The 129,436-nt window shown below is 43.6% G+C and overlaps 8 protein-coding genes and 1 pseudogene across 9 annotated transcripts in view; 5 read left to right on the forward strand and 4 right to left on the reverse strand.

Moving 5' to 3' along the window:
• pde4ca (phosphodiesterase 4C, cAMP-specific a) overlaps nucleotides 1-535 on the forward strand; it is a gene marked incomplete at its 3' end in the record, with an annotated part of 68,170 nt that extends 67,635 nt beyond the window's left edge. Inside the window, exon 15 of the mRNA XM_083659176.1 lies at nucleotides 20-535. Within this exon, the coding sequence (XP_083515302.1) occupies nucleotides 20-535 (516 nt within the window). The remainder of the gene's footprint in view (nucleotides 1-19) is intronic.
• A 3,854-nt stretch (nucleotides 536-4,389) lies between these two features.
• On the forward strand, nucleotides 4,390-16,120 carry LOC310796946 (ras-related protein Rab-3A-like). Its single transcript, XM_083659200.1, has 5 exons — nucleotides 4,390-4,486; nucleotides 6,662-6,886; nucleotides 10,152-10,270; nucleotides 11,865-11,989; nucleotides 12,795-16,120. The coding sequence occupies exons 1-5, from the start codon at nucleotides 4,484-4,486 to the stop codon at nucleotides 12,983-12,985; spliced, it is 663 nt and encodes a 220-aa protein (XP_083515326.1). The 5' UTR covers nucleotides 4,390-4,483; the 3' UTR covers nucleotides 12,986-16,120.
• Nucleotides 16,121-16,496: 376 nt separating this feature from the next.
• On the reverse strand, nucleotides 16,497-18,454 carry LOC310796939 (transcription factor JunD pseudogene; annotated as a pseudogene). The gene has a single exon. The product of its transcript is annotated as a transcription factor JunD pseudogene (transcript).
• A 3,152-nt stretch (nucleotides 18,455-21,606) lies between these two features.
• Nucleotides 21,607-24,864, forward strand: pgpep1 (pyroglutamyl-peptidase I; the record flags this gene model as incomplete). Its single annotated transcript, XM_083659202.1, has 5 exons — nucleotides 21,607-21,637; nucleotides 22,227-22,279; nucleotides 22,517-22,633; nucleotides 24,023-24,255; nucleotides 24,537-24,864. 5 exons carry the CDS (start codon nucleotides 21,607-21,609, stop codon nucleotides 24,754-24,756), a joined length of 654 nt encoding a protein of 217 aa, XP_083515328.1. The 3' UTR covers nucleotides 24,757-24,864.
• A 2,066-nt stretch (nucleotides 24,865-26,930) lies between these two features.
• LOC310796905 (regulator of nonsense transcripts 1) lies at nucleotides 26,931-45,844 on the forward strand. The gene is made up of 24 exons (XM_083659149.1): nucleotides 26,931-27,273; nucleotides 27,879-28,015; nucleotides 28,942-29,031; nucleotides 29,911-30,078; nucleotides 30,744-30,924; nucleotides 31,076-31,237; nucleotides 31,685-31,772; nucleotides 32,049-32,147; nucleotides 32,427-32,535; nucleotides 33,301-33,460; nucleotides 33,759-33,877; nucleotides 34,051-34,215; nucleotides 34,648-34,762; nucleotides 35,000-35,143; nucleotides 35,886-36,099; nucleotides 37,174-37,291; nucleotides 37,797-37,953; nucleotides 38,971-39,113; nucleotides 40,734-40,908; nucleotides 41,173-41,254; nucleotides 41,693-41,854; nucleotides 42,088-42,344; nucleotides 42,837-42,959; nucleotides 43,101-45,844. Exons 1-23 carry the CDS (start codon nucleotides 27,103-27,105, stop codon nucleotides 42,954-42,956), a joined length of 3,336 nt encoding a protein of 1,111 aa, XP_083515275.1. The 5' UTR covers nucleotides 26,931-27,102; the 3' UTR covers nucleotides 42,957-42,959; nucleotides 43,101-45,844.
• Nucleotides 45,845-46,989: 1,145 nt separating this feature from the next.
• Nucleotides 46,990-68,986, forward strand: LOC310796936 (homer protein homolog 3-like; the record flags this gene model as incomplete). Its single annotated transcript, XM_083659187.1, has 10 exons — nucleotides 46,990-47,130; nucleotides 47,401-47,449; nucleotides 51,671-51,827; nucleotides 54,330-54,461; nucleotides 54,689-54,793; nucleotides 57,983-58,107; nucleotides 61,406-61,562; nucleotides 66,104-66,211; nucleotides 68,560-68,640; nucleotides 68,801-68,986. The coding sequence occupies exons 2-10, from the start codon at nucleotides 47,427-47,429 to the stop codon at nucleotides 68,984-68,986; spliced, it is 1,074 nt and encodes a 357-aa protein (XP_083515313.1). The 5' UTR covers nucleotides 46,990-47,130; nucleotides 47,401-47,426.
• A 17,301-nt stretch (nucleotides 68,987-86,287) lies between these two features.
• LOC310797332 (uncharacterized protein) lies at nucleotides 86,288-92,140 on the reverse strand (the record flags this gene model as incomplete). The annotated part of the gene is made up of 5 exons (XM_083659701.1): nucleotides 86,288-86,635; nucleotides 87,898-88,037; nucleotides 88,166-88,223; nucleotides 91,565-91,783; nucleotides 91,988-92,140. 5 exons carry the CDS (start codon nucleotides 92,138-92,140, stop codon nucleotides 86,288-86,290), a joined length of 918 nt encoding a protein of 305 aa, XP_083515827.1.
• Nucleotides 92,141-98,924: 6,784 nt separating this feature from the next.
• Nucleotides 98,925-113,875, reverse strand: LOC310796932 (ceramide synthase 2-like). Its single transcript, XM_083659183.1, has 11 exons — nucleotides 113,736-113,875; nucleotides 112,700-112,875; nucleotides 110,764-110,881; nucleotides 109,121-109,239; nucleotides 107,744-107,801; nucleotides 107,501-107,551; nucleotides 106,466-106,558; nucleotides 105,198-105,326; nucleotides 100,739-100,848; nucleotides 100,460-100,616; nucleotides 98,925-100,294 (listed from the first exon to the last, which is right to left on the reverse strand). Exons 2-11 carry the CDS (start codon nucleotides 112,864-112,866, stop codon nucleotides 100,067-100,069), a joined length of 1,230 nt encoding a protein of 409 aa, XP_083515309.1. The 5' UTR covers nucleotides 112,867-112,875; nucleotides 113,736-113,875; the 3' UTR covers nucleotides 98,925-100,066.
• A 6,154-nt stretch (nucleotides 113,876-120,029) lies between these two features.
• On the reverse strand, nucleotides 120,030-120,305 carry LOC310796953 (cortexin-1-like; the record flags this gene model as incomplete). Its single annotated transcript, XM_083659207.1, has 1 exon — nucleotides 120,030-120,305. The coding sequence occupies one exon, from the start codon at nucleotides 120,303-120,305 to the stop codon at nucleotides 120,030-120,032; it is 276 nt and encodes a 91-aa protein (XP_083515333.1).
• Between the last annotated feature and the right edge of the window lie 9,131 nt (nucleotides 120,306-129,436).

Raw genomic sequence — 129,436 nt, forward strand, 5'->3', positions numbered from 1 at the left:
ACACCTTTCCTTTCTCCAGGTGGGTTTCATTGACTACATCGTTCACCCACTTTGGGAGACGTGGGCCGACCTCGTCCACCCTGACGCTCAGGACATCCTGGACACACTGGAGGACAACAGGGAGTGGTACCAGAGCATGATCGCCCACAGCCCCTCGCCCAACCCAGAAGGCCAGGATGAGGAGGACATTCCACCTGGAGCTTCAGGGCTAGAAGGTATCGGCTCCACTTCCGGCGATAAGTTCCAGTTTGAGCTGACCTTGGAAGAGGAAGGGGAGTCCGATACAGAGAGCCCACCTGAGGAGGAGGAGGAGGAGGAGGAAGGGCACCGCGGGAGCAGGAGGGCTGAACTGTCCAGGACTGATTCTGGCAACAGACTTGATGCTGGGTCTGCACTGACTCACCTGCTTCCCATAGTGGCCACTGCTGGTGTGGGCAGGACGTTTTCCTCAGACTCTGATAAAGACTTGGCAGAGGACAGAGGAACAGACCAGGAAGGGTCCGCTGGGGCATCGCGCCTCAGGCTAGGCACATAGCACCACTCAAAAGACATTCTTTTGGCTTTTTGTTGTTCTTTTTCTTGATTTCGGTGCCTCATCCACCCTCGCTCCGCCTCTCCCCCTCTACCCATCAACACCACAACCACCTTTGGTTTCCATGGACAGAGTGACGACACAAAGCAGGGGGCTGCAGGTGTGGGGGCAAAGGGGGGGGAGGTGTTAAGGAAGTCTGCTTAGTTGTACATGGCAGTCGCTTGCACTGGAGAGAGACAGATAGACTGAGTCACTGTTCCCTGACTTCCAGTAGAGGGGAACAGGAAACCAAGTTTCTGGCTGGTCTTTTGTGTTCTGTGTCTTTGAGTCAGACATGCTTCGCTGTGGGTACAGTATTTGTTCTTCAAAGACAATGAGAAGTTAACCCCCCACCCCCCAGCCAACCCAAGGTCTACTAAAACAAATGAGACAATTGTCTTCCTCTTTTGGACTACTTTTGACTTTTATGAAGAAAGTGAGGAAGTGATGAATGAACGTAACAACACAACAAATCTTGTAAGACGTCATGCCAAACGTACACAGGGATAAATACACAGGCACTAAGCTATTTTATTTTTTTGTTTATGATGCTATCATTTATTTAGGTCCGTACATGGAAGTAAAGACGATAGTGAATCATGGTAAATAGCAGAGCAGTATAAGCAAAATGATATAAATTCAGAAAAGAGCAGAGAGGACCTGTGTGTGATTTTCAGCAGGAAACTTTAAATGTAGCAGACATTTTGAGTCTATCATTACTATTGTATACTTAATTGCAACCCTTTCAACTGCTGTTGCACGGCCCATTAAATTGTTCTCAACAGGCAGTCGTTTCGGATAAAGAATAAGATTATAATGCACTGCAACTTGATTGCTGACAGTACATATTATTTTCAGGCTTTTAATATGTTGAGGGTTATTTTTCCACTTTAATAACCCTCACCTTAACTATTATATTGTCAGCAACAAAACTGAACGAGGGTCAGTGTAGTGGAGTACAGTACAGTACAGTACAGTACAGTGAAGGAATTACATCCAAGGCATGGGATGTGCACATGGTGCCTCCTGGTGTTGATTGGTGGAATTGAAGTTCTGGAATTGGAGGCAAAATAACTTGCATTGTTTTGCATACTATATGGAAAACACATACAAAACATATAGTTTTGCTGTCGGACTATATCAGTTATGTTTCACTTTTGTTGCTCCTTTGTTTATGTTTTTGTTTAATGATGGGTTTTTTTTAAATCCAAACTTAGTAATGTTTGTGCATTCTTGATATTTTTGGCACCTATTTTATCAGTTTGCCTTCAAGTTGAGCACTTTAGAGTTTTGCTCATAGCCAGTAGTACCCATACTGCTTTTTAAGGGCTTGAGACAAAACGTGAACACATTGGAGGATGTTGACTGAGAAACAATTAGTCATTGGCTGTAATGCAACCAGCACAGACATACCCATCCCTCAGACTGTGTAACTCTGAGGGATACGAGACAACGATACACTAAGTGTATCAGTAATGTACAATACACTCTCTGTTCACATCCATTGTTGTTACTGTCTAATATGTCGAAAATTATTGGTAAGATACACATACATTATTTGATTAGTAAGCAACAGTACATTGTAAGAATTTCAGAAATATGCTAAGATGCCAGCAGCATCCTAACTGTCAATCAGGAGTTTACAAAGAGACAGTTTCCTGTGCCAGACTTTTGTCACCTTTTTCCTCTGTCATTGATCAATATTTTGCTCTTCACAGGGACATAGCCAATGACAAAACAAGTGCCAAGCAAGCATGACACAACCCGTACTGTAATTTCCATTTTGCCACTGGCTACTTTCCATCAGTGACTGATAAAGTTGGTTGATTGTAGCACGCTGTGTGCCAATCTGACCCATAGTCTCTCTCTCTCTCTCTCTCTTTTTCTAACACCTCTCCAAACAATAACTGAAAACTGAAATTGTCTTAAAACAGTGATGTTTTTGTGTGTGTGTGTGTGAGTGAATTGACTGGGTGGACTTTTTTGATGTATTTGCTAAGAAAAACCAAAGCACTTTGTATGGTACTTTTACAGTTCTGCACATCCAGTACAGTTGAACATGTGTAATAATGTGACTGTTTCACATAATCTGTCTTTCTGTTTGCATATGCCCTGATTACTACGGTTGATATAAATTGCACGGGCTGGACCACTGCAGCTCGTTAAAGGAGATCTTGGAGGGATTCAACTTTTTTTTACTCTACAAAATATATATATTTTGGTGAAATGCATGACATTGACTGCAAGATCCAAACAGTATGAAGTTTGTATAGAGTACTTACAAAACTTAGTCTGTGGACAAACATGTTTTATTTTATTACCATGAAGTAAATCACGTTTTAATGAGTGAAAGAGCTGCACATTTTTCTGGCGCCTTATTTGCAAACATAGGGTTTTCTTTGGTCGTACGTGTGTTAATTTACATGCTGGCCAAAGACTAGTGCCATCCTTTCTGTAGCCATAAAGAGCAGCAAACTCAAGGATGCCTTTCTACTCTCTACACTATGAACTAAGCTAACAACAGTCTAACCAGCATCACAACATACAAAGACTCAGTCTGTCTCTCTGCCTGTCACTGAGTGTTTTATTTTGTATATTTTCCTCACATTGCTTCATGTACAGTTTATTTATTATTTCTATATTGTCAGTCAGAAGCGAAACGATAACTTTTTCTTGGTCAGAGGCTTAGTACTTATGTTTTGCTAGCTATGTGAGAAAGCAAAATGGGACAGATTTAAACTATTACTCAACCTTTTTGCCACATTTTCACTTCATTTCTTTATGTCTTTAAATTACACTATACATATAGAAGCAAAAAAAAACTTTCAGGTTTTTCCAGGTATATAAAAAAAGTGTCAGAGATATTCCTCTGGATTTTCTGAAACATTTGTCTTTGCCTGTCTTCCTCTGTCTCCCCTCGTCTGGTCAGATCTCATATTCATAAAGGATCTTAAGAGTTCTGATCTGAGAGCTGGTTGGCTCATAAGTCATAGTCATATGGGCTCACCAGCCATCCTAGATCAGTATTTCTATTCTTAGAAGTTTTATGAATATGGGCCAAGAATTAAGATTCTGCAGCCTTGACAATCCAAACACTGCTGTTTAACTACGGGTGTGTTAGCTCTCTCTCTCTGACTAGAATTGTATGCCTGACTTTCCACCTTGCCAATAAAGGAAAAACTCTTGATGCTTTTGACATTCTGTGTTTTGTGCTTTTATTATTATTGCTGCGATCGCTGCGCTGCTGGCTCCTCCTGCACAAAGACAAATTCCTCATTTGTAACATGAGTACTCACTATGGCTATTAAAATGATCTTGAATCTTATCAAGATGCTCTGCTTCCAAGAGAATAATTTCTGTTTAATTTGTGTTGAGTGTTGAAAACAGCATATTTGTATTCTGACAAATTATTGAAATATTAATATGCATGTATTTTTCCATCTTTGAGCTGCATACACTAAGCTAATAAACTGTTTCGTAACTCGAAAGCAATAAGCATAACAATTCTTATTTTAATAATTGATCATACAAAAATCTCACTAAAATTATGCTATGGAATAAACTGCTTCAATATAGGTTCATGATTATTTTACAATTTACTAACTGATGAATTTCCTTTATCAATCATACAGAATTGGGGCTTATACATGCATGAATGCATGATTTATTTATAGATTTATAGATATTTATAAATAGATTGGTGGGCGGGGTTCTCCAAGAATGAGAGGACCTTCTTCTCTGGTTGGTTTCACACACTGCCAGTCATTCTTAAATTCTGTTTTGTACCCGCCTTCTCCGCGGCTGTCAATCAAGAGACGCACTGACTGAGCAGAGCTACTGCAGGTGCAAAGCTGGGCTCTAGGCACTAGGCTAGCCACACTGCAACGAAGCCGAGGATAAAACAGACATTTCATGGTAAGCTTGGGGCCGATTTGTTGGTGTGGGACAGGTGAAAAAAATAGCACTAGCAACGGAGGGTATGTGAATAATCTATCGTTTATCAGATCCTAGATTTAGATAGCAAATTTAGCCGTAAATAACTGAAGAGTAACCTTCATTTGACATAGCTGGGATGCTTCTTAGCTAGCTGCTACTTATAATAACTGTTAACGTTATGCTATGCTAGCCAACAAGCAACATAGCAATGTTAGCCTAATTGCATGTCAGAGGGTAAACAGCTGCTATTGTATTGTTCCTTTTATTCTTTTAAACAATTGCGGCGCCCCTAACGTTGTTTGGGTTGTAAATAATGTACAGAACACCTTGCATTTTGCAGGATTTAGCACCAGCTAACGTGAGCTAGACGGCCAATTTCAGGCAGCTTGATATCAACTAGCAAGCTAGATAAGCCCCGCTAATGGTCAGTGATGTGGTTTCGATTCTGTGCTCTGGCTGGCTGGCGAATATAGCATGTCGTTATGTACAGAAACGGTTAAAAGACACAAAACCATTTTGCAGTTTGGTCGGTTGCAATGGATACGCCTTCTCTACTATGCCATATACAAACCAAATTCTAGTCAACCATATGTCCATTCATAATTGGTTGGCTAGCGCTATAGAAAGGTATCTTGCCTTCCCTGGATGGGATGGGCAGTTTAGCTGATGCTTAGCCTGCTAAGCCCTGCTGCTTCCGTCCTCTTATCTCATGTTATCTCATGGTGTCTGTCCATTCCTTGTCTGTCCCGTGTTGTAGACAGTTGTAATATTTGGAAACACTGTCAAGAATCTTGACTGAAGATAGCATTGAGAATCTTGACTGAAGATAGCATTGAGAATCTTGACTGAAGATAGCATTGAGAATCTCGACTGAAGGTAGCATTGAGAGTGCCTCAGATGTAACGTTACTCTATGTATCACTATAATACCCAGATACATACTGTACATAGTAGTAAATATATGTGTATGTCTCTCTGGGTATTGGCTGACACAGCATCTTGGTAAATGACCACATCATTGCTATTATGATTGAGCTATGACAGGCTAACAATTTGACTGCATCATAGGTTAAGAGAAGGCGTATTGGGTTGTTAGAGTCTCGTGGTCTTGCTGACTTGCTCAGAGATGCTGATGTGTTAATGAGTGACAGCTAAAACCTAAAAGACAAGATATGTCTTTGCCTGTCATAAATAATGTATTTGATGAATTCACATACACAAGCTAGAACAAGCCAGTAGGAAATCAGAAAGCAATCAGTTCAGGAAATGTTCATGTGAGAGTTACCTGGCCCGACATAGGCCTACTCCCTACTAAGCAAGCTTACACCTTATTGTTCCTCAAATGTCCAGAAGGAGAAAGCTCACCTCAGAGATTTGAACCTTGTTTCTTTGCTGAAGAGCATATAATAACAATACAAAGGGATAGGTGCATTCCATTTTCAGGGGGTCAGAGCAGAGGTTTCCCTTTTTTAAGGCTTTCATGCCTGACTGAATGTGGTCAGAATCGGACAGTATGTCAATCATATGATCTTTCATTTGAATCAAGCAATCAATCAATATGCCCAGGTAAAAGTCTCTCTTCCAGAGACCGATGAAAACAAATGTTTGCTATCTACGCAAAATTCTGCGGACTGCAGTGCAAACTTGAGTAATAAGGATGAGTTGATCTTATATCTTTAGATCATAAAAACCCAATAAACAAATTTGAATAATAATATCTTAGATCATATAGACTATCCTAAGCCAGTCCAGTAATAATAGGCTATGTACAAACTGTGACGAGGCAGCAGGATCATACATTTTTCTTCTGACATTAATATTATTCATCTGCGCCGCCAATCAAGAAAAGTTTCAGACAGTGACATCAGCCAGTTGCTTGAGGAAATGCACCTATTGTATGCTGTGACTACTGTACTGTATTATGTAACGGGAGAGATTAAATGCACAGTCATGGGCACACACAGGCTGAGGCTACCTGAAGCCCAGCATTTTTTTTAGTAAGTGCTGGGTGGTGGTGCAATTACTACTAGTGCAGGTTTCACTGTTAAAACTAGATTATCTGTCACACTTTTACAAATACGTGTGAATTCTAATTTATTCCTGAAGCACCTCCTTATGCCTAATTAATTAATATGTCATCTCCGTCCCTCCAAAGATGGCGTCAGCAAATGCAACATACGGACAGAAGGAGTCCTCGGACCAGAACTTTGACTACATGTTCAAGATCCTGATCATCGGCAACAGCAGTGTGGGGAAGACTTCCTTCCTGTTCCGCTACGCCGACGACTCGTTCACGCCGGCCTTCGTCAGCACGGTGGGCATCGACTTCAAGGTCAAGACCATCTACAGGAACGACAAGAGGATAAAGCTGCAGATCTGGGTGAGAGGAACTGAAACACAAACGCACAGAGGTCATCATCACGTAGAGATGATCTCCGGAGGGTCCGAGGCAAAGCGAGGAATTTTCACTATTATTTCACTCGCTGCAACTCAGAAAGCCTCCTCCCTGCTGAAGTGCTCTTGAGGGAGAACGAATGAATGAAGACTGAATCACTATCATCCCCGGAGGTGCTGTAGTTGTCCGTGACCTCTGACCTCTTCTGTGGAGTGGGGGGACACAGCAGTCAATACATTATTGATCATTTCAAAGCCCCCCCTTACCTACCAATTAGTATAGACAAGCAATTCTATATCACACGTGACAACGAAAATCTTCTCAGACCTGGCATTATTTGAAATCTTTTCCAATTACTTTCTCTAAAACAATGTCATTGTACTCGTGCGTTTCCAGGCTCTCAGCACATACCGTACACTGAATTGGTATTCCACTGGAAAGATGTAGCGCCAAGATGTGTTCTAACAATCCTCTGCAGAGAGAAGAACTGCTGACCTCCGGTCACTCGCCAGGTCCCAAGTGTTCGATGGCAAATTATGAATGCGAGGCCGTATTCACAAAGCTTTTCCGTGAATGGGAGAAGAAGTGAATAGGACCACTTAAGCAATCACAATGAGCTCATTCACTGTGCGCACCCGCTGCTTCTTGGAGATGCTCTCTGAATGAATACAAACCCCTGGATTCCAATTTCCTTTTTTTAGACACTGTCACTATCTCCTATGCTCCCCTGCACACGTCCTCCTCATCACTGAGCTATATAAATGCTCCTCATAAGTGTCCTGACAGCTGTGTCTAGAGTGGCCAGGGGGGGGGGGAAAGCCACTATGAGGAAAGCTCTCTTCTGCTTCCTGGCTGTGTTCTCTCTCTCTCCTCCCTCCCTCCTCTCTCCCTCCCTCCCTCCTCTCTCCCTCCTTCCCTCCCTCCAAGCAATCTAGTCTGTTTAGTCCACAATGCATTCACGTCGCTCTGAAGACCCGCTGTGTGTGTACCTTTTGTTCATCAGCCAACCTGAGGATAGGGTCGGGTACCGAAGCCCGGTACCACTAATGGTACCGGACCGGTACCTTTTACAACTGATAACTTACCAGACTGAATTGCAACGCAGCTTTGCAGTAGGTGCCTCATTTCGGTGCCATGCCCGAGCTGCCGAGTGAAATATCCGTCCTCCAGTACTCCGAAATGAAATCCTCTTAATATTAAAAAAAAATCTTAAAAGTATCTGTTCAGGCACTGTTTAGGCACCAGGACCGTTTTAAAAGGATCATTTTAGCGCCGGTATCGGAAAAATACTAAACGATACCCATCCCTACCTGAGGATTATGCCCAGTGGTCTGTGAAAGTTGCTGCTGGGGGGGGGGTAGATGCTGATTGGCTAATGCTGCTTTAGCTCCATTTGTCTTAAACAGGAGCTTTGCAGGTGATATCATTGAACTGGGGTTCTTATCAGCCAACCCAGGTACAGCTAAACCTCTTTCACTGGATGCAAGCTTCATTTACTGACATGTTTACTGCCGGAAAGCTACCTAAAAGAAAATAGTTCCTACATGAAACTGCTCACAAATCTGTGGATTATCTTGAGTAACGGGGTCATGATTTCTGGAAAGAGACAATTCTGTTGAGTTTATCAAATGTATTTTTTTTTTGGCACTTTGAGCACCACAAGCCGAGTGCCATCCAGTGCCATTGCATTGGAGAGAAGGCAGAAACTCTGCGGCCGATATCTCCAAAACTCGGGCAACTAACACAAAACTATATAGATGGATAAATAGCACCACAGGTGAGAGGGAATATATGTATTTTGGATTTTAGGGTGAGCTGTTCCTTTTATACACAACATCTCCGTGCCTGCAGGTCACCCTCCCATAGGAATTTCTGCCTTTTCATGCTGCCTTCATCACATTTGGACTGAAGCCGTGTCTCTTATCATACATCACTATGATTAGCAGCTGTTGACCCGGGCTCCCCTCCAGTCTGCAGAAGCACCTTATCTTCGGTGTCATGGTGATACCCTTGAAGTGTACTAACATGCACCATAATAAAATCTGACCCTGGAGGGACCAACTGCAGTGCACCTCATTACATGATATGATGCTGTAGGAAGAATGCCTCGTACTCTCAGGAGTCTGGCTGTACGTAAAGCCCCAAACGCACAGGGAGCGTCTGACGCTCGCCTTTTCAAGTCCGCGCGTCAAACACGCACCAAGAGCGTTCTGACGCGCGTCAAACTGCCTTGACGCCCGTACTCTGAACCGGTTTCGATTTTGGAGCGTCAAATGAGGTTCCAGCAGCGACCAAAGCGCTCTGAACTCCACCCCCCCCCACCACCTCCCTCTCTGCCCACTTTCATCCACTTCTGTCTCGATATGCTCCTTAAACAAATCTCACTGCAGTTTAAATAGGCCCTACAGCAAGCATGTAAATACGCTACACTATAGAAAGACTGTCTGAAGTGAGGATAATGTTCTAAACGCATCGGCTAGCAAAATATTAGAGCCCGACCGATACTGGATTTTTGAGGCCGATACCGATATTATGGAGTAAAAAAATTCCGATATCGATATATTGGTTTTTAATATACTTCTATAATACAGTTCCTGGCTCATGGTTTCATTCATTTGGTTTATCTAAGTTGTTATAATTATCATATAGCAGATGAGGAGTGGTTAAAATTCCATTCTCTAACAATCCCTCAAATATCAAACACTTGACAAAGATATGACTTGACATGACTTGAGATATGTAATGTAGGCAGGATATTTTACAGCTTATCAATAAACTTTATTGTCCAAAATGACATCAATGCAATGAAACAGTCAACTGAACTGGGGATTTAATCATTATAAATAACTAGAAATACAAAAACACAAATAGAACAAATATAAAATATAACTTAAATTAAGAAAAAAGATCAAATATACACAACATGTTGTCTATGACTTAAAAAAGACAAAATAAAAAAATATCGGCCAACATATCGGCCGATACCGATATATCGGTTATCGGCCAATATCGGCCGATAATATCAGTGGACCGATATATCGGTCGGGCTCTAAAAATCTAGCCTATCCCTCTCTAATTATAATAATAACCAGAAATATCACACGTGAAGCGCGCTAATTTCTAGCTTTGCACGCTCATTCCTAGCACCGCGGCGGAACCCCTGGCCGCCTTATGAACGCAGTGAAATAATAATAACAAAATAACAGAGTCGTTTTAAAGTGAAGCTTTTCTATATGTGTGATTTGTCCAGGACACGGCCGGTCAGGAGCGCTACAGGACCATCACCACAGCCTACTACAGGGGAGCCATGGGCTTCATCCTCATGTATGACATCACCAACGAGGAGTCCTTCAACGCCGTACAAGACTGGTAAGGGCCGTGTGTGTGTGTGTGTGTGTGTGTGTGTGTGTGTGTCTGTGTGTGTGTGTGTGTGTGTTGGGTGTAATATGTTCAGGTAGGTGTGTAGTGTAGGTGTCCATATTTGTATATGACTGACTGACTACTGGCAGTTTTGAAATAAAAGTATTGAAATAAAGGTGTATTTGCATAATAACAGATTGCTACAAATTTCTATAGCTCTATTAGGCCATATTATCAAATGCAAAGAGCCAACCCTGACCTCCAATGGGGGGTTTGATGACAGGACATATCAGGACAGGACATATCGTAGAAAAATGTTCAGGCCTGCTGGAGGGATTTCGAAACGTACCCCACCCGCTACGGTGGGGGCCCTCGCTGGCGACGCTAAACTTTTAGCTAACCTGTTCGCATCTGTGTTCGCAATGGCATCCCAAGTATCATCATAGTATTATGGGATGTGCGTTTCCCAGACAATGACACACGTTGACACGTTTTGGAACAGCGCTGCACGCTGGCACGATGCTCCTAAAAGCAAAATGCTTATTGTTTTGAATGATTTGGCATCTTCTGTTGCATTGTAATAATATGCCATAAAGGTTTATTGAAATTTTGGGGAGAGCAGGGGGGGGGGGGGGGGGGGGGGTCTGGCCTGGCGGGGGCGTCGTTGGCCTAGCGGGCGTGCCAGGCCTGTAGGATAGTAGGGGAAACACTGCTGTGAATTCTTGAACACCTTGCAGTACTGGACAGAAGAGTAGAGTGGCGTAGAGAGTACTGTAGGAGACTGATGCTTATCCCTCCTGCTGAAGTGTCCTTGAGCAAGACACTAAGTCTCCATTAGTTGACCCTGCAGACCTCCCTGTAGGGGGGGGGGGGGGGGTGTAAAGAGAATTATTCTACAGGGATCAATAAAGTATCACATTATCATAATCATCTTGGGAAGGGACAGTGGCACTTTTATGGACCTTGAGACAAGATGTTCTATTTGTGCCGTTGTTATAGTACAATTTGGCTTGGATTGCTTTCTTGCTGTCTGTAGTCTTAATAAAACACTAGCTCTTTATTACCTCTCAAGGGCTATTCTTGAAAAAAAATCTGAATGTGTAATAACATTTCCATATTGTAGTTAAATGATCCTCACTGAAGTGTTTGTTATATTTTAAATTCTCATGAAAGTCCTCCTGGTGTAGCATATCAAGCGCTCCCATATTATGTGGGACCAATCACAGCCTTTAAATGCACAATGTGAACCAATGTGCCCTAAACAATCACAATCGTCTTGGGCGGGGCTAAGACCTGCGATAGCGTTGGAGGGAGCTTGTTTTGGTGTCACCAAATTGCTAAATCCCAGCAAAAATAAATAAATAAATAAATCACCACATAAAACAGTTAAAAAAAAATGTCTACATGTAAAACTTTGAATTCTCAGCATGTAGGTTGCTAGCTCAGAGGTTGTTGTTTCACGTTGCGAAAACTACTTTAGTAGCTAAGAAATTCAGTTCACTGGTGGAATTTGGAAGTTTCTGTCGCTGGGGTTAACATAATGCTAGTTTGATTACAATGCAAGTATGATGAACTGTATAAAGTAATGTGTGTCTGCCGGCAGGTCGACTCAGATCAAGACGTACTCATGGGACAACGCCCAGGTCCTGCTGGTGGGGAACAAGTGTGACATGGACGATGAGCGAGTGGTGGCCGCAGACCGGGGCAGGCAGCTGTCTGACCAGCTGGGTAAGTGGAGTCGGACTCGTCACGTGGGGGCTTTTAGAGGGGGGCGGGGTGGACATGGGGGCACCAGCGGGCCCAGGTGAACCGTCTATCTGTAACTCAGGGGGATTTCTATCCAGCTCTCTGAGCCCAACCTTTCCGGTCCAAATCTTTCTGGCTCGCATTGCGATCGGACCTCAGCCAGAGTCAGCCAGGTGTAAATGCCATCCGTACAGTGTGTACGCATTTGTGGGAAAGTACCGCCCACAGGTTAGAAAGGCCATGGCTCATTGTGAAGTGTGCCAGCATGGAGTCCAGCATGCACCGCTCCACACCAGGCACTGCTCCTCTTCCTCCTCTGTAGTGAAGGAGTCACTTCAGCCACACCGCTCCTCTTCCTCCTCTGTAGTGAAGGAGTCACTTTAGCCACACCGCTCCTCTTCCTCCTCTGTAGTGAAGGAGTCACTTCAGCCACACCGCTCCTCTTCCTCCTCTGTAGTGAAGGAGTCACTTCAGCCACACCGCTCCTCTTCCTCCTCTGTAGTGAAGGAGTCACTTTAGCCACACCGCGCCAGACAAGACAATGCCGGTGACAGAGGAGGATGGTATATGCCATGTTTGCTGCTGTCGCTGCATTCTCTTGCTGGCTCTCTCCACTCTGTCATCTGCTCCTCTTGTTGCAAGGTGTGTGTCGAATACATGTTGCCCGGGGAGCGAAGAAACATCTCAGATTTGTGTGTGCAGACATCATCGGATGATAAGAAGCGGCACATTGAAATACCCAAGTTCGACCTCTCTCTTTCTCTCGTCCTCGTCCTTTCCTCCGCAGGCTTCGAATACTTTGAGACGAGCGCCAAGGACAACATCAACGTGAAGCAGACGTTCGAGCGGCTGGTGGACATCATCTGTGAGAGGATGTCGGAGAGCCTGGACAACGCCGACCCCACCGTCAGCGGAGCCAAGCAGGGCCCACAGCTCAGCGAGCAGCCCCAGAGGTCCACCCAGGACTGTGCTTGCTAAACGCACGTGCGCGCACACTCACACACACACACACACACACACACACACACACACACACACACACACACACCACACAAACACACCACACCACACACCCACTTACACACAGAGTACAGACACACTGTCTGCTTAGCCTAACATTTACTCTCATTTTCAGTCCTTGATTGATCTGTTCTGTTTGTTTTTTTATCTGTCTCTCTCTTTCTCTGATGCACATACACAACTTTCTCTCCATAACACTTGGACACTGCCATACACAGACACATAAACGGGCTGCGCGTTGATTCTCTACCCCTCTCGCTACACCAAATGCACTATCCACCTCTGCAGGCCATCCCCACAGATTCTCTGTTTTAAGGGTAATATTGTTTTGCCTTTTATTAGACAAGACAGTAGATAGACAGGAAAGGTAGGGAGGGAGAGGGGATGACGTGTGGCAAAGACCATGGGTCTTTCGGGTTCGGGCACTCGGTACGGCTTTCGAAACCCAGTACCGCGCTAAACCGGTCACACCAGAAGTACTCTCTTTTCCTCAGCTGCCCTCCCCCCCGCTCACAACTTGCATTGACTGAAACCAACGCTGCAGCATAGCTTCGGCGTGGCGTGTCGTGCGGCTGGTGTGAACGGTCTCGCCTGTTAACAAGGATGCCGCAATGAAACTGCCGTAGCGCTGCGTAGCTTCGGCGTGGCTTTGGCGTACGGTGTGAACGAGGGCTAAGCCTTTGTGGGACGCGCTCTACCCGGTGAGCCGGATTTGGCATTTTCATATTTGCTTCAGCGACAGCGTGCGTGGAGCTTTTATTTTCACCAAGACATGGCCTTTTGAAATTCAGTAATACAGCAGATATGTGCAAGTGCTAAGTTGGTCAGAGGGGTGAAGATCTTTAAGAACTGCCATCCATCTTTCACACTTATACATACATACATACACACACACACACACACACACACACACACACACACACACACACACACACACACACACACACACACAGAGCTCCGACCCCCAACTCACGCTCTGCTTTCCAGACCAGAGGAAACTTTTTTTGTCAACAGTACATCTTAGAAAATTGTAAAAGGCCAGTCGAGGTGTTTTACGCTGAGAAAGTTCAAACAAAGGGACATTCCAAACCTCTAGCCTCAAACCTAAACGGATACAAATCATTTGATCGTTTTGCTTTTTGTCCCATTTGAAAATGTGTGTTGCTGTGGATAGACTTGCTGTTTTTAAAGTTCTTTGAGTTGGTTGGGTGTGTTTGGTTTACTCACCTGTCCGTCCCGGTGTTGTTGATTGAGTCTCTACAGATATTACGGTCCACGTTTTGGTGTTAAAGGGTCATTTCCAAGTTGGTCTTTCTTTTGCATAAATTTGGAACGCAAACATAGTAAAGTCATGCATATCGATTAATTTATCTATCATTAAGTTATATATTTATTGATTATAGAGGAATAAATATTCATAAAATGTTGCTTCCTTCCTGGATTTGTTTTCTACTTTTTTGTTATTAGGGTAGTATTTTTTTTTTAAGTACACATGACTAAATGGTTATGGGATGTCTTTCACCACAAGAAGAGTATGTATAAATGTTTAAAAATACTATATGCATTTTAAAATGCATATATATATATATATTATAAATGGATATTGATGACAAGGATTTACGTATTCCTACGCTTCCTGTGCTTTGTGAGAGGTGCATGTCGATGTTTTTGACCAAGGCTGAAGCTGATTGGATGGTTGTTTGTATGAGGCTGGCTGATTGGATGGTTGTTTGTATGAGCTGTTGCAAACCTAATCTGTCCGATCGTTTCAGAGCTGAATGGTAGCAAGTGGGGCTAAAAGGTTTCCAATGTTAGCCATAGCCTCATCTCACCATACTAACTCACACTCACTATGGCTGAACTGCTGCATACAGTGTGCAACACACATACACACGACACATAGACACACTCAGTAATAAAAGGCACGTGATTCAGTGAATGCACCCATACACTGCCATTTCCATCCACTTCCAGGTAGTGTCCTATGCCATGGTAGATACTGTTTTTCTCTACATTTTGTGGGGAAAGTAACATTTTTAAGCATGTTAAACGTCATATGGTGTGAATTTTCGTTCTGTCTCTCTGATTCCAAAAATAAGGGAACCGTCTTCTCCTATATACACTACAAAACCTTCCAAAAGTCATGCATTCAGGGCATGTTAGAATATTTTTTATCACCTAAGTTATTTCAAAAATGTTTTAATAACTTATTTATGTTTTGAGATGGTGTTCTTAGATTATGGATTGCGAGCTGCACTCTATACTTTAAAGAGATGTTCGACAGTATTGTAGGGCTTTACCAGTGTATTTGTGTTTACACAGAGTACAAAGCTTAGGACGCTGTGTCTCCTGTCCCAAAGAGGAAAGTTAAACATTCCAGCAGCGTAAGAACTTCTGAACATGTCCAACGGTTTGTTCATCTTTTGAAATCGACTTAAGATTTGATACAACTACAGTGTCGTGTTTGAGATCATCGCAGAGCAATAGCAGCCCCCCGTCTCTCCCCTCACCTAAGTAGCAACGTGCAAAGAGTTTATCTGTATGTGGCTACGAGAGGTTGCAGTTCATTCTGAAGGTCTTAGGCAAATTGCCTAGTTTTCTTTCCAAAGAGGTCCCAACTCCCAATATCAAATATAGAGCCAAAAATGTCACCTTGGAAGAAGAGCGCTTTTCTAGACACATTTTTTCAGACTTGCACTGACTAAAAAGGCTGGTAGTAATGAAACGTAGAGAAGAAAAGCAATCGTGCGTATGCCTACACTGTGCAGTATAGCTTTCAAAAAGGGATGTGTTTTGGAAGTAAACCAGAATATCCTGAACACTTAAAAAAAAAAAAAAAAGTGATATTTTTACTGCATTGATTCACTTTTGACTTGTTTTTTTTTTCCATTCGTTATTTATTTATTGTGTTTTGCTACAGCTGTAAACTTGCCTATGACTTAGGAACATGTATCAATCTTGTTCGGCTCTCCTCTCCCTGTCATTCCCCTTGTAAATAAGGATTTTTCCACCCGTCGAGGTTTTAGTTGTGTGAATTGTGCTGTAATTCTGTAATGCCAGGTTTGCTAAAATGAGGAATCAATAAAAAACAAATTCTAAAAGCTGGCAATTCGTTGTGGTGTAAAAATCATTTCCAAGGGTCAGTGATCTAGAATGTGTTAAAGTAAGTGTTGCTGTGCCCACCAGAGGGCATAATATTCTAATATTTTCTCCCCACAATGGGCAGTTTGACCATCTATGGCTCGGTCCACGCTCTCATCAACCTCTGAGACCTCAGGCACCCAGAGCATTAAGGTGTCATCTATGTAAGAATGGATGAATTTAATGGTATGGGCGGACACTTTAATTCTGTCTTCTACTTTTGCAACCAGACCTTTGTATGCTGTACCGTCTCTGAACCTTCAGTCATCAGTGAGACAAGACGACACATCAGCTGTAGTAATGTAGTGAATTTAATAAATGTCTTTGAGACGTGAAAGTCCTTTACACATGGCTACATGGGGCTTCTCAGCACGTACGTACGCATACATTCATGATGGGTTGTGTGACAGAAAATGTACACCGAAGAAATACACAACAGCCACTACAATGAAAATACAACTGGTTACTGTACACACAAAAAAAGCTACAAGACATGCAACTGTTCATTTCTGCAAAAAAGAGGAGGAACGACAAGAATTAAGACCATTTTGTAAAATAAGACACATTATGTTTTAGTAAATAAAATATACATTTTTGTCATTGGTAAGTGCTTGTAAACAAGTAAGGCATTATATTACACAGTGGATGACAGCACTCTTTGACATCCTGGTGTTATTTTCCACTCTGTTGTTGAGATTGTCCAGCTTACACACAGGTAATGCTATCCTATTCCAGTCCATTGGATAGCTCACTTGCTAAATGGGTGTCTGCTGCATAACAATGGTTTGTAGCCAGATTTCCATGAAAACAAACGAGGCTGCAGCTTATACACCTGCCTCTCTGGGTTTACCCACGACTTTCCAATTGACTTGGAACTATCACCAAGGCCTATTCCCCTCCTACACAGTAAAATGCAAATAATAGTGTCTCTGTGTTTCTGGCAGTTACAATGGCCTCACATTAACTCTCATACATTTAAGGACAAATGGCTATTCCTTTTTACATTAGAAAGGTTCCCAATCTGCTTCAAATGACAGACCCATATCCTCAAAGCATGTAGCTCATCAGTTACAAAAGAGATCCATTGTAGAGTAATAATGGAATTTCCCTCCACTGCATTTTAATAAGCCTGGACTTGGTTTGGTAGAAGCTGGCATCCGTTACTGACATGGTTCATCACCTTCTGCTTGAGCTGGGCCACTTGCTCCCTGAGCACACTGGCCGTGGATGCCAGCTCGGTATTCTGCGTTTTCAGGGACTTGACCTTGTCCTCCAGACGAGAAATCCTCTCCAGTTTTCTCTTGCGGCATTTGGAGGCGGCTATCCTGTTGCGCAGCTTCTTGCGCTCCGCCTTGATGCGCTCCTGGTTGTCCATGTCAATAGGAGACAGCGGGGGACTGTCCCCGAAGCTCATGTCTGGTACCGTCTGGGGCTCGTCCTTCACCCCGCCGCCGTTGTGGTTCTGGTGGTTCTGGAGTCGTGACAGCGCCGCCGCAGCGGCCGCCTGTTGCTGCGCGCTGCTGGCCAGATGAGACGGCGGCGGCGGGAACGGGATGGTGTCCGTGGAGTAGTTGATGGTGGTGGTGCCCAGCGGGCTGGCGGCATAGCCGTTCAGAGTCGTGTAGACGGGGAGGTCGGACGTCTGGAGCCCGGCGGAGCCCACCGCGCTGGAGCCGTGCAGGAGCTCCAGTCGGTCCACCGACACGCTGCACGCCGCCTCGCTCAGCTGGTTCTGTTTGTGCAGATCCTCCAGCGCCTTGACGAAGCCCTCCGCGAACTCCTGCTCGTCGCTGGCCGACTTCGGGTAGAGGAACTGGGAGTTCGGGTTGGCGGAGGTGACCAGACCGTTGGACTGGATGATAAGGCGTTCAAGGTCCGGAGAGGCCAGCTTCAAGAGTCCCAAGTCCGGGGAGTTGAGGAGGCCGTCCGCGTCCCGGAGCGGGTTGGCTTTGAGCTGGTCGTCCAGGCTCAGGTTGATTTCCTTCTTCATCATGCTGCTCTGGTGGGAGTAGATGCTGGAGACCCTCGGAGTGTTGAGCGCGATGCCTGGGTAGAGGAGGGCTGTTTCCATTCTACACCCTCACATGAGGGAATGTGGAGCGTTACGCATGAACAAAGATTACCCAACAGTTACATCCAAGCAGGGGAGATCAGGTGATCCTAATTTCATCCGATCCCGCTTCCTTTTCCCACTGTTCTGTATAATCAAGCTGTATCAGTCGGTGACTTGAGCTGTTTTGCCTGAAGGCTACGGGTCTGTCTTTCCTGTTCAGATGCTATTGCCTTTTCCCGATGGCACGAGTGCTATGCGCAGCGCCAGCCCTCCGCTCGCTTTCTAGCCCTAAAAATTCCATTATGTCACTCCAGAGCGCGCAGATTGGCCCAAAATGACGTTGGTTTCCGGTTTAATTTAAATAAGGGGCCGAGTCGGTCTTTATTGCCATGGAGACTTTAGGTAAACTACAAACAGTGCAATGCATTGTGGTTTGATGTCATAGCATAAAAAAGCTCAGGGTCGCCAAAAGAGAGCAGAGACTGGGCGGGGAAGGTGTAGAGGCGAAGGCTAAAGGAAAGGAAGAATGGAAGAACAGGCCCTAGAAACACTTCTTCAACTCAGGCTAGGCCAGTCTGAGGAGGAACTTTGGACTTAGAATAGACTAGAATAGACTAGAATAGAATAGAATAGAAGTTACTGACCGTTTCATAGAATGGAATTGCCTAGATTCTACTTAGAAATCCTCAAACATTACAATACAGTACAATCCATGTGAAGTGTGGTGGCAGAACGTGGGCTGCACCACAGAATGGGAAAGATTTGATCCCATGTCAGTATCCACAAACCTCTACCGAATAAAAATCCTAAAATAGACGGGGAGGAATAATAGAATCAGTGGAATCTTGAGTGCTTCATTTATTTGGGTGACATAGATTCTATATGGGAATATTGAAATTATCCAACCAGAATAGAATGGAATAGAATATAATCCCAATTTGTTTTGGTATACTATATGCAGACAGTAATGTCCAATGAGCATGTCTCTAATCTATTTAATTGGCTGTTAATTAGCAACATAGCAACAAACATTACATGGTAATAGGAGTTGTCACCAAGGCTAATTCTGAAGTGAGAGTTGAGTGAGAGTTGAGACGGGTGCTGGAAGGTCTGAAAGTGGTTGTGGGGAAGACATCTGATATGAACTGGAAAAGGGAAGGAAACACTGAAAGGGGAATGAGGAAACCATGTATTTTACTTTCACTCATCTTTGTAGATGGAACAGGACACGGGGGACACATCCTTCAGTGGATGCTGAAGTACAAACAGGCTATGTTTCATGGCTTTAATGGTTTTGGCTGGTTCAGTCGCCCACGGCCTGTTTATCACTTCCAAAAGTAGGTATACATTAGTGTATATTATAATAATGATCATGAGAAACAAAACTAATTGTCGTAATTTTTTACTTATTTAGGCAATTTAACAAAATAATTCAACATTCAACAGCCTGCAACAATACATGCTCCAAGAAAAATATTTAATACGAAACGAGAGTACTAATAATTTATACACATATGAATATCTACTTTTGAAACACCCAGTGGAATATAATATAATAGAATAGAATAGAATAGAATAGAAAATCTATTCTCCACAATTCAAGATGCCTTCAACAGTAAAGCGTACAATGTGAATTACATAATGGTTTCCGGTTATTCTCTTTCTTCTTTAATGGTCTCTTGCTGTTTCTATGAATAGCCAATCACAGCAGGTTGGCAGGTAGATGAAGCAGCTTGTACTTCCTTATCCACCGCAGGGCCAAATGTGGCTTGCCAGGGCCAACTCGGTATAATGACAACATGAAATCAAAAGCACTATATATATATATTTTTTTTTACAATAGACCAGTTAGGAAATCATCTCTATTTGGAACAAGTTGTAAAAAGAAGAGAAATGTTTTGGGTGGATATTGAGAGACATACATAAGGAGTAAGCCCTGGTTAGCACTGTGGCCATGTGGTGGAAACTGGAATATTGTTATTCCACCCATAGAGAGAGGAGACGTCAGCAGGCCGTCTGCATCAGCACCAGGGAGCAGAGAGGGCATCATTAGTTTCCATGGCAACGGTGACATAGCGAGTGACGCAGGCGAGACAGGGAGGAAGGTGAATGGGTTGAGGGTGGGGAGGGGAGGCTTGTTGGAGCTGCAGTGCAGGTTGTGTGGGTGGGCAATGGGGGCGACAAGAAGCAGGAGAGGTTTGTGTGTGTGTGTGTGCATGCATAAAATACGAAAATCATGTGTGGTATAGACATTAAATAGAGGGGTATAGAAAGAGATGTTGATTTTGTACCACAGAAGCACTCAAGGATGATTCTATTTGAGAGATTCACCATTTCATATTCTTCCAGGAAAAAAATAAAAATAAACAAAATCTCCACCCATACTTTTATTAGGAGGGCCAGTTTAGTGCCACACTCTCAGGGTGCAGTGTCCAGAATGTGTGAGTCATTTCACAGCCCAGGGGTGTGGACCGCCGAGTGCACCGGCGGGGGGAAAAAAAAGAAACTGTTATGCCCTATGAAGATATCAGATTAGCTCTGCCTTCATGACAACAGTCAGTGTTCTAAGTCGACTGAGAAGTCGTTTTTTTTTAGTCTATAAATTTGTGTAATAGAGATTGTGTAAGACCAAATATCTCCCTCCACCCCCTCAGCCAGGGGAAGTGTCCTTTCACTTTATTTCTCCGGGGAGGGTTGAGGCTAGCCTGGCGTGTTCTTTCTCAGCGACACCACCCTGCGTCACACCCAGTTACACACATTCACACCTTGGAGCTGGCCAGTGCAGCCACAGTCTTCCACTGTTATGTCAGTAGCACCGCTCCTCCACCGGGGCAGCTGGGGGTGAAATGTTTACTCCAGGGCTCCTACTTGTTGAGGGAGGGGTGAGCAGTCTGTTTTTCATTCCTTTCCCCTTTAGTCTAGTGCAGATGCTTGGGTTCCTATTTAGCACACATAGGATTTTAATCTATCATATTCATATCTATGATTAATACAGTTGGATAAACAGAGCAGGCCAATTTCATCCTTCCCTCCCTGTTTGCCAAACCAGTTACTCAGCCAATTGGAGAGCTGCCTAGTGTAGCAGCAGGGTGAAGAGAGACACATGTTGACATATTTATTTTTTATTTTTTTCCCCTGGTGGACATGCATGAACATGTGAGAGATCAAGTGCATTGCTGTGAGCTGTGTGGATGGATGCATGTCCGTACAGCAGGTGGCGGTATAATGCATCTGGGTTTGTTGCATGTTTCATTTCCTCCAGCAGGGAACCAGAGGAAGAGAGAGGCGAGCGTAGACAATCACAGGAACTGTTCAGGGGGGATACGATGATACCCACAGAATAGATTTTTTTTTTAAATAATTCCGATTAGATCAACCACGGATAATGGCCAATAAGAAGAAAGTGATAGTAACAGGTGAGTGATTTAGTTGGGTTGGGGTACGGGAGCCAGTCAGTATGTCTTTAAAGATGTGTTTATGTTCATTACAGTGTTGTTGAGTAGCCTACATTTAGGTGTCCACTTGTCTATGAGTCATAGAGTCAGACTATGACACAAAACAACCCCAATAATATTTCGCTAATTGAATTATAAATGTGTAATAACCATGTTTGCACTGCTGCTTTCAAAAAGGCATGGGCTGATTTTGTTGGTTTTATCTGCTGACTTTAGATAAAGATAAAGAACGATCTGAATCAGGAGACTGACTGACTGAATTTCAGATGTTCTTTTGAGACATACATATTGCTCAATGTTTTCATCAAATGCAAAAGATTATTCATTCTTTGCCACTGAAAATCGCACCATTGTGCTGCAGGGCTTGACTAGTCCAATTAATGTTTAACTTGCTCACCTTTAGACTTTGAATAAGAGTCTTATTAAACATTCACTCTTATCAGTTCTGCACTAAACAGATAAGCATCCTCGCTGTCTTTCTACTATCTTGCTCCACCGTTTATCAGTGTTGCGCGGCTGGTGGATGATTCTGGCATTCTTTTCTTTGCAGGCTTTGAGCCGTTTGGAGAGCACACAGTGAACTCCAGCTGGGTGGCGGTACAGGTAATCAGTGATTGATTTGTCCATATTTAACAAGGGGTTTCACTTGGTTTTATTGCCTGAATTTGTCAACCAAGCAATAAACACTTCAGGTGGATTTCTACACTTGGCATATTGTATTGTGAAAATATAATTACTTTTATGCTTATATTGTGTTATATTGTGCATTATGTGTTGCTCAAAAGTTACAGTGAGGCTTTAATCGTGATCTTCACACAATTCCTGTGGGTGTGCCAACAGGAGCTGGAGCACCTGGGTCTGGGTGAGGGTGTAGACCTTCATGTGTGTGAGGTGCCTGTTGAATACCAGGCTGTTCAGAGCCTCCTGCCTTCACTATGGAAACAGCACCAGCCACAGGTATTCAAAGAAATATAACATTTTCCATAATGCAGTGGAATCCGCTTATAGTGTTCAACCGATCAAACCAATCAAAAAGCTTGGTACAAAATAATTCCTATACACATGCAGTTTGAATAATTCACTTAGAGCAGTGATACTCAACTTGCGGCCCGGGGGCAGATGCGGCCCGTTTTCCATTTTCTAATAATTTCACATTAGTTTTCATTGTGAATTAGAATCAAATTCACAATAAAAACTAATAAAATAAAAACTAATATGAAATAAAGTTTGACTGAGCTCCAGCTAAATTGTCAAATACCGCCGTCTGCTTGCTACCCAGGCACTTATGTATGTACTTAACCTAACTAACTTAACCTAACTAACTATCCGGTGTGTACAACATTGTCAGACTAAACTCTGACTGACACCCCAATAACCTACAATCTGTTACAGAAAAATGTATATTGTTTGTTTATTAAATGGCCCCTGGCCTCCGATCATTTCACGAAAGTGGCCCCCGGGCAAAGCAAGTTGAGTATCCCTGACTTAGAGTAATCAGCAGTCGTCTTAAAGTGAACATTTTGGGTCTTCGCATACATTGGGGGGCACAGTGGCGCAGTGTGGTAGCGCTGTCACCTCACAGCTAAGAAGGTCCTGGATTTGATTCCCGCCTGGGACGCTGTGGGCGCTGAGGGTGTGCTCCCCCCCATGTCCTCAGTGCCCGCACTGCCCAGGTGGGCTATCTCGTCGTTGGAAGAAGTTGGTCCCTGGGCGCTTCACTGCAGCTGCCCACCGCTCCTGGCCTGAACCCTGGAGAAGGACAAGCAAGGATGGGTCAAATGCGGAGGACAAATTTCACAGTGTCACCAAAGCATGTACGCGTGTGTGTGTACTGGCTGCCGTGCACGTGTGTGCATGCCAAATGGTGTTTGTGACAAATACAGACGGGGTTTGTCCGTCCGGTTTAATCTTAATCTTAATCTTAATCTATGAGAGCAATGGATTTTTTTTAAACTATAGGAATTCCATTATTTCTTTTACTTAGAAGCTGCCAAAAATAAGCCAATGACATGCAGTAGCGACACTGGTGTATGGCTGTCTGTCTATGCAAGACTGCTGTGTTTGAAACAGCTGGAGGCCTAGCCTAATAAATAATGAATAAATAAACAAATAAAAACAAATAAACAAATGTCAGTTAGACGGTAATCTGCATGAAAAAAACGAAAGATTTTTTTTTAAATAATGATCATCCGCTTATAGTGATCAATTTGACCCGTCCCAAAGTGATCCCTATAAGAGGAGTCCACTGTAGATAATAGTATGTTCATCAATCAATCAGTGAAGCAATCAACCAATCAGAAAACAGAAAATACCAGAGTGTCTCCCCTTGTGGTCTGGTCAACACAGTTGGTGGTCCACGTGGGTGTTTCTGGGTTAGCCACCACGGTCACTCTGGAGCAGTGTGGCCACAACGAGGGCTACAGACGCCCGGACAACTGCAGCTTCTGCCCCACCTCCCAGTGCTGCATGGAGAGCGGCCCAGCCTGCATCGACTCAGTCGTAGACATGGATACCGTCTGCAGGAAGGTCAACGACTCTGGGCTCGGAGTGGCTGTGTCCGTATCTAAGGATGCGGGAAGGTCAGTCATGTTACAGTTATGCACACATCTAGGCAAACGCGCACATACACGCGCAAATGCCGACATGCTAATTGAGATTGTTTAATTATTTAACACACCTTGAAAAGTCAATAGCCTGGGGCATCTACTGTATGTTTGCAATGCTGACGAACAACCATTGTCACATGCAGCCCCCCCCCCCCCGTCTCTCTCACTACTTTCTCACTGTATTTCATAATGTAAAGATACCATAAAAACAATCTTTTACGTAACGTAACATCCACCCCTTGCCCTCTTGCCAGGTATCTGTGTGACTACACCTACTACACGTCTCTGTACCTGGGGCAGGGCCGCTGTGCCTTCGTCCATGTGCCCCCGCTGGGGAAGCCTTACGGCAGCCAGACCCTGGGGAGAGCGCTGCAGGCCGTGGTGCAGGAGATGTTGGAGCTGCTGGATGGTGCTGAGGAGCACAAACACCACCAACACTGCCACCACCAGCATCAACACCAGCACGCCCACTGATGAGAGACTCACAGCCTGGTTCCTTCACTCGCTCAGACCACTAGACCAAATTGACTAAAATAGATGACTGAGTGGCCCACATGAAAACAGTAGTCATGTTTTAATGAACCCAAGGCAAATACATTTATCCTTTGGGTCTGTGGCTTAGAAATGTAAGAACCTGTGACTTGCATTGTAAGTGATGACAACTCATGGAACTTTCCATCTGCCCCTCTTACAAACCCTGAGGACAATCTAACTTATCAACTACATAGCCATGGAAAACTAATGGCATTCATTTGAGGAACTTTGTTTTGCACATTTGAAATGCACACAGGAGTACGGTTTGTCTGAGTTGGGTTCCTTTAACAATAACACCAGCGGCAATTAAAATATGTATGTCAAAAATGCTAACGGTTGCACACCAGTCTGCTGTAAACATGACGCCCTGACCACAGATTGCACTCACTGATATTGTACAGCACTTTTGAATCTTAAACTCCTGTGTGGTTGTTGCTGGTGCTAGAGTTAACGGTCTGATTCCCACTGTGTAAGCCAGAACTCTTCAGCATCCATTTACTCTAGGTCTGGTCAGATCAAAGCCATTGATAGGCAGTATTGTGTGTGCGTGTGTGTGTGTGTGTGTGTGTGTGTGTGTGTGTGTGTGTGTGTGTGTTTGTGTTTCATAAGACTGAACATGGAAAATAGGCCTTTACTGACAACACAAGAACATTTATGGCCATATGAACATTGTGACTATACTAGTACGTTGTAGCTGTAACTATAAGCCGAATATGGTTACACTCAATTTCCTCTATAGACTTTTTTAGTCACATCCTTCCCCTGTGTGTGTGTGTGTGTGTGTGTGTGTGTGTGTGTGCGCGTGTGGTTTTTCACTATTTCAACTAGTTCTGTGTGTGATTTCCTCTAATTCTTTCAGTTCCCGTTGGTTATTATTGTGTTGTTATTATCCTGCCACCCTCCAGTGTTCTTTGTGTGTGCTCCAGCGAAAGGTGATGAATCTGAAATGACTGGAATCGAAACTTTGGAAAATCCAGACTTATAATCATGTGTTTATCTCAGGGAACTTTCTGCACATGCAATCAGTATTTGTTATTTTGATGGAAACATGTCTGTCTTGTGTATGTAGCGCAAGTTTGCAAAGCAAATTATCTGTGATTAAAACACCTTAAATTGGCTTATTTCTCAGTTTGTCCTCAGTCTAAAATCCACATTCAGATGACATACTTGTAATTGCTATTTGCACAAATGCAATTAACCTGTTTCACAGCAGCCATTTTGTGTCTAAAGGGCAGGGTAAACATGTGCAACCAAAACATTCATGAGGGTTTCCAACTTCCAATCCATTAGGTGTTCCAGTGCTGGGGCCCTCATTAATGTTTTGGTTGTGCCTGTGTTTACCCTGCCCTTTAGACACAAAATGGCTGCTGTTACCATGTGCACAGCCTACGCAGCGCGTGGTCAAGAGAAGGCGTTTTGGAGTGAGTCAGGCATTCAGTCAGTCAGGAATGGATAACCGTGATGATGTCATCACTGATGATGTCATCACTGATGTCATCAGTGCCACATTTGGCTGTTGAAATGGTGATGATGTCATCAGTGCCAAACTTGGGCTGTTGAAAGATGTAGTTTCCTCGAATGAGGTCGCCTTGTTGGTACACGACGTAGGTGGGCCTAAACCGAAGTTGCCTTTGGTTTGCCTTGTTTATTGTCCACACTTAAAAACATAGCTACAAGAACAGCCTAGGTGAAAAATCTCAATAATATTCCTATATGTATTACTGTATGGTTTTCTGTGGTATTTATTTCCATCTATAGTAGCTGCATGACATTTCAAAGCATCAGTGTGAATCTGAATCGCATCCCTCTAGACTAGAGTTTATTATACTGTATTTTTTCTGGTGTCAACTGTACACAAAGTACACACATTTACAAAGTCTACTTGCTTTACTGTACACCAGAGACCTGGTTAGAAAACTGATAGACTAATTTCATGCATATTTTATTCTTCTCTGATATTCTTATGTTCTTGCTACTTTGTGAATGAGTACTCTATATCTATATTCTTTCAATTGTTAAAATGCTTACAGTGTGTACACGTCACGGACACTCCTCTTCTTGTGCTCTACAGCAACGTGTTACGTCATCAGTTCGAGTGTGGGAGTCGGGCTCTCTCTCTTCTTTCTCTCTCTCCCTCCACCAGTGTTTGGGCAATTCCTAATTAATTCACTTTCTCAATGGTTCGGGGCTTTTTTCCGGACTAGCAACAGTTGAAGGAAGAATCGTCCGAAGCGGATTAAAATCGCTTTTGATTTCTAGCTTTTGTGGGAGATAAATAAAAAAAAGATGAGTGTTGAGGCGTACGGGCCGAGCTCGCAGACACTAACGTTCCTGGACACGGAGGAAGCCGAGCTGCTGGGAGCGGACACCCAGGGCTCCGAGTACGACTTCACCGACTTCACCCTGCCGAGTCAGACCCAGACCCAAGGCCAGACCCAGAGTCAGCTAGACGGCCAGGTTCGTGTGCTTGTGCGCGCCAAATCGGCGCCAAAATAGACCCGTCACTTTGTTGACATAACCGGAATTAGCTTAACAACATCGCTGGCGGGCTAACTCTGGCTAGCATGATGCGTTTCATCTGTTACCATGCAGCTATCCTGCTAATTGGTTAGCGTACTTGCTAACTAGCTCGCACAGTTAGCATGCTCTCACAGCTAGCATATCAACATAGTAGTGTATTGCCATACCACCCCTTGCCAGGAATTTGTCTGTGTGCCCAGATACACAGACACAATTCAGTTATTTATAGGCAGCACCCCCCATACAACACCCGTCACTGACGGCAATAAATAACTACACAGTTCAGACAAGGCCAGTACTGTAGATGCAATAAGGTAGTGTGATTTTGATGTCAGCAACTTTTCTATGGACATAATAGCCAGCAGGTTACTGTAGACAGCAAGTGTTTTAACACAAATACATTATCTGTCTTTCTTTAGCTGGTTGGATTTCTGATTTGCGCAGCTGCTTTTCTGTGATCTCTCTGTTTTAGTCCACCCCCATATAGAGTTGACATTAGATTGCAGTGCATCTTTGTTGATTCAGTACAACTGTCTCTTCAGGTTAACGGCCCTGATGGGGTGCTGCAGAATGGAGACGACCCTGTGATTAAAGCCAGCCAGCTGTTGGCGGAGTTGAACTTTGAGGAAGATGAAGAGGACACTTACTATACCAAGGACCTCCCTGTGCATGCCTGCAGGTATTAAACGAAGGGGACGTGCGACAGGTGCTGTGTGGGTGTCATTGCATCGATTTTATTTCAGTCAGGAAAAGCAGCTTACTATGTATTTTTTAACTCACAAGGAGTGTCTTTCACTTTTTGATAGTTCATCTAATTTGTTTTAACTGTTTTACTGCTATGCTCCCCTGTGCACATGCTTATTACAAGACCTCTTTTGTTGGACATCATGTCGGAAGCTGAACTATCTCAATTTTGCAGTATCATAAGTTCAAAAGTAAATTATATATTATATCATTTTAAATGCAACATGTCAAATGCCATACCAAATAGAAGTATAACTCAAGGGTAATCAACACATAGATCTATTCCTCCATCTGTCCCGTACCTTACTTGCTCACAACAGTGCAAGTAAGGTGTAACGCTGCCCATCTAACAACCTGGCTGTCAGCTGTTAGCCATCACGTTGGCTGTGCCAAAGAAGTCCAGTGCAGGAGGATGACTGGCTTCTCAATCATGTCCATTTGTCTTAACTAGATGCATTGGCAAACGGAGGTACTTTGCATAAGGGGTCACTTACCTTTGAGTTTGTGACTTCTTAGACCATAAAAAGTGATGGTACTGCTCTTTCTTTCAACATCAATCAAATCAATAGGTGTTTTGTTGCCAGTTGCAGAAAGTTTGTGGGGCATAGCGTGATGGCCTTATCCTTCTCTCTTAATTGTCCCACCCACTGCGTAGTGCGTACCAATATATAATTTTTTTATGGAGGCATCAAGATGTTAGTCAGTCAAGCAGCTAGCTGCTGGGCAGTGGAGTGGGCATTCTCTCTGGCAGACTTTGGGGCACCTCATTAAATATGCATATTGATTGAGTGGAGCATTCATCATTCTCTGACACCTTTCATTTTTTAAATGATGGTTCTTCTTTCTCTTTCTCTTCTTTAGCTACTGTGGGATTCACGATCCGGCTTGTGTGGTCTACTGCAACACTAGCAAAAAGTGGTTTTGCAACGGCCGTGGAAATACATCCGGCAGGTAAGTTTCACTGACGAATCAGCTTTCTATTGGCCCTCCTGATCATGTTATTGTACTTAGTAAATGAACTGGGGGAAGATCAATAAAATCAGAAAACATTGGCCAGATATCCACTCATTTCCTGCAGTCAGTTACCTGGTTTCCTCATGTTATAGCATGGTAAAGTTGGCTATTGCTGTAGCTGAACGTGGGCAGCATTGCCATCAGTAGTGTTGTGCACTAGTAGTGATGCTGCATGTCCCGCCTATTGCTATAGTACTTTTGGTGCTACAGATTGCAGTCAGCGTGCTCAAGTCGATAATAATCACATAGTAGCACAGTTGCTGGTGTAGTAGTAGTAGTAGTAGTAGTAGTAGTTTATTTGTCATTGCATAAGAATTTACACAACGAAATTCCAGGCTCCCCATCGTGCAACCATTCAGTACAATACAATACATTCACCAATTAAATAACAATTCACCAAGTGTAAGCCAAGTTATGGCCCCTTTAAATGCCTTGTGTTAACATTCATCTTGTGTTCATATTCATATAAATAATTTGCATTTCAATTAAAAAATGAGTCACATAAACTCTTATTGCTATTACTATAATACTTTCTCTCAGAAGCACTAAAGAGGTTGGAATGGTGCTTGTAACATAAATACATTTATTTTATTTACAAAACTAAACTTATGTGTTCCAATGATCACAGTCCTCTGTATTTAAACGTTATTGGAAAGCAAGAGAGTGTAAACACACACACACACACACACACACACACACACACACACACACACACACACACACACATACATAGACCCTCACTGTATAGAGGACACTAGTCTTTTGTGGACGTCCATCTGGTCCATAAAGAGCATTTTCCGTTGTCTTCTCTTTCAGCCACATTGTGAACCACCTGGTGAGAGCCAAGTCCAAGGAGGTGACCCTGCATAAAGACGGCCCGCTGGGGGAGACGGTGCTGGAGTGCTACAACTGCGGCTGTCGCAACGTCTTCCTACTGGGCTTCATCCCCGCCAAGGCCGACTCAGTGGTCGTGTTGCTGTGCAGGTAAGGTCAAAGGTCACCTGCCTAGAATCAGCTGATGCTGATCCATGTAGTGCAGGTAAGGAGACTGTGTTTTTAGATAACTGTGCTTTACACGGCCAACGGCAAGCTTATCAGGCGAAGGAATTAGACTATTAAAATATGACAATTGGCAACTTTACTTTCTGTAATGAAATAATAAGACTCTAAAAGTTGGATCTATATTTTGCCTACTCAGGCACATGAAACGGAAACCCTGGCCTCTATAATACTGTAGCCTGAACCATGCTATGTTAGGGGCAAAAGAGGTCATATTTATTTAACCATAAATCTTTAGTGCACATAAAAATCTGAAATTGTGCCAAAATATCAAGTTTTAGTATTATATTCCAATACCCTCATATCTCTTAAAGGCCAGTATAAGCCAATAATAGGTGCACTGTCCAGAACCCCCTTTTTCACTCTCTGCACGTTTCCATCCTTGTTTATAACAGTGTAAGAGTAACCACAGTGAGTAGGGAGGGGAGACAGAGGACCCTTGACATGTCCCTGAGTCAGACAGTGAGTTTTCCCAGCAGCTCCAGGGGGCGCTGTTTTGTAGCAGACCATGCTCCAGCGATCAGTAGTACTGTATATCTTAAAAAAAAGACAAAATAGCAATTGACATGTTTGTTTTGGTGGTGACACAGGCAGCCATGTGCCAGCCAGAGCAGCCTGAAGGACATCAACTGGGACAGCTCCCAGTGGCAGCCTCTCATCCAGGACCGCTGCTTCCTGTCCTGGCTGGTGAAGATCCCCTCGGAGCAAGAGCAGCTCAGGGCACGCCAGATCACCGCCCAGCAAATCAACAAACTGGAGGAACTCTGGAAGGTACGGCCATCTCAGCTGTCTTCGCACACAGAGCCCCGTCATAGAAGTTATTGACACCTGGTGAAACTAGTAATACAACTGTGTTTTGCCTTTCTTTCCATGTTACTCCTCACGAGTGATCTTTTGTGTGTGTTCGTAATCTTCTTGGCAGGAAAACCCTACGGCGACCTTGGAGGACCTGGAGAAGCCTGGTGTGGACGAGGAGCCTCAGCACGTCCTGCTCCGCTACGAGGATGCTTACCAGTACCAGAACATCTTCGGCCCGCTGGTCAAGCTGGAGGCTGACTACGATAAGAAACTCAAAGAGTCCCAGGTCCTGTACAACTGAGCAGGGTGTGCTTTGAATGGGGATGAAAGGGGATGCCATCATCACATTATAAACATAACCAAACGTGGCATGCCTATCACTCTTTGCTTTAAGCAGAGATTCACATTATTCACCTCCTACTCTCCTTTTTGAACCATTTGAGAAGGGTGCTTCAAAAGTGGAGATGTACAGGATGGAATCGTTTAAGGACTCATTTGTGATTTAATTTCAGGACCTCCCCCCCATTTATGGTAAAGAAAGTGAAGCTATTTAACCTATGTACGCATCACCGTACGCCTATGTTTTGTGTTGCATTTGGAAGTTTTGAAAATGAATTAACACAGGAACTGTATACTCTGAGGGTATTTGTCATCCAGTGATTTTGACATCATGAAAACTTGATTTCTGCTCGTTTTAAACATTCAATATATTGCTTTAATTTTGTCTCAACAGACTCAAGACAACATAACAGTCAGGTGGGACTTGGGGCTGAATAAAAAGCGGATTGCTTATTTCTCCCTTCCCAAGACGGACTCAGGTGGTAATTAGTTGTTTTTCTTCATCTTCACCGTCATTGTCATCGTCATGGTTTGTCTATGAGTGATCCTTCGTCATTTAATTTCAACATCTTTGCATTCTTATCGAAGCATGCAGATGTAACTGAAGTAAAAAAAGAAGAAGCAGAAAGCATTCAAATTTTCTGTTATATTTTACATGCATACATATATACATACATGCATACAGTATATGTATGGCTTTCACTTAGTTATTCCTTTTGTGGTTTGGTTTGTGCGCCTTATCCTCTGCTCTCCTCTAGATATGCGACTGATGCAGGGAGATGAGATCTGCCTGAGGTACAAAGGAGACCTGGCCCCTCTGTGGAAAGGCATTGGACATGTCATCAAAGTGCCAGACAGTATCCTTATCACTGTTACTTACAGGAGACTATATATATATATATATATATATATATATATATATATACTGTATATATGTGTATATATATATATATATATATATATTATATATATCACTTTTCACATATTGCATTTAACTTAGTAACTTGCGGTTCACTTAAATATTTTACTTCAAATCACAGTTGAATAAAATAGGCTAAGCACACTGTCATAACAGTTACAACATGTGAGAGAGTGCTATGGAAGGTTCTGCATCCTCCTTAACCTGTCTGTACGAGACTATGGGGATGAGATCGCGATCGAGCTGAGGAGCAGCGCCGGGGCTCCAGTGGAGATTCCACACAACTTCCAGGTGGACTTTGTGTGGAAGTCCACCTCCTTTGACAGGTATTCAAAAGAACAGACACACGTCTTTTGAATAAGATCATATTTCTTTCCATGTATGAAGAGGAACAGGAAGTCAACACCCACACCATAGCACTGCACTGTACTGCTGCATACTGAAAAGCTGGCTCAGACCGAGGAGGCAGGCTTTGTCACATTGAGGCCAATGCGGAAGTACTAAAAACCGCAGTTCCTCCAATAGCCACTTTACAGAGTTTACAGCATAAATAAACATGTTTACAGCCTGGTTCAAAAAATGGTTTTGATCTCTATAGCTAACTTCACCTTTCATAACAACTGTATGGGCGGTGAATTTTGATGTACCTCACGTGTTTAGAGTCAAATAGACAATATCAAAGACTGTTTTTGGGACGTGATTGACAGGTCGCCTCAGCCTGTCACAGCTCGTAATCACGGACCAATAGCAGGTGAAGCTGCGGCTCTGTGGGAAAACCCTGGTCTCACGCGAGCTGTGTGATAACCAACACGGCAGCGGCCAAAACGCCTCATGCGAGCTGTGTGATAACTGATAACCAAGCTGGCAGCAGCCAAAACGCCAAACTGGAGGCTTCAAAATGGGAGATTACAAACCAAGCCTGGTGTCTGAAGCTTTTCAGTGTGCAGTAAAATACTTCTATTGATGTTTTTAAATACATTACATATACAATGAAACTAATCCTTACGCAGTTTTCTTTTTGCATAGTTTAGGTTTTAAGAAGTCCACTGAAGGATGGGTCTTTATTCTATACTTGTGTCTCCATCATCCAGGATGCAGAGCGCCCTGAAGACCTTTGCTGTGGACGAGACGTCTGTGTCTGGTTACATCTACCACAAACTGCTGGGCCATGAGGTGGAGGATGTGGTCATCAAGTGCCAGTTGCCAAAACGCTTCACCGCCCAAGGCCTGCCTGATCTCAACCACTCCCAGGTGAGCTGGAGAAAAGATCATGAAAACTCAAATGTGGTCGGCGAGGCATTTTTGCAGTCCAACACCTGGAAATTCTACATACGGTCAACTCTAATTACAATCTACAAATAACACTATTATTACATTGGGGGGGGGGGGTGCAAATTGGCATAGGTGAAACAAAAAAATACCAGGGTAAGTAATAAATAAATAATAATTGAATAACAATTTATCCAGGTAACCCAAGTGCTTTGCTTCTTACACATATGACGCTTGTCAGGTCCTGTCCGTCACATGATTGTGGTTTGTTGTAATGCAGGTGTATGCTGTGAAGACCGTGCTGCAGCGCCCCCTCAGTCTCATCCAGGGTCCTCCTGGCACGGGGAAGACTGTCACCTCGGCCACCATAGTGTACCACCTGGCTCGACAGGGAAATGGGTAAGATCGATGCACAGCTGCCTCTCCTCTGTTTTAGTTTGTTTCCATTGAGCATGCTATTACCATAAGCATTGGTATTTGATTTGATTGTGAGCAATTACTTGTGTTTACTCTGCAGTTAATTAAAAGTGTTGTTATAGTCACTAAGATGCTGCAATAACGTGTCCCTCCAGGCCTGTGCTGGTGTGCGCTCCCAGTAACATTGCGGTTGACCAGCTGACTGAGAAGATCCACCAGACGGGGCTGAAGGTGGTGAGGCTGTGTGCCAAGAGCAGGGAGGCCATCGACTCACCTGTGTCCTTCCTGGCTCTGCACAACCAGACCCGCAACATGGACAGGTAACACACATCCTGCTGGGGATAAATACAATTTCTAAAGTTATTTCAATGGGGCATTTTTTGATATCTGGTTGTTTTTTCCTTGTCTTTTGTAAGTAGCTAGAAGTAGTATTTTGTTATTTGTCAGTTCTACTTCTGCTCCACAGCTTGCACGAGATGTCAACATGCATTTTCTTTTACCCCCCCTTTCCACCAGCAGGGTCTAGATTAGGAAAAACTTGTCATATTTGCCAGGCAACATTCTGTATATTTCTTACTGATTTCTTCTGGGGGTGGCATTGGCTAGAGTTTGGATTAATATTGGAGTTCCAGGAAGTGCCAATGTAATCAATGGTGGCTTAAAAACGATTCCAGACCCTTTCAGTAGTACAACCTGTTCAGCATTGGCGCTGATCTCAGTGCCATGTGTTGAAATGATTTGTGCTGCTGCAGTATGCCAGAACTCCAGAAGCTCCAACAGCTGAAGGATGAGACCGGAGAGCTGTCCTCATCAGACGAGAAGCGCTACAGGGCTCTGAAGCGCACTGCTGAGAGGGAGCTGCTTATGGTATGGAGATCTCTGTTGCCAAACTCAAAACCCAAGTCCTACCAAAAGTGACCTGTTTGTGACAGTACTTAAGCACACAAATTGTACTCTTGTTAAGGGCCTAATGATTCTTTTGCTAATCTGTTCAGGTCCACTGTCTGCTAGTATTGATTCTATGCTACTTTAAAGCCCAGTTCAACTTGACGCCAATGATTTGCAAAGCAATGAGTTGAAACGTGCCACTGCTTGCCTTCCCAGAATGCCGATGTGATCTGCAGCACCTGCGTCGGGGCTGGGGATCCTCGCCTGGCCAAGATGCAGTTCCGCTCCATCCTGATTGATGAGAGCACGCAGGCCACTGAACCAGAATGCATGGTGCCTGTGGTGCTGGGGGCCAAGCAGGTATGAACCAGAATGCATGGTGCCTGTGGTGCTGGGGGCCAAGCAGGTATGAACCAGAATGCATGGTGCCTGGGGGCCAAGCAGGTATGATGGGCACAGCGATGCCCCATTTGTCAGAATACATTCTAATAAGAGACAATGAGTAGTATCTGTTTGTAATATTTGTTTTGCTTAATAATGGACTTAATCTTTCTTCCCGCCACAATGGTACATGGTATGCAGGACATAATGTCATCATGGTGGTGTCTGTGTAGGTCGCTAACCCATTGTCAGTGACCTTGACAGAATTAAATCTTTGTACTGTGCCATCATGCAATTTGATGGCTTGTGATACTGCCATTTCAGAAACAATAACTGAATAACTTAAAATCACAGTAATTTTAATAGTTAAAAAGATTAAACAAAATGATATACACATGGTTACACATGGTTAGTGCTTTTTTTTTTTTTTTTTCGTGAACACAAGTATTGACAGCACCACCAAATGCTGCCATAGTCCAAAATGCTGAAGTCTCGTTTTATCGCCTATAAGTGAAGCAAAGTTGAATTCTGTGAGGCTTGATGTGTCTGTGTTGTCAGATGGAAAAAACACAGAGTAAGCAGTGTTGCCACAGATGCTGTAAAATGACGAGATCCTTAAAAAAACTGCTCTCAACCCGACTATCCAGTGTCCACACGCCTTGTTCTTCCTTCTTGATATCGCTTCTGTTCTAACTCGGTACTCATCTGTTTTCCCCCACAGTTGATCCTGGTGGGTGACCACTGCCAGCTGGGTCCTGTGGTGATGTGTAAGAAGGCGGCCAAGGCAGGTCTGTCCCAGTCGCTGTTTGAGCGTCTGGTGGTTCTGGGGATCCGACCCATCCGTCTGCAGGTCCAGTACCGTATGCATCCGGCCCTCAGCGCCTTCCCTTCCAACATTTTCTACGAGGGCTCCCTACAGAATGGAGTCACTGCTGGTAAGACAGACGGGAACAACAAGGGTATGAAATCTAATGTGAGGACGCTCAATCGTGGCAGCGCCTATTCAGCACGAGTAAATCTACTGAAACTGCCTTCAGAATCAGAATCAGAATCAGAAAGACTTTAATGATCCCCGGGGGGAAATTGGGACAAGTTACAGTAGCTCGCTCACAGAACACACATAGCATAAAATAAAATCAAATAAAAATAAACCGTAGTCAATGCAATATTAAGCAAATAAGCAGAAAACACAACATAGCATAAATAACTAGTAAATGCGATAGAAGCAAAAAGCAAAAAATAAGTAGAATGTCTAAGTAGCAAAATACAAATACGTAGAGTAAGTATAGTATACATTCCGTGTCAATTATCATTATTGCACCTGACATATTGCACATATTGCACATATTGCACATATTGCACGTGATTTATATTGTCGGCTTGCCCTATACGTTACACGTGGCTCAGCCAGGCACAGTTAACCTATCGGCTGGCTCAGTCTCAGGGAGACTGAGCGTCTCCGAGGTGCTCTTTTAAGAGAGGCATTAAATAGACCAATGGCCACAGGCAGGAATGATTTCCTGTGCCTCTCCGTATTGCATCTAGGTGGAATCAGTCTCTCACTGAACGTACTCCTGTGTTTGACTAGCACGTCGTGGAGTGGGTGCGAGTCATCCAAACTACTGCCCAGACTTCAGCATACAGTAAAATGCCCAGACGTCATGTTATATTGCCCATTTAGCCTTTCTTAGTTCGCTGCTCTCCCCATTCCACAAAGTTTAACAATCCAATCAGTGGCATCCAAGATCATAATATGCGTGACGGACAGACAGATGGACTGGGGACAGTCCATAGTCCCTTCCCAGATTTCATTGTGTTGGACAAAAACAGAAGAGACCTTTGGCTCAGGCTGCTGTCGTCGCTTCTCCCAGCTGATCCTGTAAAGGGAGACTGTGACAACTAGCGCCATGCACATCACAAGCCCGTGGTCTTCCACAACCGTGTGAGTCGGTGTACTTTGTTCTACATCAGTTATTCTGAGTCGTATCTGTTTTCTCCTCCCCCTGCAGCGGACCGGATTAAAAAAGGCTTTGATTTCCAGTGGCCGCAGCCTGACAAGCCTATGTTCTTTTACGTCACCCAAGGCCAGGAGGAAATTGCCAGCTCTGGAACCTCCTATCTCAACAGGTTTCACCTTCTTTGATCATTATGCTAATTAGTAATTTAATATAAAAGGAACAAGATATATATATATATATATATATATATATATATATATATATATATATATATATATATATATATATATATATATACATATACACACATATATATATATATATATATATATATATATATATATATATATATATATATATATATATATATATATATAATAGCTTGCTTTTCTTGTTTTTATATTTGCCATTTTAAGAGTACAGTTGATCAGTTTTCTACATTCTCCTAAATCACTTCAACTAATAGTCATTAACTACACTGCAGTTTTACACAGTACAGTGTCTCAGGTGTTCACAAACACTGGACCTTCAAGTTTTAAGAGATATTGCAGTTACATCAGTTTGTGTACATTATTTCAGATGAGCATTGTCCGTTTTTTGTCTGAAATGTTTCGTTAATATCAAAACAATGTGTTCTCCGTAATGTGATCCCTATACTTGTTGTGTGTATCCAGGACTGAGGCATCCAATGTGGAGAAAATCACCACCAGGCTGCTGAAGGCCGGAGCAAAACCGGACCAGATTGGCATCATCACCCCCTATGAAGGCCAGCGCTCTTATCTGGTCCAGTACATGCAGTTCAGTGGCTCTCTGCATACCAAGCTCTACCAGGTATCATGACAAAACATACCAAGCTCTACCAGGTATCATGACAAAACAATCCCTGCAGTGGAAAGGTGACAAATGTATCCCAATAACCAACGGAACGTATGAAACCCAGTAATATGTCCAGTTTAGAATGCCAGCGGAATCAAATGTCAAAATACTTAGTAATAAGTAGGGGTGGGGAATCACAAGTTTGATCACGATGCGATCCGATCTCTATTCATTTGACAACGATGCGATTTAATATGCCCACAATCAGTTAAACCAGTCGTTCTCAAAGTGGTTTCAGGGGGTCCCCAACAAAAAGGGTAATGATCTCTTTTCAATCATGAGAGACTAGTAGGAAGGTTTAATACACTTTAATGACAAATTAACTTCACTATAATTCCATCCATATGTAACACAATGACAGAATGTATGACTATTTTGGTGATGGATTTCATACACTTTCTGTAATAAAACATCTAAAAGCAAAAATCTTATCAGATGGGGACCCTGGGACAAAATCTGATCAAATGGGGGTCCATGGTCTAGTGACTAGTCTGTGTCAGTTTAGGGGTCCTTGACGTGGAAAAGTTTGAGAACCACTGAGTTAAACAATCAGTAAAAAAAAAGCAACTAAAATATCATTTGACAATTTTATTGTTGAGCTCTTAGACATTTAAATGAAAAACAATCTATTCTTCTTAGTAAAAGCATAATGTTTATTTATTTTATGGCGGGTCATAGCGATTAATATCGATATTTTCGATGTTTGATGCTTATGTTGATATTTTTCCATGCCTGTAGCATTTCCCCTCGGGATCAATAAACTTTTTCTGGTTCCGGTTCTGATTCTGATTGACTGTTAATCGATGCAGTTGGATCGTTGATTATTAAATCAATGCATCTTGCCACCCCTAGTAATAAGTTCCATATTTTATGCAGGAGACAAGAAAATAATATTTCTCATAGTCTATAACAGGTGTACACTAAAATGATGAACCAGTTTTTTCCACTAACCTTTCCTCACTCTTTCTGCAGGAGGTGGAGATAGCCAGTGTCGATGCCTTCCAAGGCAGAGAGAAAGACTTCATCATCCTGTCCTGTGTCAGGGCCAATGAGCACCAGGGCATCGGCTTCCTCAATGATCCCCGGCGTCTCAACGTGGCACTCACCAGGGCCAGGTAAAACAACATGGCACTCACCAGGGCCAGGTAAAACAACATGGCTCTCACCAGGGCCAGGTAAAACAACATGGCTCTCACCAGGGCCAGGTAGAACAACATGGCTCTCACCAGGGCCAGGTAAAACAACATGGCACTCACCAGGGCCAGGTAGAACAACATGGCACTCACCAGGGCCAGGTAAAACAACATGGCTCTCACCAGGGCCAGGTAAAACAACATGGCACTCACCAGGGCCAGGTAAAACAACATGGCACTCACCAGGGCCAGGTAAAACAACATGGCTCTCACCAGGGCCAGGTAAAACAACATGGCTCTCACCAGGGCCAGGTAAAACAACATGGCTCTCACCAGGGCCAGGTAGAACAACATGGCACTCACCAGGGCCAGGTAGAACAACATGGCACTCACCAGGGCCAGGTAAAACAACATGGCTCTCGCCAGGGCCAGGTAAAACAACATGGCTCTCACCAGGGCCAGGTAAAACAACATGGCAGGGCCAGGTAAAACAACATGGCACTCACCAGGGCCAGGTAAAACAACATGGCACTCACCAGGGCCAGGTAAAACAACATGGCTCTCACCAGGGCCAGGTAAAACAACATGGCACTCACCAGGGCCAGGTAAAACAACGTGGCACTCACCAGGGCCAGGTAAAACAACGTGGCACTCACCAGGGCCAGGTAAAACAACATGGCTCTCACCAGGGCCAGGTAGAACAACATGGCACTCACCAGGGCCAGGTAGAACAACATGGCAGTCACCAGGGCCAGGTAGAACAAGATGGCACTCACCAGGGCCAGGTAAAACAACATGGCACTCACCAGGGCCAGGTAAAACAACATGGCTCTCACCAGGGCCAGGTAAAACAACATGGCACTCACCAGGGCCAGGTAAATCAACATGGCAATCACCAGGGCCAGGTAAAACAACATGGCACTCACCAGGGCCAGGTAAAACAACATGGCACTCACCAGGGCCAAGTAAAACAACATGGCACTCACCAGGGCCAGGTAAAACAACATGGCAATCACCAGGGCCAGGTAAAACAACATGGCACTCACCAGGGCCAGGTAAAACAACATGGCAATCACCAGGGCCAGGTAAAACAACATGGCACTCACCAGGGCCAGGTAAAACAACATGGCAATCACCAGGGCCAGGTAAAACAACATGGCTCTCACCAGGGCCAGGTAAACAACATGGCTCTCACCAGGGCCAGGTAAATCAACATGGCAATCACCAGGGCCAGGTAAAACAACATGGCACTCACCAGGGCCAGGTAAAACAACATGGCACTCACCAGGGCCAGGTAAAACAACATGGCACTCACCAGGGCCAGGTAAAACAACATGGCACTCACCAGGGCCAGGTAAAACAACATGGCTCTCACCAGGGCCAGGTAAAACAACATGGCTCTCACCAGGGCCAGGTAAAACAACGTTGGCATCTGTATAATTCTTGTTGCCCGAGGAGTGGAGCCGTTTTGAAACCTATCCACCAAATTTGGTCATAGTCTGAGTTACAGATTATTTTATGGCAGTAGAAGATCCTTCATTATCATGCCTCTTTTTTGCTTCTCGTCATTTAAAATAATTGTGTTCTTCTTCTGTCCTGCAGGTATGGTGTGATCATTGTGGGCAACCCCAAGGCCCTGTCCAAGCAGCCCCTGTGGAACCACCTCTTGAACTACTACAAGGAGCAGAAGGTCCTGGTGGAAGGCCCCCTGAATAACCTGAGGGAGAGTCTCATGCAATTCAGCAAGCCTCGCAAGCTGGTCAACACCGTCAACCCTGTGAGTTTTGCGTGTGTGTGTGTGCGTGCGTGTGAGAGAGACAGAACTTCTCAGTCCAGGAACCAGAGTAGATTTGGTCTTACGTCATGATACCTAGGCTCATGTGTCCCACCTGAAAAATGATCCAGTTAAGGAAAGCAAGTCATAGATAATAAATGTATATTGTCTCTTTGTGCATGCAAGACTTTGAAGCAGAAGCATGTTCTGAAAACCCTGCTAGACGACACTAGGAGTAGCCATGTCTCTTTTCTTATGGTTTTGCAGGGTGGTCGATTCATGAGCACTGCCATGTATGATGCCAGGGAGGCCCTCATTCCCGGATCTGTTTATGACCGCAGCAGCAATGGTGAGGAATACTTCACATAACACCCTTACTGTTCTCCTAAAAAATATAATCTTATATCATCCGGATCATGGCTAGCAATATTTAACTAAATATACCAAGGGTTTCACACTCCAGGCCTTCAGGTGTCAATGAGCCACACCTGGTCTAAACTCTGGTCTCACACCTGGTCTCAATCCTGGTCTCCAACCTGGTCTCACACCTGGTCTCAATCCTGGTCTCCAACCTGGTCTCACTGGGTGTGGCTCATTAAATGTCAGGGAGGATCAAACACCTGCAGGACATCGGCCCTCAAGGATGGTTGTTTGATACCCCTGAAATATAAACACACAAACAATTATGCGTAGCGTACGGTCATCTGTCACTAGACTAGTTTTGCACACAACCAAATACTTAAATAGGGCATACTGTACGTTTAACTTGTGCTTCCTTACCCAACAGGGCGTACGGCCAACATGTACTTCCAGACCCACGACCAGATAGGCATGATTGGTACCGGGCCCACTACCATGGCTTCCATGAACCTTCCCATTCCCTACAACCTTGTGATGCCCCCTATGCCTCCACCTGGGTACTTGGGACAAGTCAACGGGCCCACCGCAGGTGAGAGAGAAATAAAGCTGTACTTTGGGAAGAACTTTTTGGTTTGTAATAGAGCCATTTAAAAATGTGCCTATGATTACTTAATATACTGTATGTTAGATAAGTGTTAACATGCACAGCAGACAGGTGTATGTGTACTTTAAGGCCTGCTTTCTGTTCAGGTTCTAGTGCTGGAACACTTTTCAAAAACACGGTTCTTGGAAAACGTGACATCTGATGTGATTTTTCTCCAGGTCGTGGTGGAGGTATGAAAGGCAAAGCAAACAGTGGTGGAGGAGGTGGCGGCGCGGCTCGAGGTGGCCGTCAAAGAAACCGCCCCAACATGGGGAACCACAGTGGCGGACAGCACGGCCACATGAGCGGCAGCCAGGCCAGCCAGGACCTGGGTTCCCAGCCCTTCTCCCAGGGGCCTCTTACCCAGGGATACATTCCCATGAGCCAGCCCTCACAGATGAGCCAACCCGGCCTGTCCCAGCCTGAACTCTCACAGGTCTGTGTGATTATTGTTGCCTCAACTGTTGGGAATAAATCTTGAATCTTAATCATTAATTTGGTATTCAAGAGATTTTAAAAATAGAAAGTGCTAACTAGGTGCACTTTGAGGCAAGCTGTTTACAGTCATTGCAATTTGTACCTAATGCCAATGTTGCCAGTCAAGTTTATTTACTATAGCCCTTTACCACAAGTATTGTCTCTAAGGGCTTTACATACCCTATCATATACAATACATGTCATATACATATTATTACATCACTATATACCATACTACTACATAATATACTACATGTACATCATACACCCACGCCTATGGGCAATTTAGAGTCTTCAATCCGCATGACCTAGCATACATATTCCAATACAAGGGTATATCCAAGCTTTCCTCTCTATTTTGGCTAAAACCACTTACTCATTTTCTGCCTGGAAAGGACTGAAGGAGTGACTGCTGACTGACGTTTTTTTTTTTTGCTTTTTCCCTTTACAGGACAGTTACCTAGGTGACGAGTTCAAGTCCCAGATTGATGTGGCTCTGTCTCAAGACTCCACCTACCAGGGGGAGCGGGCCTACCAACACGGTGGTGTGACTGGACTGTCCCAGTACTAGACTGTAAGAGATTCCACTCTGGACAAAAGCTAACCCCCCCCCCCCCCCCCCCCCCCATATTCAAAATGTGTTTTACAATATGTTGAAATTATTAATGAGTGTTTTCTCTTTTGTTAATTGTTTTTTTCCCCCTTTACTTGACAGTTTGCTGGAAAGGAGCTAAGCCTGTGTTGAGCTTAGTTCGTCGGTATTTTAATCTGGGTAAATACAAAAAAGAACAAACATGGATACCCGTTTTCCACTGCTACAACTGAAGCACCACTGTGTGAAAGTAACAGGAGAGAGACCGAGAGAAACCAACCAATCACAAGAGTGAGAGCAAGATGGGAGTAGGGCTGGACAGGAAGAGAGCGGGAGACTGGAGGAGGAGAGGAGGCGCTGCTGCTGCTGCTCACACACGAAGACATGGCGAAGGAGAAAGCTGTTGTTCGTCGGAGCGGCGCGGTTGGAGAGGCGAGACCTTTCGATGGGTCAACGAAGGGCGGAAGGTGAAGGAGGGGGGGGGAAAGAAAGGGGGGCGACCCTGTCATGTTCTCCTCCTATGCCCCTGAACCCTTGGGGATCTCCAAGTAGTGTGGTTGGGGACCTTGCTCCAAAAAAGCTGAGAGAGACGGGGGAAGAGGTGTCTCTCACCCGGGATGTCCTCCATGCTAACTCAAGAGGACGTCTTCCGTGAATCGAGAGGAACAAAAGGGGACGCAACTTCTGAAGCAGTCAGCTCATATGGGAACTTTTTTAAACTCAAAAGTTTGAATCCAGGCTTCGCGCTCTGCATTTGAACATGTCTGAGAGAGAAGCGAGTTCCCCAAGAACTCAGAACTGGTTGTGGCGTTGTGCCTCAAACAGCCGAAATGAAGTTCGGGGGACTAAATAACAACGGATCATCACCTTTTCTTTCTCAGCTTTGAGTTGGAAAGTTTTCCAAGTCTTGTTTCCATTGAGGTTCTGAATGGGGGGAAGCTACAGTAGTGACGTTGGCCGTCTTTCCAGTCGGGTCTTTCTCAAGGTGGTCTACAAAGATTAAGTGGTGGAGTTAGCTCTTATGAAATATATATATTAAAGAAAAACATTTTTGTCTCCAGATCTGAAGGCGTGGACTTGAAAGATCAGTGGTTTTCGTGAGACAATTTTGTTTTTGTTCTTTCAAATGTATCTTTGAGTAGTACAAAAAGGAGAGTGAAAGACAAGCACCATTAACCATCTTATAATTGAATGAAGCAATGATGCTTTTGACCTGAATTTTCCAAATTATATGAAAAGCCTCATAGCAGATTCACCACCGGCGCTGAAGCCGCCGAGTATACGCTAAGCTAGCAGCCTGGGCTGCTCTTGAGCATACAGTATGCACATGCCCAAAATAAGTCAAAGCAATACTCTCAAATACTCTTGCCCAAAAGTCCCAAGTTAATATTTGATAAACAGACATGAGATTTTCTTTCATCTCAGTTAAAGCCACTGGTGAGCATGATACGATTCTATGATTATAATCATAGAAATGATTGACTTAGATTTCTAGTGATTGTTGTGGAGGTGTATACTTTGCACCATAACTCACCACGAGGAAGGAAGATGGAAAAGTTTCACGGCAAACATAAGTTAAATTCTAGTATTGTCCCATCTCAAAACAAATGGGACATGTTGCTACAGTGTTTGTATGCGCAATATACCACAAAAAATGCGTTGTTTATCAACTGTTATTGCTAACAATGGCTAGCCTGGCTAGAGCTAACCCTGGCTAGTTTCCCAAATGTTTCAATGGAACGCACAGAACTCAGGTGTGACATCACGCAACTGGGATATCCCTAGTTCCCAATATAAAAGGAATCGCCCATTTGAGGTGCATATCAGAATGTCAATGAATTATAAATTGTACTTTGCTATTTGGCATAAGGGCATTTAGTAAATTATTCTTATAACATGGTGACCCATCAGAGGGTGTAATTTAGTTTTTGTTAGCACTCTTTTGTTAGCACTTTTCATTCTGTAGTTTATTTACTTGCTGTCCTTAAGTTTTGAACTTATAGAATGTAGTGAAAATGAATGTCTCAAATACTAGTGCACCCTGTCAAGAACAGAACAGCTAGCTCGTTCTATAACTTTGGTAAATTTAAGTAAACGCTTGTGTCCAAGCTACAGTAGTCTACATGTATCGTATGTTCTCATTTCACATGCCTTGGATGGGCACTCAAGTTTCCATGCCCCCCTGCTTGTATCAATATCTCATTTGCTTCCAAGGTATGAACTTGATATTTAATATCCACCCCAAAACACAGACACACACACAGCTCTCTGGCACAATGGAAGTGATGAAAAGTACGTATCTGCCAGACAAATGACAGACGCATGGATTTGAATAAGTGTTTCTGACCCTATTGATAAAAGCGATTTCCACCCAGGTCAGTTTCTGGCACCGGCACAGTAGGTGCATTTTCATCAAATCAATATTATACCATATTTTGCTCATTATAATTATGCATGGTTATCAACCAGTGTTCATAAGCTGCTTAATGTCCCTACTCTGTAACTTGATGTAACCCCTTGCCACTATGAGATTGTTATTACCTGGTACATGCACGTCCTTCCTTAGGGGCACCAGCTATTAGACACAAATTGCCGTGTTGTTTTCCCCCTGCGAGGAAAATATAAACTGGATAAATAAATTAGCAGCACATCCTTCACAAACATTTGTTAGGGATATTTTTCCTCTTCTCCATTGTGTGTTAAATGAGAATGAATCTTTATTTGGCTTATTGTTTGAATTGATTGAGCTGTATTTTGTATTGGCCAAAATGGTCTGCACCATTTTGTTTTATGCCTGCTAATTGGTTGGTTGGTAGTTATCAATTAGGCCTTTGCTCACAAAGAACACCACCTGTTTATACTTTTGTCCTTGGAAAAATAAATGGTTGCTTATTTTTTGCTCATTTCAAGTGACTTCACATTTCATTGTGTTTATTCAACCTTTAACGGGCAGTTAACAGCTCATCCATCAGGTTGACAGATTCAGTCTGTACTTGAGTACACCTGAGCCTACTATCACATTTATCTGGAGCTCTGTTGACTTTACCGGAGGGTAGAACTGAACTATTTGTTATAAAGGTTTTGATTATTATAAACAAATTAGGATTTAAATAGAGCTCCAATGATTAATTGATAAGTTGATAGAACATTAATCTAATCATTTAGACTAATTTTTAAGAAAAAATATAAAATTCTCTCATTCCAAATATTTTCTGACTTCTTTAGTCTTCTAGGATAGTAAACTGATTACCTTTGGGTTGTGGACTGTTGGACAAAAGACATTTGAGGATGTCATCTTGGGCTTTTCGGGGGAAAAGTGATTGGCCATTAGCCATAGATTTAAACACCATATTGCCTATAGTCCAGTAGATAAGGTCACTAGCTATCGCATAAGGCAACAATTAATTACAATAAACATTAAATCTATGATTTTAAGCCAAATAATGTCTTCAGTGCTAGATCAAATTTGTAACATCCAATTGGCTGTATAGGGCGGAAGCGTCAGACCACACCACCCCCCGCACAGTTGTAATTTCTTTGCGCCCCGACACTGTAAAGCCAGCAGGTGGTAGTGTAACCGTCCACAGTGCCAGGCTGTTGAATGCAAGCAGCGGGCTGGAGAGCTGAATCCAGCTAGTGTGGAGAGAGGAGAGAGCACCCGAGAGCAGCAGCACCAGCAGGCAGGCACCTCGGCTCTGACCAGCCGGCGCCAAGGTTAGAGACAACCCAGAGGCGGCAGCAGCATCTGGGGAGAGGAGAGGAGAGAGAGAGAGCAGCTGCATCTTATCTTGTCCGATGGGCACGGGCGGGACTGCGGCCACTTGAGGTCAGCCGCCGCGGTGAACGGACTCAAGTGACCCAGACCAGACCAGACCAGACCAGACCACGTTCTCTCTCGGCTATATTGACACTTTGCACAGGAGCGGGCTGCAGCAGCACGCTCGGCTCGGTGTTATAGCGCTTTGCAGTGAAATCCCCCCCTGGAGAATAAACCGGGAATAAAGCAAGAACCATCCCTGGACTCGGAGCCAGGAGGAGAGGAGAGCAGAGGAGCCGGGGACAGCGACAGCGGTCTAGGCGCAAAATTAGCCAGACTATTGACACATACAACAAAATCTGATCTCTCATCGAAAGGTTTTTACATCGACATGGGGTGAGTGTAATTAGGTTAATCGCTGTACAGTAACAGTACAATGCTTTAAGGTGTGTGTGAGGAGGGCAAAGTTTTTTTCTCCTCTTCTTTTATCACAATGGAACGGAAGGCAGTCCTGTCCTTGGCTGCAGCTGTGAACTCATGTGAACTATAGGCTACAGCGCACAGCGGGGACAATGTAACCTACATTTTTGTACTGAAAGCACAATGAATGCGTTAATGCATGCGGTGTTTTATTATCTCGATCTCTCTCTCCTCTCCTCCATATAGAAAAGAAGCCTCAGGCAGCTTGTAAGATGTTTCCTCACCACAGAGAAAGGTAAGCAGCCACCTGGACTTTGAACATTCACTGCCTCCCTGTCTGTGTTTCAAAACACTTGAATTCATTCTTCTTGTGACTATAGTAGGGGAAGCTTTAATTTATAGAAAAAGTTGCATTAGCTACAGTAAATCTATATAAGACTTATAATGCAGTTCTGTTATTAATGGGGATAGCATGCTGTAGAATAGATGGAGCACCGTTGGAGCGTGCAATCACTGTGTGTGTGTGTGTTGTGTTGTGTGTGTGTGTGTGTGTGTGTGTGTGTGTGTGTGACCTGTTGGCTGCTGTGGGTAATGCTATCACTAATTGGTGTGTGTGTGTGTGTGTGTGTGTGTGTGTGTGTGTGTGTGTGTGTGCGTGTGTGTGTGCGTGTGTGTGTGTGTGTGCGTGCACGCGTGTGTGTCTGTGTGCGCGAGTAGTAGTAGTGCCTGGTGCGTGTGTGTGTGTGTGTGTGCGTGTGCGTGTGCCTGTGTGTGTGACCTGCTGGGTAGTGCTATGACTAATTAGCAGTTTTTGTCTATTTAATGGGCCATAATGACCTAATTCAAAAATCCAGCCCTGTCACCATCTGCTTGGGACCTCTGCCGGTACCCGTGTCACTCAGCAGTCAGTTGATGGTGACTTGCTCATTCTAGTGTCTATATAAAACCATGCAATGAATCCAGATCAAGGGTGAAAGGAGAGATCCACTATAGTAGATTGTGTGTAGTAGATAGAAGTGTGTCAGGAAGTAGTAGGGTTGTAGATCCTGCGGTGCAGCCTGGGCTTCCAGCCAATCATTATCATCAGGACTTAATTATGCTTAGAAACCCCCATTAAGCCCTGGAGGCCACGTCCATCTGCTGCCCATGAAGGTTGAGCCACTGAAGATCCTTGAGAACACAGACCACAGTTTGAGTCCAGTTTGAAACTGAACTGTGCCTACTCCGCCACAGAGGACTGTAGGTTTGGGTGTCTGTCTGGCCAGTCAGCAGTAAGGGTGAACCTAGTCTCTCCCCAGACTCAAATATTACGTTGAATCGCTGCGCTCCACATTCTACATACGTGAGTCTGTGCCAGTTAACAGCCACTGCTGGTTTTGAAGGCGGGTTGAAATTGAATGAGTGACAGGTCGTAGCACCGATGAGAGAGCGGTTCGAAAAATGGGCTGCGCCTCCCGTGTTGTCTGATCGCAAAGTCGTTACTGATTGGAGAGGACTGAATCCATCACTGGCATATGACTGGCCAAGTGAACGGTTCCCTCCCATAACCAGCCCTCTGAGGGAAAGTGTCCCAGACCCAGAGAGAGATCTGCAGCATGCAGTAACGTAGTGTATCAGCGTAAGAACTCTCATGGGTCTGGCGTTGAGAATAGGGTGAACCTAGTCTCACTGGCCAGCCTCCCCTCCCTACCGCCGTGAGAGGAGTCTGGCGCCGCAGGTCTCCATAACTGGGATAAACCCTCCCCTGCTCTACTCTGCTGCTCTTTCATTGGAGCGACTGTTTCAGTCGCTGCCGGATGTCCGCTCCCGGCTTATTACAAGCTCTGTCATTGGCCCCGACCATGTCAATCAGAGCGGCTTCCGCTCCCTCCTCCCATGTGTGTCGCTGTAAATAGTGCCCTGCCGCCTCAGTGAAAACAGCAATGCTAACTAGCTAGCAAGCTAACGGCAGAAACCTACACGCTAGCTCGTTGCTAAACGCTGGAAAACGGCAAGCTGGATTGTTGGAAACTATTTTCCAAGGGCACTGCCGCTAAGCGCCGCCCATCGCAACCCCACCGTGGAGACCTGCGGCGCCAGACTCCTCTCACGGTAGGGAGGGGAGGCTGGCCAGCGAGACTAGGGTGAACAGGAACAGGTCAGTGTGCAGCTTCAGTTCTGCCTCTCAGCCAGGTGCTTGGGGAATGTGTTGGGAGCTAAAAGAAGCAGACCTCTAAAATGTGCCTGCGGGGCGTCCTGCTGGCTCCCGTGGTGCTGCAAGGTGATCCCACTGGATGGGAGAGCACAACGCTGCCCCCTGCCGGATATTCAGTAGAAGGGCACCCACATCAGAAACATCAGCCACTTCAGACTGGAGTAAAGTCAACAGAGGCTGGGCAGCAGTGCCTCATCCCAACGCCCTGCCCCCTGCCTGGCCCTAGATCACTGCATCTGTGGTGGCTGGGCCGGCCGTGGAAGCCGGCTAAGCATGAGATCCACTGACAACATGGAGGATTACTGTGAGATCAGAAGGAGAATTATAGCACGGGCTTGATCAGACTCGAGGGGGGCCAGCCTTTTCGAAATGCCACTGTTCACTCCAGCATCTTTATAGGCAGTCCTTGAAACACTGTTTGTGGATGTGTGTGTGAGTTTGCGTGTGATATAGAGTGAGAGCGAAAGTTTGTGTGGGTGTGTGAGACTCTATAATGTCGTTTCTTTATGTCATGATGATCTAGTCCAGAGAGAGATGCGGTGAGAGAGACCCTTAATGGATTAGTGTGTCACTAAAGAGGTCAGATATAAATATACAGTGACTGGCCAAAAGAATACAGCGCTCTTGGGAACAGTCGCAGGCAGCAACGCACGCACAACACCGGCAGTATAGAAAAAGCCCTGTCCTGGTTCTTTACGATTGCCATATGCTACACTTGCCACTTTGAAAAAATCACGATACATTTCGATGCAACCCGAGACAACAGTAATGAACAGCAGTATCTTGTTGATAATTGTTGTTGAAATCAAGGTTAATATTGTCTCCTTTGTTGACTCCTATATTGTTGGTGAAAGTAATATTGCCCACCTTCAAAATGCCCTTATTGTTTTATATTTTTTCCGACACCGGTGCTAAAACCAAATGGTACTGGTGCCTAAACAGTGCCTGAACAGTGCCATACTTTTTAAAATTTTAAGTGGATTTAAAGCAGATTTTTTTTTTTTTAAGAGGATTTCAAGTGGTGCAATTATATTAGTGAAGGTGCGTGCGGCACCAGTCCCGGAGCACCGGAGGGCGGATAATATCTCACTCAGCACTCAGCAGCTTGGGTAATTGTATTGGTCCTGTAAGTACTGGTTGTAAGGTACTGGTACCATAGTGGTACCGGGTTTCGGTACTGCAACACGGGCCAAGCACCAGTGCTCAAACGGCAACAGCTTTGGAGTTACATGGTCCACACCTCTATGGCTGACTGACATATTTAGTATGATGATGATATGACGGGGGGACAGTGATACCACATGGTGGGGCAGTAATGCACTCACAAATAGATCATCAAACACAGAAACTAGTCTTGCAGTTTGTTTGTTCTTTCACTGAGGTTTTTCCCACATTACATTGGCCTTGATATTTGACCATCGTATGACTTTTGCTGGGTTGAATTATGAATTTGTGCCAAGGACAAAACACACCATACAAGTGTGTATAGGCCAGTGACTTTCTGAGTAAAACTTTGTTGCATGTTTGCTTGAAGTATTTTGTGACTTTGTGATCTGTAGTCTGCTCTCCGGTTCCAGACTGTATCTAAAATAGGGAATACACAATAATGTATACACAGTCATTGGACTGTCTCTCTCACCAGCTGGAGAGAGAGAGAGAGAGAGAGAGAGAGAGAGAGAGAGAGAGAGAGAGAGAGAGAGACAGAGACAGAGAGAGAGAGAGAGAGAGAGAGAGAGAGAGAGAGAGTCCTTTTGCAGTCTTGCTGTTCATACCACATGGCAGTGGCCAAACCATTTCTAGAGCACCAGTGACACTGTTGCTTTGATATATTTACCTCGTATCTAGGATACATTGCTGCAAACACTGGCAGGAGCAGAGCAGAGGGTGGAGGATGAAAGCGACTTGGGAGAGGGTTCAGAGCATTTCAGTCAACAACCGTGTGACAACCAGAGTTCCTACGCAAGTATGGAAAAGTATGGAATTTGATTTTAGTATTTTACTATTTCCATTTTAGTATGGAAAAGAAAAAGCAAAAGAGAGCCAAAGATGACTCCAACATCTGTCCCTGGATTGTATTCAGAAAAAGACAGAGGAAGAGGTGCCCCATCGTCAAGAGAATATAGGATTATTCCATCATAAAGTAACCATAGATAGTAGAAAGTAACACAATTTAATGGGGGAAAGGTAATAGTAGCGAAGGTATGAAAAGAAGTGAAGGTACGACATTTGAACTCAAGTTGAACTGAAATGCATGCATTTGGCTTAAATGAGCGCCATCTCCTTCTGCAGTATTGCGTCGTCATCGATGTTTGACTCTTCCAGGGAGCAGCCCATCTTCAGCGCCCGGGCCCATGTCTTCCAGATCGACCCGGCCACCAAGAGGAACTGGATCCCGGCCAGCAAGCATGCTGTCACCGTGTCCTTCTTCTACGACGCCAACCGCAATGTCTACCGCATCATCAGCGTGGGCGGGACCAAGGTGAGGGGGAGGGTACTGACCACCGGGAAGGTGATGATGACAATAATGATGAAGGGAAGGCCGACAAATGGTCAAACATTTTATTATTATTATTATTATTAATAATAATAATAATAATAATAAATAACAACAACAACAATAATAATTTATTGCATTATTTATATAGTGCTTTTCAAGGCCTAGCACTCACCTGGGTGATGCATGGCAGCCAGTTTGCGGCAGAATGCTCACCACACATCAGCCTATCACGGTGGAGAGTTGAGGAGTGAATGTGCCAATTAAGTAGATGATTAGGTGGCCATGAGTGAAGGAAGCCCTGTGTGGGTATTTAGCCAGGGCACTGGAGGCGGGGTTACACCCCACAGGGCACTGGAGGCGGGGTTACACCCTTACTCTTGCCAAGAGTGCCGATGGGATCTTTAATGACCACAGAGAGTCAGGACCTCGGTTTAACATCTCATCCGAAGGACGGTGCTCACTCACAGGACAGAGTCCCTGTCTCTCTTTATTATTTACAATTTGGCCATTTCCATCTTACTTGTGTCCAGCAAAACTGGGCGCAAGGAACAGCTACACGTACTCACGTCGCTATTATTCCTCTTACACCCACTGTATCTCTGTATCTGTATCACCAATCTGTAGGATTAAGAAACATGCAATGAACAAAACCACAATGGGCGTCAAGAGCATCCTCCTGGCAGACCTTTGGATTTAGATTACTAGGAGGCCACAGCACAGCAGCTGGGATGATCTAGCTGATCTCCTTTTAGCACCTCTGGACTGGTCTGAGTCTGACCCACATTCCTGTCTCCCAGAAGGCAGTGCGGGGTGGCAGTTGGTCGGTCAGCCTGGCTGGTGTCTGGCTTCAGGATAATTCTTCACTCACTGCTGCTGCCACCGTCCAGCATGTTACTGTATGTCAGACATGTTACTATACAGTATGTCAGACATGTTACTGTACAGTCTGCGGTAACATGTTACCGCAGACTGCAGGGGCCCTGGCTGTAATGATTTGTTGGAGGGAAAAGAAAAAATCAGTTCCATTGATTATTGTAATGCTGGAGATGACATAAAAGGTTTATAAATAGGTCTGCTATCATGTTTTGTTTTTTTGTTTTTTGTTTTACTTGTGTAGCAAGGGAGGGGCTTAAGCAATATCCTGTGGTGCATGGCTGAAATGTTCAGTCAGGGGTTGCACCGGTTTTGTGTGTCTTTGCTGTGGGTTTTGTGTGTCTTTTGTGTGTGGGCCACTCTCATTTTTAGGAACATGGTTTAGTGTCCTTTTGTGCTCTTCTCTGTTCTTGTGAAAGATGAGAGCAGATCATGTGACCAAGTGTTTTTCTTTCCATCGTGATCCAACAATTTAATGAAGGGGCGTCCAGGTCCAGGTACAGGTACAGCTACAGGTACAGGTACAGGTAGGTGCAACGGTCAATTCCCCGCCTACCAACATGAGGGTCGCACTCGCAGGTTCGAGCCCCCCCTCCCCGTGTTACCCCCGGCTTGGCCGGGCATCCATACAGGCACAATTGGCCGTGTCTGGGTGTCTGGGTGTGAAGCAGGATTAAAGGGTATGTGTCCTGGTCTCTGCACTAGTGCTTCCTCTCGTCGGTCGGGACGCTTGTTCGGGGAGGAGGGGAACTGGGGGAGGAATAGCGTGATCCTCCCACGCTCTACGTCCTGCCAGTGAAACTTCTCGCTGTCAGGTGAAAAGAAGCGGCTGGCGATTGCACATGTATCAGAGGGAGCATGTGCTAGTGTACAACTCTCCACAGATTGCAAAGACGATGGGAGCAACGACCGGGACAACAGGGGGAATTGGCCAAGTACAATTGGGGAGAACATAGGGATAATAATAATGATAATGGGGCGGCTGTAGCTCAGGAGGTAGAGCGGGTCGTCACTAATCACTTTGGATGAAAGAGGTCGGTGGTTCGATTCCCGGCTCCTCCAGTCTGCATGTCGAAGTGTCCTTGGGCAAGATACTGAACCCTAAATTGCTCCTGATGGTGTGCCAGCACGCTGCGTGGCAGCTTGCCACCATCGGTGTATGAATGGGTGAATGTACCTACTGATTGTAAAGCGCTTTGGATAAAAGTGCTATATAAATGCAGGCCATTTACCATTTACCATTTACCATAATTAAGGGAAGAGATTCATGTCTTCAGTCTCAAGTGCTTGATAGCATCTGTTTATTTCTTACAGGATTTCCAATGGACAGTTAATGCTTAACAGATGTTGCAATAATAAGCACAGATGTTCTCCTGTTGTTCTTCCTTGTTTTGATCAAACATATGAGGCAAGATGTTATGCCGCTATTGACGAGGTTGGAGCATTTACTTAGTGTGGCTGTGTGCTGTTCAAATAATAGCGGCAATCCTTGTTGGGGACCCTGTCTATATCCTTGTGTCTGCTATTGAAATGTACAGTAAAATATCTCCAAATCGTCTTTTTCTTGTAGACCCCACATGAAGGTATCATTTGTTATCTCTGCATTTGCAGGCAATTATCAACTGCACCATTACGCCCAGCATGACCTTCACCAAGACATCCCAGAAGTTTGGCCAGTGGGCCGACAGCAGGGCCAACACGGTCTACGGTCTGGGTTTTGCTACCGAGCAACAGTTGCATCAGGTAAATTCAACCATAAGCCGTTTCACTCTCACCAAAGTCAAGTCTTGGACCTTGGACTCAGACTAAAGTTGAAGGTGTGTGCTGTGAATGTGAGTTCAGAGAGCACTGATAAATACCCCCCAAAAAAACGTCCATATCAGCCTCATTTTACATGTCCAAACAACGCTCTGTTGCTTTTGTTGTTTGTTTTTTACACTTTGATGTCATGACTTTTCCTCTTCTCAAAGTTCTCAGATAAGTTCAAGGAGGTGAAAGATGCAGCTCGTCTGGCGCGCGAAAAGTCGCAGGATAAGGAATTGGCCAACCAGGCCCTCACCATCGCTGCTCCTCAGGTGAGCTCAGTTCAGGTGACAGTTCACCAGAATCCACATGGTTTTAGGCCCACAGCAGAGGGGACGTCCCCTCCCCACCCTAACCCTAACCCACAGCAGAGGGGACGGTACACTGCAGGAAAAACCAAATGTGGGACACTGCAGAAAACCCCCCACTGAACTGTGCTTCTGTTGCCAAGAAGGCTCAGCAGCGCCTCTGTTTCTTTTCAAATGTGTGAAGAAGTCTGGTGTAACCACCAAGACATTAGTTCATTTTTACAGATCCACCGTGAAAGCCTCCTGAAAGGATATATTACAACTGTTTTGGTATAATGGAAGTTGCTCTGAGGAGGACCGTAAGCTTATTGACAAGGTTGTAAGAACAGCACAGAAAATGATTGGGACAGATTTGCCATCTGTGAGAGATATTTCTGTGACGAGAGAAAATATTCAGGGACCCCAGCCCAGCCACTCCAGGCAGTGGACTTATCACTCAGCCACCATCAGGTAGAGACGATACCGCTGGGAGCGCTACTAACTACAGCGACTATTGCACTTTGTCCACAATCCATGCTGCATGTTTTATGTTTTATCATGCTTTTATTTTGTCTGTTTTATCATGTATTTTGTCTGTTTATCATGTATTTTGTCTGTTTTATCATGTTTTTATGTGTCGGTAAATGGAAAATAAACTTGAAACTTAAAATGTGTCATCAAGAAAGTAGAGCAAGTGGTCTCGTTAAATTAGTTATGTCAAACAGGAAGGGTAAATGTGAAAAAGTCAGGATGATCCACAGAAACACGAGTTCTTTTCTTGGTATCGTAGGACTCACAGAGAACAAAGGCCAGGTCAGATGACTGTACCTACTCAGTTGACTTTGCAGCAGTTCAGCTATTTGACAAGAGGGAGGGGAGGCTGGCCAGCGAGACTACTATTTGATAGGCCGTGCTATAAGCCAATGGTTCTCGAACTTGTTCACATCAAGGACCCCCAAACTGAACACACTAAACCACGGACCCCCATTTGATACGATTTTGTCCCAGGGTCCCCCATCTGATAAGAGTTTTGCTTTTAGATGTTTTATCACAGAAAGTGGATGAAACCCATGACCAAAATAGTCATGCATTCTGTCACTGTGTTACTTACGGATGGAATTATAGTGAAAATAAATGATGATTCCCCTTTTTTCTGGGACCCCCACTGGAACCCCCTCAAGGACCCCCTGGGGGTCCCCGGACCCCACTTTGAGAACCACTGCTATAAACTGCTATGAATGAAAGGAGGGATGGAGAGAGAGAGGGAGCAAAGCCAAAGGCAAAAGAAGGATGAGCTGGGTCAGTTCTCTCCACGGGAAGAGAAAGTGAGCAGAACTAGGACGATGGTAAAATTATCCCAAGCCGCCCAGCAGCGCACCAGCATCCACATTTTCTACCCACTGCTGACATGAGGAGGAACATCTAGTCAGCTCAGGGCCTTGGACCACTTCCTGCTCAATAGAGCATTATCTATCAGTCGTGTCTGCCTGCTCCAACATGCCCATTTCTTTTGAATTCTACGGGTGAATCTATTCAAAGTGGTGTCCCTCATTCTACGTCTACCATGTTTAGCGATTTCATGACCACATTGGCAAGCAAACCCAAACCCCTAGAACAGCGATACTCAACTTGCGGCCCGCGGGCCACATGCGGCCCGCGGGCGCCCCCTGTGTGGCCCGCGATGGAATTGCAAAAAAAAAGAGTGCACCTGAACGCAACATGCAAGATACCCGCTGAATAAGTGTCCAAATGTTCATTGTTCATGTCATTCTGGCCAATACTCCACTTCTGTTATAGCATTTCAGTCTGGAATATATCTTTCAATAATCTATGATTTAGCTGCTAAATCTGCTCACTACCCAGGCACTTATGTATGTACTTAACCTAACTAACTTAACCTAACTCTTTGTGAAGAGAAAGAGATATGAAATGACAAGAAAGAGAAGATGGGAGGAATAGCAGATAGGCTATCACTGTCCCTGATTCCTGAGGGTAAATTGAGTAATGCTGCAGAGAAGAGAAGATACTGAATAATGACATCACAACAGTATAATCCTAATGTTAATTTAAAATGAAATATTCCTCTAAATAATGGGTAAAAGTCCCCAAAACTTCACATTTTGCAGCGCCGAGAGTCCCTTCCTTACAGCACCCCCTACTTAAAAGTAGTTCCAGCGCAGCTGCTGACACCCCAAAAACCTACAATCCGCTACAGAAAAATGTATATTGTTTGTTTATTAACTTCTATCATTTCACGAATGTGGCCCCCGGGCAAAGCAAGTTGAGTATCCCTGCCCTAGAAAATTCAGAAACGCATCAATTCTACTTGATTCTTGTTATGTAGCGCTACTAGCGCTGCACTGAACTAAAACCTAATTGACCACGGAGCTAAAAATAGATAAATAGGTATAAATAGATCAAAATAGAGAAAACAATATGCTTGTGGTTGTAGTATTTTTGAAAAGTACATTATGTATGGTGGTGTGCTTTATGTGAAGTTGACATATGTCTTTGTCTGTTTTGCTACCTGGTGGATTTCCTCCCTAGTTCTCACAGGTGGGTCTTTCATAGTCGTTGTTTACCTAATTTTATCTTCAGACCTATGAATAGCCAAGTTGTATCATTTGTGCCCATGCTAAAAACTGTACCCTAATATTGTGTCAACTGCTTTCTCTCTGTCGCTGAAGCACATCAGCACATATTTATTTATACCTGCTGTGGCCGAGAGGCCGATGGCACATGATGGAGTGTCCATAGTGTGAGTCGTCATGTAGGCTAAGCTACTTACTTTATCACTCCAAGACAGACACCTATCCTATCTAACATGAGGCTCAGTACAACTCACCCCCTCCCATTGTGAATCCATCACGACCCAAAATAACAATGACTTCGTTTATGTAACCTAGTTCATTTCTGCTGTAGCGTTACTTGTTTTCATTTAATAGTTGGATTTGAACAGTCAGCAGTAGAAACAATTTGTATTACTCTTCCATGTTTCTCCATTTGACATAAATGGGAGTATTGTGCCTAGAATATATATATAATTTATCTATATATTTTTTTTAAAGAAGCAACTTCCCCCATTTCAAATGTACATATTTGGTAAGAGCATAATGTACTCTTTATAATCTTGTCTGTGTTTATTGTTAGTCTGTTTTCTATTGTGGTTCTCAGGACCTGGAGGAGCTCCAGTCCCCACCGGTGCTGAACGGGCCTGAGGAGAAGATGTTCCGAAGCCAGAGCGCCGACATCACCCTGTCTTCTGAGAAGGAGCGCATTAAAAAGATGCTGTCTGAAGGGTAACCCATTTACACACACACACACACGCACGCACACGCATGCACGCACAAACGCACACACACACAACACTCGACACACACACAAGCCCAGAAAATGGAAATTAAATTGATTTTTTTTTTTCACAGTGAGTCAAATCTCACCCTCTTTAAAGTGATAATACGGAAGATTTCAGTTTTGTTCTCTTGGGTGACACCTATTGGCGATTAGTGGTAATTGCAGGTGAGATCCAAACACTGTTATGTGACATTACTCAGTTTGTTCGGCCATAGTAACCACCCGTAATGCTAGCAGAGACCAGAAAAAAGTAGCTTGTTATCCTACTTCACACAAGACTTAACCTACAGAGTGAGTCTATTGTGTTAGCTCCGCCCACCCTGTGTCGCCAGCGACTACAGTAACCTACAGAGTGAGTCTATTGTGTTAGCTCCACCCACTCTGTGTCACCACAGACTACAGTAACCTACAGAGTGAGTCTATTGTGTTAGCTCCGCCCACCCTGTGTCACCACAGACTACAGTAACCTACAGAGTGAGTCTATTGTGTTAGCTCCGCCCACCCTGTGAACCTACAGTAACCTACAGAGTTAGTCTATTGTGTTAGCTCCGCCCACTCTGTGTCACCACAGACACCAAGTTCATAAATGCTGCAATACTAAAAATGCAAAGGCTTCCATCAATGGGCCATAGGCTCAATCACCATTGTGTTAACTCACTATCAGATATACAGTGACTTAACACACACTTATTTAGATGAAAATCTTCCGTATTATCACTTTAGGTAATCCAATGCCATGCTTTGTGAAATGCTTGTAGTTGTTTTGTGTTGTGTGTTTTATTTAAACTTGAAACAAGGTTAGCAATGACTGCTGCTAATGTCATGAAGCTCTCTAATGCTGAATTTACTGAATTTACTGGCCTTGTTTATTGTATTTCCACATGTTAATGAATGACAGCAGTCATCTTGCATACTTTCAACCAAACTCTATATCTTCCACTTTTCTGTGGCCTTCAGGCTCACAAATAGGTCTAGATCTTGACTACCCAATTGATTGGAGAATGCATTGTACTCCCGTTTCCTTGATAGTAGTCTCTGAATGTCAGCATTAGTCTCTCGATGAACACAGATCTTAATGAACCCATCCGAGATCACAAGATCAGCAGGTCGATTCTTTAGTCTCGTTTGCTTTCTGGAATGAGTTGTATGTTTGCTTTGTTCTTCGGCTCGTGAGATGAGTCCGGCACGAGTGGACGTTTTGCTTTGTTCTTCGGCTCGTGAGATGTTGTCTTGCCCTGGGCAGTAGGTGTGTTTCTGACTGTAGCCTAGAGAGGCCTTGTTAAAACATACTTTAAGGTTTTTGTCGTGGTTTGGCTGCTTGCGTTGACCAGGCCAACAGTGTTTACTTTTCATCCTGTTCCAAACCATTGGCAGAGGATATGTTGACTGTTGCTGCGCTGCCAACCGTAGCAGTCGGTAGTGATGACAAACAGTTGCTTCATGCATCAATCTCGCACTCAAAGACAGTTTTTCCAGCCAACTCAGATCAGCCCTCAGTTTTAAATATAGAGCAGGCATGGCTAACCATGTGCCATGGAGGGCCAAGAGGAATTCCAACCAAACACTACCGTCAGGTGACCAGATTTCTGAAATGAAAATCTGCGACATTTCCAGTTCTGCAGTCAATATATCATTAAAATATCCAATGTTATTATCTATGAATTCACTAACACAGACCACACCATGTTTAAACAAAAAGATCATTTATTGTAAGTGGGTGTTTGGGTGCGAGAACGTGAATGGGGTCGCGGTGCGACAGCGTCTCTTCAGGAGAGTGGTACGGCAGTGACAGGAACCCAGGGGTTGAGACTCAGAGTGGGGGTAGCGTCTTTGGGTGAAGCTTGGTTCTAGAGCGCAGCTCAGCTTCACGGGATGGAGTCCCGGCTCCATCAGCCCCCCGTGGTTCCTGTGAGCAGGGGATAGAGATGCAGGATTATGCAGCCCTGACTAGCATGTCTTTAGCTGTTTGTGGGAGGAAACCAGAGTACCCCGGAGAAAACCCACGCAGGCACGGGGAGAACATGCAAACTCCGCGCGTGCTGCCCGTAATTAGCATGTCTTTAGCTGTTTGTGGGAGGAAACCAGAGTACCCGGGGAAAACCCACGCAGGCACGGGGAGAACATGCAGACTCCGCCCGTGCTGCCCGTAACGGAGGAAGAAACTTGGGGTTGGGGGGGAGGGTCGTGACGACTGAGGCGAACGGGGGGGAGAGAGAATATGGTCATGTTTATATATGCTACGAACACAGGTGTATTCGTCAGTGAAGTGATTGGAGCGCAGGTGAAATAGCTTAGTGCGGCGCAGATAATTACATGGTGTGGTCTTTGTGTTCCTGAACTTCAGTTAGCACACTAACTCCATATAAAAAAGGGCGACAATTATTCCGGTTTCATGTATTTTGACCATGGTACTGTAATAAACTATGGCGCAGGCTGACTGATATCCCTCCAAAATACCACATTAAGACAAGTCCTTGAGGAACTGTGATCTGATATGAAAGACATTTGGAGATTGCACTAAATGAGTCACATCTGTGGCATGACATGGTTGGGACCAATTAGGTCTTTTATAGGTATCTTCACTATAGCTTTAAAAATGAGCCCGCTAGAGCCTCTGAAAGACAGTAATGTCGGCCGCGGACGAGGGGTAGAAAATCGGGGACAGCTCCAGCCGGGGACGGGTCACCAACAACGGTCGGGGACTGTCCCCAGAAATCGGGGACATATCGTCACCTTACACTACAGCAGCTTGATGTGTAGATTTGACTTGTGATCATGTCCGTTGTTGTCCTCTCTCTGACCTAGCTTTTCTGTCACTCTTCACGGTGCATTGACCAATACAAGCGCAAACCTTTAAGCCCAACCCCCGTCATCCATAACCCCCTAGCCACCCCTCGAATCCTGACTGCCTACAACCTTCCTATCCTTAGCAACGATTCCCTAGCCTCACTAAATGTCCGTGAGTGAGTGAGTGAGTGAGTGAGTGACTGACTGACTGACTGACTGACTGACTGAGTGTCCTGACATTGCCATCCTCTGTTCCCCGGCGGCCCAGCGCCGTGGGAAAAACACAAGTGGGGGAAAAAATCTGTAATAAAGGATCGAAAAGGATTCAAATCAAAGGATTCAAATCAAAGGATTCAAATCAAAGGATTCAAATCTTTGATCAAAGCAAAACATGATGCTGCACTGCATGAAGCATCATAATGGTCTCTCTCTGATGCTCGAATGCTTGTCTTCCAGGTCCATCTGTGAGATGAACCTGGAAGCGGAGCTCTTCACTCTGCAGGATAGCAACACCAAGCTGGTGGCAGCGCTACATGAAGCTAACTCCAACGTGGAGCAGTGGAAGAAACAGCTGTCAGCATATCAGGAGGAGACGGAGAGGCTACGAGACCAGGTGAGACCCTCTGCCGTGTGCAGATGGAGACTCGTGTGAAGGAGCCTCTTTGAAGATATTCAACTCAATAACACTTCACTTAATCCAAAGGTAAAGCATCAGCTTGCTTCAGGCACTTAACTAACCTGAATCTCTATTGTCGAAGTCAATATGACATATTAAGAGACTTGCGTGACTGTAGGCGTGAAAGAGGAAAGGGGTGGAGTGGTCTCCTTTGAAGGCACTTTTTCCACTTATTGTTAGGAGAGTTCATATAATACTGCAGTCCTAGATAAATGAAGGTCCGTTTAAATAGGGCAGCCTCTCACTCACTGATCTGTTCCCCACCTTGCTGGATCCTTGCTGGATCGTGCGGCTGCTGGCAACGCTTTGCCACCTCCACCCCAACCTCCACCTTTTTAGATCAAATGCAAATGCTATCATGTATTGTAGCTCTGGAGTCTGCATGGCTCAAAAAATTAACATGTTTCCATGTCTTGCTTTTAGGCTCCCTCTTTCTATGGTTTAAATGTATCTGGAATATTTTATTCCCATGGGGGATTCTGCTTGCTCTCCCTGCTCGGCGTAGCATGCTGCTGAGCCGAGTTCAGGGAGAATAGAATTAATTAAATATTAAATTAATTCTAAGAGCGGAGCCTTCAACGCCAAACATAATTGTATGCATTATATTCATTTATGCAATAAATGGTTAATTCTATGACTTGAGTGTTCTTGAATGAACCAGGGGACTCATGTATGTCAGGTGTCTGTGTAGATTTCACTCTGAAATCTACACATAAATTCTCACATAAAGTTTATTTTTATGCCTCTGCCGGCGATGCTCGTTAACGCGATATCTCAGGAACGCATTGACGGAATTTCTTCAAATTTGGTGCAAACATCCACTTGGACTCAAGGATGAACGGTGGTGGGCGGAAGGCATGATCATTACGTGGGTGGGGCTAGGGAAAAAGAGCCATACCCTTGCTCAAACAAGAGAAAGTTGTGTCTCTCTTTCCACTTTCACTTTCTCTTACTTTCAATAATGAGCGAGTTGGAAGTCTCAAGTGTGCCCTTTCTCTGCCGACCGAGGTCACGCAGGTTTTGATTGGGTCATCGTTTTCAAACAATTAATTTCCTTCTTCAAAGTGTTTGTTCTGAACCATTTAGTTTGGCTGGTAGCGCCCTAAATCAGCTTTAATCACGGTCTTCCCTGTGGTTCAGACCCACAGTGTGTGTGTGTGTGCGTGTGTGTGTGTGTGTGTGTGTGTGTGTGAGAGTGTGTGCGTGCGTGTGCGTGTGTGTGAGTGAGTGAGTGAGTGTGTGCGTGTGCGTGTGCGTGTGCGTGCGTGTGTGGGATATGCACGTGGCAATGTGACTTTTACTGCAAGGGAGTTTGGTCGAAATACACTGAAGCTAAAGAGGTTTTGGTAACACTTTACAATAAGGGTCACTAAATCAACGCTTAGTCAAGGCTTAATAAGCATGAGCTAGCCCTTAGTTAATGTTTATTAACTCTAAACCTAACCTTTAGCTCTCACCCTAACCATTACCTAACGCTAAACTATCAAATAATGCATAAATTAACATGAACACCGTTTTTACTTTTTACGATTACTAGACACATTAGTTAACTGTTAATTAATGGCTGGTTAATACTTATTAGGCATTAACTAACCCTTCATTTAGTGAGACCCTTATTGTAAAGTGTTACCGAGGTTTTTATAGTTGAATTGCCATTGAGGCTGACCATTGGATGCAGATCCCTCCGTCCTTCCTGTCCCCGGTCATCAATACAAGGTCTTCTCAGGTTTGCTGGTGTCATTCCTTAGGGAACAACTTTGCCTCGGCCTGACAATTGCAAACCTCTACGATTCGATGGTTTAATTAATACCTTGATCCCTTTCCATTATAGCCTAGCTTTACAGTATCGATCGCTGTCTCTACCATTTTGTGATTTCAACAAGGAACCGTTTTCACTTGTTTTGATCCTCGTTAACAAAATGGTCCTTTTAAATTCATACGAGCTCTCCTTCCCTCTATGTGAAGAGATTGGGGACCAGGTGGCTGAAAATGGTTCACGTCTCTGGGGCGATGTGAGAGGGAGAGGGGTTTGTAGGACAGCGATATCCTACTTCCAATGCCCCAGTTAGGAGAAAATGAAAAATCACCAGAGGGAGCTGGCAGCCTCTCGTTTCTTTTTTTTCCTTCTACCACTCCTCCCAGTCTCAGTCATGCACGGTTAAAAATAGTCCAGCCTCTCTCTCTCTCTCTCTCTCTCTCTCTTTCAAGACTCCCTCAGAGGCGGAACCTTTTTAGAGGCGGAACCTTTTTAGAGGTGTCCTTCTACTTTGCTTCTGTTTTATAGGGCCCAGCTGCAGTGAGGGGTTCAATTCCCATTGACCTGATAATGGTGGTGTTTCTATCCCAGTGGGCAAGCCCCACCCCCCTTCCCTCTGAGAATGCTGAAGTGAATTGAAAAGTTGTAGTTCCTCGAATGGCCACTAGGTGGCGGGGGCAGTATAGGCATCCCCCCCCCCCCATGTTAAAATGCTCGACTTTGTAACATGATTAAATAAACTTCCAGTGAGGGGCGAAACACAGTTTTGGTCTATATAGCTAATTTCACCTTTTCATAACAACTTTATGGGGGTAAAATAGATGATAGAAAAAGGGGTGATTGACAGATCGCCTGTCCAGTGATCACGCAGCTTGCCGATCACGGACCATTAGCAGGCGGAGCTGCGGCTCTGGGAAACCCCCATCTCACGTGAGGTGCAGAAGGACTCAACCCATTCCCTCCCACTCTGCTGACGAAAAATCAAGATGGTGACGTCCAACGTTTGAACTCGAAAACAAAATTTAATGGGATAGATACGTCCATATTATTTATGTCTATGGTCTATCCCCGCCTCCTGCTTTGGGAGGAGCCTCGGCTGTAGATTCTGTTTTAGCATAATTTATTTATGAAATAAATATTTTAAATGGCACGTGCAGATGAGATTAAAAGCAAGAAAGACTCATGAGAACTATTGCCATAAAACATCATTGTGTCTGTCTCAGTGAACGTAATTACAAGTCAAGTTTTGTTCATCAGACAGACTCTATTATAATGTGCCTGTATTAGAAAGGGAAGCTATAGAGTCATTAGCTGTTGAAATGCGATTGGTCTTGAATCTAAGCAGGTGCAGGTTATTGCATTTTTTCATGTTGAGTTCACTGATATCACTAATTCTGGGTCTTGAGAAGGTTTTGATGAATCATAGCTTAAAAACATGATGTCCAAAATATTAAACATGTCCAAAATATTAAACATGAATGACATCATGTTTTTGACCTGCAGCTCTCTTTCAGCACCAGGGACAGAGGAGAGGAGGGAGGAGCTTCGCAGCGCTCAGCGGGTGGAAGCGAGCTGTGCGTGCCCAGCCTGTAGTGTGACACAGAGTTTCAGGAGAAAGCGAGGAGCCGGCTAAAACATAACGTTAAGCGTTTTTCCACGCATGAAAAACAAACAAACAAAACAAACAATAGATGAGCCTGACCCGAACCCGAATTTATTTCTATATTTAAAAAAAAAGCCAAAACCTGACATATGTTCTCGGGTCCTGTCAGGTTCATGTCAGGTTGCAGACCCATCCACAATGATATGAATCGATTTGAAGATAAATGGCTGACGCAGGAAGAATAGCTGTTAGCTTGAGTAATACTTTAGCTAACGAGGAGCCGAATAAATGGATTAACACCAAGGCTCCTGAAGTACTGGAGCAAAATGAGTACAGTCCATTTCCCAAGGTGTAGATCCAAAAATAATGTACCGAGCCTCATCTCACCAGACGTCAGACAGTTTGGTCCAGGGAGACGTTACAGTATTATTCTTTAAGCAATAGCACATGAAGAATGCTATTGACTTTGACACTGCTTTGCTGTGGTCACATGCACAAGGCAGAAGAAGGCCTTCTCGAATTGTAGCTGTGCCTCAAAAAGTTGTCTGGAAAAATGACAGCTTGGGTGTTTTGTTCATACGTGATACATTTGAAAACTGTGCTGCTGTGCAATTGAAAATGCTGCTGAGTTCATTGCTACTACCGGAGTAGTAGCACTGATAGAGACACTGCATGAAATAGGCCACGCCCATCACGGGGGAAAGCTCTCCATTCACTTCCAAACACCAGCGTCATTTTCCTTGAATTAAACATAGCTCGTGTGGTAGGCTGCGCAGTGTGCAGACAACAAATGTAAAAAATCGCCTATTATTATTTTTTGTACTTTGATTGAGAAGCCATTGAGAATTGGTGAGAAGAAAAAGAAAAATGTGGATCTAGCTGTCAAGGAAGTAAGTTGGACTGTTCATCTTCCGTATATATGATCTTTGTGTGCAACACGTGACATAGGAGAACGCCTGGATTGTGGGGGGGGGGAGTTTTTGTTTCCCCCCGTTTTGGGCGTGGTTTCTGAATGATGGCGCGCTCCACAGTGTCTCTATTGTAGCAAAGTAATTTTACTGTGTGATCACTGCTTTAGAAACCACTAGATTTTGTGTTTGTGTGTGTTTGTGTTGTCAGGTGGCTGAATTGGAGGCGCATGGCGGCCAAGGCCCCAGTGATCTGCTTAAGGATGAGCTGACCCAGTCCCTGGAGGAGTTGGAGGCCCTGCTTAAGGCCAAAGACGAGGTCAGTCTTGGTGCGGATGTCTTATTAGTCATCTGACTTAGGCCCTGTTTACACGGCAACGCTCCCTGCATAAAACGGCAAACTTTTTTAGCGTTAGTGCCTTCTTCCTTTTACAAGGGAACGGCGTTCCTGGGGTATGAAAACACAACAAAAGTGAAAACAGGTCCCAGAGTGGAATTATTTGTTAACACCACCTTAACTGTTGACTTAACTGTTGCCGTGTAAAGTGGCAAAACGCAATTCAGGTGACGACACAGCCCCCCTTCGTCATGGAAGACAATGATAGGCAATAGGAGCATTGAACTAGCCCAATACAGCCTTATGGCACAGGTGCAATGAATCGCATTGACATTCAACAAACATGACAACGATTTGCTAAAAACACATAATCTGCGTTAAGTGCCCACTACTAACGTCGCACATAGCCTATTAATCACTGTCTCCCGCATTGAATAATTGAAGACAACTCACCGCGATGCATTTCCTCAAGTCCCAATTCTGCTGCAAAGAAAACAGGTCTTTTTTTATGTTGCTTTACTGGGTTTTTATTCTGTCATCCAATCTGGAGCAGTTTATTACCACTTCTGTGTCACTCTATCGCGTGGAAAATTCATTAAAAGTTTAATCCTACAAAGCTAAATCAAGGCTGTTAGAAATAGACAGAATAGAGGAAGCTACGCGTTTTTATCTTCAAAATAACAGCCGTAATTTAGAACTAGGTAAATCAAAATCCGGGCGTTCGACTCACTACGTGTTAAAATTGACTTTTAGTTGTCTGTGTTCTATATGTCTTCTGTGTATTTCGGATCACACACAAAAAAAACGTTGCAACATGCATCAATAAGGCTATTAGTTTATTTAATTACCATTATTGTGAAGGTTTTAACCAGAAGTTTCAATGTTATTCTGCCTCACTTGTCGCTGCTCTGAGATTTTTGCAGCTTTTTGCAGTCTGCACGCAAATCGTTATCACAAACGCTGTGTATAAACGCGAAATCAAAGGTGAGAATGCAACGCCAGTTTGCCGCTTTATGCAGAGACTGTTCTCGTCTAAACATGGCCTGATAGACTCTGGGTTCCCAGATTGCACTGATTGAAACCAACCCTTGTCCGACCCACCTTGAGAGGTGGGTCACCAAGCTGAGTCGGGCGATGCGGGTTAACCCGGGAATAACCCTGGTTGGATCTCGGTGTGAAAGGGCTATTGATGAGTGCAGCAGTAGGGTAAGCTTGAATTTCTAGGTCAACGAAATAACAAGCAACCACTAATAGTGAGGAGAGCGAGGGTCAGAACCACTCTGACAATATTCCAGTGACACTAAAGTAATGATCTAAGAGTGTCGTGCTACAGAAAGAAAGAAGAGCTGAGGAGAGGCAGTCAATTAACCCATTGATACCTGATGCAGCATTTGTGTGCCCTTTAAGACTGCGAACCGCGTTAACGCGGTTCGCAGTCTTAAAGGGATATGCACACAAATGAGGGATATACACGCAAATGCTGCATCAGGTATCAATGGGTTAAGACAGAGTCCGGTTGTGGTGTGTTAACTGCGGCTAATGGGACAGCAGCGTTATTAATATTCTGTGCTTGCCCTCAGCCTGGCTTGAAGTGCAAGCCTCCACCAGTATTACTTAACGAGTTAAACATACACTATCTGATCCAAACCACCACTTGAAAAGTACACAAATCTCCTGGTCAAGCTGGGACATAACTTACTGAGTTACTCTACAGCAGGGGGCAGTATTGCATGTTATCACCCACATTACTAATGCATACCTCTTATTTTGAATAGGCTTTGGTCTGGAATTGAAAGACAATTCAATGTTTCAAAGATGTAACCAAATGACATTCAACACTGAACAGTTCAGATAATTGAGGTTTTACTGTAATTAACAGTGGTGCAACAACCATGCTATCATCAAAAGGGCTTTTCACACCACATGCTCTTAGCCCGGGGCTATCTAAGCCCCGGGCTAAGAGTAGGGCTAAGATAGCCCAAGGCTAACTTAGCCCCTTTTCACAAATGCATTGTTAACAATGCATGTTAACAATGCGTGGTGGTGGAGATCGAAAGTCGGGGATAACCCCGCTCCAGAGCAGGGCCAACTAGCCGGGGCTGAAGTCGGGGTTAGCCCACTTTGGAGTGGGTCAGGATTGTGCAAGTGTGAAAGCGTTCTTAGCCCTGGGCTAACAGCTCCTTTAGCCCCAGGAGACTGACTTAACTCCGGCTAAGTGTAGTGTGAAAAGCCCTAAAGATGTGTTTTATTCAGCTATAGTATATCGAGAAAATCCAGATGAGAAGTGAATAGATATGAGCCAAACTGACATTATTTTCATTCCTTTCCAGGAAATCCACATTTTGCAGAGCAAGAAAGCAGAGTACCATGATATGGAACAAGTGAGGGATGAGGCCATTCATAGATTACAGGTAGAAATGAGAAGTTATTATGCTTTCACAGATTTTGTAGACATTTGTTGAGTAAGGTAAAACAAAATGTGTCAACAGAAGTTGACTCGAGTGATAAATGCTGCTTTGAAAACTAATTTCTCCTTCCCCATCCTTCCCCTCTGCCTCTTCCACACTGCAGGAAATTGAGATGCGCAACTCAGAGTTGGAGAGGCGCATCCAGAACCAAGAGCAGAACCTGAGTAACTCTCTTGAAGAACGTGATCGCATGGACAACGAGATCCAGAGGGCCGTCGAAATCCTGGACATCAAGATCTTTGACCTTAATGACCTCCGACAGAACCTGGTTAAGCTCATCGACAAATAAGATGAGAAGAATGGAGAAATATAATCCATGACAGAGAGATGAGAAGAAAACAGGGTTCAATTCACCGAGGCCAATACAGAGAGAGATGAGGGGGGAATAAACAAAACAAGATGGAGCTGGTCCTGGTCCTCTTCAAGCACAAGAACCACCTCGGCTGTGGGAAGATTGCAGCTCATCTCTGTTGCAGCAGTAGTTGTGCTGTACTTCTCAACACGTTAAGCATAGGTTGCAGTGTTGGCCTAAGCAGCAGCATAGAAATTATATTGTCTGTACAATTTAATGTAATGCTCATGTTTCACACTTGCTTTCAAGAGTAACATTCAACGCAATAAACGACCATAAGGTAAGTGCTTAAAAGTGCTAGACATTTAATATTGAGGACTGGCATTTGTAGTTTTTCATACTTTTCAGAGGCACCGATTTTTGTAAAAAAACAAACAATATATAATAATAATCATAAAAAGGGGGTTTCAACATGAATAAGATGTTTCAATATGAATAAGATGCCTTATTTGTTTCAAGTGGCAGGTGATAAAATATATATATATTTAAAATTAATCCATGGAAATGGGGCAAAACACAAGTAGTGCAAAGTGGATGGAAATTTAAAAAATAGTAGAAGAGAAAAATAGTTTAAATGCTCTGATTTGCCTGTTTAATATCCTGCGTACAATGATTATTACCGAATAACTCAAGAGCAGATTTGACAAACAGAAACATGATACATAATATCAAATGTACATAGAATGAATAAGAATAAAGTGGTTCTAGTAGGTGCTGTTATACAGGGATAAGGGAGGGCATGTATGCAAGTTCTAGAGTGTCTAAGTACAATGGCATGCTGTATGATAATTGGGTAAGGCATGGACATACACTTAAATACATAGTAGATCTGATTAGCATTTAAGTACAACACACCAAAGATCAAATGTTAAAAGCACAGTCATTGGTAAGATCTTTCAAAAGCTTGTATAATATCACATTCTTTTTTATGTTCATAGGGAATGTAATATTCTAAAATACCAGTAAGCTAACTCTTAATTAGTTCCTGTGGGTAAGTAAGATACATTAAGCTATAACATAATAATAAACAACAAATAAGTGTTTTCCACATTATATAAATGCTACAGTTATTAGGAATCATAAAGAATAATAGTAAGTCATTGATTAGTCTGGTACAAATTACTGATAAGTTGAACTGGCAACATTTGGACTGGCCCAGTCTGAAAACTGCTCCAGTGCATCATGTCTTTCTCTTAACGAACCACTGACCTGATAATGACTTAACGAACCACTGAGCCGATAATGACGTATGAGATCAACACATTTTAATACACATGCTTGCTTTGATTGGTGTGATGCATTCAAGGAAGTTTAAGAGACTTTTATGCCCTCTGTCTTTCTTCAGCACTTTACTTGATATTTATCTGGGGCAGCACCATGCTATAGGCCTTGTGAGTGTGGTTGTATGAATAATGAATATATTATTTAAAAAATAGAATCTCTAGTTCAAAAATGTAAAGTTTGTCGCACAGAATGTAACTCTGGCAGTGCTATCTTTGTATTATTTTCGACAAGCCTTATTCAGTAATTGTTGTAAAATATGGATGAATGTGGATAGTCATGCCAGCTCGGTCTCAAAGACTGGGCTGTTGTTTGTTTATTCAGATCCCCAATAGCTGCGACTGGGGTAGCAGCTATTCTTCCTGGGGTCCACCAGACCACCACACATGAAAAAAGTCCAGTTGATCATTTTTTTACTGAGATTACTGTTTTGTTTTTGTTTTTTACCTCCTCTAGTTGTACCTGTTTGAAGTTAAACTGGTAAATCTTTGTTTTTTCATGATACATTCACATTTTAATTCTACAGATAGTTCACCATTTGAGTTATTCCTATTATGTCTTACAGATTGTCAGCCTATCAATAAAGAAATAAAAAAAATTGTTGGCAATTTCGAGGGGTTTTGTAATAAATCCACCATCGGATTCTATAAAGGAAGAGTTATGTGTTGTAGACAGTGTTGGGCAGTAATTAGTTACTTTTTTAGTAACTAAGTAATATAAGGCGTTACAATTTCCAAAACAGTAACTAATTACAGTTACTAATCCAAGTAACGCATGCGTTACTGCGTTACATCATTGCCTGCCAGAATGCAGTGTTTTTTTTTTGTAAAAAGAAGAAAAGAAAACATTTTATCCTCACGGATCTACTATGAATCAGGTAGACCTGTCGCGCACACATATACGTCATCTATGACTGACGTGTATGTGCGCGCGACAGCGAGCGTGCAATTCAAAACAACCCGATGCATGATAGCAAGAGAAATATGCGTTCAAAAGCTGGAAGTATTGCCATTATTTTGAGTTTGTCTCGGTCAAAGATACAAAGAACATTACTGTCCGTTGTAAACTATGTTCGACGAGCAGCAAGACGCTTTCAACCGCGAAAAATACTAGTTCTAACTTGGCGAAACATCTCAAAGGGCAGCACAGCACTGTGAAACTGGTTGAAAAAAAACCCGACGGTGAAGCGACTGCCAGTGGCAGTGATACTACGTCTCCGGCTCCGGCAAAACAACAAAAACTGGATTTCAGCCGAGTAAAACCAGCCGTAAGTGGAGAAGAACTTAAGAAGCTTGTCGCTGGGTATATCGTGGAGGAGATGCTACCTATTTCCACTGTGGACTCGCGCTCATTTCGATGCATCATAGAGAAAATACCCACGAAGAACAGTATCAAGCTGCCACAAAGAAAGACGTTTGCCGGCTACCTTGAAAGAGAATATGCGGCAATGGAAGTTGAAGGCGACGCTGGGTGAGGTAAACTTCGTTTCCACTACAGCTGATATCTGGACAGCTAACAACAGTTCATTGGATTAGCAGATCCACTTTGGAGCGCAACAAAACTAGGTCCGTGTTCGGTCCGTCTGCGCTGCGGTACGGCATCGGAGCCGATACGTTTCCACTCCATTGTGTCAACTCCCACCTACTCCGCTGCGTTGCGTGTCTACTCCGTCCCAGCTCCGACGATCCGGAGCTCTCCGAAAAAGATACGCAAGGGTTCTATTTTTCACGGATGACGGAGCAAAGCCGCAGCAAGTTGGGCGGAGCCAGGCATGAAATCAACAGGGCAGAGGTGTTTACAGCATTCAATATCAAGCCAGAGGACAAATATGTATGAGGAAAAGTTCATAATTGAAGTGGAAAACCACAAAATAATATATGACACAACACATCCTTTTTACAAGGACAACACCAAGCAAGCCCACCCCTCCTCTGCTCCTCCAGTTGGGAACAATGATCTTCTGCCTGTTTGTCGTTGTATTTATCCCACATACAAATTGTCTCGCTCGATTTTACAGTGATAACCTGTGGGTCTCGTCACTCTAGCTGTCTGGCGGAGCAGAGCCGTGACGTGCTCTGCACGCAGCCGGTGTTGGCGGAGCACAGAGCACGGAGCAAAACCGGAGAACAGCTGCAACGCAATGCAACCAGTGCAATCCCGGCGTAAATTAAGCTTTAGCATGTAAGAGAATCAGAGGCAGGCACACATTTGATGTTATTGGTGCAGAGCTAGAACAAATTCACTCATCATATGGACTGCTTGGCAAAGTTGTTGCCACAGTGACAGACAATGCATCAAACTTCGTCAAGGCGTTCAGAATGTATCAGCCTGTCGGGTGATGAAGAGGAGGCCAGTGATGATGAAGATGCCACTTTTACAGATCTCACAGAAGCCCTCACTGAGACTGATAATGATGTTGGTCAGTTTACTCTCCCCCCACACTACAGGTGTGCATCTCATACAATCAACCTAATTTCCACAGGTGATGTTGAGAAATACTTAACTTCCAGTGCAGAGTGCAAGGCTGTGTTCAGGACTCGACCTGACTGTCATTAAAAGTATTCCATAGTTTCTTCCTATCATGCTTTAGTTCATAAATCTTATGAAGTATTGTTCGGTACTTGGGGGTCTATAACAACAACAACTGATAAATACTGGTTTAATGTGAGGTAGGTGAATTTGAAGACAAAGTGCTTTTACAAGTGTTGTCGCGACTATATTTCAATCATGTAAGACTGACTTCTACAGCATAATTTAGTGCACCCCATGCTGTTCATGCCCCTTGACATTCGGGGGTGTAACTCCCTGCTCAAGTGACATCACTGATGACGTCACAATTAAAAAAGTAAATTTGATTATGTAGTTTAGTTAAATTGCACTTCACTGAAAACAGTGCAAAATGAAAACCAGGAAACATGGATACAGGTGAATTGTGGGTCGTCACTGGCTGCTCTCTGTTAAACAGTAAATGTTACTACTGTAGACTACTCACCTGTGTCTGTTGTATTGTTGAGAAAGGCTTGATGAACTTAATTTTCCTTAGAGAAAGACAGACTTCTCGACTGCAGCAGTGCTATCGCTCTGAGTAAGTTTTAGTTTCAATTCTCGGTAACACTTCATAATACTGTAACACAAAAAATGGGTAGTTACTGAGGAACGAGTAAGGAACGAACCATTAGTTCATGAATAGTTAATGATTAGTTAATGAGTAGTTGATAGGTAGTTCCTTAATGGTAGTTACTTAAGAACTGACCATTAGTTACCATGTTAACGAACCAGTAAGTAATGATTACTTCCCTAAAAAAAACTTTTTTTCATTTGTTTTCATTCACTAGTTCATTAATAGTTAATCGGTAGTTCCTTAAAGGTCCTTAATGGTAGTTACTTAAGAACTGAACTGACCATTAGTTCCCATGGTAGTTACTTAAGAACTGACCATTAGTTACCATGTTAACGAACCAGTAAGTAATGATTACTTCCTCCATTTTTTTTAAAATATTTCATTAGTTCATGAACAGGTAGTTCCTTAAGAACTGACTATTACTTACCATGTTAGTGCATCATTACTTCCTGCTTACTTTACCATTAGTTCCCATGTTTGTGCCCCCTCAAGTAAAGCAGTACATCTTACCGAGTTGTTACTAAGGAATGCACCATTACTGCCTGCTTACTTTATCATTACTTAACATGTTTGTGCCCCCTCAAGTAAAGCAGTACATCTTACTGAGTAGTTACTAAGGAATACACCATTACTTCCTGCTTACTTTACCATTACTTAACATGTTTGTGCCCCCTCAAGTAAAGCAGTACATCTTACTGAGTTGTTAGTAAGGAATACACCATTACTTCCTGCTTACTTTACCATTACTTAACATGTGTGTGCCCCCTCAAGTAAAGCAGTACATCTTACTGAGTTGTTACTAAGGAATACACCATTACTTCCTGCTTACTTTACCATTACTTAACATGTTTGTGCCCCCTCAAGTGAAGCAGTACATCTTACTGAGTAGTTACTAAGGAATACACCATTACTTCCTGCTTACTTTACCATTACTTAACATGTTTGTGCCCCCTCAAGTAAAGCAGTACATCTTACTGAGTAGTTACTAAGGAATACACCATTACTTCCTGCTTACTTTACCATTACTTAACATGTGTGTGACCCCTCAAGTAAAGCAGTACATCTTCCTGAGTTGTTACTAAGGGATACACCATTACTTCCTGCTTACTTTACCATTACCATATTGTTGTTTATTGTTGCATTTTATTGCTGTATTTTTATGCTTATTTAGTGGATTCATTTCTATGTAGTTTTCCGCCACTAGAGGGCGTGTTTGATTCAGGTTTTCTCACTGAGCGCGTTGGATTCTGGTCTTTGCTAACCTCGCGTCACCAGGCTCTTCTCGGCGAGAAAGATAGGTCTTTGCGGACATAGACATATATGGGACGTCGATTTTGGAGAGACACTGGAGTGTTGAGACGCTGATCAAATTGTATGGGGCAGCATAAGGGACAAAATTAAGACTACTGAGAAGCCGTCGGAGGCTATATCTTTGCCGAAGCCAGCTATGGATCTGGCCAATGATCTGTCAGCACCGGCAACTGAGAGACCGTCAGTGAGAAATGAGAAGCCGACTATTGATTTGTCTTACCAAGCAATCCACTGGATCGGCTATTGGATCGGCTGGTCATTAGCTTGGAGAGGCTAGCTACTAGCTTGGAGAGGCTGGCAACCCACTGAATCAGCTATTGGATCGGCTGGTCATTAGCTTGGAGAGGCTAGCAACCCATTGGATCGGCTGGTCATTAGCTTGTCTAGGCTAGCTACTAGCTTGGAGGGGCTGGCAACCCACTGGATCAGCTATTGGATCGGCTGGTCATTAGCTTGTCTAAGCTGGCTACTAGCTTGGAGAACTGCAGTCAACTGAGCCATCGTTTGCGAAACCACAGTCAAGCCAGCCGCCACTTGCCTTTTGATGCGCGTCTATTCGTGCTGTAACGGTACTGCTGCTTCACCGGTGTTCGGAGCAGGCTAAAAAGTCGAGTGTCACAATTCAGCGATCCTTTCTCACATTTACTTTACCATACTAGATCGACATTACAACAAACAGCGTATTGAATGACTGTTGAATATGTCACAAAAGTCCAACCTTATTGAACGATCGTAGCAGGAGTTTCGCTTGGTACTATCATGTTGATGCGCTCAAGAAGGTGGGAAAAACAGGCATTTCCGGGACTGGTTTTTCAAAATAAAAGCACGATTAGACTCCAGTCTAGACCACACAGATTTAGTGTTTTTTCCGACTTTCTAAGTAGTGTACAATCGCATAACTCCATAATCCCACACCATGACTGACAGTTGTGTGTACACTACCCCCCTGGGTATACACTCATGAAATTAGCCATTTTCACGGTTCCATTTTGGAGAAATTGACAAAGTCTCAATACTGAACTTGAAAAATGTGTTTATTCCGACTTTCTAAGTACTGTACAATCGTATAACTCCATAATCCCACACCATGACTGACAGTTGTGTACACTACACCCCTGGGTATACACTGTCATGAAATTAGGCATTTTCACGGTTACATTTAGGAGAAATTGACAGTCAAATTCTCAATACTGACCTTGAAATATAAGGAAAGAAAAACACCCTAAGAAATGAAAGGTAACTAAAGACAATCACAACGTTGCAATTGCAATCAAATTAATTATATACAATACGTACATGAGTGATGGAGTGTTCTGACTATATATGAATTTGTGTTTATTTACATGAAATTTACAGTCTGAGCAAAATAGGCATTAAATAGGCATGAGTTTCCATGAATGTACAGTCTGAGTTAAATATGAGTTTACATTGAATCTACATTAAATTTAGAAGCCGAGTTCAATATTAATGGGCAGTGAAGTAACATGAATTTACAGTCCCGGTTAATTATCAGTTTACATTGAATTTTCCATGAAATGATGATGAGAATAATTTGAAAAATAATATAATAATAAAAAAATAAAAATGGCAATAAAATAAAGTGCAGGATAAGACCAACAATAATTACTATAACAAAGTGTAAATATAGCAGCAAGCGGCAATACCAGGGTTTCAAGTCTGCTGACGTCACAATAATGTCACAATGTCTATGGCATCATCAGTGATGTCACAATTGCTCGAGTTAACCAAAAACCCCAAATGGTCGAGTGACATCACCGATGAAAACCCCAAATGGTCAAGTGACATCACTGATGATGTCAAATGCCTATAACATCATCAGTGCCAATGACATCATTAGTGTAATGAGATCAAAATGATGATCAATAATGATGTCACAATGTATGACATCATCAGGACTTACCTGATGACATCACATACGAGCAATTTCTATGACATAATTTCCAGTTGAGTAGTCTCGCTGGCCAGCCTCCTCTCGATGGGCGGCACTTAGCGGCAGTGCCCTTGGAAAATAGTTTCCAACAATACAACTTATCATTTTCAGCGTGTAGCAATGAGCTAGCGTGTAGGTTTCTGTCGTTAGCTTGCTAGCTAGTTACCATTGTGATTGACATGGTCGGAGCCAATGACAGACTTTGTAATAAGCCGGGAGCGGACATCCGGCTGCCACCGAAACAGTCGCTCCAATGGGAGAGCAGCTGTAGAGCAGGGGAGGGTTTATCCCAGTTGCCTGTTTCTGCGGCACCAGACTCCTCGGACGGAAGGGAAAGGAGGCTGGCCAGCGAGATTACCAGTTCAGTGACATCACTTTACATCCTTTTTTTTTTACACTAGATGAATTAGCCATGGTCAACTACTGACCTCCACGTGCACATGAGCGAAATCACACAGAGAAGGGGCTGCACTGCTTAAAAAGTGAGAATTAAAAAAATGCAGATAAGAAAAGATATGCACATCAACACGAAAATTAAAAAAAAAAAAATCTAGGGCATCTAGTGAGCACCAATATCTGTCATTGGACCAGATTTCAGGTGTCTGTGATGTACCAACGCACGGGAATTTGCATCGTGGCGGAAGAGGAACAAAGAAAGTAAATAAAGTCAAAATAATAGGGGTTCTGCACCTGTGGGGCTTGAAGCCCTAACTAGTATGAAGGAGCACTTAGAGTTCAATGAGGGGAGGGTTCATTTGCATACACAACAATTCCAGATGAATGCATCATCCGTTGCCCGTTGGAACTCTTCTTCATCCATCTCCAGGCACTCAGTATGGTACCAACGAGGACAGCTGTCACACTGGATCTGTAAATGCATAAGTAGAGACGTCTGAGAGGTTTGCAGCAGACAAGTGGAGCGACTGTGGGGGTGAACGCCCCAGGACCAACGCTCAATAGGACCCACCCGGCTGAGCTACGTCTTCATTAGCCTAATTCAAATCTGTGAATCCAACAACTTGTGTGAAACCTCCCTAGTTATTGTTTAATAATGATCTCCGCCAGGCGAGAATCCCCTGGAGTAGATGTATTTGGCCGTGTGTGTGCTTGTGTGCGTCTGTGTGTTCTCCTCTCCTAATGCGATCTGAGTAAAGCCTAGACGGAATTTCATCAAATTTGCCTCAAACTGATGGACTCACTGATTAACAACTGATTTTAGTGTTCAAAGGTCAAACTTAAAAGGTCACTGACTGTGACCTCACAAACGGCATTCCCAAGTTCGTTAACGCGATATGTCAAAAATGGCTAGATGGAATTACTTCCAATTTGGTTAAAACGTCGACTTGGATGCAAGGATGAAATGGTTACATTTTGGTGATCGAAGGTCAAGGGTCAATGTCACTGTGATCTCTTGAACGCCATTTTCAAGCTCGTTTCCCCGAAATCTCAGGAATGTCTTGATAGAATTTCTTCGAATTTGCCTCAAACGTCCACTTGCACTCAAGGGATGACCTGATTACATTTTGGTGGTCAAGGGTTAGGGTCATTGTGACCTCTCGAACACCATTTCCAAGCTTGGTAACCCCATCTCTCACCTTGACCTAATTTCTTCATATTTGGCCCAAACATCAAAGTCTAAAAAGACATGCATTTCAACTGTTCACTGGTTGGGGCAGGCATATATTTGCGGGGCAGTCTTTCTAGTTTTAATTTATAAACGAAATCCATTCAGCTTTTTTCTCACCGACTTCACAAGTCAACGGCGAGTGGCTTCAGTTTTTCCCCTGCCCAGGGCAGTTTCTGGCCCTTTTAGCAGCCCTATGCTACATCTTATAGTGGGGCGCCCAAACCACTGTCATCATAATATCCCTGAATGAACATGAATGACGATGCATAGTTCATCATCTATAAACCTTCTAATTAATCAATTACACACAATATTAACAATAACTATGAACGAATTATTTTATTTTCGTGTCAGCACAATTGACCATCCCACATGCGATTATCAGACACATCAACAATCAATAACTTAACAAAACGTTCTGGTGTGTTATCCAACCCCAAATCTATATATTCATGTATAATAGAATATATATATATATATATATATATATATATATATATATATATACTGTATATATATATACTGTATATATACACTGTATACACCATATTATATCTCAATGGTATACACACACACACACACACAAGGGTAGAACAATACCATACCCAGTCGGTCATCGGAGGCCCTGTCTCAGGTGGTATTGTGTTGCAACAGAGGACGCATTGGCTCTCTATGGGAAACACTAATGTACAGAAGCAGACGTTACATCTTGAAAAGTACAATAACAAAATCAAAATATAGCCACAAGCGCCGATTGACGGGTGACCTGGGGATATATGAGACATAATAAACACCAAATAGTGCACATTTATTCACAGTTGGTATGCGCACAAGTAAACAATGTTTGGTTGAGATCCGGTGACCTGATGGTTTCCAAGCAGTAGTAGTAGTAGTAATAGTAGTAGTGTTGGTAGTAGTGGGACTGGTAGTAGCAGCAGTAGTTGTAATTGACGATTGTACAGTACTTAGAAAGGCGGAAAAAACACCTTTTTCAAGGTCAGTATTGAGATTTTGTCAATTTCTCCACAATGGCACCGTGAAAATGACTAATTTCATGAGAGTGTATACCCAGGGGTGTAGTGTACACACAACTGTCAGTCATGGTGTGGGATTATGGAGTTATGCGATTGTACAGTACTTAGAAAGTCGGAAAAAACACTAAATCTGTGTGGTCTAGACTGGAGTCGAATCGTGCTTTTATTTTGAAAAACTAGTCCCGGAAATGCCTGTTTTCCCACCTTGTTGAGCGCATCAACATGATAGTACCAAGCGAAACTCCTGCTACGATCGTTCAATAAGGTTGGACTTTTGTGACATATTCAAGAGTCATTCAATACGCTGTTTGTTGTAATGTCGATCTAGTATGGTAAAGTAAATGTGAGAAAGGATCGCTGAATTGTGACACTCGACTTTTTAGCCCGCTCCGAACACCGGTGAAGCAGCAGTACCGTTACAGCATGAATAGACGCGCATCAAAAGCCAAGTGGCGGCTGGCTTGACTGTGGTTTCGCAAACGATGGCTCAGTTGACCGCAGTTCTCCAAGCTAGTAGCCAGCTTAGACAAGCTAATGACCAGCCGATCCAATAGCTGATCCAGTGGGTTGCCAGCCCCTCCAAGCTAGTAGCTAGCCTAGACAAGCTAATGACCAGCCGATCCAATGGGTTGTTAGCCTCTCCAAGCTAATGACCAGCCGATCCAATAGCTGATTCAGTGGGTTGCCAGCCTCTCCAAGCTAGTAGCTAGCCTCTCCAAGCTAATGACCAGCCGATCCAATAGCCGATCCAGTGGACTGCTAGGTAAGACAAATCAATAGTCGGCTTCTCATTTCTCACTGACGGTCTCTCAGTTGCCGGTGCTGACAGATCATTGGCCAGATCCATAGCTGGCTTCGGCAAAGATATAGCCTCCGACGGCTTCTCAGTAGTCTTAAATTTGTCCCTTATGCTGCCCCATAAAATTGAACATTAGCTGACTGTGTCAAAAGAATAAATAAATCATGGGCAAGAACAAGAAAAAGCACAAATCGGAAAACCAAGGCGGAGGGAGAGGCATGGAAGCCTGTGGGCAGAATAGCGAGCAAAGTGAGGCTGGAGTGGGGTTTGAAAAAATGGCGGGTGATAGTGACAGCGACGAAATGGAGTCTGAAGACACTGAAATACAAATTGAGGATTCAGGAGGAGCTTTAAAGAAAAGTGATTCCAGTAGATCAGTGAGGAGGAGTGAGTCGTTTGTGGTTGGAATGATTGCGGTAGCACAATCTGATGGTATTTTCAGAGATGCACATGTTGTAGGTAAGTTTGTTGAAAAGAAATTAGGAAAGGTTCGTTCGGTCAGGATTACAAGAAGCGGTATGGTTGTTATTGAATGTTTGTCAAAGAGGCAGCGAGATAAAGCTTTGAATATCAGTACGGTTGTAGCAGAATTTGATGACGATGGTGTCTATTGTTCTGTGTCTTGTTTTCCACTTGGGTCAGAAGTCAGGAAAAAAGGAGTGGTAAGTAGCGTGCCTTTTTCTGTGGAAGCAGACTTGTTTTTGGATGTGTCAGGTGTATGTGAGGCCAGGAGGCTAACACGATTCAGTGAAGGGAAGAGGGAGGATAGTAACTCAGTGTGCCTCAGTTTTGAAGGGGAAATGCCAGAAAGGGTATATCTAGATTATGTGTGTTACAGGGTTAGGCCTTACGAGAGAGCTCCACTAAGATGTTTTTGTTGTCAGGAGTATGGCCATGTTGCAGCGGTATGTAGAGGACGTTCGATTTGTGGGAGGTGTGGGGACAAGTATTGTGATGGAAAAAGGTGTATGGTAGGAAAAGGAAAAGATGAGGTGAAGTGCTTGCATTGTGGCGGAAATCATCATGTGGGGTCAGTACAGTGCCCTAAAAGAGTTGAGCAAAGAATAGTGAGCAAGATTAGAGAGGAAAATGGAATATCATATGCAGAGGCTGTTAAGATGTCAGAGGAGAGAAAGAAAGAATCAGAGCAAAAACAACCGGAGAGGGAAAAGGGACAAACTAACCAGAGTAATGTCATTTGCATGGAAAAGAAGCAATTCCTGGCTTTCATAGCCATGGTTATAAACTGTGCTGCTAATTTGATATGGGGCAGCGTAAGGGACAAATTTAAGACTACTGAGAAGCCGTCGGAGGCTATATCTTTGCGAAGCCAGCTATGGATCTGGCCAATGATCTGTCAGCACCGGCAACTGAGAGACCGTCAGTGAGAAATGAGAAGCCGACTATTGATTTGTCTTACCTAGCAGTCCACTGGATCATCTATTGACTAGGCTGGTCATTAGCTTGTCTAAGCTGGCTACTAGCTTGGAGAGGCTAGCAACCCACTGGATCATCTATTGGCTAGGCTGGTCATTAGCTTGTCTAAGCTGGCTACTAGCTTGGAGAGGCTAGCAACCCACTGGATTAGTTATTGGATGGGCTGGTCATTCATTGGCTTTCGTAGGCTAGCTAGTCAGTAGATGTCACCAACAACTAGCAGCACAGCTGCTGAGCTGAGAATTTAGTTTTTATTCAAATTTTGTCATTTCACTGGGCTGATTTAAACTATCGTGTTTTATTCTGATTTACAATTAGTCATATTCCACCCATACATGTATTACATGGTCAATAAATACATATGAACTATTGTAAGTTGGCTCTGTATTTTCCTTGTATTTCTGTATTTCCAATAGAGGATCCAGTGGGTTGCTAGCCTCTCCAAGCTAGTAGGCAGCTAAGACAAGCTAATGACCAGCCTAGCCAATAGATGATCCAGTGGGTTGCTAGCCTCTCCAAGCTAGTAGCCAGCTTAGACAAGCTAATGACCAGCCTAGCCAATAGATGATCCAGTAGGTTGCTAGCCTCTCCAAGCTAGTAGCCAGCTTAGACAAGCTAATGACCAGCCTAGTCAATAGCCGATCCAGTGGACTGCTAGGTAAGACAAATCAGTAGTCGGCTTCTCATTTCTCACTGACGGTCTCTCAGTTGCCGGTGCTGACAGATCATTGGCCAGATCCATAGCTGGCTTTGGCAAAGATATAGCCTCCGACGGCTTCTCAGTAGTCTTAAATTTGTCCCTTATGCTGCCCCATAATTTGAGTGGGAAGACGGAGAGGATTGAGATGGTGCTTGACGCTGCTAAGAGGTTCTTAAATGTGGTGGATGTATCTGGAGCAGAGATCGATAAAATACTGAGGGATGCTTTTGCGGAAACTCGGACAACTGGGTCTGAGTGACAGTATGGACAATAATATATTATTAACTGGAGCACGTTGGGGGGTGGTGGACACTATTTATTTTTTCATAATTGATATCTTTCACCTGCGGAGGGCAGTAAGACGCCAAGTCTTACACTACACTGCTGAAAATCTGAAAGAAGAAGAAGAAGAAGACCTGTGACAAGTTCTTTGCCTGTGAGAGGCAGCAATGTGCCGCAAGGCATCCAGTCTGCCGGAAAGCTAATAGAAGAAGAAGAAGATAGACATATATGTTTGCGGCGCTGGCTAGCGAGACTATTGCGGATGGCCTATTGAGGTAGGAATATGAGAGAAACGGGAGGTGACTGCATCGTAGGTAATCTAGCCTTAAATATGTTTATTACCTGTCAAATCTTGTTCTTATGTTGTTGTACAACTGTGGAAGATTATATTAGTCCTTACATTTGTGACGGATTGATATGTTTTAGGCTGATTTCGGCGACAGTTGTTTATGAACGTGCCAGCACAATGACGGACCAGAAGTAACTAGCTACAGCTATTTTGGTTTGCCCTCGTCATGTATGGTGTTTTTGTTCAATTGCACAAATGTTAATGTATTGTTGCATCTATGAAAACTGTGAGACAATTGTACCTTATTTTATTTCATCTAGACTGCACTGTGAAGTTGAATCACTCATCCAATAACCCAGTGATAGTCCAGTAAAAATGTCACTTGACCTCACACTTCCATGGAAATTCCATCCCAATCCCTATTTTAACCCGCAATCTTAGGCTAGAATTATAGCTCGGAAATTCAGGCCAGAATTACAGCTCGGAAATTCGGGTATCATTCAGAGCTCCGGTTTCTCCGAGTTGACGTCACAGCCACATCACAGAGTGCCACTCCAAATGGAGTTCCACTCGCAGCTGTAGAGGGCACTGCTGAGTAGACCCTTCTTCTTCTAGTATTGTTTTATGGCGGTTGGCAAACAACTTTTTGTGCATTACCGCCACCTACTGGAGTTTGATGTCTTCTTTATAGTGGAAGTGTTCATCATGTATCATCACCCATAGTGCTCCCATTCACGATATATATGTCCATTCTATGACTCAGTCGGCGGGAACTCATCCCTCAGCGCCTTCTCGATTTCCTCTCCAGAAATGTCAACAACATTCAAGAATCTTCTAGCTGCATCCATCATCATCTTAATTTTTTCCTTTTTACCTTTGACCTGCTCCGCACAATTAATTACCATGGCCATGAATGTCAAAAATCCTTTCTTGTCCACACAAATGTTTCTTTCAATTCCACCAGCTCCACTCTTCTGCTCCGATTCATTTTGCACTTCCACTTTTTCCTTTCTCTCAATCTCCCTGTACTTAACAGCCTCAGCATACGACACTCCTTTCTCCTCTCTGATCCTGCTCACTTCAATCTCCTTAACTCTCCGTGGACACTGCACTGACCCTGTTCTGTGACTCCCCTCACAATGCAGACATTTTGCCTCATCTTTACATTTCTCCCTCCTGCACTCCTTTCCACCACACCGTCCACATCTCCTTTCTCCTCTGCACACTGCAGCAACATGACCATACTCCTGACACGAATAACACCTGAGAGGAGCCCTCTCATACTCCCTCACCCTATAGCTGACACAGTCCAAAAATACTCGATCCGGGATTTCTCCTTCAAAACTCAAACACAATGAGGTACTCTCCTCGCTTACACCATCTCTAAACCGATTCAATCTCTTCGCCTCAAATACACCTTCCACTTCTTTAAATAAATCACAGTCAACACATACTGGCACTCCACTGATCACTCCTTTCTTCACTGTCACTGGACTTGTTCTAAATCGGAAACATATCACATTACAAGATTTGAACATACTTGAATCTAGAACTTCCCCCTCCTGCTTCTTCGACACACAATCATTTCCGCCATCGTGCTCCTCACGGCCTGCTGCAACCCCTTCTTCTTCTTCTTCACCATTCCTCACTCTCCCCCACACCCCCGGACTCTGCTCCTGAGTAGACCCTAAAGTCCATACTAACCAAAATAGTGTTGCAGACAATGACGTGTACAGTATCTGTGACCAATCAGTGAAAAGCACGGTGGAAACGGTGTTTATTTACGGTTTAAGTAAGTGGAGTGAAAACAGGACATGTTGCCCACCGCAAATTAGTGCTTTCATATTTCATTAACACTAATCAAATGAGAACGTTATTGAGTAACGTTCGTTTAGGTTCATATTACTGTTAATGTTTATCTGTGAGCTCTTCATCAGTATTGTAGGCTAATTTACCACCATCCTGCCTCGCTAAATTGTTGCGGTTATTTGTATTTGTATGCAGTGCTGCAGCTTGTGGGAAACAAAAGCGTGAGTCATAAATATCAAAGGGTGTAGGCCTAATAATTGATCACGGAGAGCGCGTTGTGTCCGCAAAACAACGATGCGCCACGGTGCCAAGTTGCAATCCGTGCCAACTGCTATTTTACAGAGGACTTTACACCTAGTAAGACGTAGGTGTAAATTTTAAGTTCTAACTTATGCCTACGTTGTAACTATTTAACTTGGTGCAACCCAAATATTTTTAGTAGTGCGTAAACTCGGACTTAGTGAGACTTTACGTTCAAACTAGCTTATGTTTCAACTTACGCACAGCTGGTGCAACCCACTGCAGCTCTCTAGATTAGAGGGCAGTCAAAATACAATACAATGTGTTATGTCATAAATAGGGATGCACCGATATGAAAATTTTGGCCGATGCCGATAACCGATATTAACATTGCTGTTATGGCCGATGACCGATATTTACCGATGTCGATATGATCTGTATAAAACCACAATTTTATGATCGTCACATTTTGTACATACTGAAAAACACATGTTAACACTGAATTTGAAAAAGTTATGCATTTCTTTATTTGCAAAGCCTTTGGAAAAGCCCATAAATCATAGATTTACTGCATTATTTCATATCAATGTGAAGAATTTGGCTGATAATGATAACCGATATTAACATTGCAACATCTGACCGATACCGATATGACCGATATGTTAAAAAAACGGCCGATACTGGCCGATACCGATATGATTGCCGATATATCGTGCATCCCTAGTCATAAAGTAGGCTATAATAGAAAAGTAAAAAGCATTTCGGTATACAATTAAATCTATACATATTAGGGGTGTCACGATACACTCAGTTCACGATACGATACGATACGATTTTAACAATATTTTTTTAAACTTGAATAATGACAATATATGACTGGAAAAGTAGTATTTTATTTGAAATGCACAAATACAAAACATGCTGTTGTGGGAAATTGTTATTACAATAACAACTAGAAAAAACATGAGATTGGAGATAAGGTTTATCTTGAAATAGAATGAGTTACTGTACACCGTCACTTAGATTTACTTTGAACTAAAAGGTTTCTCAGCAGTATAAATTCTCATTATGCATCTTCAGTTTTTCTTCAAACTCAAACAACAAGACTTTTCTTAGTCTATTTTTTATGCATCTTCAGTTTTTCCTGTCAAGTAAACAGTTTTGCCAGAAACTCAATTGAATGCTTTCTTACTTATCATATGTCTCTTCAGAGACTTGTTCAACTGAACTACTTTCCACACATTGAACTTCAACAAACAAAGTGTTTCTTTGTCTATTTTTGAAGAAAAAAAAATGCGATATGAGATATATTTAATATATATGTTACAATTTTTGTTTATATTTACAATATATTTATCTACAGGTCCAGGTCCAATGAAGAATAGAGTGGCAAAAACGGGTCATTCAGGAAGTCAGTCAGGAGACTGAACGGGTCTTCAGCTACTGGAGTCGTGGAGGAAAACAGGGCCGATGAAGTGGCACAGGGAGTGATGGTGGGCGTGACGGGAGTGCTGCTGGGAGTGATGGGAGGGGACTCAGCAGTGCTGCTGGGAGTGATGGGCGGGGTCTCTGCAGCTACCCGGGGCTCGTCCGGGTACAGGCGGCAGCTGCAGGCCCGTGCCTGGGTGGTCGGCCTCGCTCCATCCTGCTGCTGGTGCTGGTGCTCTCGTGCTGCTGCAGCCTCCGCACTCGCAGCATTCTTCTCCTGCAAGATTTAAGATATTTATTGTCACTCTGATGTACAAGTTCACACGTGTGAAATTCATCTGCTAGGAGGCCTTCAACAAGTCAGCTGCTATAATCCAGGGTTTGAGTTATGTGGGGGCCAACAGGGGCTGAGCTCCCATAAGGAGAGTCTGAGACCCCCCATGAACACGTACCTGTGGGGGGTCTAACATACGTATTAACAACCATTATTTTAGTCCCAAATAATGCATTTTTCAATGTAATTAGCATGATTGCATTGTATTTGGGAATGCCTTTTTGGGGGAAAGTCTTGGAATGTTTGGGTAACTGGCTCAGAGTAGTACAAGTTAACATCTTTAACAAAACCAGGAATACACCTGTTTTAGCTTGATTGATTTCTAAATATTGAGTCACCTGAACTCTGCTGGTCTCTCTGTCTCCCCTAATCTGTCACTGCTGCCTCCACCTGGCCTCTTAAACAGACCAGTGCATGTATTCAGAAGTGACAGGACTGATGGCGATCTACAGTGTAAAGTAAGTAAAGTAAAGTCCCACTGATTGTCACACAATGTGTGAAATTTGTTCTCCGCATTTGACCCATCCCCTGGGGGAGCGGTGAGCGGCAGCGTGCGCCGCGCTCTGGAATCACATGGTGATTTAACCCCCCAATTCCAACCCTTTGATGCTGAGTGCCAAGCAGGGAGGCAATGGGTCCCATTTTTATAGTCTTTGGTATGACTCAGCCAGGGATCGAACTCACGACCTCCCAGTCTCAGGGCGGACACTCAAACCACAAGGCCACTGAGCTGGTGTGCTACTGTACTGTACTGTATAGGAGACTTTTCAAATGGCTATATTCAGTTTAACTCAAAGATAATAGTATGATAGGGTGCACCATTGCAAATTATGTAGTTAAAGCTCATATTTAGTTACAGTTAATCAAACAACAGTAGCTATGCCTTCACTCTCCTTGCCCTGCTCGGTAGTAATTGTTACACTATAGAGGGGATTTAGAAGTGGTACATTACATTCACTGCTGACTGAAAAACAATTGGGTATAGCCTATAGCCGACCTGCATATACCTGCACTACTGTCTGTAGGCTCTTGTAACAGCTCGCTTATCGCACCCCCCCCCCCCCCCCCCCCCCCCCACACACACACACACACACAGTAACGTCGTCGGTTAGCTAATTTAGAGGCCCCAACAAAACTCTGATTATAACTCGAACCCATAATCTCAAACAGTAATACGTTATACACTCGGATGTAACGTTATGTACCTTCAGTCGTCTCAATTTAACGCCCAGCCTCTCCTCTTTGGGCGGCCGAGTGAGGGCGGGGGACGCCGGCGATGGCGGGGCTGCGCTGAACGGCTGGAAGGGAGGCAGTGTCAGGCCAGGTGCAGGGATGGAGATGTGTCCTGCAGGGTTGAGGACGGAGGGATCATTTAAAAACGTTATCAAACAATGAAGTTACTACCAGTTTAAAAAAGTCAGTAACGTTAACATAATCCAAGTATCACAATTTTAAAGCAATGCAACTGATTACCTGCGTATATGAGATAACCGTCGCCATTGGCCTCATAGACCGCAACGCTCTCCACACCCTTTGGTTGGGGAAGAGGGAAAAATGGGAGATTGGACCAGGCCTCTGGCATCTTTATCAGTCGATAAAAAATCGATTCACTTAAGTATCGCGATTTTTAATGTCACGATTTTTTGAATCAATCTTTTATTCCAGAATCGATAATTGCATTTTTTTCTGTTTATGTATGAAATGTTACCACTTTCATCCAGCGCTTCCCTCTGCTCTGTGGCTCATACAGCCAATCATGTACCTTGTTAGTACAAGTGACACGGAAACAGCCAATCATTTAACAGACAAACTCCGAGTGCACGCGCCCCATGAACCGCCCCCACTCACACGCAGCTAATCATATCTATAATCATATATTTGTGGGGAATATTGGTAGGAATATCGACCGACGGCCTGTATAGGAGGAAGAGGAGAGGAATAGGGAAGGGGCATCAGCAGAATAAAAGAAAAAAGGGGTCTGGAGATAGTTCGAGTGCAACGGAGAGTGAGGGGGGTTTATGAGGATGAGCCTCAGCAGCCGAAGGAGAGAGTGATAAATGTAGTGGTGAGATTTGTGGAAGAGGGGGGTGTAAAGAAGGTTGAGCCGATGAAGTTAACAAATGCCATTAAAGGACAGGTTGGAGAGGTGAAGTATGCAAACGTTTTGGGGGATGGAAATTTGCTTATAGGGTGTTGCAGTGAAGGTGATGTGGGGAAGGCAATGCTAATGAAGACTGGTAAAAATCAAAGTAGCTAGAGTAGTAAGAGTGGGGGAGAAGAGGGACGGTGGGTGTAAGGGGGTTATTTATGGAATACCTACTACAGTTAGTATGAAGGAGCAATGTGGAACATGTGAGTAAGGAGAATAGGTCAGTCAAGAATGCTAAAAGAATGACCAGGGGAGCTGATAAAATAGAGACTGAGACTATTTTGATTGAGTTTGACGGCAAGGTTCTCCCAAATGAGATATATTTCGGATTCATGAGGTACAGTGTTAGGGAATTCATTCCAAAGCGAATTTGGGCATATGGCTATGGTGTGCAAAGGGAAGAAAATATGTGCTAGATGTGGTGGGGAACATGATTATGGAAAGTCTGGGGTTGGAGTGGGGCCAAAGTGCTGTAACTGTGGGGGGGAGCATAGTGTTGCTTACTGGGGATGTGAAGTTATGAAGAGAGAGGTTGAAGTGCAGAAGATAAGAGTAAAAGAGAAAGTATCCTATGCAGATGCAGTTAAAATGGCGGGTGGGCAGGAGAAAGTGAGATATGTTAGCAGTAATCAGGAGTGTGGGAAAGAGCAGGCGACAAGTATTATGCAGAAAGTGGAAAGAAAGATGGAGGAAGAGAGAAAGAAACTGGTGACGTTCATAGCAGGAGTGATAAATGCGACGGTAAATACATCTAAGACAAAGGATTAAACTTGTGATTATGGCAGCTGTCCGTCATCTGGATATGAGAGGGGTGGGATGGGAAGAAGTCAGGGATGAGTTGAATGCAAGTGTAGAATTGCAATGTATTGGGTGATAGTCACAATTTTAATCCTCCAGTGGAATGCAAGAAGTCTGATTTGGAATGGGCAGGATTTTAAGCAGTTAATTTACAGTAGGAGGGAGAAACCAGACCTGGTTTGCATACAGGAGTCATGGTTAAAACCAAATCTAGATTTTATAATAAAGGGGTATGTGGGAATAAGGCGGGATAGAAAGGATGGGGTAGGGGGAGGATGTGTCACCTTTGTGAGGGAGGGCATTCCCTATTAACCTGACGCTGCCAGATGGACGGTATAGCTCCACATCTGGGAATGAAGTCACCAGACCTGCTGACGGAGGCGGGCACTTTTTCCAAGCTACTTGTGAGTGCGAAATAAGTCTACAGCAGGTTAGTGACAGTATGAGTGTAGAAATGATGAGTTGTGAAATAAGTGAGGGTATAATATCAGCGGCATTAAGTTATATTCCTAGAAGTAAAGGAAGGGCAAAGAGAAAACTAGTTCCATGGTGGGATGATAAGTGTAAGGAGGCAGTAAAGAGTAGAAACAAAGCATTCAAACTGGTTAAAAGAGCTCATAATTATCAGCATGTGATACAGTATAAACAAGCTCAAGCAGTGGTTAGGAGAACAATAAGGCAGGCAAAGAGGAAGTATTGGAGGGAGTTCTGTGGGACGATGGGGAATAGCACTCAAATAGGAGAAGTCTGGGGAATGGTAAGGAAAATGGGGGGAGATAGGAGGGAATGGAGTTAGCAGGTAGTGATGTAGCAGTAAATAATAAGGAAAAGGCTGAGCTAATGGTTAAGACCTTTGTTAATGTACATAGCTCCAATAGTTTGACAGAGGAGGGAAAAGAGAGCCAGGGAAAAAACGAAAGCTGGAAATATGGAGGCTAAGGAGAAAGGAGAGTACTGAGAGAGATGGATTTACCATTTACTATGGGGGAGCTGAGGAGAGCATTAGCAAAAACAGGAATGTACCGTACATACAGGGGGAGCAGGCTATTTCTTGGCTTGTGCTAACATGAGTATCCACTTCCCCGCAACCAGCAGGCTCTGGCTGCAGTGGGACTGCACATAGTTAACGTTAGCTTGATGCTAATCGCGGCTAACTAATATTAATTTACATTTATAGAAATTACCACCAGCCCCACTAATAACGTTACCGTCTTGTGTGGACAATGAATTTAACAGTCCTAAATATGCCTAACATTACTGTTATGCTTATGAAACATTGATTGTTCAGTTTGGTCAACTCCAGGCATTACATGGTACCGTACATACAGGGGAGCAGGCTATTTCCTGGCTTGTGCTAACATGAGTATCGACTTCCCCGCAGCCTTTTCCACACCTCTGATTCACCTAATGTTGACCCTACAACCCTGAAATCAGTGTTGCCAGATGGCAAATGTTGAATTATCGTACCAGAGGGTCAAAATTATCGTTTTTGGAGTGAAATTATCGTACGCCCCCTCCCCAGCGCGGCGCGCCTATGTCCGGGGGGCTGCGGCTGATCACAGGCTACTTTTTGGCCTTGGCATGATTTTTCAACACTGATCTCAGCCTGCGTTGCAACAACAACAAAACACCCTGCAACAGCTTTGAGCCAGCCAGTGAATAAAGCGTTGCTTTCCCATTCAGTCAGGGTACATTTGTTTGTATAAACAGATAGAGTGATAGACGTAGGATTCGACTGAGTGTCACAAAATGATGAAATTATCGTACATTTGGGGGATTTGGGGATTATTGATCGTACATAGGTCGAAATTATCGTACAAATACGATAATTATCGTACGTCTGGCAACGCTGCCTGAAATACACGTTACCAAACGTTTTTTTAGAAGGCTGGCAACGCTAGGCTGTCATCATAGTAAAACGTCACCATGTCTGTAAATAATAATGCGTCAGCTTGCTGCACGGGCGGGGGCGGGATCGGCTGCTGAGCCGGCTGGGCTGAGGCGATGGTGGGGTGCGTTTCCAGAGCCCTCAGACGAGCCTCCATTGTTCGGTTAGCATCTAGCAGGGACAGAATGGCTCTTGACAACCCCTGTTGGCTCGGCGGAGCTGCGAAGGGGGGCGTCTCCGCTTCCGGGGCGGCAGCCTGGAAGTCAGTGCGACCAGAAAGAATATGGCGTCTCACAGCTGCACTTCCTCGGTGACTCCCAGCTCTTGGGGCAGCTTCCTCCTCTGTTCTTCGTCCGCGGCCTCTCGCGCGTCCGCGCCGGGCGGCCTCTCCCTCCGGCTCGCTCGCACGCTTTCTTGGGCGTCCACGAGCGCGCGGGGCTTCTGCTCTCCTCCCACGTGCCGTCGCAGTGGAGCGCGCGCCACCGGGCATCGTGGCTATGTTGGCAGCCTGTTGGACGGACGTCTCGGAAGACAAATACGCTCCGTGATCGATCCGGAACAGTGTATCGTCCTTGTCACTGTCCACGGACTGCTTTGGCTCGGAATCCGACATACCGGGAGTGGAGTAGGGCGCGTTGAGAGATCCACGGGTAAAGAGGACAGTGTGCTGATTCGGTCCGCGAATATGGTGCAAAACAACCCTTCGGAGGGCGGCTAAAGGGGAGATTATCCACGGGTAAAGAGGACGTTGAAGTGCTGATTCGGTCTGCAGAACAACGCTTCGGCGGACGGCTTCAGGGGTGATGGACTGCTGGAACCTAGCTGCCTGGTATGATCGGCCATAGAGATGGAGGTGACGTAGCACTCTTGCTATATAGAATTAACTGACGTCATTTCAGACGTCTGACGTCAGGGGGTGATCGGACTGATCAAATAACGAAATAGAATAGCTAAATAAACATCAGTAGCCAACAGTTACTGTATGTTCAGTATAATTGCTGACCATTTACACTAAATAAAGAATGTAATAAAATAACAAAATCAAATGTCCTGAGATCTGTCAACAAAAAGCATTGTGTATGTCACCTTTATGCTTCAAAAGGCATAAAGGTCATTCATGTTTGAAGATTATCCTGCTGAACCCAAATTTCTGCTCCCATAAACTTTTGTTAACCACAGACCTTATTTGATGCATCAAAGCGACACAGCGCCTCCTACAGATCCACAGAAATGGACACTGGACAGACTGCAAAGAGATCCAGACATGTCATATACTGAGTCTAGAGCAGTTTTCAAAATGTTATTTTTACGCCTAGCGGCAGCCAGGGCCTTCGGGCAAAACATAAAACGTACTTCCGATGTCAGTAAAATTGCAGCTCTCTGTGGTTTTCTGTCTCATAACCCTCAGCTCATGTATCTGCAGGGGTCAGGGGGGGAGAATATCGGCAATATCAATATCGCCGGGCAGCAAGCCTACTCTTTGTGCCACCAAGTCAGACTGATTGAATGAGGTTTTCTCAGGGCTTTAAATGACTTTCCTCTGGCTGTCGACATTCAAAACTGACTGAGGATCGAACCCACAACCTCAAAGGTCACTGAGGCTCAAACCCACAAGCTCCAAACTGCTAAACAGCAATCCAACTCTCTGAGCTAGTGGGTCACAGAGACTAAGGTCGGGTTCACACCAGAAAGTCCGGGTCCTTGGTTCGGGCCAGAGAAGAGGATGATACATTGTTTCGTTTTTCAGCTGGTTCGTTTGCGTTCACAAGGCCAAAATCCACTAGTCCTGCCCACACGAACCAAAGTCACGTGGGCAGAAATCTCGTTCTGTTATCCACCTTATTTTTGTGAGGCTCCGCTGTAAAATAATTCTGGGAGCAATATCCGGACTAGAACGTGAGCAGCTGTGTGTTTACGCTTGTTGGCTTGACGCAGCCTGGATACTACTCTGCACTGTATGAGCGAGAAGCGCCCGGCTAGCGGGGTAATCTGCACTGCAGCGCGTGCCTCCCGGTGCCTCCTCGCATTGCATTTCCTTGTTGAACTCCGACGTTAAAAGTTTGCTCGTTACAAAATAACACTAGTTTTGGGAATGTAGCCTAATGATGTTATCTATCACATCCGCTAACCTGTTGCTCGTTGAACAAGTCGGCATTTATAAGCTCAGCTGCACCGTTTACAGACGGGTACATTAGACGGGCTGTGTTGTGTCAAGCTAGACGTAACGGGGGAAGAGGAGAGCAGAAGGAAGCATCATGGCCGCCAGAAATAACGTGGATTGGCCATACAATTTGTCGGGGCAAAAGTAAACAAACCATGCCACTAGTCATTTTTGTCTGTTTGTGATGTTGCTGGTAACGAGACGAGATAAACTAGCTAACTGCTACAGCTAGCAAGCAGCTTCTTCTTCAGCGGGAGCTTCCAAAACAGGAAATAACCAAAAAAATCAACACAAAAAACCACATGCTTCCTCTGACTAGTCCGGGTGGGGTTCACACCAGAAATGGGCCGCTCCAGAGTTCGCTTGAGAGCGGACCGAGACCACCTTTCACAGGCGAACCAGAGCGCGGTTTTTAGTCCGCACCAGAGTTCGAGTAGGACCGTTCACACCGACCCTATGGACCGTACTAAAGGGGAAAGGTCCGATAGACCGGACTAAACAAGGCTGGTGTGAACCCGCCCTAAGACTAGAAGATTAAAGTATAGTCTTTATGCCAAATTCGTACACAGTATTCTATGGGTATAGTTATGAGTGTATTATTTATAAGTATTATTTATAGATATATAGTAGATAGAAAAGATATTTATATTTTATGGATTATATAATGTTATATACAGATAGTGATATATTTAAGAAATCATAGAAATTATGATATACATTTATATTTGTAATTATTAATATGGATATTGATGTTATAAGAAGGGGGTAGGAGTATATAAGTCTTTACTTCTTCCTACTCCTTTTTGAACATGTTGAGGTTGATCAATGATTGCATTTTCTTTTTAATTGTTATTTTTATTTTATTTTTTGTTGCTTAATTTTTATATCATGGCTTTCATTGATATGTTTTTGTTTTTTGTTTTATCTGCAAGTTCAAAATAAAGATTATCAAATCAAATCAAATATGCATCTTAAAATATGTTTTGAAGGGACCTTTTAAGTTGAATAGTATTTGAATTATATTAATATGACGTGAGTTTCTATTCGCCTTGCACAGAACACCTTTTTCTTTATACTTGAGTACATTTCAGAGCCTGTACTTTTTTCCTTTGACTTGAGTAGCCTAATTAAGTTGAATCATTCAGTAGTTCTGATTACCTGTACCAGTCTTTTTTTTACACAGATTGTTAGAAAGGTTTTTTTGTCCAACAGTTTCAGGAATGAACAGCACTACAGTACAACGGTCAGGTCATAAGGAGGGAGTTCCAGACAATCTGGTCAGGTTATATATATTTATTGTGACTGTTGCATTTGATTTGTTTTCCTGTATGTGTGTGTGGTTTTTCTTTCATAGACACACACAACAAAGAGCAGCCAACACGGCTCTGCTCTCAACATAACACTGAGCAGAGGGTTTAAATACAGAGGGAGTGACTGGGGCTAATTAGTCCAGAGTACTGTCAGGTGTGTATGGGTGATTGCTGGCAGGTGTGTGCATTGATTAATCAGGGGAAGGAGAAAATGTGAGGTGTGGAGGATTATGGGAAACTGAGTCCAGGAAGTAACAGACCAGAAGTAACTCTTTTGTACACAAAACTGTACTTCTACTTAATCAGAGCAACAATGTGATTAAATTTGGAATGACAAGAAAAAATTACACGTCTGTGCAATAGGCTAAGTAGGCCTAAATAACTCAGATATAGGGTTTGCAATTGTAACGTTCCATATACCCTAATGAAGTAGCCTATCTCGTGCTTGTTGATTTAATGATTGTTTTGCACCTGCTGCTCACGTTTGAGATACTTCTGGCTTGCCTGGAAGGAAGGTGGGAGCAGCCGAGTACAGTCAGCCAATCAGAGGCAGAGAGGGGCGGGTCATGCCTTCGCCTAGCCTTCGCCATCATGGGGAAAAACTGGGTGGGCTGCGTCTGAGCGGATGGACAAAGCCTTAAAGACTACAACATTTTGACCACTAGATGGCAGTATGTACCTAGTCTATGAGGTAACACTGGTCAGGCGATGAGTCACTTCACGTTCGGTTCATGTTCATCTCATAAAGGTATTCTAAATTAGGCTATGTCTGTAACTATCATTCTGCAATAAATCGCCCAAAGATACGTCATTGGTTAGGCATTCACTCACTGGATATGCGTCAAGAACATTCTTTTTCACCTATGCAACTTATGCAAGTGACTATATTGGAACATAATTTGAATGCGCAGTCGCAGTGCAGGATTTGTCCAAATTAAAGGGTCGGCTTGACATATAGTGAGGATCACTGACCTAAATAACCTTATGTTGCAATTCAGTCACAAACAACATGCAGTCAGCAACTCCCAAAATACGTGCGTCCCTGGGTGGGCTCGAACCACCAACCTTTCGGTTAACAGCCGAACGCGCTAACCAATTGCGCCACAGAGACGTCCGTACCTGAGATTATACACAAGAACCTTAAAAATAGGGATGACATCACTCGTGTGACGTCACGAATTTTGTATTGGGACCAAACTTTGTTCACCTTTGATTGAAGGCTAACTCTAACCCACCCTCCACTCTGGGCTAGCGGGGAAAAGGCTCTGTTATACTCATTGGGTTATACTTTACAAGGGAAAGAGAGTGAACTCTGATCCGGAAGCCTCTATAAGGGCTCCAGTAGTCATGTCAATGAATCACGAATGTATTAAAGCACGAATGAACCTATAAGCTTCACTCACTTTTGATTGACAGCCAGCATTACCATTACTGAGCAATATGACCGTGGAGTTCTCACATCTTTTTAAAGATAAAAATCACGGACTTCCAGGCCAGCTGTTCCCCCAAATCCAAGGAGGACCTAACACAACGTACTGAGTTATTCCTTTCAATGGTCTTAGCTGATGAAAAATGTGATGCACAGTTGATTTCACTACTGTTGACAAAATGTACCCTACTATTCTAAGTCGCTTTGGATAAAAGCATGTGCTTAATTTTGTAATGTAATGAGACACAGATCAAGGTTAATTAGCCTACAGTTACAACACAGAATTTCTATGAGAACTAGCAGGCTCTCAGACAAAGAGAGAGGCTTGATTTATATTCTTGCACAAAATAAAATGTATATAAATTTAAGCACTTTCAATGACTCATCTATTTATGTCCATTTTCAAAAACTTTATAGAGACAGTCCGCATGTCTGGGAACGCCCACAATATGTTAAACGGCTGGCGCGCAAGTGGGTTTTAAAACCGCCGATATATCTCATGGGCTGACTCACCAAAAGACGGTGCTGCGGCTCTAAACTACAGGTTTGGGGGTTCTAGAGCAGAACACAAGATGTCTGCTCAGATGTGCGTTTACTGCTCTGGTTAAATCCCCGATCTTGTCTGCCTGGGCTGGGCTATCAGCTGAATTCTAACTTTGCTGAATGGATAGAACGGGGGAATTTACCCCACCCTGACCCCGCCCCCAGGCTAACCCAGCGTCTATTGTGGGCCTTCCTAGAGCCTGTATGGGCGTTCCCAGACATGCGGACTGTCTCTATAAGCCTTGATCACCCCCCCCCTCAAATTTACAAAACTTTCAAGGACCATCATTCATTATCATGTGCCATACAACTGCTGCTTGGATACAATCAGCTAAGGTTAGGTTGCCCTAAATGATATCACCATGCTGAGATGCTTCATATTCAACAAAAATCACATGGTGTGATTATGACTAACAGTTCACACTACATTGTGTAAAATGAGTCAGCAGAGTTTCTTGTAGCCCCAGTGGCCTAATGGATAAGGCACTGGCCTCCTAAGCCAGAGATTGTAGGTTCGACTCCCATCTGGGGTGCATGTATGTCAGCAGAGTGGCGCAGCGGAAGCGTGCTGGGCCCATAACCCAGAGGTCGATGGATCGAAACCATCCTCTGCTAAACATGTCTTTTTCCACAGCCTTCTAGTGAGTGACTGAATTGATTAAAGAAGCAATAGAAATCACAAAAGACTTCGATTTCAAATATTGCAATACAGGGGTCCCACAAGGTTCTGCGTCTTCACCAATTATTTTCATATTGTACACTAATGACTGCAGGAAAGTATACCCCAATAATTATATTTTAAAATTTGCGGACGATACAGTGATCCTGAGCTTTCTCCACAAGGACACAGATCCTTCTGATAGACACATTTATCTGGGCCCATAACCCAGAGGTCGATGGATCGAAACCATCCTCTGCTAAGCATGTCCTTTTCCACAGCCTTCTAGTGCCATCAGGTATGTGTTGGATGTGGCAAGTGACTCTGCCCTGTACGCATCTAACCCCTTTGAAACTTGTTATGCTGCTGTTTTGGCCAGCACTCCCTTGTAAAAGAGATTCTGAATCTCACTGGGAATATCCCTGGTTAAATAAAGGTTAATGGGGAAAAATTATTATTATTATGAGTTAGTTATCTTAGTGCTGATGAGATAAGGAACACTGACTGCCCTTGGATGGACAGATGGGTGATACAAATGAGGTAAAGCCTACAGAAGTGTGTACAATTGTATTCCAAAATGTAGCTTATTTTTCTGCAGCAGAAATAACATAAAACCAAACTAAGATTTAAATGAGTCAACTCACTTGGCTGTAAAATGGAAAAACAGAGCCAAAACTGAGGCAGTAACAGGTGAACTGTTCACCTGTTACTGCCTCAACCGATATGTGGAATAGCAGCCATCCAAACAGGACCGTTCTAGTCACAGCACTTGAGTGAAATGCTTAACTCTAATGGTCAACAATGCACTTTTGTCTGATCATGCACTAAAATATGCTGACATTTTCAAATGTTCAGTCTGTTGTAGCGATGTAATACTGAGAAAACGAAACATCCACAATGTAAACAGAATTAAGAAGGCAACAGTAGCGTGGGATCCCACGCGCAATATATTTTACAAGCACACGCACCGTATGTGGCTGGTAGCTCTACTGTATGTTGTATGTTTGTTTTGTTTTTCTTTTCTTTCCTGTGTCTGAGTTTGTTTTTCTTGTTTGTGTATATATATAAAAAAAGGCAACAATAGTAATTTTTAATAAAAGCAGGAAGAAATTGCCTGGTGTGAAATGTATCTAAGAAAGAAAAAAAGCACCTGATGCCCCTTAACTGTTGACACAAAGCACGGAGGACATTTTCAAAACACACTGTGTTACAACCAACTGTTTTTGAAAATAGTGTCAAAACAATAATGTTAGTCATCACAACATTATGTCTTAAATAGTGAAATGAGGACTTTATTTACAACAGTTAAATAAACGGGTAACACTTAACCTGAGGGTGCATATGACGACTGGCAAACAAAACATTGACAACAAAGACATTGACAGGTTATGTTGTCTTGGTTAATGTCACGTTTGTCATAATGAAGACATCTCAAACAATGCCATAAAACTCTTTCATGTTCATTCCAGGTGTCATGTCAGGGTTATGATAGTGTCATGGTTATGATGACAGTGTCGTGTCAGTCATCATTATGCGCCCTAAGTAAAGTGTTATGTGATGTGTTAAATTATTTTACATTATGTAACAATCATTTGTGTCTATTCTGTGACCTACAACAGGTTGATCTCGGTTTACTATTCTGCTAACTGCTTCATTCAAATCTTTTTTTCCTTTTCTTTTTCTTCTCCAAACCTGTGCTCAGCCAACTTGCTGACTGATCAACTTTTGTGTAAAAATAGTCTGCAATGTAGGCTACAATGGCGTACAGCACAAGCAGGCAGACAGACACTGAACTCACACTGACTGCATGATGAACTTATTAAGCACAAAGCCACATTTTTGAACAGCATTGTGCTGTTTTGGGGGGGGGGGGGGGGGGGTAAAAAAACACAAACTCAGATTCTTCCAATTGTATCGAGAGCCACCAGTCGGACGAGTGTGACCAGGTTCATTACCATGTGCCATACAACTGCTACTTGGATACAATCAACTAATTAGGTTACGTTGCCCTAAATAATATCACCATGCTAAAAAAAAATCACATGGTGTGAATGTTACTAACAGTTCGCACTACATTGTGTAAAATGAGTCAATGGCTTTTCCTGTAGCCCCAGTGGCCTAATGGATAAGGCACTGGCCTCCTAAGCCAGGGATTGTGGGTTCGAGTCCCATCTGGGGTGCATGTCAGCAGAGTGGCGCAGCGGAAGCGTGCTGGGCCCATAACCCAGAGGTCGATGGATCGAAACCATCCTCTGCTAAGCATGTGTTTTTCCACAGCCTTCTAGTGTCATCAGTTATGTGTTGTGTGTTGGATCTGGTGTTAGCAAGTCATCAAATCCATATCCACTACTTAATGGCTGGCTTAAAATTCAGTGGGATAGCATAACTGGGGCTAAACTGTACCAAAAAAAAAGTGAAAGTGTGCTGCTACCCAGACTTTACTGAGCCTTACGCATTCTGTTCGCTACAGAGGCCCTGTGGTTGGTCAAGTTATTTAGGACACAACTGTTGGTCAGCATAGACAGTTTGGAGTTAATGGTGTCTTTACTCTTCTCCCAACAATAATCTCCTCTGTCCTTTTCTTCCTCTCCTCCTTTGTCCTCCTCCTCCTCCTCCTCCTCCTCCTCCGACTCACTCTCCTCATCGCTGCGTTCATCTTTGTCCAGCTGAAGGCAGAAGTACATACAAGGCTTAGATTAGAATGTATGACAAAGTTAAGAAACTATGAAAATGGCTGCACCATTTAAAAAATATTGGCTGTTTGTATTCAATGATTTCTCCAAGAGCAAAGATGGAAGTATCTCTGAGATTTCGTCTTTCCTAATCCTCACCTTGCCCAAGAAGAGGAACTTGTAGGCCATACGTAAGATTAAGTACGCCCAGAAGATGTGAAGAGCTTGCAGCACTATCAGTAGGATGTTGAAAAAGTAGTAACCGACGAACGGTTCAAAGACGTCCATGGACAATACTAGGGTGGTATGGATGATTCTAGAAAACAAACAAGTTTATTTGAGGTTATATATATAAAAGTTCATTCTTATGTTCTTTCATAATTATGCATTTTATCACCACTAGTATCGAACAAAAAGTCAACAAAAAGAAAACCTTACTTGCTGGGGAAGACCACCAGGCGAGTCACAAGGAAGACCAGAGCGAACACAATGAACAGTGTGTCACACGTTTTCCTCCAGCCAGTACCGTAGTTGAACATCTTGGCAGACTGCAACAACATGAGTGACTGAATTGGTTAAAGAAGCAACAGAAATGACAACAGACTTACCTTCCAAAGCTCGCTCTAAAAGAGACGTTATGAGCCACGGCAGGGCATCATAGAACATGAAACCAATCTGAAGACTTCAATAGAGAGGCTTAATGTCAGTTCTAGTCATACTCTTATTGGTGATGAAATAGGATGATAATCTGTCTGACATCTGTCTGTAACGGTCGCATGTTGTGTCTAAAGTACAGATTAATGCAGGTATAGGCCCCAGTGGCCTAATGGATAAGGCACTGGCCTCCTAAGCCAGGGATTGTGGGTTCGAGTCCCATCTGGGGTGCATGTATGTCAGCAGAGTGGCGCAGCGGAAGCGTGCTGGGCCCATAACCCAGAGGTCGATGGATCGAAACCATCCTCTGCTAAACATGTCTTTTTCCACAGCTTCCTAGTGAGTGACTGATTTGATTAAAGAAGCAATAGAAATCACAACAGACTTAGATTTCAAATATTGCAATACAGGGGTCCCACAAGGTTCTCCGTCTTCACCAATTCTTTTCATATTGTACACTAATGACTGCAGGAAAGTACAACCTAATAATTATATTTTAAAATTTGCGGACGATACAGTGATCCTGAGCTTTCTCCACAAGGACACAGACCCTTCTGTGTACCACAAGGAGATAGACACATTTACTGAACTCACACTGCATGATGAACTTATTAAGCACAAATCCAGAGCCACCAGTCGGACGAGTGTGGCCAGGTTCATTATCATGTGCCATACAACTGCTGCTTGGATACAATCAACAGGTTAGGATATGATTAACAGTTCACACTACATTGTGTAAAATGAGTCAGCAGTGTTTCCTGTAGCTCCAGTGGCCTAATGGATAAGGCACTGGCCTCCTAAGCCAGGGATTGTGTGTTTGAGGCATGTCAGCAGAGTGGCGCAGCGGAAGCGTGCTGGGCCCATAACCCAGAGGTCGATGGATCGAAACCATCCTCTGCTAAGCATATCTTTTTCCACAGCCTGTCTAGTGAGTGACGGAATTGATTAAAGAAGCAATAGAAATCACAACAGACTTAGATATTGTCACAGGTTGAGATGTGATATGTGATTGAGATGTGATTGTCAGAGACCCCCTTGTTTACTTTGTCGAGTGATTTATGATATTGCAATTTATTGCTTTACATGAGGTTATTAGACGGGAAGTGGGAGTGGCTTATGGTAACTTATATGACGTGGTATTTCCGCTGCCGGTCCCTCTCTGGCAGACTGTGATGTAGCAAAGCCATGTAGCCTATTCTCGGACTCTTGTTTTTCTAGAGACTCTCTCAGTTGTTTTCACGTATGGGTGTGAGTGTGTGTGATACTTATTTGAATAGCGTCTTATGAGCGGAGGCTGCCTGTAGTTAGTCTCCACACCACAGACTGGGCTATCCATTGAAGTCAAGGCTGCCTATCTATCATCTCCCCAACCTGTCCCAGGTAAGCTGCTCCCGTTTGTTTGACTTCTGGTATGATAATTCTTGTGTAAAGCCATTCTGTTATTGTTGTAGCGGGCCTGGTTCAGTTAGACACGAGCTTGATCCTATTTTGAGAACCGGATCGTTACAATATCAAATATTGCAATACAGGGGTCCCACAAGGTTCTGCGTCTTCACCAATTCTTTTCATATTGTACACTAATGGCTGCAGGAAAGTACACCCCAATAATTATATTTTAAAATTCGTGGACGATACAGTGATCCTGAGCCTTCTCCACAAGGACACAGATCCTTCTGATAGACACATTTATCACATGGTGTGACACCAATCACTTAATTTTAAACACCACCAAAACACAGGAAATAGTCTTTGACCCAAGGCAAATAACTGACCATGAGCCAGTGGTCATCAAAAAACAGGTAATAACTCAGGTGTCCTCATATCAATATTTAGGTGTACACATAGATAACCTCCTCTGCTGGAAAACACACATCGACAAACTGTGCAACAAACTGCAGCAGAGGCTTTATTTCTTTAAGACGGTTGAGGCTGTACGGAGTGAGCAGCCAGATCATGCTGCTGTTCTACCGGGCGACTCTAGAGAGTGTGATCAGATACGGAGTAACAGCAGGGTTTGGCAACCTTACTGTTCAACTGAGAAGCAGACTGGCCAGCATGCACAAGGCGGCCATGAAAATAATAGGTAAGAAAGAATATGAGCCCATACAAAAACTCTATGAGCAACAAGCAGTAATCAAACAAGCAACAAAAATCACTGCAGACTGACGATGACACCCCCTCTTCTCTGAATATGAAACTCTGCCATCAGGCAGGAGACTCCGGGTGCCAAAGTGCAACACAAACCGCGTGGAGCTTTCCTTTGTTCCAGCCTCCATTAAGCTGCTGAACCTTACAAAATATTAGAGTCTCCATGTTGTCACTGTAAAGGTCCTTGTTATGTGTTATCTGTTTTTGGTCTTGTATGAAGCCCTACGGACGACCATGTCAAATGCTTCTACCTTATGTTATGTGATTAATTATGAAAATTAGTTATGAAATTAATCTGAAGACTTCAATTAAGAGGCTTAATGTCAGTTCTAGTCATACTCTCATTGGTGATGACATAGGATGATAATCTGTCTGACATCTGTCTGTAACGGTCGCATGTTGTGTCTATAGTACAGACCAATGCAGGTATATGCCCCAGTGGCCTAATGGATAAGGCACTGGCCTCCTAAGCCAGGGATTGTGGGTTCGAGTCCCATCTGGGGTGCTTGTCAGCAGAGTGGCGCAGCGGAAGCGTGCTGGGCCCATAACCCAGAGGTCGATGGATCGAAACCATCCTCTGCTAAGCATGTCTTTTTCCACAGCTTCCTAGTGTCATCAGTTGTGTGTTGGATGTGTTGAGTCTGAATGTAAGACACTGATGTCTAAAGCAACCAATTGTTGGTTTGAGTCCAGTCAGACTTACATGAAAGCACAGCGGCACAGCATACACTTAAGCAAGCTGGACCTGGACCCATCCATGACCAAGAAGTAAATGGATTGAAGAATGAATTTAAAATGAATTTCGTCAACATTTCGGTATGGAGACCTTTTTCAAGACAGTGTAAATAAGACCCTATATATACACATATCAGTAACCTGTGGTGTGGGTGGAGTTTAAGTTGTTTTTGATTCACTTTTGATTTTTAATTTTCTGGCCTACATTTTTTTTTTTTTTTTTTTTGAAAGTACACTTATGTCTCAACTAATGTACCAGTATTTATGTAAGACTGATTGGCCTTCACAGCAGTGAACTCCACCCACACCATAGGTTAGTGATTGAATCTAATACATTTAATGTGTGTACGGCGATGGTGTGAATATTACTAACAGTTCACACGACACAACAGTGTGTCGTGTGGCCCCAGTGGCCTAATGGATAAGGCACTGGCCTCCTAAGCCAGGGATTGTGGGTTCGAGTCCCATCTGGGGTGCATGCATGTCAGCAGAGTGGCGCAGCGCAAGCGTGCTGGGCCCATAACCCAGAGGTCGATGGATCGAAACCATCCTCTGCTAAGCATCTGTTTTTCCACAGCCTTCTAGTGCCATCAGTTGTGTGTTGGATCTGGTGTTAGCAAGTCATCAAATCCATCCTATCATATCCACTACTTAATGGCTGGCTTAAAATTCAGTGGGATAGCATAACTGGGGTTTAACTGTTAAAAAATGTTGAAGTGTGCTGCTACCCAGACTTTACCCACCATGCATTCTGTTCGCTACAGAGGCCCTGTGGTTGGTCAACTTATTTAGGATGTTACGTACATTGTGTAAAATGAGTCACTAGTGTTTCCTGTAGCCCCAGTGGCCTAATGGATAAGGCACTGGCCTCCTAAGCCAGGGATTGTGGGTTCGAGTCCCATCTGGGGTGCATGTCAGCAGAGTGGCGCAGCGGAAGCGTGCTGGGCCCATAACCCAGAGGTCGATGGATCGAAACCATCCTCTGCTAAGCATGTCCTTTTCCACAGCCTCCTAGTGCCATCAGTTATGTGTTGGATGTGGTGTTAGTTAGCAAGTGACTCAGCCCTTTTGTCTTGAGAAACGTCTCTGTACTGAAACATCACCAAAATACATTTGAATTAAAATGTGTGTGTGTGGAACCCTCTCATTTCCTTTAACTTGATCTATTTGTGGATTTTGTATTCCTGCACTGTGGCCCAGGAGACAAGCGAGGTGTGCACTTTATTCCTCTTTGTCTCTGTTTTGAACCACTTGCCATTATAATAATAATAGAATCACTAAATGCGTGTGAGAACTAGCCTACTTCCACCCTTTAGGGACGCGGCATGAGCAGTGTGTTTTACGTGGGACTGCACATTACCTCGAGCAAGATGTCAGAGGAGTCGTGAAGCAGCATGACCAAGGTGCCGATGCGAATGTAGTTGGCACAATAGGAGAAACTGAGCAGGAAGATGGTGGCAAAATGGTGGATCACCTGCTCCTTAAAGTCCTGGCAAAGCAGAAACAAGGGAAAAAAGTATTAACTCAGTGAAATGAATGGAAATTACATAATTTTAGTGTTGGTGATTTATTAATGATCCTTCATTCTCTTCTTTTACTGGTCACCGTGCTGTTACAGTCACACATCAACCATGTGCAGCACTGATACTCAACTTACGGCCCGGGGGCCAGATGTGGCCCGTGATAGGGTGCAGAATGGCTCCCCGACCATTTTCTAATTCACAATGAAAACTAATGTGAAATAGAGAGCCAAAGTGAAACGTCACTTGCTGCTTTCTCCCTGTACAGGGAGAAAAGCAGGAAGTGACGTTTCACTTTGCCTCTCTATAAAGTTTAACTGAGCTCCAGCTAAATTGTCAAATACCACCATCTGGTGGCCATCCAGGCACTTATACGGTATACTTACCGTAAAACTAACTATCCTGTGTGCACACAATTGTCAGACTAAACTCTGGCTGACACCCCAAAAACCTACAAACTACTACAGAAAAATGTATATTAATGTTTGTTTATTAACTTGCCCCTGGCCTCCTATCATTTTACAAAAGTGGCCCCCGGGCAAGTTGAGTTAGCCTGATGTGCAGACTAGAGTAACATTTAAAGCGGAAGTGAAGTTAATGCAAGTTATCAAGTATGAAATACGACCAAGTAGGAAGCTAACATACCATGACACCTTCAGTTATGCATTTCTCTAAAAGCACAAATGGGCAGCATTGTGAGGCAATGTAGACAGGCAACTAAATTCCGTTCCAGTTCCAGTAGGGCTGCATAAACATTGTCGATTAATCTGTCGACCCCCCCCCCGATTAATATATAAAATATCTGAAAATGGTGAAAGATATCAACCAATATTTCCCAAAGCCCAAGATGTCATCCTCAAACCACAAATGTTTTGTTTTGTCCACAACCCAAAGATATTCAGTTTACTGCCATAGAGGAGTAAAGAAACAAGAAAATATTCACATTTAAGAAGCTGGAATTTAAAAAAGATATGTTTTTTCTTCTTAAGAAATTACTCAAAGCCAACTAATCGATTATCAAAATGTTAGTGATTAGTTTAATAGCTGACAACTAATGGATTAGTGGTTGCAGCTGAAATTTGCAGCAAATGACTGTTGAGACCCTCACCTTCCTCTTGATGTCCACAGAGACGCGGAGCAGCAGAGAGCAGTAAAAGCCCAGCTCCAGCATGTAGTACCAGTAATGGGCTCTCTCCATTGGCTGCAGATGAAGCATTGATCAAACGTCAGTACAAATCAAATCAGAAACACCTGGACATGTCAGTAGTGATTGCAGCAGTTATACAGACAGTAACAGCAGCAAAAGACTAGACTCCAACACACATGGTCACGCACGCACTCCCCCAAACCTCCCCTCCCTAAAACCCCACCCCCCGCCTTCAGCAACATCCCCCCCGCTCTTGCACCCCTCCCCCCCGCCCCCCCTTTTTTTTGTGTTGTTTGTCTTGCTGGTAATTCCTATGCATATAACAACAAATGTGTATGTATTGTATTGCTGGTAATTCCTGTACATACATATAACAACAATTGTATATGTATTGTATAATAATTGAAGTGTGCCTTTATTACTTTTCAAACTAGTAATAATGTTACTAATCTTAATCTGAGTGTTTAATCCGGGGACAACGGATGGAAATTAGCCTTGTGCTAAATCCGGCAATTTTTACACCCTTATTATGTTCCAGGTGACTGTATCTGCCTCATGGTTTTTGTGTTCATTAATTTTGCACTGTCCCGTCCAAATAAACAATTGAATTGAATTGAATTGAACTCAAAGTCACAGCTCAGAATGACCAGATTCCACATAAAAACATTCTCATCAGAATCAGAATCAGAATCAGAATCAGAATCAGAATCAGAATCAGAATTATTTTATTTGCCAAGGTATGTTTTCACATACTAGGAATTTGTCTTGGTGTGGTTGGTGCTCATTAACATTGATAAGAACAAATATACAAGACATAAACAAATAAAATATAAAGGGTCTAAAGAGATTATTAAATATTATAATGGGATCATTGGGGTCTTGCATATTTTAATGTGGTCTTGTGTGACCAGACGTTCAAGTTTCTTGCGCAAAAGAAAACATGACTGAGATAATTCAGAGGCAAATCATCCAAAGCAATGAGATGAGGCAGCTCACCTGCAGTGGATAATGCCTCCAACATTCCCCGCAGTCCCAGAACCAGGGTGTCTGTAGAGGAGAGAAGAAAAATGTGTTGTGCTGTGCAGGTAGCATCTCACAAAAGCATCAGCGAAGAACAGTGACTTATTGGATTATACGTACATTAGCTCTGATTCACTGGTGAATGATGGGACAATAATAGCATTCTGTTCATACATGTATATCTATAGCTTAGTAAAGCTTTTTGAAACTAATACTCACATCAATTAAGCATGCCAGTCCAGCCAGGAAGGCTATGAGGTAGAAAAAGAATCTCCAGCTGCAAAATGAGACAACATTTTAGAACAAGAATTTGAGACATTCAAACAAAAGCTACTTTAAAAATGAGAAACCGGAAAACCCTTTTCACATTCAATGCAACTTCAGAAGACTGTCCTTCTCCCATGTTAGCTTGGGAAAGATAAGTGACTTGAACAATAGTTTAGGATTTCCAATGGGGTTTCCCCAATTTTGCAGGAGGTTGTCAAGGAAGTTGTTCAGGACAAAATGGAAAAGTACCACTATCTATAGCACACATGGGCAAAATGCGGCCCCAGGGCCAGACCCGGCCCCTGGACCATCTCAATCCGGCCCCCAACATCCTCAAAGAAAAACAAAACAACCCCCAAAAACTAAATAAAAGGCAGAATTATGTTAATAAATCTCATCTGCTACTACAGCCATTGGATTTGTATCACTATTATATCGGGAGATTAACGAGAAATGACCAATAACAGTGGGAGGGTTAGGGTTAGGGTTAAAAATAGGGAGACTCCCGTGAAAACCAGGAGTGTTGGCAGGTATAATCTCCAATGTGTGGCCCTTCGCTTACTTGATGTAAGTCAGTATGGCCCTCAGGGGGGAAAAATTGCCCACCCCTGACCTATATAATGAGCATTGAGCAACATTCTTATATGCTAACTTAATATGTATCCTTTGACTCATGCCTAAAACTCAAGAATACTGAATCTGCTTCAGCATTATAACCCTAAAAGAAAATTGTGAGCCTGGTATGTGAATGCCCAAAATCTCATAGAAAACACTGACCAAGTGGCCTTAACAAAATGATAACTTGTCTTGTAGAAGAAGGTGCTCACCTCTTACTGTATTTTAGGCATCTCCTTAAAGTGCTAGACATATTCACCTTATGTTCCAACACAGGGGTCAGCCAGTTACTTCCTGTTGTGTTTACACTTCCTGTGACAGTACAGTACTAGTGACCAGGTAAAACCTGGACCCACAACTGGGTCAAGTGGGCGGGGCTACATAAAGGTGAATAAATACCACTGGTTGTTCAGTCTAGTCTACAGTCTACACTACAGTCTTCAATCAGTCCATCCTCATTCCCAGGGCGTAAATAGGCCCTTTTCACAGCAGCCATTAATGATAGTTCCACTCTATTTCGGTGTTCCAGTGCCAGGGCCCTCATTAATGTTATTTGTTACACCTGTGTTTTACACTGCCTTTACACTCAAAATTGCTGCTGTTAAAAGGGAAAAATTACGGTGCTTTGTCACATGACCACTATTTGATCCTGACTTTTCTTCCACACAGTGTTGGTGGTCAGCAGCACATGGCTTTAGTAGAGGAAGCACTCACGCAGCCTCAGCAAACTTCTTGGTGTGGCAGGGCCTGTCTTGGTTTCTGCGCAGACGGAACCAGGTCTCGATCTGCCTCTGGGTTTTACCGCACAGCGACATCAAACTCACAATCTGACTCTGAAAACAGACGCACGGACGGGAGGAACAGAGGAAGCAGAGAGGCATGATGGGAGAATATTGACAGGGGGAATATGGCGGACACAAAAGAGGGAATGACAGAGGGGAGAGAGGGAGCAAGACAGAAAATAATGACTCGTTGAACCAACCATCTCAGCTCTACCATCCACTAAATGGATGCTGCAATGATAATTCACTTAAAGGGACAACTCACCCTAAAATCCAAAATACATAGTGTATTTTTCCTCTCCCCTGTAGTGCTATTTATCCAGCTATATCGTTTTGGGATAGTTGCCTGAGTTTTGGAGATATCGGCCGCAGAGATGGCTGCCTTCTCTCCAATACAATGGAACTGGATGGCACTCGGCTTGTAGTGCTTGAAGCACAAAAAAAAACATTTGGAAAAACTCAACAGCATTGTTTCTTTCCAAAAATCATGACCCGGTTACTCAAAATAATGCACAGACTTTGTTGTGAGCAGTTTCATGGAGGAACTATTTTATTTGCAGTATCATGTAGGAACTAGCTATAGCAGCTAGCAGGTGTTGTTTGGTCAAAAGAAAATAGTTCCTCCATGAACCTGCTCATAACACGGTCTGTGGATTATCTTGAGTAATGGGGTCATGATTTCTGGAAAGAGACAATGCTGTTGAGTTTTTCAAATGTATTTCTTTGGCACCATCCAGTTCCATTGTATTGGAGAGAAGGCAGAAACTCTGCGGCCGATATCTCCAAAACTCGGGCAACTAACACACAACGATATAGATGGATAAATAGCACTACAGGTGAGAGGGAATATTATGTATTTTGGATTTTAGGGTGAGCTGTTCCTTTAAAATATCCTGCAACTGTATTAGCAAAACATGAAATGTCGGATGAGCAGAAACGCTTTTCTGTCTTTCTGCTGTTTGTGATGGGTCCTCCTGAAACAGGTTAAAGCACTCATGCAGGTTTTAAACAAACAGCCCCACCGGGATTAATTACATTGGACCCCTATGGTGTAGTAAGAACCTCTTTTTATATCATAGGTCCTATTCTGTGTTTTTAAACCTTATTATTAAGCATTAACATGTTCTGGATCGGTAGCACTTTGTGTGTGTGTGTGTGTGTGTGTGTGTGTGTGTGTGTGTGTGTGTGTGTGTGTGTGTGTGTGTGTGTGTGTGTGTGTGTGTGTGTGTGTGTGTGTGTGTGTGTGTGTGTGTGTGTGTGCGTGCGTGCGTGCCTGCGTGCGTGCGTGCCTGCGTGCGTGTGTGCGTGCGTGCACACACTTAAGTGTATGTGCGCATGTGTCTTCTACTTTGCATGTGTTGGTGTGTATTCCCCCAGGCCTGGTTTTCCAGGAACAAGGATGTGTTATCTTTATTGCCATCACAACAGTCATGTTATCCTGCAGCACCAAAAAAATAAAGGAGTGCAATTAGTGTAGCTATATACAGATGCGAAGCAGAGTGCCGAAAATGGTTGTAAAATAAAATCAGATAATTCCCATGTGTGTATGTATCATATTGCCTTTCCATTACTAACCTGGGACGGCTGTCTGCTTTGCTGGGTGTAAAAGGACTCCAGCTTTTGGGAGGGGCCAGCAGCCAACTGCGGTCTATTCCTCACCCCCAAACACCGGCCCATGGGAGGGGCCAAGAACCTGGGGGCAAGGAACACAAAACACAGCTTACACAGATGACGACAGGCTATAGCAGCACCCACTGTGGGACAGTCATGTGCTGCACTATAGCTGATGTTTAGCTATACACAACAAAGCAGCCAACCGTTTAGATTAGCTGCAGGCTAACCAATTAGGAGTCAGCATCAAAGCAGTGCAATGTGTGTGTGTGTGTGTGTGTGTGTGTGTGTGTGTGTGTGTGTGTGTGTGTGTGTGTGTGTGTGCGTGCGTGTGCATGCGTGCGTGTGTGTGTGTGTGTGTGTGTGTGCGTGCCTGTGTGCGTGCGTGCCTGTGTGTGTGTGTGTGTGTGTGTGTGTGTGTGCGCGTGCATGTGTGAGTGCGTGCGTGCGTGTGCATGTGTTAACAGTAGTAATGCTGATATGTATTTTAGCTGGCTTGAACATGGGCTTCCATCGACTCAGGGTGTAGTCAACCAAAACAAAGCCATCTCCGTAGAGACACCGACTATAGGAAATTGTTTGTGTTGTGTGTGTGTGTGTGTGTGTGTGTGTGTGTTGTGTGTGTGTGTGTGTGTGTGTGTGTGTGTGTGTGGGTGTGGGTGTGTGTGTGTGTGTGTGTGTGTGTGTGTGTGTGTGTGTGTGTGTGTGTGTGTGTGTTGTGTGTTGTGTGTGGGGGCGTTGGGGGGTGGGGGGGGGTGTTCCCTTGTTCCTGGCTTTACCTGCTCCTATGCTTGTCATGCACCATTAGCTCCCCAACACCTGCCTCCCTCTGTCTCTCTCTCTCTCCCTCTCTCTCTCTCTCTCTCTATCTTCACTGTCTTTAGTTTCTCTTTATATATTCTTTTCAAGTTGACCACTGGACGACATTTTGGAGATCTGTCAAAGTAAAATCTAAAATTCATCAGATGAGGAATGATGCATTGCATGTGAGCAGGATTATGTCCACTGCTTTAGTTTGAAGTCAAATCCTTAACGTACAGAGTCCTATTTCTCTCCTTTTCTCTCTCTCTCCCTCCCTCTCTCTCTCCCTCTCTATGCCGTGCTCTAGTCCCTACAGGCTTTTTTCTGATGATAACAATACCTGGCCTGCCAAAACACCTGCTCGCTGGTCCACAGCTCATATCCTCTTACAAACTCGCTCTCCTCCAATAGGGACTGAGCGCTGGCTTTTCAGTCAAATTGAGTCGTGCTTGTAGTTGGGAAATAGTGCATGACATTTTGGAATGTAGTCAAATAATACTGGCCTCTTGAATCATCACAACACCCCGCGCCAGCAGATGGCTGCTCTTCTTCACAGAGGGGACGTAGAACTGGGTCGTTCTTTTCCGTTACAGTGATTTGGATAGACTATAGGTGTTCATTCTTCAAAGGACAGTTCTATATTCAATAATCCAATTCTGATGTCCGGCTTGGTCGGGCGTCCGGATAGAGGCACAGGAGACCCTGTTTGTGGTTGGGAAGCCGGATTAAGGGTATATGTGTCCTAGTCGCAGCACTAGTGCCTCCTGTGCTTAGTCGGGGGGCGCCTGTTCAGGGGGGGGGGGGGACCGGGGGGGAATAGCATGATCCTCCCATGTGCATATGCCCTGCCGGTGAAACTCCTCGCTGTCAGGTGAAAAGAAGTGGCTGGCGACTGCACATGTATCAGAGGAAGCATAACTCTCCCCAGATCGGCAGAGGGGGTGGAGCAACGACAGGGACAGGAGGGGGAATTGACCAAGAAACAATTCAAGAGAAAACGAGTGGAAATCCAGAAAAAATGATTCCTCTGGGTTGCTGCCACGTATAAAGCATCATCACGCAGCACATTGTAGAGTAGCAGAACTGGACGTGTTTTTACCTCTCGAAAGGGTAGCGCAGGGCGACAAAGCCCAGTGCCAGGGGCAGAGCCAGCAGGAGGTCCCGGGGCCGCGGCCGCTCACAGTCTGCCAGCTGCTCCATGTCCTCCCAGCTCACTCCTGGAGGAAGCCAGTACTCCTGCTTCCACACATCTGGAAGCAGCTCCATTCTGCCCCTCTGATGGAGAGAAGAAGAAGAAGAAGAAGAACTTTAAAACAGGAGGTCCCAAACAGGTAAGCCAGGGGAACAAAATCTTACAAAACGGGGGGCCCCCTGGCTTACTGTTTGGGAACTCCTATTGTCAGGGTGTAGTGATTTGTTTACTGTAGGCCAGGAGATAACAGAGAACAATCAACAATGTAATTGTCTTTGTGATATTCAAATATTAAGTGAGTCCGATACTACAGTAGCTCAAGTTTTGCTGGATGAACCTCTGGAACTTCCTCTTCCCCCACTTTGAAATTTGAGAGTGACAGAGAGAAAAAAGAAACAAACTGCAGAGTTTTGAAGGCCTACAAAACCGTTTTTTACTCATCTGATAATGTTACACAAAATGTACAGCAAAACTTTAAACTATATAATAGGCTACCCTATTGGAATATTATGTGAAAATGATAGACCTAATGATAAATAAAGTAGCCTACTATGGCCAATATTATTGAGTGCTGGAGACACATTAGGGGTGCCTAAACACTACAGTGTCTCTGGCACTCTATATTAATGGTATTTTTGATGGTATTTTTAATCTCTTATGGTAATCACATATAGCTTACTAGCCTCAGCCTGTAGCCTAGCAGAATAAAATACCATTAAACAAGGTCACTGCACTACTGAATACTCCAGTCACACTAAAGTCCCTGAAAGGTAATATACATACAATATAAATATTATGGGCTTTGTCGTTTCGGTTATGTGTTTTACTTGAAAACTAGGCTGAAAACAGCATGCAATGTTAAAAATATTCATTCCGTGAATAACTCAACCAACTTGTAGATTACTTACTGTTGAAAGAAATAGGCTGCAGAGCGGCGACTCACCTGCAGCTGCTCCAAGGAAACGAAGAATTTAAATGTTCTAAATACTACAAGTTAATAAAATCCAACACGAACACTGAATTTAAAGATTTCAGCCCGTTGGCTGGAGATGCGCTCAACTGTTAGGAGTCGTAGCCTACCCTACCGACAACTGAGCTGTTTGCTAATCAAAGGCGTCAAGTCAGCCAGAAGAAAACTGAAACTTCCTGTTAGAACCTTCGAAATAATCGCACTTAATAAAAGTAATTGCAACGTTTTTGATCTGAAATACATCAAAGAGAAAATAAACAAAACATTTGCAAAGAAACATGTTGTAAATCAACATAGGCTACAATGTTGTTGTTGGTGTCGACTGTTCTGCGCACTCAATCATGTTTTTATTAATGCTTTTATTTTGAAGGGAACATGACCTAGCGTCCGGTATTCTGTCTATTTATAGTAGGATTGATGCAGCTTCATGGATGAACAGCTTTAACAAAACACCCGAGGCATCTCCTGCAACGACGATTCATATCCCATTAATTTTACCTTAGCAGTGGCAACAACAGAGATCAAAAAGGATTAAATAGGCGTAACTAATTTTAATTTATTATATTGAACAATCTGAGCAACAATGACGAACTGTGTAAATTAGGTCTATAACCTGTCAATTATAACTTCACTGTTTGCCTTGACATAGCTTAATAAACATGATTCATGCAAACACACACACACACACACACACACACACACACACACACACACACACACACACACACACACACACACACACACACACACACACACACACACACACACACACACACACACACACACACACACTCATTCATTCAAACTTTATTTCAGAATCAGGGTCCAGAGAAAAGACAGGACACAACATGCTATGAATAACAGGCTACACAGGATTAAAAACAAATATCATGTATAGATATTAATGTCTTACAAAGACATAACTACCAAGAGAAATCAAGCCGTTGTTAGATCATTCATAATCATACATTTAACTAATAGCCTACCAAATAAAATAAACTTGGTCAAAAGTTTAGAAATCAGATGCCAGAATAAAGTAGTATGACCACAGACTTAACCACTGTCAGAAACTAAACAGGCATTTAGCAGTTGGTGATCTCATAGCCATAGCAACAGTTCAGGACATTTCCAGGACTTCAAAGTTTAAGTAAACACACCTTGCCAGGTACTTCTATGTGCATAGCCACGCTGTCACTTTACTTAACTTCACTGAGCAAAACTTAAGTAGGCTACTGTCAACAAGGGCTCCATGTTTGAGTGTGTGTGTGTGTGTGTGTGTGTGTGTGTGTGTGTGTGTGTGTGTGTTTTGTTTGTGTGTGCTCTGAAGCTGCATTTCATCTCTGACCACAAACAAATAAAAACACCCCCAAAACACACACACACATACACACACACACACACACACACACACACACACACACACACACACACGCACGCACACACACACACACACACACACACACACACACACACAATCACCACTCTCCACACAGCCATCCTCCCCTGACCAACAGACTGGGCTGATAGTGGTGTTGGCTATGAGATAAGCATGCTGACTCCTGTCTCCTGATAACATCACTACTGTCATGCAGATGGGCCAGCATTCCTCCTCTTGTCATGAACGTAACCAAATAACACACCTGTGTCCTGTGGATCATAGGATTATCACTGTGTTATACATATTGTAAAGTCATAACAAAGTAATACAAATGTAATAATGTACCAAAAAAGATTTATGTATGAGACTTTGTGTGTGTGTGTGTGTGTGTGTCTGTGTGTGTGTGTGTGTGTGTGTGTGTGTGTGTGTGTGTGTGTGTGTGTGTGTGTGTGTGTGTGTGTGTGTGTGTGTGTGTGTGTGTGTGTGTGTGTGTGTGTGTGTGAAAAGGTAGGCCTATACTATGTACATTTTTGCATAAACAAATATGAGTTTTGCATTTGGCATTCGTGGGTGTAAGCTATGCCTGTGTACTATGTAGTATGTATGCAGTCTCTCTGTGTGTGTGTGTGTGTGTGTGTGTGTGTGTGTGTGTGTGTGTGTGTGTGTGTGTGTGTGTGTGTGTGTGTGTGTGTGTGTGTGTGTGCGTACTAGGTTTGTGTGTGTGAGAGGTTTGCATGTTCCTGTCTGACATATGTGTATGACATTGGAGAGAGAAAGAGAGATTGACAAGATATAGTTATAGTTGTCTTTGATCTTTGAAAGTATTTAGCTGCTTTGCATCCTCCTATCTTACAGTAGACAGGCACAGGTTGAGTTGCTAATCTCATCTGCTGAGCCATAACACTCGTGACTCGTGACTCCGCTTGTCTTGAGCACTGATGACTTGGACTTGGACTCGAGCGTTCATGCATTTGGACTCAGAAGTTGGAGACGAGGACTCGGCTTGTGATAAAGCCTGTTTTTTTGTTGTTGTTTTTTTGTTCGGTTTTTGTAATAGGCCATAATAATTTGGCATGATAGCTTTATTATTTATTATTTATTTATTATTCAATTTCATGCAAGGGCAGGCACGTGTGTTCCACCTAGATGTTGTGGATTCACACTCATGTTCAGTAACTCCGTACTCGGACTCAGGGTAAGGACTTGACTCGGACTCAAGATAGTGACTTGACTACAACACTTGTCCAGTTATATAATCAGAAATAAATGCAGTGTGAACCACAGCAATGGCATCATTATGGTCACAGAATACAAAACCACTTCTCAAGGTGGGACTTGTGATCCATTCCTCTGTGATCCAACAATGTGCATTCATGTGTGTGTGTGTGTGTGTGTGTGTGTGTGTGTGTGTGTGTGTGTGTGTGTGTGTGTGTGTGTGTGTGTGTGCGTGTGCGTGTGCGTGTGCGTGTGCGTGTGCGTGTGCGTGTGTGTGTGTGTGTGTGTGTGTGTGTGTGTGCGCGTGTGTGTGTGTGTGTGATGGGAACTGGAGTGCCTTTGCTTTGCTATCTGGTAACTCAATTGTCAGAAACCACTGAGGCAAAAATCTGCCCTGCTAATTGCCGGACTAATGAGAGAGGTTTACTCTGCAATTGCAGCCATCTGTTGCAATCCAATAAAGTAAACAGCAGAAACATATAAGTAGCATAGCCTACTCATGTGGTGGTATAAGTAGGCTATATTGATTCATACAATCTTGAAAGCACCTCTTAGGGGAATGTAACCATCTTTAATTTTGCTTCACAGTAAATGAAATTTGGATGCGAGCGGAGCATTATGCAGTTTGTCAGATGTTTAGAACATTGAGAACAAGAACAAACAAAAACTTTCAACTTTGTAACTTGTTTCCTCACAGTGAAGAACCCAGCTGGATCAGTATTGAGTGGACTGCAGCTCTTGCAGTGCCCACAGCATCCAGAAGAGGTCATCAGCGAACAAGAGTGAGGAGCTCCTTGGTAGCACCACTCCCTGCCTGCTACACAGCACTGAGGTGAGGGAGGGAGACACACACAACCTGCCAGGAAAGAGTTTGAGATTGATAGTTGTAAACTAGGCCCAACTGAAAAATGGACAGTCAGGAAATAAAATTGCATTTCATAGTTGTATAAAACTTGAATTGCAGTATAGTGTTTTTGACCCATGGAGGCAATGCCATTGTCTGTGACAGTGACACTTATATTAACTCAAAGTGTTGCTTGGTCTTGCTGCCACACTATTCTGAGGGTGATGAAACATGTGATAAAAGCATATCATACATAGTGCTCCACTCCAGCAGGCAGACATCTGATGAGGGTCTAAATCACTCAGTAAGGATATATTTTATCTGGTGGGGGGGGGAGAGTTGATCTGACTCTGCGAGGGGCTGATCCTCGTCAATTAACTGGCTGTGTCTCTTTACGAGCCTCCCATTGATTATTCAATTGATTTCATTTGCTCTAAATCTTGCTGATATTGATTAGGGGGCAACAGTGAGGGACAACCTTCACGTAAAAGTTTGTGTGTGTGTGTGTGTGTGTGTGTGTGTGTGTGTGTGTGTGTGTGTGTGTGTGTGTGTGTGTGTGTGTGTGTGTGTGTGTGTGTGTGTGTGTGTGTGTCCGTGCGTGTGCGTGAGTGTGTGTGCGTGCGTGCGCATGTGTGTTAGTAGTATGCACATGTGTTCTGCAGATTTCTTTCCAGGACGCTGATGGTTAATTAAGTAATAAGACCTTATAAAAGCAACATAGGCAGACAAAAAGCTTTTTATTTCATTACAAAACCAAATGCCACTGTAAAGAGAACATTAGGAAAATATCTCATTTTCAAGCAGACTTAGGCTAGAAGCAAATACTGAGTCTACCTCTGCAGGAAGCTGCACAATGTACAATAGTTTGGTATTTTGATAACAAATCAATAAATCTATGAATCATTAAAATAATACACCAATCATAAACTATTTATAAAGGGCTTTTTCAAAACCAAATTGCAAAGGGCTTTACAATAAAACAAGGGCAGAAACAATATTTACCAAACAATAAGTGGCAAAAGGAGCAGTAACATCATATTATGAAATAGATTATAGCTTTTCTCATATTCCTAAAGGCACTGTTGAACAGATTTGGCTGGTGGACTGGCTGGTTCTAAAGGCAAACAGGAGTAGGAGAAGAAATTGGTATACATGCATTTCACAAATACAATTTGATGACCCTCCGCATTCAGCCTCGTTAAGCCTCTTAAAGGGAAGGCGACATTAAATAGTAAACCCGCAAATAAATGCATTGTGTTGTGTTGCCTTTTATGTAATAAATCCTGACCTTTATGGTAGAACAAGAGTGCATTTTTAGGCTATATAGAGAATGAAATGAGCAATATGAATGGCAACATTAAAACTCAGTTGGGCACAGGCCTTAATATACAACAAAGACAATTTATGTGATGCCCTCATATGACAGAGGCTGGGAGTCCCTTTGATCGATTAAAACTCATTTTTCCTGAGGATCGTCTTAAAAGTTACAAAGTTAAAAAGAAAAAAGGAGTTTCCAGAGCAGATTTCACTTTGACAATGGACAGACAGAGAAACATGACATCCTCTGTTTTTGGTTCAGCTGCACAAAAAAGAAATGAAAAGAAAATGCATATAAAAAGCTGGGTGTACCTTAGCTGCCATGCAACAAAGGCAAACTGTCATGTTCCCATTTAGGACAGTAAACTGACATATAATCATCAACGAGTAAAAGTTTAGAATCTCAGATCCTGCCTCTAAGTCTGTAATAATATCATATATTAGTCCTGTCTAATCTACTTCCATGTCCCTCTTAAACTCATTTCATCTCTCTTTTATTCAATCAGGATATCTCTTGCAGCAGCAGGGCTCTCTATTTATAAGTCACTCCTGGGATTTGTCAAAACATTATAGAATTATAAAATGACATGATAAACAGAGTTCATTAAGTAATGCTGCCATGTCCGTCTCTCTCTTTCTGCAGTGTCCAAACTGCCGTCCAAATATCATACACCGCCACCGCCATAAGTCTTCATTTGCACACATCCAACTAATTTCTTTTATTAATTATTATTATTATTAATTATGAAGACATCCAAACACGCTTTTGTATAACCACTCCTCTCCCCTCTGCAATGCTGCACTTCCTCTGTATGTAGCTGCAGTTTAAGTTGTTCGTACAGAAACCTTTAGTTTCTCCAATTTTACAGTGCTTTGTTGTAACTGTGTGACAGGTGGCATTAGTCCACGCGCACACGCACACGTACGTACGTACGTACGCACGCACGCACGCACACGCACGCGCACGTGCACGCGCACGCGCGCACACACACACACACACACACACACACACACACACACACACACACACGGAGAGAGAGGGGGGGGGGCTGGGACATGGTTAGTCAAATTTGGTTTGGATGTTAACGGGGGAACCAATTTTTCCAGCACCTGCATGGATATGAATGAGGCTTTGGAGATAGAAGATGTTCCACCATTCACAACACCACAGCTGCACCTTTAAAGGAGAACTTCACCAAAAAACAATGCTGATTCATTTTGCACGTGATCTCACACATATCTGAAAACTGTAAACCGTTTTTTAGGCAATCATTTAGTTGGACAGTTGAGAGTTGATTTGAGTTAAGTTGTGGACCAGTGATGTCATTCATGCACAACTCTCAATAACCGTCAAACTAAATTAATGCCTAAAAACCTTACAGTTTTTGGATATGTGTGCGATCATATGTAAAATAAATCAGCATATTTTTTCGGGGGAAGTTCTCCTTTAGCGTCACAAAGCACCTCAACAGGGACATATTGCCCTCTCAAAACTCATACTCCCTTCCCCTCTCTACACCAACGCATAGTCGAACTGCCCCCTGTCCAGCCCCTCCTTGTGGTCGGTCCAGGACGACGAGGGCATGCTGCTGTAAGGGTCCAGTAAGATGCGGACGCAGCGCACCAGCAAGAAGAGCAGCAGGAGCAGCAGGAGGCCCACGAAGCACAGTGCCGTGCCCTGCTCGGCATGTGCCGCCGCGGGCTGCAGTGCCGCAGGGGCCCTGGGGAACCCGGGGGGCGCCGGCGACGAGAACTCGTAGTCCACAACCCAGTAGTTTGTGTCACTCATCTCGGAAGTGAGGGCGGTGTCGCGGGGGGTCTCCTCCGGGGGGTGTTCCGAAGAGGAAAAGCGCCTTAATGTAACGATTTTGTCTCAGAGTCAAACGACGTGATGGTAATGGCCTTTTAGAAAGTGTTTCGGTCGGTTTCCTTTTCGATCGTGATTTTCCGAAACCCGACCTGAACCCCGGAGGGAAAATTATATGATGAGATCTGACAGCCCTCGACAGAGTCAGCAGATTGACCTCAGCACGGTACTTCCAGGTTTAGGTAAACAAGGGATGTGAAACAGGGCAAAGGAAAGGCTCCAGGAAACGACAGAGGGCAAGACATCGGTTAAAATGAAGAACTCCCTGGTGAACCGTCTGGCAAGCTGAGGCATGCCAAAGCGAGCTTTAATTAGATTGAACTGGCTGGTGTTCAGGTGTCCCTTCTCACTCTCTCTCTCTCTCTCTCTCTCTCTCTCTCACTCTTTCTCTCACTCCCTCCCTCCCTCTCTCTCTCTCTCTCTCTCTCTCTCTCTCTCTCTCTCTCTCTCTCTCTCTCTCTCCCTCTCTCAAGGGTTCCTCCGTCAAGAGAAATTAACGGGAGACAAAAGCTAAGGTCACGACTTCAACTTCAAATTGTCCGCGCAGTCCTCAGGCAGAGGTCTATTTGTCTATTTGTCAATATTTAAAGTGTCATCCAATAGTGGCCCTATGGGGCCTTTATTGTGATTACAAAGTGAAGGTTGAGAGGAGAATATAAATCTCAGCTGAGTGGCTGAACTGATGTCCCGTGGATCAATCAAAGTACTCGCAGGCTGGAAATGGTTCTTGTTGGGCTGCGTTGGAAGATGCCAGCTTGACTGCGACGGATCTTTGTATAATATCCCCCCACCATCCCCATCTGGAGACTTCAGGGCAACTCGTCAGTCATCACATCACCTAAGAGGAAGAGTGAAGACGACATGAGAAAGTGGCTTTCCAGCATACTGTTAAAGTCTTGTAAACATGGGGGAAAGCACACACAGCATTTTTGTCGATTTCATACACATCCTCCGCGTCCCTCTGAGTGCTTGATGCGAGGAGAAACAACTAGCCGAGAGCAACTTCCCGCTCCTGAGCTCAGGTACATTTTGGCACAAGATAAATAAATCAGGTGGCTAAAGATGACGCGGTAAAAGGATGTTGAAACCCTCTTAGAGAGTTGAAGGGCTCTGCTGCGCTCCCTCACGCAGAAATACCCTCCATAGTCTCTTTAATGGCCAGTGGAAAGGGGAGAGGAAGTCCCTTTGCGCTGGGTGCACTCCTCAAGTCAGCATATTCTATTCCAGGAGGCTTCTTCTCCCGCCTTACCACCAAGTTAATAGCTCCCCTGCTCTCTGGATGATGGGACTAAAGGGGCCACGCTAGGCTTTAATAGGGGACTTGAGGACATAATAGTAACTGTCTGCCCCGGTATCAATTATCAAATGGCCTGTGGTTATATTAGGTCGGACAGGTTCTTCCGGTAGCTGCATGTGAGGAAAGCTTATGGACACGTCAGACTCAGCAGTCAGGCAAGTAAGGCAGGCACGACATATGCAGGACAGGACAACGTAGCGCCAAGAAACAGTCCAGAAGCTGTTGGATACACACAAACCATGTAGAGCAAGGCTACGAAGAGTCTCTCGCTTGCCAGACTGTCTGTTTCGCGCTGTGAGAGAGTCTGGGCTCCTCTTACTCTCACTCTGGTATATCAGGCGGAAAAGGCTCCGTTATCTTCAGAACCATCCACCGATAGTAGCTACCAAGCAGGCCTGCTTTATTGCCCCGATCCAAATCTTCGTCGAAACTTGCCATTTCCGGCGTGTAGGTTGCTAGCTTGCAAGCTAGCATTGTTGTTGTTGTTGTTTCACAGAGGCGGAGGCATTTGAGAGAGCGACACGCAGGCTCCGACTGAAATGGTCGGAGCCAATGGCAGAGCGTATGCCCATGCACAGCCTGCTTCTAATAAGTCAGACTAGGCTAGTATGAGGACACAATTATGTCTAGTGGTTGAAGTTACATTAGTTTGATTCCTCTTCTTAATTCTTGATGAATTTACATTACGGAAAAAGTTGTGTTATTATTATTTGACTGATTTTGATCAGCTGATACAAAACAAATAAAGATTAAGGTAAATTCAACATGTATTTATTAAGGGTAAGTTGACCAAGCACTTCCCGCCCCCGCCCAACTACAACCAAAGTTTTTTGCATGGGAAGTTGGCATTTTGTGAAGCTCCACTCCCCGGCCTTTTTTTTTTTAACCCCACCACCCACCTTCCTCACTGGTCTGGAAAATCAAGCAAAATACTTTTTGTCTTTATCACAAGTGTTGCTTAATTGTTGTTATCTAAAGTCAAACACAGCAGATGCCTTTGGTCCGTCCCACATCTGGACTTTCAAACAGTGATCCAAGAAATTACATTTTGATGTCACTCAAAACTCCAGAGATAAATCTATGGTCATAATGAAATACAAACACCACAGAGCCAAGAACCAATGACAACTCAGTCGTGTTGAGAGGCAGAACAAATACAGCTTTCTAGTATATAAAGAATGAGCAACAAACATCAATTTCACGGCTCATCGATCCTCATTGAGAGATCTGCGCTGGTTCCTAAGCAGCAGATAAATCTACTGCGGTGTCTGACCACATCTCTACTTGAAAAGATGGAACCTCTTAGACTGGATTTACACCGGCAGGAAAATAAACTGGGATTGTTTTTTTGTTTTTTTTTACTGTGCTGGACCTCAGGTGTGCCCTTTTCATTGCAAGTAAAACATGTCTCCAGGATCTGAATGTTTCCATTTAGAGAGAGAAATTAAAATATCTCAGTTACATGAGGTTAAAAAAAAATCTGCAATAAGAACATGGTATTGAAATTTTCATAGTTGAAATCCATTTATACCAAGAGGTTTGTAAATGATAAACTACTGGAAAGAGAGAGAGAGAGAGAAAATAAGTGAAATGATAAACCTTGAAAGTTTGAATGCCAGCGTTTAAGCATGGAGCTTTTTTTTTTTTTTTTTTTCTTTTTCACATTTCTGTTTATTGAAGTTTTCAGGGCATAGATGATACAGCACATCAGTATTTCAATTTCACTGCCTGTTATAGGACTGGAAAGACAAGATAAAAAAAAAGGTGAAGATATGTGTATACGGTCGTAGGAAAACAGGTTCACTGGAAAAGAAGAGGAAAAACAAATACCTATACCATACCCTCCCTAACAGCAACAGCACAAAAGTAATCTTCTCACCCTGAGATACTTCCTTTTAAGCATGGAGCTTTTTTGTCATCTAACATTTCTTATTTTATCTTACATTTTTATTTTAAAATTTCATCTTAAAGATAAATAATGATGTGAGGAGGTGTGTCTTCCAGTGCATCCAGTGTGATTCAACACACCTGAACTCCCTCACCAATTAGGTTTGGGTGACACCCCAAACCAAGCACATTATTTCTGTCCAGCCTGTCTGTCCTCATTGTAACCCCGATGAAGACCTTGTCGGTCGAAACCGGTCGGTTTTTTAATTGTTAATTGTTCTACATGTAAAGCCATGCAATAATAAAGGCTTTTTGACTTTAAATTAACTAGTTTTCCTTGCTCCACGAGTGCCTGAAGCCTGCCTTTTTTGCTCCAATATGATGAACCCTTACTTCAAGAGCACCTAGGTTCATTTTCCTTGAGACACCAGAACAATCCTCAGAGCACACCACCACCTCTGTTCACACATAAATAATTATGTCACAACAATTATTAACTTCATGCACCATTTGAATGTTGTCTTTTGCCACTCTCCTTTTCTCTCCCACTCCCTTCCTTGTAATATAAGACTGTAAAGAAATAAAAAATCTTGATCACAACATTTATCTATAAGAACTTCGGCAAATTCTCCTTTTGAAACACTGGCGATGAATGTGAACCAATATATAAGCTAATTGTAAAGACACGGATTTACACAAGGACACAAAGTTATATGTCTACACATCACATCAAACAAAAAAGTGTAAGAACAAGGTGGTTTGTGAATTAAGCCTATGACCATGTTGAATTGACATAAGACAATATCAGAATGCATTATCATCTTTATGGATCTGTCCAGAGAGCACTGACCACTACAGAAGTTCATTAGGCTACATTGCCCAAAACACCAGCGTCGTATAAAGACAAATTGTAAAACGATTAGATTTCAAACTTACCGGCTCATCTCTCTTTCAAATCGAACCGGAAAATGTGTGATCCATTCCTCACAGAGATAATAGCCGACACTAGTATGTGCGGTGGATCTTCGGTGCCGTCAGAACAAGTGTGTGTCAGCTGCTGGTCAGGACCGCGGACAGCGCCTACTCTCTCTCTCTCTCTCTCTCTCTCTCTCTCTCTCTCTCTCTCTCGTCAGAGCGGTCACAGCGCAGAGGAGCGGAGTTCAGGTGGGAGTCTTTCTCTCTCTCTCTCTCTCTCTCTCTGACCAGTCAGAGTGGGTCACACAGCTCGAGTTTGCCTTTGGGAGGGGTTTAAGTAATCAGCTGTCCACACAGAGTTATGCGTGTCCCTGTATGGTTCACTGTACACATCTTTTCGTTTGAGTGAATTAAGCGCCAGGGGCCGTGGTTCTGTCATATAGGCTACAAGAGACTGGATGACAGACTGAAAAGGGCCTTCCAACGCCAGCGGCCAGCCATGGCGCGCAGCCGCGCACACAATGCCGTGAGAATGCCCCTTATACAAATGCAATAGCCATGCAAGACTGAGTTTCTTTGTGTATAATGTTCATTCCAAGACTATAGTCTCGCTTGCCAGACTCTCCCAGCAAATATTCCAAGACAGACTCATCGTATTTGCCATGTTAATAAAAACAACCCTTATGAAGAACTAGCCTATAGATCTCATAACTAGGCTAGGCTATAATAGAACACATTAGATAGAATTTCAGAACACATATACAGATATAAAACATCACAGTGGAATATTTGACTAGCCGAGCCTACACAATTGCATGTAATTATTGTATACTAATATTATTGGAGTACTGGTATGGGTAAGTTGTTGCACTGATGTATCTTCTCAACACCAGAGAGCACTATAAATGTAACAGTTGCACTGTTCTGTAGTCATTTTGCTCTTGACATGCTGCAGTCGCTGTAATCTGAGGCGACAACAATTTTCATATTTTTCCAACCTTAAAAGTAAAAAAGACTAAACTGTATTATTTATGTAATAAAACGTTGATAGGTAAGTATGTTCAATGATATTACTTTTGCACAGAATATTAGGGCTGACTAAATGGGGGGGGGGGGGGTGGCTAATTAGTGGCCAAAATGAGTGAACACAGGTTCAGCACCATGGAGAACTCCATTCGTTAGCTACTGATAGAGCTCACCTGAGTCGAGGAGCACAGCTGAGCGGCATTGGAATCCGCCAGGGAAGTGGCGGGTGAGAGAGGAGAGACTGGATGCCAACTCTGTCTAACTCTAGTGACTGTGTGCTCCGACGGGTATCAGAATCAGATACACTGCATAGGTAGCATACTGTAGCTACTGATGGAGCACAACTGAGTGGATTGTCACACCTGAGCGGAGTTGGAATCAGCCAGGTACAGTAAGTGGACTATGAAAACCTTCTGAGAGAGAGGAGAGGTTGCATGCCAACTCTGTGAGCAAGGCCTGGCTAAAATGGCCAGTGATTGTGTGCTCCAACGGGTATCAGAACTATAATATAATAAGAAGTCTCTGTGTGAGAGTGAGTGAGTGAGTGAGTGAATGAGTGTGTGTGTGTGTGTGTGTGTGTGTGTGTGTGAGAGAGTGAGTGAGTGAGTGAGTGAGTGAGTCAGTGAATGAGTGTGTGTGTGTGTGTGTGTGTGTGTGTGTGTGTGTGTGTGTGTGTGTGTGTGTGTGTGTGTGTGTGTCTGTCTGTGTGTGTGTGTGAGAGAGTGAGTGAGTGAGTGAGTGAGTGAGTGAATGAGTGAGTGAGTGAATGAACGAATGAGTGAGCACAAATTATGTTCGGCCCATGATTTGCAATCGCACTGAATCTTTTAGGAAGTGAAGTGTAAAGGGCAGCCCTGCAGGTGACCTAACAGAGCCAGATTTTTTTATTTAGGTAATTAGGGCCGATTAATAGCCGAATTTGAGATGGCTGAGATTAATTGTTGATTGAGATTAATGGCCAAATTTATGATACAGGCCGGGTATTCCCCTATAGTGGAATAGAGTTCTCCTCATAAAGTCTGCATTCTATACTTTGTTAGTCCCGTCAAGTTAAACTATACCATACAGAAATATAGCCTACAGTATACTGTATGTGCTTTTGAAAGTATGGCATCACTAAGTTCTAGTGTTACATCAAGAGTTAGTTTACTTTGCAAGAAATTACATTATCAAAATGTGGGACAAAACAAGCGACCTGGTTACGTGCCTGTATAGCTACAGTAAGCTCCTGATACTGACTGTGAGAACTAATTAATTTGACACCATTAAAACACTACAAACAATTGCACAGATTGAGGTCTGCACACAGCCAGTCTCCCCTGCCTGAGGCCACAGTGAGATCTCCTTGTAGGTTTAATTAATAGTCAGTGGACGGCAACACTGTCCTGAAGAGGGTCAACAACACATCACACCAAGCAGGTAGCCCACTGGGATCATAACGGATAAGAGCCAACAGCTTAAAGGGCCAGGTGATTCAGTGCCTCTGCTGCTTAGCTTCAAGCTCTATTATTTTAGCTATATAGCTCTTCATCACAATCAGAGAATGAGCCTAACTAGCTGTTCAAACATGGAACAGATATACAAACAGGGAAGCCGAACAAAGCTGTTCTACAGTACATAGCCTCGCAACCGTCAGTTTTAGACCCTCAATGCTCAGTGTTTAGCACTGTTGCCTCACATCAAGAAGGTCGTGGGTTCAAATCTCCACCTCGGTCGTTTCTCTGTGGAGTTTGCATGTTCTCCCGGTGTTTGTGTGGGTTTCTTCCACGTGCCCCAGTTTCCTCCCACAGTCCAAATACGCTGTGTTTGTGTAGTATAATGTATGTAATCTAGTCAAATGTGTAGTAGGCCTATATGTATATCGTTGTGTGTATGATGATGATGAAAAAATGGACTGATCCCTGACCAGGACGTAGTCTGAGCCTGCAGTAGGTGGCAGGCGGCACAAAGCAGCGGAATGGACAGTACACACGACATGACACACACACACACACACACACACACACACAGTGACACACACATCACGGCAGATAAAAACATCAACAGGACATGTGTGGAGCTACGGCCATCATCCATCATTAGGGCCAGAGAGCCCACTGTGACATCTCCACTGTCACAGCTCCATGGTGACAGAGTGACGGGGGAGAGAAGCCGCCGACGTCTGTCTGTTAAAGCTGCTTCCTCTCACACTAGTAAAAAACGAGGGGTGTCAAAATTAATTGTTTAATCGATGCATCGCGATGCGGACGTCTGAATCGAACCAAATCAAATTGTTGACAGATGAATCGTTGAATTGTTTATGTTTAAATTTCTGTTGACATTCAGATTTTAAAGCACTTTATAAGTGAAAAAGGGACTTGATATTTATCTGACTGCTTGTATTAATTGATGAAAAAGTAGCCATAATTGGGCAGTAATAATATAGAAAATTGAGGATGTGATACTGCAATACTTTGAGCTGTATTGAGATGCATCGTGATGCATCGTGGAATCAAATCGAATCAAATCGTTGACAGATTAATCGTAATTGAATCGTGAGGCCAGTGAATATTCACAGCCCTAGACACTGGACAGTATCACTGGACAATGACAATGAGATGAGAAAACAATGGAGGCAAAGAGATACATAATGCGGCGGACGCTTGGCACTGATGTCCACAGAAACAAGGGCAGCGAGTGCTGGAGTCTGTAGATAGAAACACTGCACCAGAGATGGGACATCGGCCAGCACTCAGGATAGCTAGGGCAACACCACTGTTCACTGCCAGGTACAAACACTGTGCCCGAGCGGGAGGAAAGACAGACAGCCATAGACACACACACACAGTTGTCCTGAACATGACCCACACCCCCAGTCTCTAGACATGCAGGCTGCCTGCCTGACTGGTTTCCCAATATGTGTTATGTCGCAGAGTTAAGGTAGAAGAGGCTGCTAGACAATGGTATGGTTGATCTTATGACAGTGAGAATAAATAGGTTTGGAGTTGGGGTTTGAAGGATTTTACAGAATTTGCTATTATTGCTGTTATGGTTGTACAAACTGTGGTTCAGAGAACAGACCAAAAGGTCACACTACCAATCAAACATACATTTGGATACCCGATTGAATGTATGTTTTTCATTCTCTGAAAGCCATTTTGATCTAAAGGCTTATGCTTAAAATTGGTTTCTTAGACAAATAGAAATAGTGAAGTTGATGCAGTTGTATGAATTTATCTTCCAAAGGCGGCTAAAAGAATCTAAAATATGAGAGTTTTGATTTGTCAAACACTTTTTTTTGGTCACTGCCTTTGTGCTATTTAATAGTTTTGATGTCTTTACGATTATTCTAAAATGTGAAAAATAGTACAAAATAAATTAAATGCGTGTGTCCAAACCTTTGGTTGTGTATTATGAGATCTGGGTCCCATGTCAAGAAGAGACATCATCATCACCGACTCTCTCTCTACAAACTGTACCCACGGGACCAGATGTTGTCTTGTTCATCCTGTCCAGGCTGTGTATTGATCCCCTATTCTGATGTGTCAATATTGGCATAGTGACTGTCTCCTTTTAGATTTGAATCTCTGCAATTCTTTCGTGATTGTTCATTTGTCGCTACAATAAAACACAAATTGTGTTCTGAAGTGATGTTACATCTTACCAAAAACCATTATCGTTTCAAACCAAAACAGTCATTAAAGAATACAATCTGTAAACATCCGTATAACAATGTTAACCTCAACCGTCTTCAGCATTTTGAGTTCCAGGGCATTTTAACAGTGCAAGAAATAAAGAGATTAATAAGAACACGTGTTTACATAACAACATAATAAGCCTTTGTATTATGTGGGTCAGAGCACAGCATGCTATACTGTACGATGCCATCAAGAACATGCTGCAATAAGTTCAGGAGTGGGTGAAAAGAAACTGGATGCCTCGGAGGCCT

Source organism: Poromitra crassiceps (genome assembly GCF_964638095.1).
Source record: "Poromitra crassiceps genome assembly, chromosome: 23".
NCBI lineage: Eukaryota > Metazoa > Chordata > Actinopteri > Beryciformes > Melamphaidae > Poromitra > Poromitra crassiceps.

Bases quoted from the DNA above. Each gene is read 5' to 3' on its own strand.
- LOC310796946 (XM_083659200.1), top strand. The intron at 6,887-10,151 runs GTGAGAGGAACT...TGATTTGTCCAG, and splicing joins GGATAAAGCTGCAGATCTGG to GACACGGCCGGTCAGGAGCG. The intron at 10,271-11,864 runs GTAAGGGCCGTG...GTCTGCCGGCAG, and splicing joins TTCAACGCCGTACAAGACTG to GTCGACTCAGATCAAGACGT.
- LOC310796905 (XM_083659149.1), top strand. From the start codon at position 27,103: ATGAGTGTTGAGGCGTACGGGCCGAGCTCGCAGACACTAACGTTCCTG. The intron at 27,274-27,878 runs GTTCGTGTGCTT...CTGTCTCTTCAG, and splicing joins AGAGTCAGCTAGACGGCCAG to GTTAACGGCCCTGATGGGGT. The intron at 30,925-31,075 runs GTACGGCCATCT...TCTTCTTGGCAG, and splicing joins AACTGGAGGAACTCTGGAAG to GAAAACCCTACGGCGACCTT.
- LOC310796932 (XM_083659183.1), bottom strand. From the start codon at position 112,866: ATGGAGCTGCTTCCAGATGTGTGGAAGCAGGAGTACTGGCTTCCTCCA. The intron at 106,559-107,500 runs GTGAGCTGCCTC...CTTCATCTGCAG, and splicing joins GGAGGCATTATCCACTGCAG to CCAATGGAGAGAGCCCATTA. The intron at 100,849-105,197 runs GTAATGTGCAGT...ATGTTGTTGCAG, and splicing joins CCTCTGACATCTTGCTCGAG to TCTGCCAAGATGTTCAACTA.